This window comes from Hylobates moloch, unplaced genomic scaffold (genome assembly GCF_009828535.3).
Source record: "Hylobates moloch isolate HMO894 unplaced genomic scaffold, HMol_V3 SCAFFOLD_1, whole genome shotgun sequence".
Taxonomy (NCBI): Eukaryota; Metazoa; Chordata; class Mammalia; order Primates; family Hylobatidae; genus Hylobates; species Hylobates moloch.
This window is the reverse complement of record NW_026652276.1, coordinates 165,963,944-166,074,262: the sequence shown is the minus strand read 5'-3', so window position 1 is coordinate 166,074,262 and position 110,319 is coordinate 165,963,944. Positions and strand designations below refer to the sequence as shown.

General features: G+C 38.5%; 1 protein-coding gene and 1 long non-coding RNA gene across 2 annotated transcripts; one reads left to right on the top strand and one right to left on the bottom strand.

Moving 5' to 3' along the window:
- Positions 1-45,774: 45,774 nt before the first annotated feature.
- On the bottom strand, positions 45,775-71,059 carry LOC116809631 (uncharacterized). Its single transcript, XR_004369917.2, has 6 exons — positions 70,985-71,059; positions 70,271-70,399; positions 69,500-69,618; positions 64,300-64,388; positions 59,060-59,135; positions 45,775-45,894 (listed from the first exon to the last, which is right to left on the bottom strand). It is a non-coding gene; the product is annotated as an uncharacterized LOC116809631 (long non-coding RNA).
- Positions 71,060-73,707: 2,648 nt separating this feature from the next.
- COL1A2 (collagen type I alpha 2 chain) lies at positions 73,708-109,504 on the top strand. The gene is made up of 52 exons (XM_032761039.2): positions 73,708-73,995; positions 76,613-76,623; positions 77,247-77,261; positions 77,907-77,942; positions 79,054-79,146; positions 80,421-80,474; positions 83,383-83,427; positions 83,520-83,573; positions 83,666-83,719; positions 84,026-84,079; positions 84,499-84,552; positions 85,071-85,124; positions 86,662-86,706; positions 86,998-87,051; positions 87,152-87,196; positions 87,588-87,641; positions 88,144-88,242; positions 88,386-88,430; positions 88,545-88,643; positions 89,061-89,114; positions 89,238-89,345; positions 89,707-89,760; positions 89,870-89,968; positions 90,883-90,936; positions 91,400-91,498; positions 91,904-91,957; positions 92,511-92,564; positions 92,717-92,770; positions 93,046-93,099; positions 94,047-94,091; positions 95,223-95,321; positions 96,542-96,649; positions 97,323-97,376; positions 98,320-98,373; positions 99,051-99,104; positions 99,209-99,262; positions 99,359-99,466; positions 99,822-99,875; positions 100,721-100,774; positions 101,776-101,937; positions 103,130-103,237; positions 103,911-104,018; positions 104,405-104,458; positions 104,545-104,652; positions 104,793-104,846; positions 105,227-105,334; positions 105,815-105,868; positions 105,995-106,102; positions 106,434-106,692; positions 107,100-107,284; positions 107,983-108,225; positions 109,049-109,504. The coding sequence occupies exons 1-52, from the start codon at positions 73,926-73,928 to the stop codon at positions 109,193-109,195; spliced, it is 4,101 nt and encodes a 1,366-aa protein (XP_032616930.1). The 5' UTR covers positions 73,708-73,925; the 3' UTR covers positions 109,196-109,504.
- Positions 109,505-110,319: the final 815 nt, after the last annotated feature.

Below are 110,319 nucleotides of genomic sequence, written 5' to 3'. Positions count from 1 at the left end.
CCTTGGCTTCCCAAAGTGCTGGGATTACAGGTGTAAGCCACCATGCTGGCCTGAAATGTAGTTCTTACACAGCAGCTGCAAGTGAAAATGAGAAAGAAGCAAAAGTGGAAACCCCTGATAAACCCATCAGATCTTGTGAGACTTATTCACAATCAAGACAGTAGCACAGGAAAGACCATCCCCCATGATTCAATTGCCTCCCCCTGGGTCCCTCCCACAACATGTGGGAATTCTGGGAGCTACAATTCAAGTTGAGATCTGGGTGGGGGCACAGCCAAACCATATCATTCCCTATCTCAGAATTGAGGTATTGAGGTATTCTTGTGACCTGTCTTTTGTCTCATCTGAGCCCCTGTATAACTGCACTGTGACCCCAGTTGCTCTAGCTCTGGCTGTGTTTTCTTTCATATTTGGATCTAAGTGGTAGCATCACTTTTTAGCTTCCTACAAATTCCTTTGATCACTGGACTTTAGATACGTTCATGTTTGTTGGACTTCCCTTCACTGTCTGTTCTATTCCTAGCTGGATCAAAATGGAAGATTCAGAAACCTGGACCAACTCACTTCACTGTACCCCAGTTCAGTTGGATCCTTTCCCCTGAAGTGATTTTTTTTCAGTGTTCACTGCTCACAGCTGAGTAACTCCTGGACACAAACCTTGTTTCAACCGATAGGTCTGTCTGGTCCTTTCCATCGTGGTCTATTTTTCTGTGTACTCACTCCAGTTAGGATAAATGATAATTTTCCAGAAAATTTGTCAGATACATTAATTCCTTCCATTATGTAATCTAGCACTAGAAATTCACCACATAGAAAGAATAAAATATTCAGCACCATTTCATCATGGCTATTGGTTTCCCCATAGTGCCATTTTATCCTAAAGCACCCTTATAAAAACTCATAGTCATGTGGAACACTCCCTTGTCCCAGCAAAGAAAAAGCCTAAATGACTTACTATATAGTGTTTTATCAAACTTACTACATAGTGTTTTATCAAGCTAATTTCTTTAGTTTCCTGAAGATACAGTACTAGCTTTAAATTATAGCCTTAATATAATTCCCACAATATGCTCATTAAATGTCTGGCTTATTGTTTGTGGTTATACCATTAAACATACCATCCCTAGTTGTATCTTCCTAAAATCAAAGAAGCTAAATAGTTCCAAAACGTGAATGTTGACCAAGTCCTCCATTCTCTGGGCATACACATGTGTCAAAGAAAGCAAAAAGTAGCCACTAAACTAATCACTGGGAATAGAAGACTGCTTATCCCTTACGTGTCAAAATAACAATCATTTCAGTCACCTATCAATTTGAATTTCCAAGACAAGTAATAAGACACCTCACTTTTCTTATTGTTTTTGAAGACAAACATCTGAGAACTAGCAGGAAAACTGTGTCTCATACATTCATTTGATTTTACATTTTCTATCATGCCAATTGGCATTCATCCATGAAGCAAACACCAGATGCCTAATACATATAAGGACAATGCTAAACACCAGTTTTCATATTCAAATAGCAGATCTTGAACCCTAAAACCCAATATGCTATTTCACCAGTAAAAACGAAATGCCAAGAGAAATTTTCTTCACTGAGTTTGGTGATAGAGCTACACTTACCTTTCCTATAGCTATTCTGAGGAACATAACACACATCAGTGTCATCATGACTCAGATTCACACAGTAAATCTCACACATGAAAATTCTAAGACATACAGATTCAAACAATAATCCATCAAAAATTAAGCACGAGGGAGCCAAATAAAAGTTCAGATCAATTTGTCTGCATTCTCATTTGTTATTCCTAATTCCTTAATAGGCATTTTTTATTTGATTACGGAAACCTTAATTAATTGTATAGAAAATGCTCAGAGATGATTGAGGAATATAATAGAGGAATAAACTTTATTTTGCCTCCTTGGAACTATTAAAATAAAAAGCAGCCATTTAGGATATTATCCTCCGATACAGCCAAGAAGAGGTCCCCAAGAGGTAGGTTTAGGGCATTCTCAGGGATTTCTTTCTGTGATTTACTGGGCGGGGGTGGGGTATCACACAGGACCTGACTTCTTTGGTTTCCTCTCTTTGGTCCAATTGCTATACATCTGTTAAATTTGGGGTTCTGTTCAGGCAAAAGTTTTAGCAGGGAAAGGCTGAAGGAAAGGACTAAAATAAGGACTGAGATGACGAATATAAGTTTTCCTTTTGCAATGACCACAAATAATAAAGAGGATATTTTAAAGGTTAATAATTAAAGGCAACTCCACCCCCTTCCCCTTTGGCAGACGAGGAAAATAGGCAGTGAGATGGTGTAGCATGCAATACTGTGGTTCTGAAGGAATGAGTGCTAACGTGGCCTCCTCCCTCTTGGAACCAAACCTGTATCATTTGGAAAACCTTTATTCATTATGCAGAAGCTAAGAGACACACAATATTCCAGCTGGTTTCAGAAACTAATGTTAACAGCCACGTCACCTTTTCTCGCTCCCTTCCTCTTTCTCTTTTTCTCTTTATTTTTCTCTTTCTTCTCTTGCTTATTCCTTTCTTTCCCCTTCCTTCCTTCCAAGTAAGTGAATTTCCAATTTCCTCTGTTATTCTTAGTTCCCATAGCTTGTTCTTGGAAAACTCTTTTTTTTTTTTTTTTTTTTTTTTAATGAGAGCAACCAAACCTTATTGAAGACATTCAAGAATTGGGCTTTTTCCTCCCAATCGACTAGTTTTGGTGCAGTTAAGATGGAAGTAAATAAATCCTCTTAGTTGGGCTGTTGCTACTAGTCTAGAAAGTCTGCCCTTTGCAGTAATAACCAGGAGACATGGGGTAGAGAGGCAGTATCCAGCTCCTGGGAAACATGAACTGCCAAGAACAAGGCAGCTTTCTATAGCCAACTGAGATCAAATTCCTCAAGCTTCTGGATGGAACCCCATCCCAGATTGGAGGAAGAGGTCAAGAATATGGCCTGGAATGATTGGCCAGAAATAAGAAGGAACTCTATCATTTCAAGATTATGTGTTTGTGTGTATTGAAGAAAAATAACTTTTATAAGGATAAAGAAATTTAAAAAGAAATAAAGTTAAATTCTAGCTAAAGGAAAAAGCATACAAAATCCCAGGATTTATAACTGAAAGTGTTTATCAGACTACAACTACTCATGAGCTTTTAGTCTTCTTAAAAACCTCCCTAGTAATAAAGAGAAAAACATTTATGAGTGTCGAGTTTCTCTAGCACAGCTGATGCTGGTCTGCCTGTCTGGAACCAAGAGTGATGACATATGATTTCAATTAGGTTCACAGTTCCACACAAATATGCTCTCTACAAAATGGAAAAAGAACTAGAATAAGTACCAATGTCACTAAAGATCCTTTGGTTTATCCTTGGGCATTTTAGTGCATTGTTCCTTATAGACTCCCAGTAACAAGATAATCACATCCCCAAAGTCTCAACAAGGCCTAACTTGGAAAAATACTGACTGATGAATGAATGAATGAATGAATGAATGAATGAATGAATGAACGAATGAATAACATTAGTCACATGACCCAATAGGAAATCAGATGTTGAATGGTTGTATTCTGGAGAATCTGTGCTTTCATTTTCTAGGTTCCCAGGCTTTGTCCTGTGAAGACTGGTCATCTCAATCTTATTTGCTTTGTATTCTCAAAGGAATTTGGTGTAAATTTGTCAGATAACACCTCAAAAACATTTGAAAACAACAGAAACATACATTTCAAAGCACCATGACTCCAAATAACAAAATTAAATCAGAAGTTACTTTTATGCCTTTCGGCTGCCACTTCCATGAGGAATAAAACCAGAAAATGTCTTTTTTATACAATCATTCTGGTTAATTATATAATCACACCCTAGAATCCATAAGTAGTTATGTATCTAGAAGTTACTGCTTACAAAATACTATTTGCTTCAATTCTATACAGAAATAGTCTTTAAGTACTGACTAAAAATTATAGTTTAATAATTATGTTTAAGTAGAGTTCATAATGAAAAAATGATTTGTTAACTTGATAATTTAAGTTGGCTGTTATTCACCGTATTCTTTGTGAAGGAAAACAGAAAACTGATCTTTGTCAGTATTAAAAGTATTAAGCACATTAGACTGGAAAAGAGCCTTCCCTCCAAAAACCTTTCGAATATTTACATTAAAATATTCAGATATCTATGATTTTCTGATCATTATAGTCACACATAATAAAACTCTCAATTCTAACAGCAAGCTTTCAAACACGTGGGAATGAAGCAGCTGCTGAGTGTATTCATTCTACTTTGTCTTTTTGCATAACCATCTAACACTGAAAATAAATGCACAAGTATATTTCTTAGAGTCACACTCATTCTAAACTCTGAGGTCTCTGTGGTATGAAAGCGTATGAAAAGAACTATAATAAGAAATATCTACAATCATACTCAGTGGGAATGGTGCCATGCTACCCAAAGCCAAGGGAGTTTGTCTCTAGTCATCAACTTACATATGAATATTTTATAAGACCAGTTGAAGAGTCAATCATGACTATGAGGGAAAATGTCTGATTTTCCTCCTCTAAAGGAAGAATTCTAAATCTAGAAAGGAACTTGGAGATCATCTACCACAGTATCTTCATTTTATGGATGAGGAAACCAAGACCCAGAGAATTCTATTTCTTTTTTTAAGGCTTCCCAACTGTTCAGTTAGTCGAAGTGAACTGGGACAAGCAAAAACAAACACACTTTTAAATTAGACTTATTTCAGAAATGCAACATTTGCCTTAGTAAACATCTCATGCTGTATTTAATACTTCGTACAGGAGCTGAGTTTGGGGAAAATGGGACCTGTATCTCCTTCACTGACAATAGACTTTCAAGATCAAATCTAACTACTCAGTTTGGCAGGTTCAAATTGGGCTCATAGAATTTTTAAAATATTAGAGCCCAAAGGGCTTTATGGAAAATTTTGTTTATATCCCTAAATTTATAATGAGGAAGCTGAAACCTAGAGAGAATAAACAAACTATCCAAAACATGAATAGAACTCATGAATGTGAACATAAGATATGCTGTTTCCACTCTAGAGGCACAGATGGTAATTTTTCAAAAGGGCATCAGGGAAGCCCTCATTAAGATGACGACATTTGAAGAAAGACTTGAAGGAGAAAAGAGAGTGAACCACGTGGGTATCGAGGAAAGAGTTTTCCAGGCAGAGTCATTTTCCAGGAACAGAAAGGAGGCCAGTATGGCTAGAGCTTCATGAACCAGGTAGACAGTAGTTGGAGAGAAAGTCAGAGAGGTACTGGAAGGCCAGATCATGTAGAGCCTTGGTAGCCATTGTAAGGATCGTGGCATTTACTCTGACTGAAATGGAGAACTACTTGATGTTTTGGATCAGAGGAGTGGTATAATATACCTTTATTTTTAAAGGAACAGTCTGGTTGCTATGCTCAGAACAGACTGCAGGAGGGCAAATTTTGAAGCAGAGAGTACTCGGAGGCTCCTGTAGTAAACCCAGGCAAGGAATAATGGAGGCTCGGACTCAACCAGTAGAATGAAGTGGTAAAAAGTGGTCAGATTCTGTGTGCATTCTGAAACTCCATGGATTGAGGCTAGGGGAAGGGAAGAGTCAAGAGTAACTTCCAGGGTTTTGACCTGGGCAAGTAGAAGGGTGATGTTGTCATTAACTGAGGTAACGAAGGCTGTGAGGGGAATAAGAATGGACCCAGAACTAGAAATACCATTTGACCCAGCAATCCCACTACTGGGTATATACCCAAAGGATTATAAATCATGCTACTATAAAGACACATGCACATGTATGTTTATTGCGACTATTCACAATAGCAAAGACTTGGAACCAATCCAAATGTCCATCAATGACAGACTGGATTAAGAAAATGTGGCACATATACACCATGGAATACTATGCAGCCATAAAAAAGGATGAGTTCATGTCCTTTGTAGCAACATGGATGAAGCTAGAAGCCATAATTCTGAGCAAACTATCGCAAGGACAGAAAACCAAACACTGCATGTTCTCACTCATAGGTGGGAATTGAACAATGAGAACACTTGGACACAGGATGGGCAAGATCACACACTGGAGCCTGTTGTGAGGTGGGGGGAGGGGGGAGGGATAGCATTAGGAGAAATAGCTAATGTAAATGACGAGTTAATAGATGCAGCACACCAACATGGCACATGTATACACATGTAACAAACCTGCACGTTGTGCACATGTACCCTAGAACTTAAAGTATAATTAAAAACGATAATAAATAAATAAGTAAAAAGAAAATGTGGCACATATACACCATGGAATACTATGCAGCCATAAAAAATGATGAGTTCATGTCCTTTGCAGGTACATGGATGAAGCTGGAAACCATTATTCTCAGCAAACTAACACAGGAACGGAAAACCAAACACTGCATATTCTCACTCATAAGTGAGAGTTGAACAATGAGAACACATGAACTAAGGAAGGGGAACATCACCCACTAGGGCCTGTCAGGGGGTTGGGGGCTAGGGGAGGGATAGCATTAGGAGAAATACCCAATGTAGATGACGGGTTGATGAGTGCAGCAGACCACCATGGCATGTGTATACCTATGTAACAAACCTGCATGTTCTGCACATGTGTCCCAGAACTTAAAGTATAATAATAATAATAATAAAGAACGAGATCATGTCTTTTGCAGGGACATAGATGGAAAAAAAAAAAAAAAGAATAGAGGTGAGGAAGGCCAGGCACTCGGTTTAGGATGTCTGAAGTTTGAGCTGTCTATTACTGTATTACACTTTTCTTGCATTGCTATAAAGAAATACCTGAGGCTGGATAATTTATGAAGAAAAGAGGTTTGATTTGATCACAGTTCCACAGGCTGTACCGGAAGCATGGCACCAGGGACCTGCTCAGCTTCTGATGAGGACTTAGGAAGCTTATAATCAAGGCGAAAGGTAAAGGGAGAGCTGGCACATCAGATGGCAAAATCAGGAGCAAGGTGGGGGGGAGGTGCCACATACTTTTAAACCACCAGATCTCTCGAGAACTCACTCACTATCACAAGAATGGCACCAAGCGGATGGTGCTAAACCATTCATGAGAAATCCACCCTCACGATTCAACCACCTCCCACCAGGCCCCTCCTACAATACTGGAGATTACAATTCCACAGGAGATCTGGGCAGGGACAAATATACAAACTTTATCAATTACTATACATAAAGTAGATAAGTCAAGTATGCAAGTCTGGAGTACAGAAGAAAGTCCAGGCCAGACATGCAAATTTGGGAATTGTCCATATATATTCAGCACAAGTGGCATTTGAATCCCTTTTCTTAAGCTAAAGAAATACAAAAGCAACATGCAATACGTGAATTATATTTAACTGTACTTCAACGTCCACTTAAGAAAATAGTTAACAAAAATATCATGAAATAATAAATCAAACCTTATTAAATTTTAGGTTCACTTTGTGGTGGGTTTCTTTGGGATTCTAAATGTTAGTAAATATTTTTTTCTGGATGAAAATAACAATCAGTCTACAAGATATCATAGGGTTCCCTCCTCACTCTTTAAACAATTTCTTTGTGAATATACATTAGATTGGCTTTTACTATTATAGTCATTGTATCAAAGATGACCCCATTCTGAATTCTTACATGAAATGATGTTTTAATTTGACAACTAATTACAGTTTTCTTCACATCTCATGATCTGAGAAAATCAAGAGACCCAGTCTGGGATATGCAGAGAGACATGAGACCCTGACTGCCTTACCAACAGTTGACAAGGTTTGATTTACTATAAGTAACATCTTGCCTTTTTCCCAAGACAGCTATTCAGAAAACACACAAAAGATGTATTTTGTAAGTATATAATACCCACTAACAAACAATTTAAAACTCAATCAAATTAATCATCAAATTTTCCCTATTAGGTACTTTGGGTTATATCTCTATGGTAAAGTCGCTAATGAAAGTCACATATGCTGCTGTTTCATTTCCCTTGAGAGAGTACATATCAAATTTAATTAGCCCCCTTTAAGTATAGTTGAATGTCTTACATCTAGAATATTTTAAATAAAAGTTCCCACTTAGGTTTACGAATTCGCCACTTTAAAAAAAAAAAGAAAAGAAAAAGAAGTGGGTCCAATTAATATATATTCCTGGAAGGAACATCCCTGTGATGATTTTATTTTAAACTGAGAAAATAATGAATAAGTAGGATGGTGTTGAAGAAGATACTTAGCATGCAAAGAATCTTTGGGAAAGAACTGAAGTAAGTTAGTTCCACCGCTAGACATCTAAAAGTAAATTATTGTGCTAAAACAGGATTGACTGACTTGGCTTTCTCTGCAAATTCCTTCCTCCCCAACAAAACGTACTTAGGATATAAAGAGATGGGAGACTGTAAAACAATACTAAAGGCAACACAAGTGGAGGCAGCTGTTGGCTTTATTTTGTTTTGGCAGCATAGAAAGGTAACTAAAAACAGAAAGACATACGGAAGTGGGAAAAAAACAAAATTTACAAAGGCATAAGCCATTCAAATGAACAAAAACACACACTAACAAGCAAAACACTTTATGCAGAGACCATGATCAGTGAATAAACAATCTGTACATGACATGTGTTCCCCTTTTCTACTTTTACTGTAAAAGACTCAACTGTCATGTCATTCAGTCAAAAAATATTTATAAGCTCCTCCTCTAACCCTGCACCATGCTAGGCATTGAGAATACAATGGGGAACAAGCTCATGAAGTTTTCAGTTGAATAGGAAAGATGCATAATAAAGCAGGCAAGTGAGGCAGGATGAGTGCTTGTAAAGGGAAACCTCAGACATCTCTGCTTTCTGTGACTCTTACTACCACCACCTGTCACAAACTGGTTCTTTTGCTAGTGTCTGCCATTCTCCCTCTGCTCTGCAATTGCCGCTTGATCATCTAAGAGAGTTCAGAATCCTACTGCGCAAGAAGGAAAAGGTAAATTTTTTATTTCGTGGCTTGCTATTGCCATGAGTTGCTCATACAAATCCTTAATTAAATTCATTCCATGTGTACCTATCTCTTCCTATGTATAAGCCAAGGAAAGCCCAGAAATAACAAGCCATGTTCTTTGCTCTTATAAAGCTGACCCTCCTAAGAAGATACAGATATGAACATGAGTCATTCTCACACATATCCATATGATAAAGCATCCAAAGTCACGTATAAATAGCATTGTTTTGAGAGGCCAAGGCTAATGAGGGAAATAGTCAATACAAATCAAAAGACTACCAAATGAATTAATTATATCTGAGATGGAACATAAACAATGCTTAGAATTTTAGCAGGCAGAAAAACAAATAAAGGAGAATCCAATCTATAGAGAAAAAGATAGCCAAACTCACAAATATAGAAAAGTAGAGTGAGATGAAGAGACAACAAATGGCCAAGAAGAACTGGAGCACGGAAGGAACACTTCACTTTGTCCATGCTGTGTTTGTGTTCACTTGTGTGTCAGCGAGTGCTTTTGGTGCATTTCTTGCATACAGACACCCCATTCCTTACCCAAAAGTATTTAAGTTGCAAAGTGCCAGTCATGCACTTAGAAAATCTAAGATCCAATCCCTGTGACTGTGTGATCATGAGTAAGTCATGTTATCTTTCTGATTTCTTCTTCTTTCTGTAAAGAAGACAATCATATCTTACAGAAGAGTCCAAATGTGTAATAAGGTAATGCCTTTGGAAATATACCACACAGTAAAGGTTGTGGAAATGCTTACAATCTTCCCTGGGACTTAATAGGTGCTCATGAAAGGTTTTGTTGTTTCATAAGTCAGTACAACTACAGCCACAAATCTTTATTTAATTTCAAGTTACCAGTTTCACTTGACAGTATCACCGGAGATCACTCTGTCACAGCAAAATAGAACCCACCATTATTCTTCTAAACAGATTTAGTCTTCACAAAGTAATGACACAGATATCAACATCATCTGTAATGCTTAACCATATTTTAATTTTTGGTTTGAGATTTCTGTTAAGGAAAGATGCTGTATCACTTTTATTAAAAAAATCACAGCATCTAACATGGCTGTTATCACTTTCTACAGGAATATTACAGTTTATGAAAGTTCAGGCTAGCATGATAAATTCTTAAAATTAAGGAGGATAAAAAGAAAGTGCAGAGCGGATAAAGGAATAGTTAAGAGGTGATGCGATTTCATTTCCTCTCCATGTCTGGAGGACATCTGGAAAATGCACAAGAAGTTCAAGAATTGAGATAAGAGATTTACTGTTTTAAATTCATATATAAACATAAACTTAAAATATAGGTTTAATAAAGACTCTATTACTTAAATCTCCAATTAAAAAGTTTGGGGTTTTATTTTTGCCTAGAGTGCCATTTTAGTATACACAACATCAGAAGTAAACAACCACTTGAAGTGTTACATAACAGAATGTTTTTGTGAACTTCTACTATTACTAAGTGTAAACCAATCTTTTTTGAAACTCAAATTCAAATTGCATTTCAATTTCATGTAATTCTACTGCTCCCTTCCTTCCACAGTGGCAAGCATACATTATTAAAATGTATTTAATTTTTTAAATTGAGTATTCCATTGGAAAGAAAGGCCTAAATCTTGAAATACATGGTATTTAGTGTGTACAGTGCTATCAAAAAAACCGAACTAATACTACTTGGTACGAGCAAATAAAAGAATCACCTTCAAAACTGACGGGGCTCCTCAAGTATGATGTAAGGACAATCTTTGTCACTGGACTTGTGGTGAAATCTGATATGGTGTATAAGAAATCCAGGTGGAGTCTATGGTGTTTGCACATTAGGTAGAAGGCAGTAAGATGTCACAGAAAGAGCAGTGGTTTGGAAGATGGCGAATCCCTGCCCTCTTCTCAGTTCATGTGAACTTGAGTAAGTCATTGAACTTTTCAGGACCTTGTTTTCCTCATTGACAAAATGAAAGGCTGGCCCTGGACAGGGTTCTAAAACACATATGCACAAAGAAAAAAAAATTATTCTAATCATCATTTACTTTCCAGTTACAAATAGGAGGAGCTCCACAGCAAATTCCCACAGAAAGTTCCAGAAACAAAATTAGAAAAAAATCACATCGTTAGAATTACAAATCCTCTTTCCCTCATCTTTTCTCTCCTTTGCACCCAGTAATTTGTATGGGGGTGGCATAGAGGGAGGATAGAATGGAGGTGAATTGTTGGAGTGAGGCTCTGAGAGGATCCTAAAATATTTTAGAAAGGAGTGAAGCTATTTGGTTTTGTTCCTGTTTGGTTCCAAGTATGTCTCCAATAGTCAGCCTTTAATGTCTCACTCTGTAGCAGCTGTGTCAGATGGGAGCATGTCTCTCCTTAGATTGAATATAGTTCTTAAATTGTCTCCACGGTGAGTTTTTCCCACCTGCATAATTGTCTGAACACTTAGTATATACTGACGTTATTGTAGGATATTTTTAAAGTATAAATGTTTCTTCTTAGACAGATTGTAAATCACATTTTGAGAAATACAACACATTATATACTCTTTGTTTTTTGCATTTGGGACCCATTTAAACCTTAGTTCATAGAGCAAAGCTTTTCTTGCATGTCTTTAATAAATATTTGCTTATTAATTAATAAATTAGTATTGTAGGAGGTTCTATAATAGCTCCCAGTGGAAGTGATTTCCCACCTACTGATACTCATGCCCTTGTGTTAGCCCCTCTCCTCAACTGTGGGCTGGATTTAGTGACAGGAGTCTAATGAACAGTATATAGGAAAAGTGATGGGATATCACTCCCAAGATTAGGTTACAAAAAATGTGACTTCCATCTTCTTTGACAACAGTCACTCTTTCTCAGAGCCCTTAATCTAGGGGAAGCAAATGATTATGTTGTGAGTACCCCTGTGGAGAAGCCCACATGCAAGAAACGGATGTCACCAGCCAACAGCTATCATGGGTGTGCCAACAACCACATGAGTAACTCTGGAAATGGATCCTCTCCAGGTAAAGCCTTGAAGTGACTAGAGCCCTAGGCAAAACTTTGATTGCTATACTGTGAGAGACTCTGAACCAGAGGAACCAGAGAAGCCACCTTAAGATTTATGACTCACAGAAACTGAGATTAGAAATGTTTATTGTTTTAAACCTCCAAATTTTGGGACAAGTTTTTACACAGCAATAGATAACTGCAAAGCAATGAGAATCTCCACAGAAAACATTTAGGAATGTAGCATCCAAGGATGTATAAGCTTCTTGTATTGATTTGCCTTGAAGGAATATTGAGGAAAAAATCCCTTTTCCTAATCTTCCTTACTACTGCCTCCTACACACATATAAACCTTCAATCAAAATGGGCCACAAAACTGTTCCTGCACTTGTCAGAATTTTTTCTTGGTTCATAACCATATTCATGCTGTTAAAAGATCAATGTCTGCATCAGTTTAAAAATCTTTTGCAAAGCAAACAAAACAACAGGGTAAAGACACCTCATGGGAGAAAATATTTGCAAACTATATATTTGAAAATGGGTTAATATCCAGAATATATAAGGAACTTAAATAACTCAACAGCAAAAAAATTAAAATGGACAAAAGACTTTATTAGACATTTCTCAAAAGAAGACATACAAATTACCAACAGGTACCTGAAAAAAGTATCAACATCATCAACCATCAGGAAAATGCAAATCCAAACCAAAATGAGTTATTACCTCACTCAAATTAGAATGGCTATTATCAAAAAGAAGAAAGAAAACAAGTGTTGATGAAGATATGGAGAAAAGGGAAGCCTTACACACTGCTAGTGGGAATGTAAATTAGTACAGCTATTACGGAAGACAGTCTGAAGTTTCCTCAAATAACCAGAACTATAGCTAGCTTACAATCCAGCAATCCCACTACTGGGTATATATCTAAAGGCAATGAAATCAGTACATCAAAGAGATACCTGCATTCTGATGTTTACTGCAGCACCATCCACAATAGCCAAGACCTGGAATCAACCTAAATGCCCGACAACAGATAAAGAAAGAAAATGTGGTATATCTACACAATGGGATACTATTCATCCATAAAAAAAGAATAAAATCATGTTATTTGAAACAAAATGGACAAACCTGAAGGAGATATATTAAGTGAACTAGGCCAGGCACAGCAAAACAAATACCACATGATCTCACTCATATGTGGAATCTAAAAAAGAGTTGATCTCATAGAAGTAGAGAGTAGAACAGTGATTACCAGAGTCTAGGGAGGAGACGGAGAAGGGACAATTGGGAGAGGTTGGTCAATGGATACAAAGTTATGATTAGATAGGAAGAATAAGTTCTGTTCTGTTGCATAGTACGGTGATGACAGTTAACAGTAGGGTGTTGTGTATTACAAAGTGGCTGGAGCAGGGGAGGTGCTGGGTGTTCTGATCATGCAGAGATGGTAGATGCATGAGGTGATGGATATCCTAACTACCTGATTTGAACCCTACAATGTATAGATGTATCAAAACATCAAATTGTATCCCATAGATACGAATAATTATAATGTGTCAATCAAATTTTGAAAATAAAAGAAGATCAATCCTTGAAGTAAGAAGCAAACAAGAATGGAGAGGTTCACATATAATCTTCACTAATGAAATAATTAAAGATATAGTTTATCCACAGGCGCAGTCCATTATGACCCAGATGAACAGGCTAAATGGCTGTGGCTTCAACTATCCTCACAACCAGTCGACGACTGAGTGCTTGTGTCCAGCATTCTCTCCTCAGGACTGGGTAGAGGAGACAGATGGGATAATGTGAAAAGCATCTCACCTCAATTCAATGATTCAGTCTGGACATGTAGAGACATGAAGCTTTACACTAATTCCTCCACTTTGAGTTAAGCCTCTAAGTTCAGAGAGAGGAAAAATCAGGCTTGCTAGCAGTCAGCCCATGGAAAAAGAAGAGCATATTTGGGAGGAACCATGAAAACTCAAAACCTTTAAATACTTTTTGGGAAAAGAAAAAGAAAAAAAAAAAGCATCTGGGATTTTCATTAAGGCCAACATTTTCAGAAGGCTGGCCATTCTCTGCAGAGATTCTGCTACTATATGCCAAAGGATTCTTTGTTGTCATTGCAGGGGAGGGTGTGTTTATTTTAAAGCTTCCTCAGCTCACTGCTTATACTTCACCCATCTGGGGCACTTTCTCGTGCCTATGTGCAATATTGTGGAAGTAGTAAGTCCAGATTTCACCACCTTGAAACAAAAAAGCCCTACCTCAAAGTACGGCAACCACAACTTCCTGCTTTCCTAAATGGACAGGAAGTCCCAGTTTCTCCAAGGTTCCGCTAACCTAGGTGTGTATAAAAGTCCCAGAAGTAAGGGTCAGGTGCCCTTGGTGCTGGCTCCTAGAAATCCACACAAGCTGTGTATGCTAAAAGCCAGTGCAGCTGAAGATCAGTACGACAGGACCAGGCCTCTACATAGAGATCCACAGCTCAGGGCTTAATGGGCAGAGACTCAAAGAGCATCTTTCTTAGAGGTGCAGTTAAAAATGAGCAGTAATCACGATGTACTACACAAAGGTCACAGCCCTAGAGAGATATCTCTTTCGCTCTCACCCTCCTATCTTGATTCTTCTCTTTTCCTCCCAACCTTTATCTAATCTAATTCTGTGGGCTTCACTTTCAGAATTTGTCCTCAACGCAGCACTTCTCACCATCTCCACTGTGACCACCTATGTCCACGTGAATGGTTCCTTTTTCTTTTCTTGCTTAAACTAATGCAAGTTCTCCACCCCTGCTACCATCAGTTACAGTGTCAATGATTATTCAGAAAGACAAATCTCACCTGCTGATGGTTTCCAGACTTGCATGGCTCTTCAGGATCCATCATTTACTCACCTCTCCAGCACTGTCTTCCACTACGTTCTCCTTGTTCTCTCTGCTCCCACAATGCTCCTCAATATGCCAATCTCCTTCCCTCCTCAGGCTTTGTCCTGCTTTCTCCATGGGGCCCACTCTTACCCACATGCCCATGTGCTTCTTGCTCTGACTTCATTTCGTTTTCTGCTCAATATGCTTCCCTCAGAAAGGCTTCCCTGACCACTCTCAGATGAGCCCCCCCATACTCACAGACTCACTCGCACCCTACCTCTTTACCCTACTCCGTTGGTTCTTTCTCTCTTCATGGCAATTATCTCTACTTAAAATGATATTTTATACGTATTTATTTCTAGAAAATAAGCTCCATGTGGGCAAACATTTTGCCTCACTTTTTACTTTTATAGCCCAAATAATGAAAGAAATGTCTGGCATATAGTCGATCCTCTATAAAGAGCCTTGACTAAATGAAATACTGAACAACACTCCAGGGGGGCTGCACAACCTGATAGTCCCGCTGACATATATTTCTAACAGAAGCATTTGCCCCTGCTGATCCCTGTGTCTCAGCTGTTACCATTTCTAACTTGGAGGCTTACTGATTAAAAAAAAAAAAAAATGCCACAGGTGGGCCATCTACTCTGTGCTCAAACCCCCTCAACCTGATAACCACCCACACCAGAGAGGCAGGGGTCTGCCAATTAGTCCCCAGGCATGGTATTCCCCTCAGTGTGAAGGTGTTGGAATCTTCCTTTGATATTAGGCTCACTCAAGAATGCTTCCTGCCAAGCCTGGCCTTGATAGTTTTAATACAGCTCTTCAAATTCACTCATGGCCACTTTTCTCGGAGTTAAGGCTGCTATGAGGAGAGAGGCCAGGATGGACTCTGGTATCAATTGCCACGAGAAACCAGTAGCAACTCTTCAACTTTTGTGCTTCAACCCTTGACTCTCAGTACTGAACACACCTGACATATACCCTTCTTCCCAAACTTTGTTCATTCAATTCTCACAAGAAACTCAATCTTTAAAGTGAACAGTTTGGAGCCCTGATCACATTTCTCCTAAGAGCCATGCCTGCTTATTATATAAACCTGTGGAATCAAATAAACAACTCCACTGAGTGGTTTACTAGCCCCATATATCACTGGATATGGATATGTTAAAGTGACACGCATCTACACAACCCCAGCCCAAGACTTAAGTTAAAAAAAGTTTTATTACCCATGGAAAAAACAGGACACTTTAAAAAGGCATGACATTAGCAAATGTTCCAGATTGAAGGCCCCTTCATAATCTTTTCCTTGCTAAAACAAGGGGGATATAAAGACAAATTATCCAGTTTGCCCTCCACGAGCTGACCCTGTAGTCAGAGAGACAGATATTGTGATATGAGTGTAAACCCAAGTATGAGTTAGATAAAAATTGTACCCCTGAGCAAGGGGAGGGAGAAATGTACAGAGGGGATAATATTTAAGCTGAGTCTAAGAGTGGTAGGAGGCTGCATGGTGGACAAGAGTGGAAAGGACATTTCCAACAGAAGGAACAGCCTAAGAATGGCCTCAAGGGTCTGACTGTTAAAGAATGTATATTTCCAGCTTCACCTTCCAACACAGCTCACTCAGCCACTTCTGCTGTAACTACAATGAACTACTCACTGTTCTCTGAATATGAATTACATGCTCTTTCTTACCTTTGACAATGGTATTCTCTCTGCCTGAAGCAGTTTCTCCTTGTCCTCAACTCCTAAGCACTGGTGAAACCTGAATAGCACTTCTCAACCTTCAGGACTTAACTTGGATATAACATGTCTTCTTTGACCTCTTCAAGTCCAAATTAGGTATTACTTCTACATCCCCTGAGAGCATGCCATAACTTCTCTACTGTAGCGCTTAATACATTCTAGTCTAACCTCTGTGGATTCACTCCATAGTTACCTGTAGATTACACATTCCAGGAGGACAAGACTATATCTACCTTGATTATCATTGTATCCCCAAGGTCTGGCAGATGGCCTGCCAAATTGTTGGCAATGCAAGCAGAATGGATCAATTGTTCAAAATTTCCAGGCATAGGATGGGGCTGGAGAAAGGACAGGTGATAAGATTGAGATTGAATTTATAGATTAAAACTAAGCCTGAAAGACAACGTGTGCCCTGCTGTGTACATTTGTTATCCTCTCTTCCAGAAGTCATGGAAGTGTTAAACACAAGAGGAGAGCAGCAAGTCAGCAATAAGAAGGCCTGAGATAACAGCAAGGGACTAGGGACCAGAGACAAGACTGATTGCAAGAGATACAGTATTTAAGAAGTTGTAGCTCTAGGACCTGATGATTTATTACAGGGTTAGGTAACAGAGTAGGAAAGAAAGAATGACTCACAAAATTGGTAAAATGGAAGATCTATGGGGAGTATCTTTATTTTTCTCTTACATGAGAGAAATGAGTAATGTAAACAGTAGGATGGCCCTGGGTATTCAAGACTTAAAGTGTCTGTTGTTCATTACTGTGTGTCTTGATATTGGCAATTCTATAAGCTGTGGGGACATTTGTACCCCCACAGGTGGAGAATTCAAAATTTGAAAGAACTGCTTCATAATTAAATTAGCAGAGAAATGGGTAGAATGCTTTTTTACAAAAATAACACACAATAAATCACCTTTAAACTATTTAAAAACTGGATAGTAAATGGAGGTTAAATCACTAAATCTTGACTTAGGAAAATGACAAATTATCTGCCTATTTTTCTCATTACTTCTCACCTCAGATCACCAAGAACTTTCCCAAAGTTGCAAACAAAAACAACAAAAAGCCAATGTCTTTCAGGAGATGTTTATCTAAGTGGAAAAACTGAGGAAACAACACTGTAATAGAGTTGGGGAAAGATACACTTGATAAGTCAGAAAAAAACCTCAGAGGCTGAGAGAGGAAACAGTTTTCAGAAAACACTTTGAAGAGATGAGAGAGGACAGAAGACAATAACAAAATGCTTGCATGGGGGTGGGAGATACGATTTTGGAAGAAATCAGAAAATTGAGAGTGCTGAGTGTTGAGAGAATAATTCTTAAGAAAGGCTATAAAAATAGAAGGGGAAAATGGAAGCAAACTTGTGGTTAGAGAAAAAATAACAAAGCAGCCCCCCTCCCCCAAATCTCACCCTGAGGTGGAAAAGACAGAGAGGTTAAAAACAGGATTAGAATACTGTCAGTTCTTTAACTTAGTGATCTAAGTAAGTCTTAGGTTCTTCATCTATAAAGGATTGCATTAGTCAGCTCAGGCTGCCATAACAAAAAGACTGGGTGACTTTAGAAAAAAAAATTAATTTCTCACAGTTCTGGAGGCTGAAAGTTCAAGATCAAGGTCTGGCAGGATCAATTTCTTGTAGGAGCTCTCTTCGTAGCTTGCAGATGCCCACCTTCTCACTGTGTCCTCATATGATGGAAAGAGCGAGCCCTCTGTGTCTCTTCCTATAGGAACACTAATCCTATTGGATCAAGGCCCTACTCTTAGGACCTCATTTAACCTAAATGACTTCCATAAAAGCCTTGTTTCCAAATACAACCACATTGGGAAGTAGGGCTTCAACATACAAATGTAGGGGAACATGATTCAGTCCATAGCAAGGTTGTTATAAGAAATCTGAGAAATTATGCAAAGTTCATTATGCCTGGCACACAGCAGGTGCTCAATAAATGCTAACTAATGTTAGCTATAAAATCATCATTGTAATAGGCATCATATCTGAAGTAACTTATGCTTTTTATTTTATATTTTTAAAGGAATGCTACAGATGGAAAAGCCACGGGTTGCCTACTACCCCCTTGAAAACTGCCCAGCTGCTCAGTTACATGGTTTGGCCGTGTCTCCACTCAAATCTCATCTTGAATTGCAGTTACAAAAATCTTTTGGGGTTGCTATTATTATTATTATTTTACCATTTCACAAGTAAGTAAACCAAAGAGCTTGCCCAAGGTTATGTAACTAATAAATGAAGGTTCGAATTCAAACCATGTCTGACTGCAAATACATCTCTCCTTTATGCCAGAATCATCATCATCCTTAAGTTATAGGGACATGTGAGTATGACTAGGAAAAAACGGGTCAGTAAAACACAAACACACACACACACACACACACACACACACACATTGGCATTGATTCTTAAATCAAAGCATTTATTTTCTAATGTCGTTCTTATGAGTATTTGCTTACTCAAATTTTTAAAATCATCTGAAAAATGCCTCTCAATACTGAAAAATTGCTCTACCATTCTAGTCATATGATCACATAATGGGCTCTTTCGTTTAGATTCTAGAGCAGAAGATCTGGGTTGCAATTCAGCATTGCTACTTCTGAACTATGTGATTTTGGGTAAATTGCTTATCCCCCCTTAGCATCCATTCTCAAGGGAGCATTGTTGCTCATGTCACAGGGAAATTTTTAAAATTACATAAAAGGCCGCCTGCAAAAGCATAGTAAGCTGCCACATTAGCACTCAGCATCTATATTTTAAAAGTTAATGAAAACGTTGCCAACATCTCTATTTCTGAATAAGGGCAAGCAAGAGAGACTATAAAGATTTTTACAATGAATTCTAAAGGCTGAGAATTAGGACTCATTACCATGTAAACTCCAGACATAATCAGAGTTGTTTTCAAGCTTCATTGTTCCAATCTAGTTTATCTCTTTTCTTCCCCAGTTATTTTGATGGGTGTTTCACAAACTATGCAGACTTCAATAACTCACTCTCTAATAATATACTCTGGATAATTGTTAGCTTCATGAAATGCAATTGCCTATACTTTAAGTTATAATTAGAGGAATTACTTAAAGCCTCAAGTGGCCTTTGGAAATCTGAAAATGGAAGCTGAATTTATAAATGCTAGGAAAGAATAGGAAATCCCAGAATCCTAAATCACCAGACTCAAATTCATGTGAACTCACTGAGAGACACCCTCTTGCTTTAGTTATAACCACCAGACTTATACCGACATTAACACCAATGCTACAGTTACTAAATGAGAAAACTGAGCTCACAGAGATCGGTTTTTTAATGTACAATACATTTACCGAAGAAAAGTCTTTGTGACTCAGCTGAACAAAGGAAGTGTAGTTTTTAAAACAGACTTGTTGAGGAAGGGGCAACTCTAGTCATAAAGATGGAAAATTAGCCTCTGTGGCATCTGACTCAATGACAATGGTGAATTTTGCAAATTACGTATCTAAGACTTGGTCAGTCTGGGACCATTTGCCTCCATTTCCATAATATTATTGGCTGTTGTCAGAAAATGACTTGAATAGCCATATATAGAAAGACCCATGAGTTGTTGCTATTATAGACAGTTTGAGCATTGTATCGTTTTCTTCAGAGAACTCAGTAATTTGTCTGCTTTTCCATAACTTTGTCAGATGAATTCCATTGCACCAACTATTCTAAAATGAAATTAAGATCATCTCACCCCAAAGTCCTGGTCCAAGCTCTACCTTCTTTTCCATCACTACTTAAGCTTAGTTCTCTACCCAATATATGTATATTAAGATAAACTACTTTTACCCTAACTTTTACCCTTTCTACCTACACATATCATTAAAATGTAAAATATAAGTCTCTGAATACAGAACTAAGCCCCTCCTCCAATGAACAATAGTGCTGGTTCTTCTTTCAAGTAAGTTCAAATTAATATATTTTTTAAAAAAATATTTATGGCCCAAGCAGTGTATTTAGGGTCAGACACACTAAGGTGAATTAGCCAGGAACCCTATCCTCAAAGATGTCTACTAAAAGACTTAAATAATACCTCTACTTTGTGAAATGTAAACGGTCTATCCATTCATACTGTTCCCATTTTCCAATCAAGACCTGTATTTCCAGATTTCCCTTATGTTATCTCTGACTACATTACTCCATAGAACAACATTGTTTTGCCCACTTGTTTTGGTACTTTAAAAAATAAAATTAGAATCAGATTAATAAAGCAGAAAGTGGCCTGAGATCATTGATTTCAGACCGTGCTGCGGTCTGAGACTCTCATTTTATAGATGAAAAAAATGAAGTCTTTCAATTCTGATAACATGCAGAATTGAGGAAACATGAACCTGTTCCTGTTCAGCCATATAGAAATATATGATAAAACAGGATAAAAAAAAGTGTTCAATACATAGTCTACCTCCAAAGAAACAAAGAAGAATCCCCAGAGCCAACAGGAGAGAGGGATTTATTCTGGCAGGAATGGAAAGCTCCAAGTAACCCTGCCACAGTTCCCAGAGCTTTGGGACCTCACAATTGGTCAGATCTCTGGCTGCCTCTGCCCTTCTCAGCCACTGTGCGCTGAGGCAATCACTATCTGCACTGGCCATACAGGTGTGTTGCTAAGATTTCCTTCAAGAAAACCGTGCTGGCAACTTAGCTGATTATTAGCTCCAGCTGTCACCTTTGGGATTCATGCTTTCCCTAGCTATCCCTAGCCCATGCCTGAGCACAGCACAGGGTAGTAGAGCTAGCCCTTTCCTACCTGACACTGGACTCCTCCAACCAACAACCTTTGGTGGAGGAGTTCCCGTCAACCTGGGGTATATCGTCTCAGAACTGTGCTGGGGTCTGAGTTTTCCGATCCAACACTCCCTTTCCTCTCCTCTTTCACAGGTGTCAAAATTGCGTTGATATCTCAAGAGTCTCACTACCACATCCTTCTTTCTTTCTCCTTCAGAAGCGCTTTCCAAAATAAATTTCTTATACATCTAATCTCATCTTTCCATCTGCTCTTCCAAGGACCCAAAGTGACACCCAGTCTGAGCACACCATTGGAGAACCTAGGAAGCTCTACGCTAAAGAACTTTCAGACATGTGCACAAGAAGACCTGTAAGCAACAATGTCCATTACAGCATAGTTTGAAATAGTAGAAAAGCAGCAACAACCCAAATTTTCAAGCATACAGAAAGGGAAAATTTGGCGGTGTATTTACTTAATGGTACAGTAGATAGATAAAAAGAATAAATAAAACCTTAAGTATCAACCTGGATGCATCTTACCAATATAATATTAAGTGAACAAAAAATGTTGCAAAAACACAGAAACAATATGACATAATTTGTTTACATGTAAAAACACATAAATAGTACTCTAGATAGTTTTTTTAATTACAAGAATTTGGATAGCAAGAACACACAGCAACTTCAAGAGAGTGGTTATCTCTGGGATAGGAAGGAGAGAAAATAGCATAGGGTGGATTTTAACTTTTTCTGTAACATTTCACCCCTTTTTAAAAAGGATAACAACTGTTAAATTTCATTAGTGGATATATGAATGTTTGTTATCGTTTTTGTTGTACTTTTCTATGTGTTTGAAATATTTCCAGATATTTCAAATAAAATAACATAAATATGTCTTGAAAGAAAAGAAACTGAGGCCCAAAGAAATGAAATGACATGACCAATTTCACATACTTAGTTCATGGCAGAGCAGCTGGTAGGCTCCTGGACTGGCCCTCTGGCCATCACATTCTGTTGTTATACGCCTTTCTAATATACAGAACTATGGTCAATGTGTCTTCAGTATCCTTCACAGTGACTGGTACCATTGTGGGTGCAAGAAAGCACTAGATGTACTAGAGCAAATTGAACAATTAGAGTTCAACCTTTAATGCAAAATTATTTTATCACTGGAATTATACCCCAAGAGAAAAAAGTTCTTGCTGTAGTCTGACTGCTAAATGTTCAGAAATGTGTGGGCCATGCACCCAGCAGGACCTAGGTCCTGTGGTCCTAATTCCTGGCCCAGATCTTGTCCAGAAACACCAAAAACTTTGTGTTAGACATTAAGATCAGCCATCTGAAAACTGTTAAAGTGTGCCTATAGCATGTAGATGATTTCGGAGAGCTTATATTCTTCCTCTGAAGATTCACATCTATAAGAGTCCCACCAGCAGCTGTACTCAGGAACCACTTTGTTTAGAATCTGGAAACTTTAACTGACTCCACTCTCTACACTCCAATGGTGAGGTAGGCCCCTTCTTCTCCTGAACAGAAAATGAGGGGCATACTAACCCTCTAGTGGTCCTACAGAGCCCAAATGAAGACATACAGTGCTCGCTCTCAAGAGCTACCCAATGTACAATAGAATGCAAGGCCAACAACAGCCAAAATGAAGCACCCTTAAATATTTTAAACCTGAATCATGGGCTAAAACCACAAGCAGAAAAGAATAATCAGTATGTACATTTATTAGGGTCATCTTTATATATTTCTATTGTGAAAGGCAATTATTTTTCTAACTTTAGTAAAATGTAACACCTTTTTACTAATTTTGGTTACATAAGAATTTGAGGTGAATACATCCTTGAGGGTAAGCTTTGACTTTTTTATTAGTATATTTTTAAAAGCTGACAAAGGGCTTGGCACATTATTAATGTTTGTCGATTGAATGAAAGGATGAATAAATGAATATAAGCGAAATTAAGACATATTTCTTACTGACAGACACTAATGACTAAAAAAGGCTTCCAACAAATGAGCAGAGTTGACAATTAAAGTGTAAATAGGAATCTAATGAATGTTCTAATTGATCTTCCCTGCTTTAAAATGTAGCCAGAATTTTTTAACCTTGAGATACAATGCTCAGCAAATTAGGAGACTGGCCTTGTGTGAAAATCTCTTTAATCAATCTAATAGTTTGTCTACTCAACTACAGACTTAAAGAGCTCTGCCAAATTAGCGTTTTGTTTTGTTAGTATTAGCAAAAGTTTTGTCTTAATAATAGATTCATATATGAGGTTTAGCTTGGCACTTTGGACTTCTGTGAAAATAAAGAACATATGTTAAATTGTTTTTCAAAAAGTCTTCAAAGGTAATAAAGCTGGGAGGAAAAAGGAAACTCATTCTTTCTTGGTGATTCTACCTACAAGAAAACAATAAACCCTTAATATCTGAATCAGGTTTTAACAAGATTTTTTTTTAAATTGATTATTTCTCTTTAGTTGTGCAGTGGCTTCAAAATAATGAGTGTTAAGCATTCCTTCAACCCATCTAGAAGTTTGATACCATCTATACAAGGCTTGCTAAGAGATGGCAAAGCAAAAAAAAATTTTTCTGACCCAGACCAGACCACCCACCTCCAGCCTATGCAGAAGAATAAAGGCTGAAAGGGAAATTGACATTTACAAAGTGGATTTTATGAGGGAGCTCTTAATGAGTGTTGAGTCCCACATAACTCCCATGGGGAGAAGGATTAGGGGTGTTTTCCTTCATTTCAAGCCCAGGGAATGTGGTTTCAATGGGACCATGTAGAGAGCTCAAGGTGTGCCCCAGGTACTGACAGAGGACAAAAGAATATGGGAAAACTCTAGCTGACTAGTAATTCTGATCTGATGGAAGACAAAGAAAAGCTGACACGAAGAAAGGTTATAACAGAATTTCTTGATGTAAAGAATATGCGTAGTTATATGAATTTAACAGAAAAGAATCAACCTTGAGGTCGTCTAAATATTGCCCAAAATAACTTCCTAGAGGCAGAGAGTGGCCCCAACACAGGAGTGTACCACTAGGAGACTATCGTGTAAGTGAGCAACTATAGTGAGGAACGTCCCTGAACATCAAAAGAACTGCAGGCTAGGTACCCTAGTGATTCAGGGTTGGTGGGTGGAAAGTTTTCAAATAATGCCCTGAAGTTTGCCAGGAGAAAGTGTCAGCTTTAAACACCTGCCAAGCCCAGAGAGCACATCATCATTAGTTGAGAGACATCAACTAATTTCAATCGTGATCAACTAATGCCTTTGCTTTTCTCTTACCTCCCCTCTCTCTCTCAGCCCCCTCCAATCCCAAAGGGGTCAGAAACTGCAATTAGCAAGCTGGAGGAGGAGGAGGCACCGAAGCAGGAGGTGGAGAGCCTGAGACAGAGCTTATCCTGTCTGCCCTTCCCACTTCAGGCCACCACCTCTTGCAGACCTACATTAAACGAGATGAGAAGCCTCAACTTTGACTACTATTAAGGTATTACATAGAAGTAGACATTTTAGGAGCCAAAATTAAACTTTCTGGGTGACTAGAAGAGCACAAAGGATCTCTCATTTTCTGAAAGTGGAGTGATCAGAAAAAGCCACTGTGCCATTCCTGGAATTCATTCAAGAACAGAAAAAAATTTGTCCCACTGAGTGGGCTAAAAGAAATAGGGGAAAGATTAAAGCTGTCATGTGATTTAATTCCAGGAGACCTGCTTGTTCACTATAATGAGGTTATTTTCCCACATCAAAAAAAAAACCTCCAGTAAGTTCTATTTTCTAGTCTTACTGTAGGTATTCCATGAACAACGAGGGAATGGTTGCACTTAATTGTTTGATGTCCATGTAGTCCAGTGGAAGAAAATTCTGTCCAGGTTCTCCAGTCCCTACCTGCTGAAGCCCAGTCCCCAACTAACTCATTCAGGCAGGCAAAAAATACTGTAAATTCATTTTGCTGCCCTGAGTTCAGTACCAGCTGATGTTGGATTGGGTTCACTCTTCACCCCCTGCCCATCATGATTTTTTTCTCACGCCCACTATTAACTGACCAGTTCATTTTCCGATGGTGTAATGGTAACCTGCTTTCCCACAGAGACCTGGATTCTTTGGCCCACATGCCCTACCATGAGCCAGGGTCACTTTCCTGACAGATTCATCTCTTAGACTCTCAAATGCACATCACCTGACATGAAGTTCTGTCCAGCTCTGTGCTTCCTCTGCTCTGCCCCAACGACCAGATTTGGCCTCTTCGTAGCAACACCAGCCCACATCAAAACTGGTCATGCCACATCCGCAGGGAGGAATCCCAGCCCTTCCTGGTTATGCCTTCAGCCTCTACCTGTCCCATCACCCTTTGCTGCTGAGATCCCAGTATGCCTTGCAGTTGAACCCATAGAAAGTTGGAATGAAAAAAAAGAACTAGGAGGCACTCATTTGCAATTATTTCTTGCGATGAAAAATGGTGCAACCATTAAAGGAGAAAGGAGGAAGGGAAAAATTGGGGTCTTAAAAAGTACCCTTCAGTTATCATATAAGACTAGAAAAGCAGCCACAGAGTGTTCTTAATGTTACTCAGTGGTTATCATTTCAAATCAGACTCAGACCAGGAAGATGCAAGGATAATCATGAAATATGAGGCACACCGCTGCTGAGCACCAGTTAGTTCCAAATGTGTTCATTTATTCATTTGCAGTAACAGCCTCGGAAATCAGTGGAGTGGTCTCTAGGAAGTAAAGGAATAAAATAATTTTCCAACTCTCATAGTCAGAGGGCTAATTCAAATTTCAAAAGGAACACTAACTTGCTTAAAGTACCATAAAAATAGAGAGGGGGCGGGGAGAGTGGAAATTCCATCCTGCTTTAATCACTGTGCCCTGCAAGTTTCCTTAATGATTTCCAGCTGCCTCCATTTAGGCTGTTGCTTTGACAGAACTTTCATACAAACTTGGAACATTTAACGTATCCAAAATTTTTTTTTTTACTTTGCCCTCAACTGCATTCTAACCGAAAGCAGATTTCTCTTGGATTATATAAGAATATGATGAGCTGGAAAGCGGCAGAGTGAGGCAAGGAGTCTGCCTCTGCTTTTTGCAGTCTCCACAAACCATTTCACAAGAGGCACAAAGGAAAATGTGAAAACCCAAGGAGAAGCCCACACCCTTGTAGAAAGCCAAAATATGCTTTCACTTCAACATACTACTGCACTCCGAAGAGAAACTGACTTCTCAGAATCAGGCTACCATAAAATAAATACCTCCAAATTTTAGTATAGTTAAAATTTTAAGAGGAGGAGAGAGAAAGAGAGTGTAGTAAGTTGGTATGGAAATATTTACAGCCAAACTTGTGCTGACCAAATAGCCTGTGACCCTAAGTCATCCATTTTTCTGCATGGGGAAAGGAGCAGAGAACAATGGAAACAAGGATATACAATATCATAAAAGATTAGATATTAACACTTGAATAAGGAAGTTTATTAAAAATCATGAGCTTGAGGCCTCAAGACCCTTGAAGGTCATAATTTCCTTTCCAACAGGGTTGTATGCTCTTTAAAAGAGTAACCATCTCTTAATAATTTTTGTCTTCTCCCACAACCCCTAGCAATAGGATCTTATATACGGAAGGTCTTCAATGAAGGCATGTTAAAGCGAATAAAGAAAAGCTTTCAGAGACTGATGTTAATAAAACAGGGGGATACGTGTAAAAAGAAAATGAAGACTGTTTACAAGGAGATTAATTAGTAGGCTATTTTATCCTCATGATTCCTTGAATCTGTAATTTCCTCAGCTATCATTAAGTTTTCCACATGAAGATAGGTCCTATATTTTTACTTGTGAGACAAAAAGGGACTTTGGTAGGTCTTCAAGTTATTCTCCTGAAAACTATCCCAGACTACTGAAGAGCTACCCTTTGAAAAAGAGTTCTATAAGTTAACCTATTCCTTCTTGTCCAACAAGTCAATAAGGAAATACTCTATGTATCTACCCCAAATCGCATATATTGCACACTGAATTTTTTTGGGGGGTAGAGTGGGTGGAGGGAAGTTCTTAAAAACATTTAAAAGTGAATAATAATTTTCTATTTAAAATCCAAAAGAGGTACAAGGAAGTATAGGAAATAATAGCTAAGTTAGTCTTTGAGTCACTTCTCATCCCTATCTTCATTCATTTTGACAAATATTTTCGAGTACCTAGGGCAGATCGGATGTTGAAAATCCCATAGATTTTCCATACAAATCTTATTCTCCATCACTTAGGGACATTCCGAGGCTCCAGAATTTCTGCTAGAAAAGCTTTAGGCTGGGTGCGGTGGCTCACGCCTGTAATCCCAGCACTTTGGGAGGCTGAGGTGGGCGGATCACAAGGTGAAGAGATCAAGACCATCCTGGCTAACACGGTGAAACCCTATCTCTACTAAAAATACAAAAAATTAGCCAGGCGTGGTGGCACATGCCTGTAGTCCCAGCTACTTCGGAGGCTGAGGCAGGAGAATGGCATGAACCCGGGAGGCGGAGCTTGCAGTGAGCCTATATCGCACCACTGCAGTCCAGCCTCGGCGACAGAGCAAGACTCTGTCTCCAAAAAAAAAAAAAAAAAAAGCTTTGGGGATAATAATCTGGTTATTGGAAAGAATGCCAACCTTTTTCCTGAAGCTGCATGTGGGTGTCAAGCACTGGTTTACTTACATTGCATCTCTATCTAGGGAGCTTGGAAAGTTAAATTCTGCCAAGCCACTTGGTGCTGTTGCATTAAGGACCTATTTTTAACATAGTTTTGAGCTTTAATTCTGAATCTTTCCAAGTTCTCTATCTTATTCTCAAATTCTAGTGCCACAAATTGTACACATTCTAATGTGGGCAAACACAGTTAAAAATAAACCAATTCATCAGTTTTTAGTGGCTGAATTTTACCTATTTGTAGACTCCAATAATTGTACTTGCTTTTTGAACAAATTCATTATTCTTTTGATTCCTTATGACTAATTTCAGCAGAGTGTCACCACAAGCAATCAATTTATTTTCAAAAAAGTGTTATGCAAATGAAAGGAATCAATAATACAGAATGGGAGTATATCTGTATTGAGCCTTCCTTTCTTTTGCCCACTTGTTTTATAAATTCCTACTCCTCATGTTTATTCCAGTATGCCATCTATTAACTATTTAATATATAAAATGTTATTAATAAATATTCCTATACTGCACTATTTTTTTCTTTCATGGTCCATGGGTCTTATACCTTCTTTATTAGATTATAAATTTCTTAGTTATAAAGACAGTGCCTAGTCCATTTTTGCATCCTGCTGGCCAGCATCTGGCCCACTGGAAACATCAAAAATGGTTTGTTGAGTGAATGAGAGAATGCACTGAACCTTGAACCCTAGAAGAAAAGTATAAAATAAATCTTCAAAACTTTTATAAATGAATTCAAAAGCTGTTTCAGATAAACTATTAGTGAGTCCTCAAGTCTAACACTTCTAGAAGGCCCACTAGGGAGGGTCAACATAACCTGGTAAGGGTGTAAACACAGCTATTGTTCTCTCTCGGATATGCTTACTTTTGATTTATTGCACATGTCCACCTGCAAGGCTTCTCCGAGCACACAGAGTCATAATATCCAAAGTCACCTAGTGACAAGTGAGTCCCTCAGCTCCATTGCTCACTTGGATCAGCAGCTCTCATTTATCTCTCAGGCAGCTCAGAACTGCTCCCAGCCTCAAGGCCCACAAACTCAGACTTTGTCAAATCAAATGGGCAATAATTTACTATATAACTATCTTTTATAGAATAGTGAGTTATTTCTCCTCTTTGTCATCTTTTTTCCTCACAAAATAAAACCCTGGAATTATAATTCCACACGTAGATTTATAGTTAGTTTTTCTTCTTAAGAAGGTGTGTCCATTATTATTTCATTGATCACAAGGAAGATGAGGTACGGAGTTTGAAGGATTTAAATAAATATATCAACACTTGCCCTCAAAAGACTCAAAGTACATGGAATAGTTGGTGGTGATAAGCTGAAGATTCCAGAAGAAAGGAGGGAAATCAGGTAAAAACCAATCTTGAAATTGAAGTAGAAATGTAAAATCGGAAGGAAAACAGAATAATCCACAAGGAAAACCACGGTCCCTGAAGAGTTAAAATGCTAAATCCTGAGATGCTAAATTCTGCTCAGGCTTTAAATCAAATCAAGCTACCTTGTACACCCATAATTTATCTCTTTGGTGAAGTTTGTTCTTATTTTCAAGCAAAATAATGCATAGGTAAGACTCGACTATGTACAGAGAATGCCATAAATGAAAGGCAGGCTGAGCTATGTGAGTCTCCAGTGGAAAAGGGTGAGTTATGGTCGTGGTTATTCTACATGAAGAACACTACTTAGTAACACAGGGTTCCTGGATAAGGCATGCCTTGCAATTAATATTCTCCTCGACACAGAATGGCTGTTCCCTTTCATCCTTTCTTAGCAGTCTCTGCAAAGGAAGCATTTCAAAACTCTACTTACCTACTGATATAGAGTATGCACTGCCACCCACAGAAGGCGGAAAGCAGAAGCAGCTACTGATTCTGAGGTTTCACATGATGATTTTTCTCCATTACACAATAATACTACCTAACTAATTCTACATATTTGGGAGCAAACTTTATTTGGTGAAACACTCAATTAGGAATTAAAATTTGTGTTCAGTTCTTGGCTCAATCTCTTATTACATATATATATATATGATTTTGAGTAAAATACTTAAGGTCTTGAATTTTTTTCAACAATAAAATGGGTGTTAGTGATACTTGCCTTAATCACCTCCCTATATAATTGAAATAATCAAATGAGATGATGTAGTTAATGTGCTTTGTAAATTCTATAGTGTTATGCAAATATAAGATACTAATTAAACACATTCAATAACATAAATGCCTTTCACAGGAATTTCCTTCTTATCCTATGAGATGAAAAATTGCTTTAAATCTTTCCTATAATAAGAGAGCATAAATAAATGACTATAATGATACAGAAAGAGCTTTCTTGTGACTACAAACCATCTGTACCTACCAAAAACAGCTACTAAAACTACAGAAATAAGGAAACTCTTCCAGGTAGTTCTCTTCTCTTCTTTCATTGAGCTTTGGGGAAATATTTTTTAAGTTCTGGTCTATTCTTTTAACTGGTTTCTGATGCACATATGAAGGATAACTCTCTAGATGCTTACTCTTTCCAGAAAGTATTTACTTAGAGAAAATTAGAATTTAATTTACACTGGATGATCAATATAGACCTTTATGCATGCAATACATCTAATACACTGCAACCAGATTAATTCCCCTAGTCAGTGATTAATTGCCTACTCTGTCCCTGGCTCTGGAGAAGGTGCCTGGAATACAACAAAGAGCATAATGGGCAGGGTCTCTGCCCTTCTAAATATCACATCCATAGTCTTGTTTCAGAGCTCATCTTTCTCAACCTCTGTGATATTTGATTTTGTTGCCAATTTGCCTTCAAAAAACTTTTTCTCTTTTGATTTTGAAGACATTATTCTCGCCTAATATAGCGGACACCACTGGCAAAGTGCTCCAACCTGCATTTCCAACCCCTTCTCCTTCGTCACCTTCCAGCTTTCGGTGTAACACTGTTTTGACCAATTAGATGTAAAGTGAAATCCACCCTAATATTTCCACAAAGATATAGGCATCACTGCTTCTACTTCCTCATTCTTTCTGCTAAAACATAGACATAATTACTAGAGCTGTAGCTGACAACCTGCATCCAGGTCAAGAAAATGGCAAAACTTGGGGCCGATGGTGGTAATCTAAGCACTCCTAGTAACTATCCATGTTCAGACTTCTTGCTTTGTGAAAGAACTAAACAAACAAGAAACTCCTTTTGTTTAAGCCACTGTGTTCAGGTTTTCTATTACTTGCAGCCAAATACGTTTCTAATTGACACACCCTGTTTCCCTTTTACTTGTCTGTCCAATATTTATTTCCTCCAGAAACGTCACATTTTTTTTCTGTCTATTCTTCGGAGGTCAATTGTCAGCACTCTTCTATGTATTCTTCCTGGGAAATCTCAATTCACCCATTCTACTTGTTCTTTCATTAAGTTATTCAACAAATAGAGATTAAAAGACTGCCACATGCCTGGCACTGCTCTGAGCACTAGGGATAGAACAGTGAACAGTAAAGCTTCCACCTTCATGGAAATTACAGTCTAGGAGTAAAATACGACCACCTAATTCTAATTCATTCTCAGTCACAGATTAAGTCTCTGCAGAGACCTCCCCAAACTTCCCAGTCTAAATTAGCACATCCTGCTGGATATTTTCATGGCATCCTGTGATTTTCCTTTCCATAGCATATATTTTTAGTTATATACTTCACTGTGTATTTATTTTACATCTTTCTCCTCCAGTAGAAAGTAAAGTGGTAATTAAGTCTTTTTATAACTATCTTATATTCAGTGTTTCACAGATTATCTAGCACATATTATGTGCTCAGTAAATACATGTTGACATTTGATGACTTCTCTAGACTTACATTTCAAATTACCTTCTGGGCATCTCCACATGAATATTCTGCAGGAGTTTTGAAACAAAAGACCCAAAATAGATTATATTTGCACTGAATTTTTTTGTTTTTTTTTTGGAGATGGAGTCTCGCTCTGTCACCCAGGCTGGAGTGCAGTGGCGCAATCTCAGCTCACTGCAACCTCCACCTCCTGGGTTCAAGCAATTGTCTGCCTCAGCCTTCCAAGTAGCTGGGATTACAGGTGCCCGCCACCATGCCCGGCTATTTTTTTTTTTTATTTTTAGTAGAGACAGGGTTTTACCATCTTGGCCAGGCTGGTCTTGAACTCCTGACCTTGTGATCTACCTGACTCGGCTTCCCAAAGTGCTGGGATTACAGGCATGAGCTACCATACCTGGCCTGCACTGAACTGTTATTCCCAGTTAATGGCATCACCAAAAACCAAAGTCAGAAACTTCAAAATCATCCCTACCATTGACTCCTCCACTCTCTCTCATCTCCAACTGGTACCTAAGAACTCTATTTCTATCAATCTGATATTTCTTCACTTTCCCCTTCATTCCCATTAGTACTATCCATCCTTCTTTACTGCAGATCCTCATTTTGCCTGCATTACTACAGTGTTACTATTACAGTAGGCTGCTCATTCGTCTTCCTGTGTACTTGAATCCCCTCCTTACTAATGCTCCTCAACTAACCAGGTATTATACCCATTTCGCAGATTGGAAAAACTAGCCTCTAAGAATTCAAGTAACTTTTTCCAGGTCACCCAATGAGTAAGTAGCAAAGCTGGAGTTTATACTGGCCTATAACCCTAATCAAGAGGCCTGGGAGAGACCTTCCAGACCTCAGCATGACAAAAACTCCCAATCCAGATGCCCTAAATTGTAAAGGTATGTTATACATGCATCACCCTCAGAAGTCTGCATATTTCTTGGGAAGAGATAAAAGGTCTTCTGCATTTCATCTCCCCCCACCTCCCACCTCTTGCCCAGCATGGCATTCTGCTTCATTATCAGCTATCAAAGGATTTTTGATACAAGAAGGGGAGACAGGAGAAAGAAAGATTTAAAAAAATGATTTATCCAAGGTAAAGAAATAAAGGAGGATCAGAGGTGATAGGACCTGAGGGAGAAAGAGATAGGAAGATAAAACATAACTCACTTTGTTTAGACTCTGGTTCAGAAGTTATGCCTTTGCAAAAACTGTTGGCTGGAATTTTGGCTGATGTTTTACTTAGTTCAGCACAAGGAAAATTTCAACTTGGCCTTCTCCTTGAGGAACATTTATGAAGAAATAAGAGTTATATGAAGATGAGAATGAGGAGTCAACTCACAGATACCCTTACTTAAAGTGAAAGTTAGCAGCTAAGTGCCACCAAATACATCACCTGTCTTCTAAAAGCTCTGCCCTCTCCCCTTCAAAACAATTAGAGTCTAAAAATCCACACCGATTTTTCACTTTTTTTTTTTTTTTTTTTACCATTGTATGCTCTAAGAGTAATTTGGGACTGTATCTGGGACTGTAGTATCTCCTCTATAGCAACTAAAAGGCTTTCAATCTGATAATTAACCTACCATGCCATTTCACCCAAATAATCTTCTGGAAATTTACCAAAGTACTTCCAAACCTTTCATAGGCTGGCTTTGCCTCAGGACCACTAAATCACTTGGGATCATGTTTCTCACAGGCGGCTGCTGAAATAAAATATGCATACTATGTAATTGGAGAAAGATTCTGTCTCATTTGCCCCGGCTGTTCTTCGTTGTTGGCAATGCAGAGGGAAAGAAGGCAGCAAGAATATCTTCCTGCTGACAACTTAGAAGACAAGCCATCATCACAGAGCCACATCAGCAGGGGCAGGCCTGAGTTCTCTGAAAGCATCTGATGGGGCCCTTCACCCTGGAGACCCTCATCACACAGTCCCTTGATACTGAACGAGAGTTTCAATAAAGAAATATGGTGTGCAATTCCAAAACACATCCTAAGTGCCCTCTACTCATTGGCTCTTTTGCCTTGCTCTTTTTCAGCTTTTCCAAAAACAAAATGTTTACCTCCAGCCAAAGTGCCACATGTGCAGGGAAGGAGCACATTCTGTGTTTATTTTTTATGTGTTTCCATAATCCTTGTAATAAAACATTAAAATGAGAACCTTCTTCATTAGTCTGGGGTTTATACAGGAGATGATTTAAAATTTTATAAATTTACAATCACTTTTATTTTCAGTTCTCTATTATTCAGAATTTAATTGTTCATGAAATAATAATAGCTAGGACTTATTGTACTCTCCATGTTCCAGGCACTGTTCTAAGTGTCTCATGTACATTAATTTTGTCCTCAAAACAATCCTATGAGGTGGGTGCTATTATTATCACTCCTATCTTTACAGATAAGGTAGTTGAAGCACAAAGGGGTTAAATAATCTGCTGAGGTCATCAGCTAGTAAATAGTGCCAGTACCATATATGTGTTCACTGCTTCTTTCTTTTTCCTTCTATGTTCCCTTTAGGACCATTTTATCCACGTATTCTTTAGAGAATTCTTACCTTTAGAGAATGTTATCAATATATAGTAGAGATGCGATGCCAGGAGGCACACCCTAAAATTATGGAACTAAGGGAAATAAAGCAGGTTCAGAGAATTCTTCAGAGCATGTGCTAGAAGCAGTCAGTGGTCCCTAAATACCTGCTGTTCCCTTAATTTGCTAGCTTTCCTTGAAGTTGGATGAACCCATGTCACTAGTTCTGAGCAATGGTCTTCGAGCAGAAGTAAAGCCAAGTGAAAAAATGTACTTGGAAGACAGAGTGTTCAACGGCATCAGATGCCATGGATAGATCAAATAAGGTGAGAATTGAGAATTGATTATGGGGTTTGGTAAAATGAAGGTCATTATCGACTTTGAAAAGAATAGTTTTTCTACAGAAATTCATTACGAGCATCACTGAATCAGACTATAAGGAACTACTTCACTATTGAGTATAGAACTTAGGTCTGTACAAGTTAGTCAATTATTGACATGGAGTTAGAGAGCCTAGATCCTTCCCCACTCAAACCTATGCTGTTCTCTCACCTAACCCACCAGAAGCCTGGTTTGCTTTCCTTGTTCCATTACACATCCATATACATATAGGTCACATTGTCATAAATTTTAATTATTGGCCCAAATTCTTTACTCTCCTCTAGTAGTGCTACACATCTGTACCCTTGCCATGGTCTTATGAATGTGTAGTGTACTACTGAGCCCCTTAACTTTGTAGTTGGTCATATTATTTACATTGGTCAATTGGACATTAGCAAAAACAACCTAGGTGGAAAAACTGAAATTTGCTTGAGCAATTGGACTTGCCCTCTGCAAGCCTACATAGCCCTGAGTCAGTCCACATACCCAGGATAGTTCACAGGTCCCATAGAGACACCCAAAGCTAACCACAGCCTGGAACCAAGTCTAGTCTACATGAGCCAAACTTCAGTCAACCTGCAGAAGCACAAGTGAGAAAGAAATGACTTTTTTGTTAGAAGCCACTGAATTTTGCAGTGGCTGGTATATAGCATTATTGTGAATATAGCTGATTGAGACACAAGTTGCGGTAGAAATATTTCAAATGTCCTTTAAAAATAAGTAACATAGTTCTTCCTGAACTCTTCTTTAATTACAAACTTCAGATTGATCCCAAAATGCCATGAAGCCACTCCACCCAATACCCACACCACAGTAAAGTTGGTCACTCTCCTCTTAAGAATTCAGTCTTTAAGGACTGGAAGGGACCTGAGTAATCATGCCCAACCACCTCTTTTTACCTCTGAGAACACCCAGGAGGTGAAATGACATGTCAAATATCACATTACTAATCACTGAGAACAGTGATTGGAAACTAGATTCCTCACTGTGATTTCAGGCCTATTTGTACTGTGTCACATTGCTTGACTTAATTCCAAATTGAAGACTCTCAGATTGAAGCTACAGTCAGAAAGAAGAGATCTAGAATTAACATTGTAAATACTCATTCTCTTGTCATCTACTGTAACATCTTTCTCTTTGTCTAAGCCCCTTTCTCTCCAGTGTCTGAACTACCACCACTAACACACACACACACACACACACACACACACACACAGTTTTGGATTTGGTCTTTAGTCTTTGTTTTGATTATGATTATGCATCCTTCAAAAATCTCTGTTCCATCAATAATTAGCACATATGTTTAAAATATTTTGCTGGAATCATAGATGACACAAACTACTGGAAAAGCATTCCATGCTCATGGATTGGAAGAATCAATATCACTAAAATGGCCATACTGCCCAAAACAATCTACAGATTCAATGCTAAACCTATCAAACTACCCATGTCATTTTTCTCAGAATTAGAAAAAACTGTTCTAAAATTCACAAGGAACCAAAAAAGTGCCCAAATAGCCAAAACAATCCTAAACAAAAAGAACAAAGCTAAAGGCATCATATTACCTGACTACAAACTATAATACAGGGCTGCAGAAACAAAACAGCATAGTACTGGTACAAAACAGACACATGGACCAATTAAACAGAATAGAGAGCCTGGAAATAAAGCTGCACATCTACCACCATCTTTGACAATGTCAACAAAAATAAGCAATGGAGGGCTGGGCATGGTTGCTCACACCTGTAATTCCAGCACTTTGGGAGGCCAAGGCAAGAGGATCACTTGAGCCCAGAGTTTGAGACCAGCCTGAGCAACACGGCAAGACCCTGTCTCTACTAAAAATAATAACAAGCAATGGGGAAAGGACTCCCTATTCAATAAATGATACTGGGATAACTTGCTATCCATATGCAGAAGAATGAAATTGAACCCCTACTTTTCACCTACACAAAAATTAATTCAAGATAGATTAAAGATGTAAATGTAAGACTTCAAACTATAAGAATCCTAGAAGAAAACCTCAGAAATACCATTCTAAACTCAGCCTTGGGAAAGAATTTATGACTAATTCCTCAAAAGCAATTGCAACAAAAACAAAAATTGATGTGTGAGACCTAGTATTAAACTAAAGAGTTTCTGCACAGTGAAAGAAACTATCAACAGAGTAAACTGACAACATAGAGAATGAAAGAAAATATTCTAAAATGATGCATCTGACAAAGGTCTAATTTCCAGCATCTATAAAAACTTAAACAATTCAACAAGCAAAAAACGAATAATCCCATTAAAAAGTGGGCAAAAAACATGAACAGGCGCATCTCAAAAGAACACATACAAGCAGCCAACAAACATTTGAAAAAATACTCAACATTACTAATCATCAGAGGAATGCAAATCACAATAAGATACCACCTCACACCAGTCAACATGGCTATTATTAAAAAGTCAACAACAACAACAAGAAAAACAGATGCTGGTGAGGGTGCAGGGAAAAGGGAACTCTTACACTGTTCATGGGAATGTAAATTAGTTCAGCTGCCTTGGAAAGTAGTTTGGAGATTTCTCAAAGAACTTAAAACATACTATTATGCAGCCATAAAAAATGATGAGTTCGTGTCCTTTGTAGGGACATGGATGAAACTGGAAAACATCATTCTCAGTAAACTATTGCAAGGACAAAAAACCAAACACCGCATGTTCTCACTCATAGGTGGGAATTGAACAATGAGAACTCATGGACACAGGAAGGGGAACATCACATTCCGGGTACTGTTGTGGGGTGGGGGGTGGGGGGGGCGGGGACAGCATTAGGAGATATACCTAATGCTAAATGACGAGCTAATGGGTGCAGGAAATCAACATGGCACATGGATACATATGTAACAAACCTGCACATTGTGCACATGTACCCTAAAACCTAAAGTATAAAAAAAAAAAAAAAAGTTACTCAATCAAAAAAAGTAGAAATAAATGAGAAAAGGAGTAAATCAATTATACAATTAATGTTAATGTTCTAGAATGACTGATTAAAAGACAAAGATTGTAAAAAAAAAAAAAGAACTTAAAACAGAACTACCAATTTACCCAACAGTCAATCGCATTACAGGGTATACGTATCCAAAATAAAATACATCCTTCTACCAAAAAACACATACACTCTTATGTTTGTCACAATGCTATCTACAATGGCAAAGATAAGATCAACCTAGGTGCCTATCAACAGTGGATTAGATAAAGAAAACGTAGCACATATACACCATGGAATATTATATAATCATAAAAATGAATTAAATTATGTCCTATTGCAGCAACATGAGGTACAGCTGGAGGCCATTACCCTAAGTGAATTAACACAGAAACAGAAAAACCAAATACCTCATGTTCTCACTTATACACAGGAACTAAACATAGAGAAAACATGGACATAAAGATGGCCACAACAGACACTGACCACTAGAAGGGGAAGACCACTAGAAGGGGAAGTGGAGGTGAGAGGTGAAAAATTTACTGTTGGGTACTATGCTCACTACCTGGATGGCAGGATCATTTGTATCCCAAATCTCAGAATCACACAATATACCCACGCAACTAACCTGCATGTGTATCCCCAGAATCTAAAATAAAAGAATTACCAAATAAAATAAAGTAAATTTTTTGGAAGGTGTTGTAAAAAGTGGTATGTGCAATAGAAGCATAGTTATTTAGCTAAAAACTTCATTTTACAGACAAGGCAATTGAGCCCTAAAAAAGTAACATGACTTGCCCAAGGTCATGCAACTAGCTAGCAAAAAAGAAGGAACTGGATCCCAGGATTCCTTACTCTTCTGTGCCTCCCAAACCCTCCCTTTTATAACTAGCCATATATGTATATTTGTGCCTTGGTGATTATTAACCTCATTACCTCATTCCTTCAGAAGAAACTAATTTTAGATTATTTTTTCTATGTATTTCTTCTAACTATCTCTCTTTCTAGAATGAAGATAATTTTTATATTAGAATCTAATCCAAATATTCTTGAAGGATTTCAAAAGCCAATATGACATTAACGCTTTCAAAAAGACACTCTCTCAAGAGGATAGTGAGGATAGTAGTCTTTAAACTGCTGTGCTTTCAAACAAAAAGCTATTTTGCATACTTAAAAAGCATCTTTCATTTTCTTATCTGTAGAGCTCAATACGTTCAAAAACAACTCATTAATTCTTTCTTACTTCTTGTATCCTTAGAAAAGAAGCAAAACTTAAACACTCAAAAGTTAAGTCATTTGCCAAAGGCTGTATAGGAAGTCACCAACTAAGTCCATTGCCTCTGGAAGGTTTTGGTATGAAATTCCACATATAGTACCACTAGTGATAACTCCTGTTCCAGGCACAGTGGCTCATACTTGTAATCCCAGCATTTGGGGAGGCCAAGGAGGGAAGATCACTTGAGGCCAGGAGTTTGAGACCAGCCTGGACAACATAGTGAGACCCTATCTCTACCAAAAACTTCTTTAAAAATTAGCCAGATGTGGTAGCACATTTCTGTTGTCCCAGCTACTCAGGAGGCGGACATGGAAGAATTGCTTGAGTCCAGGAGGTGAGCCATGATTGTGCCACTGCACTACAGCCTGGGTGACAGAGCAAGACTCTATTTCTCAAAATAATTCCCACAAAACCAGCATTCATTGAAGTTATACTGTGCTCTATGCACGATGATATGGCTTTTGTACGCATTAGTTTATTCCATGATGATGGAAATGTTAGTATGTAACATTATTGTCCTCATTTTAGAGATGAGGAAGATGAATTTTAGAGATATTAAGTAACGTTTCCAAGGTGACACACCAGAATGAACACACCCAATTTCTGGCAAAGATGTCATATCTGTCTTACAAAGTATTATCAAATCAGAGTAGGGAAAAGATCTTGCTTGACTCCAGCACCGAAATAGTGAACAAAATGGGTTCTGACGTTTTCATGGTGGATTGCTGTAGGTACATTTATTTATTTTTCTGGGACACAGTGAATCTATTTTTTTAATGTATTTGAGCTACTTCATGAAAGTAAATTAGAAATTAGCCTTTAATGTTAGAAGTCAGAATGGTGGTATCCAGTAGAAATGAAGGAGTGGTGACGACTTGAAGGGGAGCTCAAGGGTGATTTTTAGTGCTGATTGTTTACATCTTGTTGTAAGGGATCATAATACAGTTGTGTTTATTTTGTGAAAATTTGTTGTTCTGGACACGTATGATTCATACAGTTTTCTTTTTGTATGTCACATATCATTAAAGTTCATATTAAAATTAATCTTTGAAAATGTCTAAAAACATATTTGAAATAGATATACTAAATACCTCTAAAAACAAACTGATTACATTTACCAGCTGTGAAACAGGTGAGGTAGTGTAACAGAGCCTATCTTACAGATTTTGAAGATGATAGGTCTTGTTCATTTCCATCCCAATTCAGGATTTCTAAGCCTCAACATCCTTGCCTATAAAAATAAAGGTCCTGGCTGGGTGTGGTGGCTCACCTGTAATCCCAGCACTTTGAGAGGCTGAGGCAGGTGGATCACTTGAGATCAGGAGTTTGAGACCAGCCTGGCCAACATGGCAAAACTCTGTCTCTACTAAAAATAAAAAAATTAGCCGGTGATGGTGGTGTGCACCTGTAATCCCAGCTACGCAGGTGGCTGAGGCAGGAGAATTGCTTGAAACCAGGAGGCAGAGGTTGCAGTGAGCTGAGATTGTTCCACTGCACTCCAGCCTGAATAATACAGTGAGACTGTCTCAAAAATAAATAAATAAATATTTTTTAATGAAGATACTGAGATCAATGAGATCTATCATAGTATTAGCTATATCTTTGTTACTTCATCCTCCAATGAAGATTTCTGTTTGCCTTGTATGTTAGTGCAAAAAACAGATACTAAGATGGAATTAAATGTGTAATCAATTTATTGGGGGAAACATCAGAGGAGGCTTGGAGAGATGCCCCACTGCAATGCAAGTGTGAACTTTGTGAAGGTGAGAGGGCAGAGTTCATGGAAACAGATTATGCTTCAAAAGAACCAGGTTTGGGGAGAATTAGATTGTTAAAAAGAATTCCATTTTGATACAATGAGCCTGAGGTATTTTTTAGACATCAGTTTTGCACTGTCATAGAGAAATATAGGTCTGAGGTGTGCTAACGTTGGACATTTGTGAGTCATCTGCATATAGGCAGTAATGGAAGCCAGAGACATGAAGAGAAAGCATACGATCATGATACTGAAGGAAAAAACAGCCTCAAGCACTGAGGAATTCTGGTATTTAATGTCAAAAGAAAGAAGGAGAAGCCCACAAAGATAAGTCAATGGAGAGGTGGGAACAAAGCAGAAAAGGATTGTGTTCAGGAAGTCAAGAAGAGTAAGAAATGATCCACAATGACAAATGCCGCAGGAAGGTCAAGTAAGAGGAGGCCTGGAAATGCCCACTGGATTTAGAGATGCAGAGGCTATGGTTGATCTAGCAAGAATAATTATAGTTCAGTGATGCGTACAAGCCAATTCTGCTATAAAATGGTGGGGATGGGGGTGGGGCAGGAAGGGAGACAGAGGTGGAGATGGCGTACAAATCTAAAATGCAAGTGAATATATTAGTGTTGGGAGGATGCAAACAGCTCTTCTATTAAACAAGAAGAAAGGAGAATAAATTAGATACAGATGTAGGCAGATATGTATATTTGGAAAAGGGAAGATGAGATATCCCAATCTTATATCATAGTTTCTATTTTCTCTTGAAAATATCATCTCTGAGAGCAATGAAAAAAGTAGAAAAGTTGGAGGACTATGAAGAACAGAGAGTTTGAAAAAGTCTTTTCAGAAAATGGGAGTGGGAGTTGAACAAAAGATGCAGCAATGTAAAAGATCCATTCGCTGTTGTTGACTGTACACTTAGAGTAGATCCAATGTCACCGTGCACTGTTGGATGCAACCACAGGAAGCGCAGATCACTGGGTTAATCTGGTACTGAACTTATTTCTCCAATGAAACCTAAGGAGACATGTGACATGTTTCATTGAAGACAATGAAAAGCCAAAGGAGAATGCATTAATGATACTGGACATGGTGTTCCTGAAATAATAGTGTGTGGACTCATGGTTGAGCAGGGAAGTTAAGAAAGGAAAGGAATAACGGGTTAAGAGAATGCAGGGAATCCTGGAGAGAACCCTGGTAACTGAGCTTTTTGACCTCCAACATTAAACAATTCTTACAAAACCAATCAATTTGGTTCTCAAGAAAATGCATGTTATACTTCTTATAGTCAAAAACTTAGCTACACTTCTGCTGGCAAATACAACCAAAAAACCTCCCTTGCCTTCATGAAGTTTGTGTTCTAGGGAAGTCATAATTAACAATACTTATTATAGAGAAATACTATCTAATAGAAATATAATATGAGTCATATATATAATTTTTAATTTTCTAGTAGTCACACTAAAAGAAGTAAAAATAAACATACAGGCTTGTGAGATTTAAGAAAAAACAGGAATATACTTATACTAAAAAATAATCCTGTTTATCCGAAAATTTATCCTATTACCATCATTTCTGAGGAGCATGTCTGTTTTCTCTAAATTCTCTCAGGGCGTTTTTAGTTTTCCAAAGTGAAACCACCTGGAAATTATTTACTTCATGGTGGAGACCCAGAAGAAGAGTAATGGCAGGCAGAAAGCTCACAAAAAAAAGAAGGTTGAAGCTGTCCTTTACCTCAGGGGGAAAATAATCTGTCTGACTGCAATGCAGTCATTTTTCCCTGCCATTCTTTTTATCTGCTGAAGCTGTGCTTTCCTAGAGCATTCATCAAGCAGCTTTTTTTGGTTAGCAGAGAGAGCCCCGTATGCATTCTAACCTTGCAATATAATCTATCTTGGAGAGAGGAAAATATAATGAAAAAGGAGAAGGAGATAATTCTCATACTGCTATTTACATTTCCCAGAACATACAAAACCATTATTTAAAATTAACTGAAAGATGTTGTTTCATTCAGAGAGGAGATTGACTGGGAGCCCCTTTGAAATGGAGACACTATTTTAATTGCTATTCTTTCTTTACCCCCCCCCATATGAACCCTCTTTAATGTTTCCATTTATAAAAAGTTCTCTTCCTTTGTATTTTTAGTCTGCTGAAGTTTAGAACTCATTATATCATTTTTAATTAGTAAAGAGGTTACAAGTTCTGACCTGCCAAAACAATAATTTCTTTCCAGTCTATAAATGGATGTTTTTCCAATGACAATTACGCAACCAATTTCTAAAGTTTGAATCTACCTATAGTAGTAAAGTTAGTGCCCCAGTTTGCAGGGGAGGATGGTATAAAAATTTTAATGATCTCACAGTGGTTGGGTAATGTTTGAACACTGGAAAGATGACAGCCGAAATATACTATTGTTAAATCAAGGTTAGCCTAAAGCTGCCTCCTTACACATTTTAGGTTTGCCCTGAAGGTTTCTCTGTACATCGTGAACTATAACAAGTGGAGGTGTAAACAGACCATAGCCTGCTCTTGTGCCTGTCACTGAATTTGGGCCAATCAAATGTAGCCAACTGTTCAAACCGCGTTCAAATAAGACAAATGCCAAGCTGTAACCAATCCAGCTGTTTCTGTACCTCACTTCCATTTTCTGCACCTCACTTTCCTTTTTCTGTCCATAAATCTTCTTCCACCACATGGCTGCACTGGAGTCTCTGAGCCTACTCTGGCTCGGGAGGCTGCCTGATTCGTGAATCATTCCTTGCTCAATTAAACTCTTTTAAATTGAATTCAGCAGAAATTTTTCTTTTAACACTATCCACTGGTACTTTATTCAGGCATGGACTCAGGAGCAATAAAAAGAAAAGAGAGGTCACCATTTAGAATCATTTATTTCCACTACTTATCATTACCAAGAACCAAGAAGTTCTTAGTCCTTGAATATATTCAGCACATTAAGCACAACTTTTCTCATCCCTTTCTTTTCCTCCTTAATTTCCCAAACCAGTATAAACAATCCTACAGAAACATAACATGACCTAGGATAGAATTAGGATTATTGCTGGAAAATATTCAACTGTCCTTTACCCTAAAAACGATCATTACTAGTTCTCTTAGAGGTACAAAATTGTTACGATACAATTCTTTGTGGGTCTCACATGTCTGCACATTTTTCAAGAGAAACACCAATTGCTTTTTTATTCTAGGCTATATTTTCAAGAATGTTAATCTAGTGAAAAGCCTTAGAAGAAAGACATGGTATATCCCTCTGGAACAAAGGACAGGCATGCTTCTCATCCAGTAAAAGAGAGATGATGCCTCCCTACAAGCAAAGGAAAACTTACCGCCCAGTGTAAAATATTTGGGTTCCCTAAATTCAGTTTTTCTCTCCTAGAATCCAACCCACTGCATATGCAAATGTCATTTGGCCCGTTTTTACATCACTCTATGGGGCTCAGAGAAGTATCAAAAAATGTTTACTCTGACCGATACTATTACCGTAAATAATAAACAATCCTTTGTCTCTGACCTAGGAGTCTTGTGTTTTCTACTAGTATTCATGAAACTGTGGAAAGTTTAATGTGGCCGGCTTACTTGTTAGTTTGCAAGCAGGATAAAATCTCCAACCCTTCATAGCTCTTCGTAAGAATCAGCAACAGAAAAATGCACAAAGTTACAGACTTTTACCACTCAGATGCCTATGTCTGAAATAGACCTTCAACCTGAGGCTGGAAATAGTCAGAAAGTGAGGGCTTTCTGGGGCAGTTTCTCAACTGGTTGCAGCACACTGGTGTATGGTCAACTATTCATCATTGTAGAGTATCAGCTCAATGTGCAAAATGTATTTTTGCTGCACTGAGGAGATGTACTATCATCATCATATACATCAGATAGGATGCTGAGCTGACCTGATCATGCTGTATGATATAGAATATACCTTTTTGAGGATAAGAGATGAGAGGTTAAACTGAATTCAGCATGAAAGGAAAGCTGAGCATTTACTGGTACATGTGAGGATCTCGCTTCATTAATGTAAAAGTGCTGACAGAGCATTCAAAAACTTGATTTAAACAGGGTCTAAAGCTGAATGGTGACTAGTTGGAAAGTGTGGAAACTTCAGGAAGTTGTTTTAGTTTTCTAAATTTTTCCCTTTCTTTAAACCTGCTATTCACCTTTTCATCTTTTCAAGTGTGCTTTTCCCCAATCTAGAATCCAAAAAATATGCCAAAATCACACAAATAATGCAAGCCACAAATATGCAATGTCCACAGCTATGGATTGAGTTCAGCCTGACAATCGCAGTACCTGCAAGAAAATCCTCCATGAGATTGATTCTCACAGGAATTTATAGGTCACTACAGGGTCTAAACTCAGAGCTGAGCAGATTAGATAGTATCTACTCAGTGTCAAAATTTTACAGTGAGGAAAACCTTCTCTGCCCTTTAAGTTCCTCTTTAATTCTCAAAACTAACTCAACCTAGGTACTATATGAAAAGATTCAAAGGTGTATTCTTCTTGATTGAGATTGATTCTCACAGGAATTTATAGGTCACTACAGGGTCTAAACTCAGAGCTGAGCAGATTAGATAGTATCTACTTGGTGTCAAAATTTTACAGTGAAGAAAACCTTCTCTGCCCTTTAAGTTCCTCTTTAATTCTCAAAATTAACTCAACTTAGGTACTATATGAAAAGATTCAAAGGTGTATTCTTCTTGAGTTTGCCCTAGACCTCATACATAAAGCATTACTAGTCTTACCTAAGAGGTAAGAGATACATGGAGAGAGAGATGCAGTTCATGAGTCCCTGCCAGAGAGAAGCCTCCAGCAGGAGGTCTTGACCTCTGGAGAGAAATGCCAAGATAGGAGAGGAATTCCACAGACCACAAACAAGAAGTGGCATTATGCAGGAAGAACCAAGGACAAGTCAGCTTGACAGAGCCTATCTCTGGCCTGCGCTATGATGGATGTGGTGAACACTAAAGTGAGAGAGCTCCCTTAATGCAAGTAAGAACACACTGCCACCATCAGACATTCAGGTTTCCTCCCTAATAGCAAGGTTTAATTTAAAAAATAAACACACCAGCCTCCATGTCCACAAAGTGCTGAAATCCTGGAGGTTGGGCTATAGAGAGTGGCCTCCTCTGACATTATCTGGAAAATAAAGAAAAATGATTTATCTCAGGAATAACTTCATTCTTCACCTTTGCTGAAAAGTAGAAAAAAACACAAATAAATATTTTAGGTGGATATGCTACTTGACTACATGCTTATAATTTTACTTTGTAAAGGAAAATCCTGCTATCTTTCTACTTACAAAATGCCTTAAATAGGCCAGGCACAGTGGTTCACGCCTGTAATCCCAGCACTTTGGGAGGCCAAGGCCAGCAGATCACGAGGTCAGGAGATCGAGACCATCCTGGCTAACATGGTGAAACCCCGTCTCTACTAAAAATACAAAAAAAAAAAAATTCACCAGGCGTGGTGGCAGGCGCCTGTAGTCTCAGCTACTCAGGAGGCTGAGGCAGGAAAATGGCGTGAACCCGGGGAGCGGAGCTTGAAGTGAGCCGAGATCGTGCCACTGCACTCCAGCCTGGGCGACAGAGTGAAGCGGAGCTTGCAGTGAGCTGAGATCGTGCCACTGCACTCCAGCCCGGGCAACAGAGTGAGACTTCATCTCAAAAAAAAAAAAAAAAAAATTGCCTTAAATAATAAAGCTCTTCTCAGGAAAGTCCAATATGAGGATGGCGGTGTGTTTTAATGAAGGCTTTTGGCTCCTGGGAAATATAAGAAGGAACATCCAGAAATCGTGATAATAGATTTTCTGTCTTTTAATCCTGATGGGAAAGGCTATTTTAAAGAATTTCAATTCTTAATGAAGATACACAACAGAAGACAGCACTGATTAACTGTTAAGCATTCAATTCTTCCCAGCTATCTAGTCAGGTTTGGATTCTCTATTAAAATTCAATACTTAGGTCCACCAGTCAGGGAAGGAAGGGAAAGAATGTCTCTTGCTTCAAACTCCTAATGGCCTCCAGCTCTGCTGTGCCCAACTTTAAGTAGATTGCTTGGTTTGGCTACTTATACTGTTTTTTCTGGAAACCACTCACACTTCTTCTGGGTTGCACTCCTAAACCACTGGAAGTAGTCTGGCTGAGAAGGAATTAGAGTCCAAGTACTTTTTTTCTTTTACCTGTGCCTTTTGAGCACCCTGCACTTTAAAAAAAACAGAGAAAACAAATTTATTGACAACTTCTTACAATTATGTCTCATGGGAAGATTTTGTTGTTACCCACTCCTTCTTTCCAAATTTTACTGCGAAAGACTAAGCACTGTTAAATCCAGCTGGTGACTCCTATGGAAAAGTTTACCACAGAAACATTTGCAATCAGTTAAGATGTTGGTCCCATAATGCCTAGCAAAAGAAGCTGAAGATCATTCAGAACGGAAATGGAATTCTGTGTGCCAAGCCTTAGAGCTAAGCTTTAAAAAGTCACCCATGAACGATGTGCACTTTTCTCTTTGTTTGATGCCTGGTGAACGGAGACAACAATGGCTTTAAGGAGATTCTTATCCATTGTATTTGTGTCTGCATCTGTATAGAACATACTGTTTCCTTGGCAGGTCACCAAGACTTGCTCACATCTGTTTCTGCTTTCATTTCTATTACCCTATTCATTTCTGGCCAGGAGTCAAAAGAGCTCTAAGTTTACAAGTGCCACGAAGGCATTTGGTTGAGGAGAATATTTTTTCTTTTATTAAGCCTGTATTTCTGTTTTGATTTTTTCCTATTTTTCACTTAATCAGGATTAATCACAATGGAATAGAGGTTTTTATGAATATTCTGGAAAATGACATTTTAAAGGTGCAATTTACAGTGATCTAAATGCCTAGAAATTTTACGTTTACCACTGAATTACAGACCATATAGAGGGGCAGCTCTTTATTGCAAAACCGTGTGCTTCAGAGTTAGGTAGAGTTAATTCTGAGCCTAGCTCTGCCACTTATTGACGATCTGGCCTGAATCCTAGGCTTTCTCATCTGTATATAGGTGATGAAAAAGAAAATTCAACATCTTTAAGTTGTTGTGGAGATTAACTATAAACGCATGCTAAATGCTTGGGAAAGGGGAAGAATTATCAATGAAGAGTAGCTCTTATTAATACTTTGTGGCAGTAAAATGCAACGTTCTGATCACACTCAGCAATTTTTTTTGAAAGCTTGCTGGTTATCCTCTCTATGAAATTTAATTATTATGTAGTGGTTTTTCATTAGGCCCAATAGCATGTCATCACTAATAATAATGGATGCAAAGGCTTACTGAGGCAGAGAAGTTTTATTTGCTTAGCGAAGGCAAATGGGTCCGAGGACAACACATTTATGTTTGGAGAAAAAGAAACAAATTCCTATAAAAGCCGATACCATAATGAACATTTCAGAGAAAAATGCAACACTAGTAGATGTGAAAATAAGTCCTGATACCAGGAATAAGGGAAAACAGTGGTTATCTACTGAAAACCAGATAGTAGACCTAAATAAAATAGACAGTAAGATTAGCCAATGGAAACTATTCTCCATCTCTCACCTCTATTCTTTAGATTATAATCAGCATTGGCTCTTAACTGAAGGAAAAAGCCAGGCCCCAGCTAGGTAAACCAATGCCAATCTCAGTTAACCACTTGAGATGACAAATGGATTTGCCTCAGAATGTCGATTTTGTTTTGACCCTACGATCAGTAAAATTAAGCAAGGAGACTTATGTACACACATCTAGCCCAATCATAAACATAAAAGACACTGAAGTTTAAAATAAAGAATTTGAACAGTATTTAAAAGACAACATTGTAGGCATTCATTTCACTTCTGGAGTCAAGTAAAGTTGAGGAAGAAATATTGTACAATTTCGATAGGATTTCCTCAACCAGCTGGATTGATACACACCACATGGGTGACACTGTTTGCTGTATCGGGGGAGATGTTTATGATTCTTATCTTTAAAGCTGTGATTATTTTCCATACTTCCTAACAATTTTTCAGGTACCCCAAAGACAACCACACTCATCTATCATTATTCTCTAAAAATGTATTTTGGTTTTTTCTCGCTTAGGTGAGGTTGACTTTCATAAAGGAAGACAGGGATTCTTGTAAACATTGGAGTCTTTTCTTTAATCAGTTTTCTTGCCTCCTATTTGGTATCGCTTACTTCCCTCTGGGTCATTTCAATGAAATTAGACCTCATCATGCCATACCAAATAAAGGAAAAGAAAACTATGAATTAATGAAGTTTGGATAATGTAATTCTTTTAATGAAATTCAGGCTTATTGCTTTAAAGAACCTACGGTAATTAAAACAAGACTGAGAACTGCTTCGTTGAGATTCAAATTTAATAAATAACGAAGCGAGATTTGCAATTAGAATAACAGATCAGGCACCAGCCCAAGTATTGCCAATATCTGCTTATATTGTAAATCTGCTTTTTATTCATCTATTCATTCTTTCTTTCAACACAAACTTATTGAGCATGTATTATTTTCCAGGCAGTATGCTAGATGCTAGCGATAGAGTGGTTAACAAGAGAGAATTACTTCTTTACCTGCTTTATTCTGGTATACTTGGAAAAAATTTTCCTCTAATTAACCTTTCCCTTTATTATCTTATTTATATTATTCAATGTTTTCATATAATCAAAAACTCACAATTAAGATTAAATTAATGAGGTTTTATTCTACTTTTTATAAGGGCAGAAACTGATCAGCAACTCTTTCTTTTTCTGCAGCTGTGTGTCTTAAAAGATTAAAAGCTATTTGAATCTGTTTCTTTTTTCCTGACAACTTGCAGGAAATGGATACTTTTTGACTAGAAATGACTAGAAATGGCAAATCTTCTCTTTATTTCTGCTGTAACATTATTATAAGAGTTCAAACCAACAACAAGTTAAGAGATACAAAGTCAAGCAAATACTGCACAGTAAAAATATGGTGAAAGTAGATTTTGATGAGAAAAAAATGCTGCAACCTCCAACAGTGCATAGTAAAATAGTTGTCTCAGGAGGCAAAATGACCTAGGAAAGTTAAGCATAAGAACATAAAGCCTTATGGTTCTCAGAAGTATATCTGGCACCTCTGCAGGATACATTAACCAGAAAGAGCACAGACTTCTGGAAAAAGAACTGAGTCTAGTGGTCCCAAGCTCCGCTGGAAACTTGGGTCTGTCCCTTTACGTCTTAGGGAAACAGTTTACTGTATAAGCAATGGAGTTGAAATCAAAGCCTGATTAAATCCGATCAGGAGTTGTAACTGTGGCCAAGCTCCTTCCCTGAGGGGGTTCTTTCATCAAAATGATGAGATCAGACTAGAAGTTTTCTAAAAGAAGTTTTGGTGTTGACATTCTTCATTTTTAAAATTAGAGTTAACCAAGAGCTGTTCCCTAGTTGAAAAATTTATTTTTATTTTTTTCTGCATGGCACCTGTTCCACTCACTACCCTCCTATAAACTACTCCTTGTAGGACCACCCAAGCATACAGGAAAAGGTGGAAATGCCATGTTATGGGCTGGACTGTGTCCCTCCCAAAATTCCTATGTTAAATCTTAGCCCCTAGTACCTCAGAAAGTGACTTTATTTGGAGACACAGTTTTTAAAGGGTAATCAATTTAAAATGAGGTCATTAGGGTGGGCTGTAATCCAATATGATTGCTGTCTTTATAAAAAGGGGACATTTGGACACAGAGGCAGGCACAGAGGAAAGATGAAGTGAAGATGGAAGGAGAAAATGGTCATCTATAAGCCAAAGAGTGATGCCTGGAAGAGCGCTCTCCTTCACAGTCCTCAGAAGGAAGCAATCCTCCCAACAACTTGATCTCAGGCTTCTAACCTCTACAACTGTGAGACAATACATTTCTGTTGTTTATGCCAGTGGTTGCCAACTCCTGGGCCAAGGTCCTTGGCCTTTAATAGGGCCACACAGCAGGAGGTAAGCCGAGGGTGAGAACATTACCACAGCATTAGATTCTCATAGGAGCGTGAACCCTATTGTGAACTGTGTATGCGAGGGATCTGGGGTGCACACTCCTTATGAGAATCTAACTAGTGGCTGATGATCTGGGGTGGAACAGTTTTATCCCAAAACCATCTCCCTCCCACCCCTGTCCCTGGTGCCAAAAGGGTTGAAGACTGCTGGTTTACATGACCCACTTTGTGATACTTTGTTACAGCAGCCCTAGCAAACTAATACACCCCACTGAGCTAGTTCCAAGAAAGCAAGAAAAAAAGAGGTCTGACAATGACAAATATCAAAATACAGTGGCTTGGATCCTAGTCTCCCTGCCCCTTCTAAAGACATACCCCAGTTTTCATGTTTTCCTTTCGTGGCATCTCCCCTTTTTTCCTGTATCCCCCACTCCCCAAAGCTGCCTACAGACATATTTCAACTAGATATAAGTAGGCCAATTTGATGTAGAGGATTTATAACCTGATTTGTCACACTCACCCACCCTACTTGCCTGCCTCAGAATATTTTTTTTTATGGCCTGACTTCCTCATAAGGGCCCCTTTTAGCTATAATATCTGTAGAAATGGATGTGGTAGGTAATCAGTGGCTTCCTAGAAATTCTGAGAAGAGGAATGGCATGATGAAAAAGGTACTTTAGGAGATGATTAGTGACCATGAAAAGGAGGATGAGGAGAAGGAAGCAGATGCTGAGAGACAAAAATTATTGTCATTTTTCAAGTAGGTAATATGACCAGGTAGTCAACAGGATTAGATTAGATCTGTGGTTCTCAAACTTGAGTGGATGTTGCAATGAGCTGGAGGGTTTGCTGAAACACAGATTGCTGGGCCAACCCTTGAAGATTCTGTTTCAGCAGATCTGGGGTAGGGACCCAGAATTCCTATATGCGTAACAGTGCCAACCCAATGATAATTGATCACGCAAATTATGCAAATTCTATCTTATTTTGTCACCATATTAGCCAGGAATTAGAAGCCTCCACTCCTAAAATTAAGGGAAAATATGAACTGATGCCTTCAAATCTGGCTATAGTCTTAAGAGGTGACTAACATTTCTATTCCTCCACTCTCCCCACTCCAGTTGGGAATCACTGATTTATAATTTGCAAAACCCTTACATGTGATTTTCTTTTTAAACATTTTTATTATTTTATTTTTTATATTTTTATTTTTTATTTTTCCACAAGTTATTGGGGTACAAGTGGTATTTGGTTACATGAATAAGTTCTTTAGTGGTGATTTGTGAGACTTTAGTGCACCCATCACCCGAGCAGTATATGTTACACCCTATTTGTACTCTTTTATCCCTTGTCCCCCTCCCACCCTTCCCCTCAAGTCCCCAAAGTCCATTGTATCATTCTTATGCCTTTGCGTCCTCATAGCTTAGCTCCCACATATCAGTGAGAAGAGGCATCACACTGCCTGATTTCAAACTATACTATAAGGCCATAGTCACCAAAACAGCATGGTACTGATATAAAAATAGGCACATAGAACAATGGAACAGAATAGAGGACCCAGAAATAAACCCAAATACTTACAGCCAACTGATCTTTGACAAAGCAAACAAAAATATAAAGTGAAGGAGGGACACCTTTCTCAACAAGTGGTGCTGGGATAATTGGCTGGCCACATGTAGGAGAATGAAACTGTATCCTCATCTCTCACCTTCCATTTGACTTTCAAGAGCAATTGATGAATTCACAAATAATGGTTCTGTTCATCATTCCATTAAATAGGCTTTGAAAATATTACCCCCAATTTACAGATGAAAGAAATGATGATCAAAGGGCATTTCACCCCTCTCTCATTTCTGTTCCTGCCAAGTTTTTAACAATTTTCCCAAAAAATTAATGTCCCAACTCTGGAAGTCGCCCTTAACATATACGATGAGAACAATATTAGGCTGATCATTAAATTCACAAAACTAATTTAAAGCAAAGCACCACCCAATCAGAATCCATTAAAAACAGCAAGTCAACCTTAACAGGTTTCTCATCGGTAAATTATGGATTGTGCTTGAATGTTCATCCTATAGAACTGATCAAGTTTCTGGGTTTTTTTCTCTGTCCTTAGACTTCATGTTATATAAACAAGTGTCAGGGTATACATTCAGCAAGTTAGTTCCTTGTGAAATGAGGAGAAGATAAGCTTCTCCTTTCTGATTTCCTTCAAGTTCATGAAGAGAAAAATCCCAAGAACTGTACTTTCTATTAAATTGAGAAGAGAGATATGTAATGAGGAAAGAATTTTGTTCAACAATAGCAGCAGTGCCACATAGCTGACCAGCTGGAGCTTAGCCTGGTGGTGGCTCCACCGCCCTCCCTTCCAGAGAGAAGCCAGCGTGGCTCAACCCCTCTCTGTGAGGGTGAGAGACGCCTTCACAGAGGGAGTTTGCCCTCAGCCCTCATCAGAGAAACCAGCCATCCTTTCTGTAGTAGAATGATGCACTTATAATTTTTTGTGCTCTCTCTCTCTTTTCCCAACTGCTACCTTTTAAGTCAGTTTGGTGGCTTTCACATGAGCATTTAAGTGTATTGGGTCCACCCAGGTAATCCTTGGATTTAAATGAGTTGCTTTTATTTCCTCAGGGACTTAATTTTATTCAAAAGATGAGGGTTACACACTGATGCTTTATGTGAAAGAGAGAAAGAGAGAGAGAGAGAGGCCATTCTGAGATCAACAGTTCAACCTCTCCTTCCTGATTGCTATTTAAAGCACTTATTCCAACTTGAGGAGATTGTAATATATAGTTTCTTAATGTGTTTAGTTAAGGACTTCATGAATCATGTGGATTTCTCCACAACCTAAGTGGTAATTATGCTGAACCAAGGGTGTGCCATTTTGTGGACACTTCATTTTTGTGTCCCTGTTTATTTGTAGCAAGCAAGCTCAGTTCTGTAAGACACTGATTAGAGGGACAATGGAAGCTGTTATCTACTGTAAGTCGCATACAGCAAAAAGCTGCCAAGTGGTGTTCACATAATTGAAGAGGCAGAGCTTTCAGACTTGATTGTGATTTTGGGTTTGGGGCTTCAAATTCTAACTCAGGCTCTCAATAAGGCTAAGACCACTCCTTATCTTGAATTGTTCCTTTTCAGGAACAACACTCTACCTACAAATCTTGGAGATCTCATACAAGTTGTTGCATTTAAAACCTCCTTAACTAGGACAATCTCTTCCTCAGTCCTCCTAAAGCTAAGGAGCCCAGGCTGCTTCCTTTGCTTGCTGCTGGATATCAACTTTGCAAGGGATTTTACTAAGCGGAGAGAGGCTATGGGGGATGGTATTGGCAGTGAGTTACTTAGTACAACCCCAGGGCTGGGAGGGAGGGAGATGCTGTGCTTTCTTACCAGCTGTTATACTTCAAGAAGAAACAGGATTTTGTAACCCTTTCCTGGCATACCAGTCTCAAAACAAAGGCCAGACTCAGTTTTGACAAAGATTTTCTTGTGAAAATACACACAACACAACAGTGTGAATGCATTCCTATCTAAATATGATTAATAAAATGTGACATTGTTTCTGTGTTTTGGATTTTCACAAGAAAGTGTGAAAACAGAGGCATTAAACAGTGTTGGTCTCGTTGACATCCAAAGGGCGCTGCTATTTGCGTCTCCCTCAAGGAAAGCCAGTCTTTTCCACTGAGGAGTAGGGAAAGAAAACACCAATCCGAAAAAGAAAAAGTGGAGGGTTGGACCTCCTCTTGGTTAAAGCCCAGAAGCATATTCAAATGTGCTTCCCTTAAGAGTTAAGCACAGGCACCTCCCAGGAAATGACAAATGGTCCTACAGCCACAGCTCTGCTAATTTCCCTGCCCCCAATATCCAGACTTCCAGACATCAAATGGTTAGAAAAAGTGTTTAGTTTGAAAAAATTCTTGAGGTTTAGCTTGCCTCACAAACCACATTCTTTTTACCCTTCTCCCCTAGCCCAGTTTAAAAAAAAGGAAAAGGAAAGGAAAGGAAAGGAACATGCCTTGGAATTCTGATGATAGATTTTCATAAAATTGTCCACGTTGCTTCCTGAGGCAAAAAAAAAAAAAAGGAAAGAAAAAAAAGAAAATCTATATATAGTTACGACTTTTGTAGCTGTTGGTCTTCAATTAGAGATATTTGTCTTCTATTTTTACTTCTTTACATCTTGAATATTTTATTTTATTTTATTTTATTTTATTTTATTTTATTTTATTTTATTTTATTTTATTTTATTTTATTTATTTTATTTTTTGATAGAGGGCCTGGGTCTATTTCCCAGGCTGGAATGCAGTGGCATGATCATGGCTCACTGCAGCCTTGACCTCCTTGAGCTCAGGTGATCCTCCCACTTCAGCCCCCTGAGAAGCTGGGTCTATAGGCATGTGCCACCACACCCATCTAATCTTTTCACTTTTTGTAGAGACAGGGGTCTCACTATGTTGCCCAGACTGGTCTTGAACTCCAGGACTCAAGTAATCCTCCAGCCTCAGCCTCCCAAAGTGTTGGGATTACACATTTGTACCACCACACCTAGCCACATCTTGAATTCTTGTTGTAGTTTTCATTCTGCAATTTTTTATTCTGACAACCTAACTGCATATCAGCTCTACCCCCATAAAGATATCAACTATTTTCTGAAGCTCAAGGTCCCTGGATATACCAAAACCCTTAAATCAGTCTGTGAGCATTTTTTAACCTACAAATGCATGGGACCCAGCCTCAAAATTTCTTATTCAGGCCCAGCACAGTGGCTCAAGTCTAATCTCAGCACTTTGGGAGGCCAAGGCAGGTGGATCTCTTGAGGCCAGCAGTTCGGGATCAGCCTGGCCAACATAGCAAAACCCCATCTCTACTAAAGATTAAAAAAATTAACCGGGCATGGTGACACATGCCTGTAATTCCAGCTACTCAGGTGGCTGAGGCAAGAGAATCGCTTTAACCCAGGAGATGGAAGTTGCAGTGAGCCAAGATTGCACCACTGCACTCCAGCCTAGGCAACAGAGTGAGACCCTGTCTCCAAATAAATAAATAAATAAGTGTCATTCAGTAGTCTGATTTGGGCCTTAGAAAGTGTGATTGGCTCCTCCAGTGGTTTAAATACAGATCTGGGCTTGGAAGACACTGCTGAATAGTATACACCTACACACACACACACACACACACACACAAGCACACATTACTTTCTTTAATGACTACCATCCAATAAGAACAGTCATCATTTAAAGTTTTGTTTGTAATTCTATTGTAGAAGATATCCTATTTTTCCTTTACTGCTAAACTTCTTGAAAAAGTGGCCAGTCTGGCTTCACTTTTCCTGCTTCTAACCCTATGGTCCACTTACGTTGGATACAGTCAGGCTTCCTCCTAACAATTTCTAGATCCATAGTCAGTGACCTCATGATCATGATCTTCTTTAGTCCTCTGCTTCTTAAACACATTTTCAGCATTTAACACTTGATCATCCTCACCTTCTAGAAGCTCCCTTCTTTTTAGGATTATGAAGATCTGCTCTCCCTGGCACTCCCCCAGGTCTCTTCCTCTGAATCATCATATTCTTTCTGCTCCAAGTCTGTCTTTGGCTATTTTGTGTTCCATCTCCACAAATTCTCCTCTGGCAGGCTTATTCAACGCTGCAGACTCAAGTAGCATCTCCTTGCCTGTAGGCTCTCAGATCTGCTTCTTAATCCTCACTTCTTTCCCAAACTCCATTTCTCTTTATTTGTTGCTTGCACAACTCCTTTACCTGACTCTTCCACTATGCCTCCAAAGTAACATATTTCAAAAAGGAATTTACATTTTCTCCTATACCCACTGTCCATCAGGTGTTTCATGATTCTGTGAATGGTAGCTCAATCCTCTCAGCTATCAAGGCTCAAAGCTACAATATCATCTCTCACCGGCTCCTATTGCTAGCCTACAGCATCCAAATACGCATTGTGCCCTGTTAATTCTTCCACCAAAATATCTCCAACTCAGTCTTCTCCTTTCTATTCCTATGTCAGACTATAAATGCTATTGTATTTCTAAAATGGGGAAGATTTTTTAAGAACTAGAGTATTCAGAGAAAGATTGTAAATGCTCAAGTTGAAACTGAACAAGCCTGGAAGGACAGGTAGGGTCTAGGAAAGTCAAAGGAGGACAGAGAAGGAACGTCTTGGGAAGATCAACATGGTTGAAGGTTCAGATGCAGGAATAAGCATGGCATGAGCTAGTACAGTGATAATTTGTTTGACTAAAGCCAAGTGTGTATAAAGCAATCTCCAAAAGTTGCTCCCTAATGAACTATGCTTCCAGGTAATGATGTCCTTGTGCAATACCATCCTCTTCAATTTCAGTTGGCATTGTGGCTCTCTTTTTTCTACAGAATGTAGTGGAAGTGACACTGCATAACTTCCAAGGCTAAGACAGAAAAAGTCTTGCAGCTTCCTCTTTGCTGTCTTAGAACACTCTCTCGGAGCCAAATAAGAAATCTTCCTGCTATGCTAGAGGTGCCTGATATAGGCATTTCAGCAAAAAGTTCCAGCTGAGCTCGGCCTTCTAGTCATTTCTGTTAAGGCAACAGACACGTGAACAAAGCCATCTCGGATCCTTCAGACCAGACCAGCCGCCATCAGGATCCTAAGAGACCTCAGTCAGTACAAATTAGAATAGAATAATTGCCCAGCTAAGCCCTACTTGAATTCCTATCTATAAATCAGGAGATATAATAAAATTCTTGTTGTTTAAAGCCACTTATTTTTAAGGTAGTTTGTCAGGCACCAACAGATAACCAAAACACAAAGTCACAGTTTATTGAACAGTAAAAAATAATATTAAATATGTATAGTGGTTTCACATTGTGGATAGTCTTGAAAACACCAAGCAAAGAGGCTTTTTTTGCTGATACAGGATAATTGGAAGCCAGTGAAAGTTTTTGAGCAGTAGGTAACCATCACATTTCTAGTTTGGCAGAAATATACAAAATGCATAGACATTTTGGCAGAAATACTCAAAATGCATAGATAAATGACAAGTATTTGGCAATGTAATTTAGAAGACCTAGAGTTCAAACTTAGTTATGTAATATTGAGAAAGTTACTAGCTTGAGCATACTACCTCAAGGAAGTGTTGTAATGGTTAAATGGGTGACATACACGACAGTGCTTTGAAAATTCATTCTAAATACACTTTAAAATAAATTCTTGTTAAACCAATGAAGGAAAAACTAGAGGCATCAGAAGCAGCTAAAAAGTTGGGACAACAGTCTGGGTGTGGTATGATGCATTTCTTGATTAGGATGATTTATTCGATCCCTTTACAGCCTTATTTTTTGTAACTTTCTGATTCACAATTTGTACTCTGGCCATACTAACTATGAATAGTGGATTCCAAATGCCATACCTTGTACATTTTTCCTTGATTTTCATAGTTTGAATTAATCACTCTCTCATTGGTGCCTCCACTGTACATTTTACTCTATGAGGATTCCATATCATATTAAACAGTAATTGTTGGTTTATGCATTTGTCCCTTCACTAGCACTACACTCTGAGCACCTTTGATTACCTGGCACATGGTAGGGCCTTAATGAATGTTTTTCTATTTATCTGTTAGCTAGAACATTAGAGGTAGCAACATAAGAAGGACTGAATAAGAGGCATCTTAAAGGAAAAACAATAGAACTTCATGATTTCCTGAATTTGAAGAATGAAGACTATGGAATGATCAGAGATGATCTTGAGGTTTCAGATGTGTGCAAGTACAAGAACATTAGTGCACTAAGAGACTTGGTGGAAATAAGGATTCTGGACGTAATGGAAGAATTCTGGAAAGCTGAGATATGAATATGTTGAACTGAGAAAACAGCAAAGCATCCAAATAAAAATATGGCCAAGGAAGGCTACACCTGAAGTCAGAAATTGGAGATCAGCCTAGCCAACATGGTGAAACCCTGTCTGTAGTAAAAATGCAAAAAAAAATTAGCTGGGTGTGGTGGCAGGCGCCTGTAGTCCCAGCTACTCTGGAGGCTGAGGAAGGAGAATGGCATGAACCTGGGAGGCGGAGCTTGCAGTGAGCCCAGATCGCGCCACTGCACTCCAGCCTGGGTGAAAGAGCGAGACTCTGTCTCAAAAAAAAAAAAAAAATAGCTGTGTGTGGTGGTGGGCACCTATAATCCCAGCTACTCGGGAGGCTGATGTTGCAGTGAACCGAGATCACGCCACTGCACTCCAGCCTGGGTGACAGAGAGAGACTCAGTCTCAAAAAGAAAAAAAAATCCAGGTGGTTGTGTATATGATGCTATCATTGAGTTCATAAAACAGAAGGCAACCTTTTTTAGTTGCAGCACTTACATCAGTGATGATATTTGGTATCTTCTTGATAAAAGGTTTTCTCCAAGGGGTAGTGTAGGGAGAGAAGAAGTCCATCCTTAGAAATCAAGAGAAAGAAAGAAGTTATAGAGAGAAACTGAAATAAGTCAGCATTAATAAAACTATCCATGACAATGTCACAGAAGCCAGCAGCTGTTGCCTGGAGTGTGTTCTGCAAAGCATTCCATGTCCTAATATAAGTTCAAGTTCAGAAGTCTGCCTTTCCCCTCCTTGCTTTTTGAATGACACTATCATCCATTCAATGCTTTAAAGGAAATTTAGATACCATTCTCAATTCTTCCTTTTACCCTGATATTCTATCAATAAATATTATGAAGCTATCTTTTAAACATAATTCTTACCCTCTTTCTACTGCTCAACCTACTACCACCATGTTTCATGATGTAACTGGTCCTTAGCTGACTGTCTCCAATATTAGCTCTCCATGATCCAGCCTTCCTACTGCCAGAATAAGTGTTCTAAACCACAAATCACACCAAGAAGTGTCCTAGAGAGAATCCCTCAATGATTCCTCATTTCTAACAATATATACCGCTACCTCTATGATTTGAATGCTGGTGCCTACTTCCTCTTTTCTGATTCTTTCCCACAGGCAGTCCATGTTGCAGCTATAGGGAATTATGTGCAGGTATTTCAAACACAGCATGCCTAAAAGGGAATTCACCATAGTTTAAAGCCCTCAAGTTCTGCCAGGATTCTGTCTCAGAAATGTTACCACAAGGCAGAAACCTGGTAGTCATATTTAATTCCTTTCTTTTCCTGATTCTCACATGCCAAATTCACCTAAGTCTCTTCATCCTCAATGTTATCACCCCCACATCCTACCACAATTCATCTATCATCATGAAGATTCTCTTAAGTTCCTCTTACCTGCTCCAATCCATTCTCCAGACCACGGAGTTATGTTTCTAAACACACATCTGATCAGAATTAGAATTACAGTGAGGTTAGAGTTAATATTTGGGTTAGGATTTAACACTTTCAGAGAGTTCTCATTGTTGTTAGAATAAATCTCTAACATGCCTTTCAAGGCCCTCCATAATTATCCTCTGAATAACTTGGAATGTACTTGCATTAATTCAACCCCTATCTCACTCATCTTCCTTCCCTCCACTAACTTGTACCCATTTATCATGGACTCAAATGTTTGTGTCCTTCCAAAATTTATTTGTTGAAGCTCCCAATGTGATGCTATTTGGAAGTGGGGCCTTTGAAAGGTAATTATGTTTACATGGTGTCATAAAGATAGGGACCCCACGATGGAATTAGTGTCCCTCTAAGAAGAGACAGCAGAGTACCAGAGTGCTTTCTCTCTCTCTCTCTCTCTCTCTCTCTCTGTGTGTGTCTCTCTTTCTCTTTCTCTTTCTCTGCCATGTAAAGACATAATGTGTCTGCAAGCCAGGAAGAGAGTCCTCACGGGCAACTAAATTTGCTGGCACCCTGATCTTGGACTTCCTAGCCTTCATTGCTGTGAGAAATAAATGTTGTTTAAGCCAACCAGTCTATTTAGTTACAGCAGTCCGAGCTATGGCACCGTTGTAGTTCTGAGTTTGTCATTTCCTCAGAGTCCTTCTCTATGTCCCATAACTAGATCAGGACCCCTGCTATGTATTCCCATAGCACCCTACATATTTCCCATAAGATGTTTCATCACAGTTTAGTCTGTAGACTTCTTTAATGCCTGTCTTTTCTGCAGGAATCCTCTTGCCTTAGGTTCCCAAATCCCATCACAGTGACTGAGACATAGTAGACATAAAATACATATTTAATAAATGAATGAGTGAACCATCTGATTGAACTATGATGCCATGATTTTGCATATTCCTCTTTACTTCCTGGAGTGCCAACCCAACAAATTCTCACCCATCAAGATTGATCTTCTGTTCTTGGTGATCCATCTTAATATTCTCAGGCAAAGCTAGAAGCCTTATTTCTGTTTTCCCATGAAAATACTTCTATCACTAATCTTTTTCACATTATTTATCTCTCACACTTGCCCACTAAATTATGAGCAATTTGAAGGCAATTGTCATCTAAAGCATCCTTCTATCCTCACTGCCTATGATTCAATACATAGTTGCTGAATGAATGAGAAATGATTCACATGTCAGCTTCTTGAAAACTGGAATTATATATCTTGATATCTTCTATACCTGGGTAATGGTTACATAAAAAGTCTTGATAGCAATACAAACTAAGGTTTTAATAAATATTCAAAGGCAAGTACACATACATGCACATATACAAATCTTGCTTCTCCTCCTGTCTTCCTCATCCCAAATAATGATACCAACACCCACTTAGTAGCCAAAGCCAGCTCTCACCTCCACTTTCCATATTTAATTGATCACCAAGTCCTTTGAATTCTAGGTCATAAATATCTCTCTCCTTCTGTCTGTCTTCACAGCTTCAGCTTTAGGTTAGGCCCTCGCCATCCATTGGCCTGCACTGTTAATTATACCCCAAGTACCAACATACATATTGCTCTTTCTCAAACACAACTTCTCTTTCATGCCTCTCTTCACTTAGCAAATGTTGAATGAGTACCAACACTGACTGTAACCATGCTAGTTTTTATGACACAGTAGTGAATAAGACAGGCAAGATTCCGGCCCTTGTGGGACTTACCTTATAGAGCAGTGGCAATATTGACATTTGAGGTGAATAAATCTTTGTTATGGCTCTGTCCCATGTACAATAGAATGTTTAGCAGCACCCCTGGCCTCTATCCACTAAATGCTAGTAGCATACACCCCTGTCCCCAGTTAATGACAGTCAAAAATGTCTCCAGACACTGCCAAACATCCCCTGGGAGACAAAAGCACGTTGGATTGAGAATCACTGTTCTAGAGGGAGATTATGATAACATTAATTATGTAAGTACAAATTATGATAAGTGTCACCTCCCACTACAAATATTGTATCATCTTTCCTAGGAAGGGCTTTCCTTTCCTTTCTGTTTTGGTGAATTTCTCCAGGATTCACTTCCAATGTTCCCTTCTCCTGGAAGCCTCCTCAACTTCCCCAAGCAGAACAAGTTACTTTTTAACTCCCTTAGACCTTGTTAATACCTTGTTCACTGCATTAAGGAAAAATATCTTTGTTTTAAAGAGCTAATGCATTATTTTCTCAGGTAAATTACAGTAACCTCTACCCATGCATGAATTGCCCTTACATCAAATTTTAATAAACAAAGTATTTCAGTATATGCAGTTTAGTTTTATATACTTTTTCTCAACCACAAGAATTTTAGTTCCAGTATATAAGAATTATGAGTTACTCCTTTTGGGGATAATTAGAAAAAGAGGAAATTGGGTGATGGGAATAAAAAGTAAAGGAAGGCAGATGGCATGACAGTAACAGAGGTTTTTGCCTTGAGGCTTTAGGAAATTAGGGAATCTGAGGAGACATCAACTAGGACCTTAAAATGGAACTCCCACAGTTGCAAAGAAGAAGGGAAGTAGTATTTGTGTAAGAGGGGCCTGATGGCATGTTCTTTGGGGAGTTATCTCTGGGATTGAGGATGCAGAAGTCAACAATTCCAAATCATGAAATCAGAAAGGCATTGCACATTTGGATGGAGAACCAAATTCAGGGGGAAAGATCTTTCATATGTATATTATTTTGGCAAAGCAAAGCAAATTTGTGGACATTTTATTGAAATGGCAGAGGAGAAAGGCCTTGAGAAATTTCAACTGAGCAAGAGATGATAAATGGAAAGCAGTTGTACCATAACCATTATTAGTAATTTAAGATGTAAAAAATGTTACCGATATTCTTTGTTTAGCATGCTGTTCTGATGGTTCTATTTTAGAGATAATACAAAGAAGATTCATACAAGTTTGCATTTAATCCTTCTATAACTGTATTGTCCCCCTAAAATCTTAAGTACCTCAAACTGCAAGAGCTTGTTATCCTCACAATTAGGGAGAATCTACTCTATCTGTAACAGTCTCCTGAGACTGGAATTTCTATCTTATTCCTTTTTCTATTCCCACACCTACACTGGGCACATAATAAGAACTTAATCATTATTTGTTGAACATATAATTCAAAACAAGACGTGGCAGGAGGAATTGGCAAAACCTATCCTATTCTCTCAGATGGAGATTCTGAGAGCAAAGTGAAGATTGGGAGCAGGCAGAGCAGAAATGCACTCAGCTGCAGACAATAGACGGAAGTCAGAAGCAGAGACAGCATGGAGGCAATAAGCCAGAATGGCCATCAGAGCGGTCCTGCACGAAGGAATGCAGGTGCTGCAACAAGTGTAGGACTGTAGAGTCCTGGGGAAGCACTATTGGAGATCCGGGCAGTTAGGTCTGCAACAGTAACTGACATGAATATACAGACATGGCACTGAAGTTTAGGAGCAGAACTCCAGCCTCCAGGGTGTAAGGAAGGGGTAATAAATGGCTGGTTGCCAAGATCAGAGCTCAGGCCCAATTTTTTTTCTTTCTTTATTTTCTCTCTCCCTTTTTTCTTTTCTTGAGACAAGATCTTGCTCTGTCACCTAGGCTGGAGTGCAGTGGCACAATCTCAGCTCACTGTAGCCTGACCTCCGGTCTCAACTGACCCTCCCACATCAGCCACCTGAGTAGCTCAGACCACAGGCACACACCACTATGCCTAATTTTTATGTTTTTATTTTTTGTAGAGACAAGATCTTTCTATGTTGCCCAGTCTGACCTCAAACTCGGGCTCAAGCAATCCTCCCATCAGGCCGAATTTCTAACATTGTGTCTTACACAGACAGTAGTAGTTTTGTGGAATGAATGAAGGAAGCAAGGAGTGAATAGACTGATTGATTTTTACCAATAATAGAGGAACCAGGCACATTATCAAAAGAGGAACTCGAGTGCAAGAAAACGAGATAGATGATATAAGAATGGACATAAAATTTAGTCTGGTTTCAGAAATATGAAGCCCAGATAAAAGAACAGAGCCCCAGAGAGAAAAACGATAGACAATGCTTAGAAAAGGCTAGAACTGAGCTTCTTAAATTTATCCTATACAACAGGTCCTGTTCCAAGTCTGGGCAGGAGTATGTCTGCCAGTGTGCATAAATGGCCACAGTTGTAAAATGAGGTCCCTGTCAGAAAATCCAGTAGGGACTTACAGACATGAACAATGACTTATGCGACTGCTTTAGTCCAGCATGTTGCACATTCTGAAGTTCTGAATAGGAAGATCTATTCTCTTACCTACTCTCCTGGGTACTTCAGAAGGAAAGTCCATTTTTCAAGGCTCCAAAGTGTCATTTTTATTCAAGTATCAAAACATGACACAGAAACTACAGGGAATAGAAGCATATGTCTCTGATGTCAATGTGTAAATAAAATGTTTCAAAACATCACCTGGGCCTCTGGAAGCATTTTCTAGGAGGAGTAATGAATTTGCAGTAAAGTATGCATCTTTTTGGCCTCACCTGATCTGCTTAATTACCAAGGGAATGGCACCCCAAGTCCACAGAGTGGTGAATTCCAAGATACTATAACTGGGAGAAGTTAATTGGTCCATAGAGGAACTGAGGCTACAGCCCACACTTCATTAGCACCAGGTTTTAACCATTACTCAAATCACAGTCAGCTTTCTTGAAGAGTTCATGTATACCCTTCAGTACACATTTTTTCACTGTAAATATGTTAACTAAATAACTTTAAATAGAGTTAGGGTGAACAAAAAAAAAAAGGATTAAAATTCTTCCTTTCATGCTACAAATACTGTAATAAAGAATAATTAATAGGCTTCCAGAATGTCCAGCTACCCATCTTTTTGTACCAAGGAGAATCAAGAAAAGAAGGGGCCTAGACAGGCAAGGGGAGATGTTGGCAATGGGTATGAAGTTCCTGTCAGACAGAAGGAATGAGTCCTTGTGATCTACTGCACAGCATGGTGACTACAGTTAATGATAACGTATTGTATACTTTAAAGGAGCTTAAAAAAGAGGATTTGTTAATATTCTCACCAGAAAGAAATAATAAATATTTGAGGTGATAAATATGTTAGTCTGATTTGATTATTCCAAATGTATACATGTATTGAAACATCACATTGTACCCCATAAATATATACAATTATTATTGGTCAACTAGAAATAAAATAGAATAAAAGTAGTAAGTCAACAGACATATTAAAGAGAGAGCAAAAAAAATGTGAAGGAGGCTTTTTGGAGTGAAGGAGAAGAGAGAGAAGAAGTTATCTTCATAACTGGACTTCCAGGTTTCCATCTTGCCCTAGTCTGTTCTCCATGAGGCTATCAAAGTAATTTATCTAAATCCAACTTTAACCATAACAGTCACATTCCTCAACACTAGTAGTTCCCTAACTGCCGCGTGATCAGAATCGCTTAGAGGGCTCGTTAACCCACAAATTGCTGAGAAGCCACACCCAGAGTTTCTGATTCAGTGGGTCTGAGATAAAACATGAGAATTTGTGTTTCTTGCAAGTTCTAAGGTGATGCTAATGTTACTATCCAGGGACCACGCTTTGAGAACCAGTGATCTGGAGAAAGTCTTTAACTTTGAGTTTCAATTTTCTCCTTGTAAAATAATTTTCCCCTTGTAAAATTCTTCAGATTGTTGTGAGTGTTAAATATTGAAAAATATTCCAGACAAATGCTAGATTTTATTTTTATTTAAAGGAAGGAGCAAGAGGCTTTCAGTCAAGAGGCCAGCCCCCTCGTTGCAGATCTACCATAAGCTGACTAGTCAAATAACCTCTCTAGTCATGTTTTCTCATTTGTAAAAGGAATTACTTCATGCAGCTAGCACTTATTGAATACTTGTTGTATACCAGACACTTGTCAGACAATAGAAATATGGTCTGACAAATAGAAAAACAAATCTTGCTTCCATACATTTATAATTATGATTATGATTTGGGTGATGTTTGAATTGTCTTCCAACTCTCAGTTATTTCCTGACTTTATAATTAATAAAATCAGCTTTTTCCTAGTCTTATGGTATTTTGTTCCTCATAAATTTGGCTTAAATGTTTATGAGCTATTAGGTAACAATTAGGCTTGACTATTGGGTGAACTGCCTAAAATACATTTATGTGTTAAGTACATTTCATGTGTTGATTGCCATTATATTAATAAAAGAAAATTTTTAATGTATGGGTTAAATAGTAACTCATCAGTGAAGTAAATAACCAGTATTTATATTTATGTTCCTTATTTTCCAGCTATGTCATGCCAAATCAGTTGTTTATTGGGTAGATATTTGTTGAGCATCTACAAGTCAGCAGGCACTATGCCAGGATCTACTGATAGAAGGGTAAATGAAATTGGCATTGTGTCTGCTATAAAAGACCTCACATTCAAGTGAAGCTAGTCAATGAATAATTAGCACTTTTGATTAATTAACCAACCAGTCTTGTGGTAGATATTAGGTATTAGAAGTACAAGGCATTTTAAAAAGGTACAGCAAAAGGACTTGGCCCATTCTAGGATATCTAGGAAGCCTTAGACAAGTCACTTCAGCTTTCTGAGCCTCAACTGTCTTGTAAAATTGAAAAAAAGTAATAAAACACACCCCTTAAGATGTAGATAATGATTGTTGGCACTTTGAGATAATTTATTTAAAATTCCCGCCACAGTACTTAGCATACTATATAACAGGTAGTTATGACATCACATTAACTAACTGAAAGATTATTCACACAAAGAATTCCACTGGTCAGAATCAAATTTTAAAGAGTTTATCAGGGCCAGGCACGGTGGCTCATGTAATCCCAGTACTTTGGGAGGTCGAGGCAGGCGGATCACTTGAGGTGAGGAGTTTGAAACCAGCCTGGTCCCACATGGCAAAAGCCCATCTCTACTAAAAATACAAAAAAAATAGCCAGGCATGGTGGCGGGTGCCTGTAATCCCAGCTACTCAGTAGGCTGAGACACAAGAATTGCTTGGACCCTGGGGACAGAGGTTGCAGTAAGCCAAGTTCATGCCACTGCACTACAGCCTGGGCAACAGAGCAGGACTCCATCTCAGAAAAAAAAAAAAAAAAAAAAAAAAAAAAAAGTTTAACGGTAATACCAATAATTTAATTTGCCAGTTTTAAAAAATAAAATATAAACTGTATTAATTGCAAATATAGTATCACACAGAATTAAGTCTTTATAATTGTTTTTCTATATGTAATATATGAACCAAAGAGAGATCATGGATGAATTAATCAATTATCAACACCCAGACTCTTTCTTGCAACTGGAAGTAAATGTCTCCTTATTTCTTTCAGCTACTTGAAAAGAATTGAAAAATATGAGTCTGGAAGCCAAGCCAACCAAAGTTCTAATAAACCAGGTGGACTTTTGGAATGCATCAACATTCTGGTGTTTTTCAACTTAAGGATGGATTTGGAACTGGCTGCAGAAATGTAATCAGCATCTTCTCAAAGAAAAAGGCAGACTTAACTGAAAGTTGAAATTTTTGTGCCCAAATACATCCATCTGAATTATGGGGCTTGGAATAGTCAATAACAAGATACCACAAAACAACTATCTCCATACAATCTGTATAAAAGAATACTCAGAATCATGTGTAAGTAAAGAGGTGGTTACCTATTTCATATTTCTAAACTTGAAAAATGGGGCACTGGAGATTAAACTGGGATTCATGAAATATGAGATAAATCGACTCTGTCTACACATTGTAAAAGAACCTCATGAGAAAAATTGATGATTCACTAACAAGTTAGGAAAATAAAATCCATACATACTTAAATGTTTCTTGCTTCAATACTAAAAAGCAAAGGAAGAGGGGCATAACATAGAAAACCTAAAGAATATTTTAGTGGAAGGCTTTAAAATGGGGGTGAGTGTTAAAATTAAGCAGCTGCTTCAAATGATCTTATTCTAAACATGCATAATCCTCTTGCATAGTAATCCTAACATCATCCTTAAACTCTATCCAGCTCCTTCTGGACTCCTGTTATAGCTAAAATTCCACACCACATGTGTTTATTACCTCACCTTTCCCTCTTCCACTTCCGCTCACCTGGATTTTGTCCCACTGAAACCACTGTTACCAAGGTCACCAGTGACCTCCAAGGTGCTAATTTATGTAATCTTTTTCGCCTTTTCTGGACCTCTCAGAAAAACATGAAACTTTCCAGCACCCTAAAAAACTATTCTTTCCTCTCTGCAAAGCCTGTTTTCTTTCCTTCTGTGATGGGGACATTATGGCTTTTCCCCATCCAAAGTGGCTGCTCCTTCTCAGTTGCCTTGATGATTTTCCTCTTCTGTTCGTTCTTTAACGTTGGAGCTCTTCAGAGTTTTGTCCTATGTTTGATTATTTTCTACTTTCACAAGCACATATAATCTGGGGGATTTCATTACTCCCATGACATCAGTCATCTGATGATTCCTTTATCCATAAGTCAAGGCCAAATAGAAATTGTGGACTTGAGGCCTAAGTATCTAATTATCTATGAGACATCTCCTCTTAGATGGCCCACAATCACCCAAAATTGAACATGAACTGGCCTCTTTATCCTCTCCTCCCCACCCCATGCTATCTCCTCCTCAAACATTCCCCAAGTCACTGGACGGCACCTCCAGCCATCCAGTTGCCAAAGCCAGAAACTGGCAGTGCTCCTTGAGTCATCCCCTTGAGTTCTTCCTCTCTCTCTCTCTCTCCCCATTACCAAACATCAGAGCATTTTTCTTCTACTTATGAAACATTTCTAAAGCTCATCAACTTCTCTTGAGCTCCACCACTTCTATCCTCGTTCAGGCCGCCATCATTTCCCCTCAGAATTCCTGCTGCAGTCTCCTTACTGTTCTCCCATTCTCTACTGTGCTCCCCTTCCAATCGTTTCTCCACACAGCAGCCCCAGTCATCTTATTCAAAACACTCTCTGGTTTCCTACCTTCTCTGTTTAAAATAATCTAAACACTCCCATAGCACACTTGAGAAAACACAAACACCAGAATACAGCCTAAAAGGTCCTTTTTGATCTGGTCTCTCCCAAAACCATCAATCTCATCTCTAGCTCCTTCCTCTATCCTCCCTCTTTTCCACCACAATCCCATCATACTGAAATGCTCCATTCCTCAGATTGACAAATTTTTCAGTGCCTCTGTGCCCACACCACTCTCACACCTCTTTTTAAAATTCTGTTTGTATTTAAGGGTTGAACAAGGATGTTGCATCCTCCAGGAAGCCCTCCTTGATTCCACTTATCTGAATCTAGATGAGGTGTCCATCCTAAATCCTCCCATAAACATGTAAGCATTCTATTCCTCCATTACGGTATTCGACACACTCTTCTCTATCCTCCAACAGACTATAAGCCCCCGAGGGCAATGACCTTAGCATTCTGTTTCATAATTATATACCCACCAACCCAGTAAGTGCCTGGCATAACACTAAGTATTGCTTGAGTAAACATACATCTTACCAGCCGGGCGTGGTGGCTCATGCCTGCAATCCTAGCACTTTGGGAGGCCGAGGTGGGTGGACCACCTGAGATGAAGAGTTCAAGACCAGCCTGGCAAACATGGTGAAGCCTCCTCTCTACTGAAAAATAGAAAACTTAGCCAGGGGTAGTGGTGGACACCTGTAATCCCAGCTACTTGGGAGGCTGAGGCAGGAGAATAGCTTGAACTCAAGAGACAGAGGTTGCAGTGAGCTGAGATCATGTCATTGCACTCCAGCCTGAGCAACAGAGCAAAAACTGTCTCAAAAAATATATATGTATATAGATCTTGACTCATTTAAATAATCAATGGGAACTGAATATCCTAATTGATATGACCCAGAGCAGGAATCTCTATGCCTTTCAAACAAATATCACAGAAAGAAATCAGCCCTTGCTGGGCACAGTGGCTCATGCCTGTAATCCAAGCACTTTAAGAGGCAGAGGCAGGTGAATCACTTGAGCTCAGTTGGAGTTTAAGACCAGCCTGGGCAACATGGCGAAACCCCATCTCTACAAAGAATACAAAAAAATTAGCCTGGCATGGTGGCATGCACCTGTAGTCCCATCCACTAGGGAGGCTGGAGCAAGAGGATCACGTGAATCCAGGAAGTCGAGGCTGCAGTGAACCCAGATCGTGCTACTGCACTCGAGCCTGGGTGATAAAGTGAGACCTTCTCAACAAATAAATAAATACAAAATAAAAAACCAGCACTTAACTCTTCAGCTACCACATTAATTCTCAGCAAATACCTTCTTAGCAGTTGTTTGACAATCAAGTCAACTAGAACTGGAACTAGAATGAGATAACAAGGTATTGCTGCTTCTCACAGAGTAGATCCTCAATGAATGTTTGAAAGGAGATATCAGTCCGATGTTTAACTTTGATCAAAGAAAGAAATATGAGATTAAGACATCAGGGCCTCGTCAGGCTGTTCTGCATTTCTGTATTAGCCAGACTCTCAATCGTTTTCTTGCCATATATAAACGTGTGGCCCAGTTTGTAATCAGTGGGTTATAGGAAGCTAAAGAAATTATCTTTTTTCATAGAAAATAATTTGGGAATAGGGACCCAGGTATTAACCGTCTAGCACCAAAGTTGTAGGAATCTTTAGTCTCCTCTGCCTCCCTTCTTCTGTCCCTCTACTCTCAAGTCTTGACCCCGCCCCACTCCCTTACTTGTTTTTCCTTCTACTCATTTTCTCCTCCCTCCCTCTCTCCTCCTCCCCACACTAGAACCATCAGGGCCCTCACCAGGGCACTCAGTGCAGGTTCTGGGTCAGCTCTTGCAGCTCTACCAGTCCCACCCCCATCCCCAGGAAAAGCTGCTCCTTATTTGGAGTCACAAAAATATTTAACAGAGATCTAACTGACCACTAAAAATTACTCCTTTAAAACAAACACCGAATCAACTATTTTCCCCCAAGTTATGTGTAAAAACAGCTGCAATTAGAACTTGATTCTCACTTTAAGAAAGAAAGATTCTCGTTTAGTTTTCTCCACTTTCATTGTTTCTTTCTAGGTCCAGGGCCTCCCACCAAATGCTGACGGCTGCCTGCTTCAAACCCTGCCACATCAGCAGGGAGGGAGCACAGCGGCATTTGGTATTTGCATCAGTTTCCAGGAATGCTTTTCAAGTTATCAGTTCACTCTGCTGCCTTTAGCAGAGATGTTTTCCTTCTAAGTTTATAGATGCGTGCTTGAACTTACAGTCCTCTAATTCTCAAAAACTTGCCGAGGATTTTTCTTTTTTGGCTAAAAGAGAAATTATAATCACACTTCTAAAAACATTCTACGTTTTAAACTATTTTGACAACAACAACAAAACCTACAATGAAATGTTTAAAATTTGGGGTATCTATTGCATATCCAATGATTGAGCCAACTTGACCCCAGAAGCATTATCAGATAACCTCACTGAAGGGTATTTGGAGGGTTTCTTTCATAAATCTCTTGCATTACGACCCTGAGTCATTTTGCTCAGAATTAGTCTCTGACTCTCAGCAACACAGGACAAATGCACACATATGCCCTGCAAAGGCAATTCAGCAGAGTGGTAACAATGATTCTTAGAAATCATTGCTCACTCTTCTGATATGCAGAAAAAAAATTCGTTATGATGTAGTGTTGAAGTTTTTCTTTCCTGATAAAGATGATTTCCACTTTAAAAGTTTTTTGTTAGTTCTGTAATGGTGATATTTCAGGGAAATGTTAAAAATGTTCTTGGAATATACAATTCAACCTCAGGTCTTTTGTTGTTGTTGTTCCTAGAACCTAGAAAACTTCAAACATTGTTGCCTAGTTAGAAAAAAATTTGAATGTGGATTGCTCCTTGTAAACCCCCTCCTAGGAAGGACCAGTAACCCTTTCAAATTCTTTCACTCCCAGTTACTTCAAAAAATCATCCAAAGTTGTCTCCCAAGTGAGTGCCTTTAATTAGGATAAAGCAAGAGTTTATTATAGTTTTTGGTTATCCACTTTTACTTTCATTAACCTTTTTTTCTTCTTTTACATTTAGAAAGAGTAACCTGCTTTAGAATAGTCCCTTTTAATTACAGAAGCTGCTGATGGAGTTAACTTCTGCAGAAATTCTTCCTTAAGTCAAAGCAAAAAAAGCGGGGAGAGGGTGGGGGGAAGGAAGGGAAAAAGATTCTCAGGGAACTACAGCCCACTCGTTTCTGTTTCTTAGAGACAGAACTGACCTAAAGATGCCCCCTTTGCGATGACTTCTGGGATAGAGCAGTACTCTGACTAGGCCCCCGCTGCCTCATGGGGGCCTTAGGCAAGTAGAGGAGAGGCCTGACACACACACAGACACACACACACACACACACACACACACACACACACAAACACACACAGCCTTTCAAACCTAGGGCCTGGAATGCCATCCCAAGAGGCTTTAGAAAAGGGCACAGGACCCTTGGCCTCCCACCTCAGGGTCAAAGTACCAGCTCCTCCTCTCCCTAGTAGGGAATGGAGGGTTAGATGGAGGCGGCCAGAGAAGAGGGATGTTGGGTGCTGGGGAGAGAGTTAACATCCACGTTGGTGGGCGCACTGCCTGGGGTGTTACCAGCGAAGACTACGAAGGCCCCAAGCTCGAATCAGAAGGCCCTCTGGATGTGCTAGTGGAGGTGCTTGGGTGTGGCTGTAAGAGATGGGACAGAGAGTAAGCAGCAAGGTCAAGAGGGACCGGGGACTCACGGGAGGGTTGAAGGGTCCAGGCTCAGGGTAGAACTTGGTAAATCCAGACAAGGAGCTCATGGAGAAGGGGAGGGGAGACTGGAAACCATGAAAGATCCCCCACCGCAGCCTCAGAAAGGAGAGACTGAGAAATAAGTTCTCGGTCTCCAGGTCGGTTGGAGTCGTTTCGGAGTGCCAGACCATCCCCCAAAAGACACTCCTTGGAATAAGCCTCAGCAAAGGCAAGCCAGGAGGTCGAAGGACTTCCCAGGTGACTCGGTGTAGAGTTCGCAAAGCCTATCCTCCCTGTAACCGGGTGCCAAGCAGCCTCGAGCCTGCTCCCCAGCCCACCTGCCAACAAAAGGCGCCCTCCGACTGCAACCCAGCCCTCCACACACAGTACCCCCCTTTCCCGAAGTCATAAGAGAAAGAGAGTGCATCACTGTTGAAACAGTGGGCGCACACGAGCCCTAAAGCTAGAGAAAAGCTGAACGGGGCTGGGGGCGGGGTGCATGGGTGGAGGGGCGGGGAGGCGGGCTCCGGCTGCGCCACGCTGTCGAGTCTTCCCTCCCTCCTTCTCTGCCCCCTCCGATCCCGCTGGAGCCCTCCACCCTACAGGTGGCCTACAGGGCACAGGTGAGACAGGACTGGACAGCTCCTGCTTTGATCGCTGGGTTCCCGATCCCTCTCTAGCTGCTCAGCTGCCCGGAGATCTGCAAATTCTGCCCATGTCGGGGCTGCAGAGCACTCCGACGTGTCCCATAGTGTTTCCAAACTTGGAAAGGGCGGGGGAGGGCGGGAGGATGGGGAGGGCGGAGGTATGCAGACAGCGAGTCAGAGTTTCCCCTTGAAAGCCTCAAAAGTGTCCACGTCCTCAAAAAGAATGGAACCAATTTAAGAAGCCAGCCCCGTGGCCACGTCCCTTCCCCCATTCGCTCCCTCCTCTGCGCCCCCGCAGGCTCCTCCCAGCTGTGGCTGCCCGGGCCCCCAGCCCCAGCCCTCCCATTGGTGGAGGCCCTTTTGGAGGCACCCTCGGGCCAGGGAAACTTTTGCCGTATAAATAGGGCAGATCCGGGCTTTATTATTTTAGCACCACGGCAGCAGGAGGTTTCGGCTAAGTTGGAGGTACTGGCCACGACTGCATGCCCGCGCCCGCCAGGTGATACCTCCGCCGGTGACCCAGGGGCTCTGCGACACAAGGAGTCTGCATGTCTAAGTGCTAGACATGCTCAGCTTTGTGGACACGCGGACTCTGTTGCTGCTTGCAGTAACCTCATGCCTAGCAACATGCCAATGTAAGTGCCTTCAGCTTGTTTGGGGGAGACTGGGTAGAGAGGTTAGATGGGAGGGCACCCTGCCCTGAAAAGGAAAACCTGCAACCTGAATTCAGGTACACTTGGAGGGCAGACTCTCAGGCATGTGGGAAAACGCCGGAATTGATAAGAAACATGGAAATTACTTTAAAAAATGAAAACATAAAAGCCTTGCCAAAAGTTAGGGAACTTTTCCTCTAAGTTCAGAGTGAGACAGTTAACTCGATCTGGCACCTCAGCTTAGTAACCCCCCAAAGGGAGCTGAAGGTCTTTTCCCTAAGGATGAGATATTAACGACCAATGTGGTGGGAGAAGTCAAGGGCCTCCACCCCACAGGCCCCATAACCGCACTGATGTCCACCTTGTAAAACTTGAGGCCTGCGTTAGAAAGCCCTTCAATTGAGGAATCTAAAACTCACCTCCTAAGAGCGTTTATCTTGTGGGCATTGTAAGGCTTGTCCAGAGGAGGAGGAGGATGACGATGATGATATGATGATGGTTATAAGGCGCCCTCTGGAGGAAGGAAAATGAAAGTACAGGGGACAGGGCCTTAAGCAAATGGAATCCCAATTAAAGCTTCTACGGGTTTATACAGATTAATGATCAGCATTAAGGTTGGAGCCTTTCCCAGTGGCTAGTCAGTGAACCCTGGAAAGAAGAATGGATGCTACTTGGAATGGGTACATTCTGAAAAGTAATATAAGTGTCTCAATTCACTTTCTAGTCATGGAAATGGTAACATTTTTTAACTCAAATCTGCTCTAAATTTTGTTTGAGCCTGAGAATTACCCCTTTGACATGTTCCCAGTGATAATCAACCGTTATGAACTCAGCAAGTTGAGAAATATCAACATTGACATGAGACTCAAGAGACCGGGGTTTTTCCCATGACTCTGACACCAATTTGCTGCGTGACTTTCGGCAAGTCAAACGGCCTTTTCTAAAATGTGAGACAGAGATTAAAAGGACGCCAAGGCCACTTTCCAGCTCTAGGTTCTATGGCCAGACTTTCATGTCAAGAGAGAATGAAGAAGATCAGTCCGTTTTCATCTTGAAAATGGCTGCCAAAGTACTAGACAAAGATATTGACTAGATGGGGGATGGTATTGTCTGACCACACCCAGTACTCCAAAAAGTTGTTCCGCCCACATAGCACGGTGTCTACCAACGCATAATTTCTAATGCATTTGTGTGCGTGTGTGTGTGTGTGTCTGTTCCCCCTTCATTCACTTTTAGTATACATACTGTGGATACTAAGGAGTAATTGCAGTGAACAAATTCACATTACCGAGTTCATATTTTTAATGAGATCTGAGAGTGGGAGGAAAGAGTCGGCTCCTAGAGAATAAAATGAAGGCAGACTTAGGGAAATTTGAAGGTACAAATGCAACTTACCTTCTGATCAACAGCCAACCACAGTCTGGAATAAATGTTATCAAACACACATTCTTCAAAATGGTCCATGTCTGAGTAATTAAAAGGCAAATTTCCAAAATCATAAGGACTTCCGTTAATCAAGTCAGGCATAATTATTCTTCCTACTGATAGACACAATGAAGTAAACATATCATTCTTGTAATTTAACAGTAATTCTCATAAATTGCCCTTAAATGTCAGCGCTGGATGTGGTCCACCCTCCTGAATTGTGACTGTTGCAACAGATGTTCTCACTTCAGATAACGCACTTCTTGGCCACCTAATTAAAGCAATTTTAGGGGTGATTCATCCTATTGCAAGCTTGGCCACACTTGTATCCTGTATTAACCTATAATTTTTATACCATAGGAGAGGAATTCACTCTTTAAGGACTTATAACAATTATGGCAAAAGGGGGGATAGTACTTTTGTTTATTTTTTCTATCATTTTTCAAGATCTTTAATCCACAGTTTTTCCATTTGTACAAAACTATTTCTCTGAGACAAAAATGATACATATTGGTAAAATGATCTTACCTAATTTAAGTGAACTAATTTAAAGCAAAATTCAGATGTCTGAATTAATCCATTTTCATAGTTAATAATGTGCAAATTAGACCTTTTGAAAAAGGATATTAAGAATGGCACAAACTCAGTGAAGTACTAAGTAACTTCAATGTTTTATAAAAGAGTAAGTCAGCTTCAATATTTTATAAAAAACAAATTCAATATAGAATTTTAAGGTAACATACTTTCCTAAATTTTACATTTTTTAGATATTTAGGTATTAAAAATGATCTAAATCATAAATTATTTCCTCATCAATCTACTAGTCTTACATTCAGCGATTCATCTGTGCACTTTACCAGCTCAATTGCTAAGCATTCAAAATATCCTTCAGACACATTAATATTTCACAGCATTTATAAAATAGTAAATAATTAACAATTTAATTCAAAATATATTTACATTTTAATATTGCAAACAAATCACCCTGCTGATCCCTGCCATACTTCTGACCTGCATAATTTCCAAGTCATTAAAATATTCTTAATAAAAAACATAACTGGTACTTTAGGTAACTCAATTCTATAATCTTGTTTCTCTATTTGCTAATTATTGCTATTGATCCATGAAGTGATACTAATAATTGTTTCCTACTTTTTCTTTTTTTTTTCTACAGCTTTACAAGAGGTGAGTAAAACTTTTTTTAGAATTTTTAAAAATACTTTGATTCCCTTGGCTACAGTGATGTCTTCTCTTGGAAGGGAAGAAGTTACATTAATATGGATCATCCTAGATTCCCAAGAAAATTGTGAAGAATTATGATAGTCAAAACCTTTCTGGCTGCCTTAGAAAGTACCCACCCAATTTTCCAAAATAGGCGGGGCTACTGAATAAGACTAGGTTTATAAAATACTCATAAGAAATATAGAGTAAATAATCAAATAGAAGCTTGAGTTTTAGGATCAGCTTCTATGAAGCAGAAGATTTCACTGAGCTAGAGAATCTTTTCACTCCTTTGGAATCATTTGCAAAAGCATTTATTGTTAACACATTCTTAGCTCATGAATTGAATTTGAGGCATAAGTACAGGTACGTATTGCTATGTATTTTTTGTTCTGTAGGTACATATTTTTATTTGACATGTTGGTAAAATTTTAAATTGTAGTTTGAAATATTAAACTAAGATAATAGTAAATGCATAATGTAATGAATTGTGAAGGTATATTTGTATACTACACCAAAATGGAAGCTGTTTTTAAATATATATATACAATTTTCTTCATAATAATCTTTGATTTATTCTTTTCTAGGAAACTGTAAGAAAGGTAAGAGTACACTACTTCTCTATAAATATCTAAAATTATCAGGGATAACATAATTTAACTAAATTCATAGTAGACTATAGAAGGAAAATATCAAAATTTTGCTCATATGAATATGCATTAGCTAAAGCATAAAATAAAGTAGCTTTGATGTTTAAGATAACAAAGTTTAATTATCTTCCAGAGTCATCTGTAATTACGTTTATGTGATGCAAACTGGTGATTTACATACAAAAGGAAAAAAAAGACTTGTTTTTATTCTGGAGATGGAAGGCATATTATGTTAATTATAGGTAGTAAAAAAAGTTTATTTTAAAGGGCTTTGACTATATAAACGTGCTGCTAAAAATGTAACAAAATGGTCATTTCATCTACAGTTATCATCTTATTCAAAATGCTACACATAGTATTGACCTAATAGTGAAGACTATAGCAGCTTCCAATCCCCCAACTGAAAAAAAATTACATATAATTATAATTAAAATATATACTTTTATCTGTTGCATTGCTTCAATTTTTTATGTGCTATCTAATAACATTGTAGTTAGATCAGTCTTACCAACTAATTATTATCAAGAACGATTTGCTTGTTCACTGGAAATTACTTCTTAGGCATTTTTTATTGTCCTGTTTGTATCTTTCCTGTAGGGCCCAGCTGGAGATAGAGGACCACGTGGAGAAAGGGTGTGTAATTTTTGAACTATAAAGAGCTTCGCCCCATATTTGAATAACTATACATTAGAAACTACAGGAACTGGCAATTTATAAGAATATTATGTATCCAGATAATTGTACACCCCTTTAAACAGGTAATGCACTGCAGAAGAAGTGAATGAGCATTATTATATGTGATCAATATTTGTTTTAGGTCAAAATTACCGTTAAAAAAGAAAAACTGTTACAGTCATATTCTTTGCATGGTCTACTTTCTTTGTAATTGACCCATCCAACACATGCATAATGAAAATATATCTACCTACCACCACAGTCCTCTTTTTAACATATTTCATTTGCTTTTGAAGTAAGATCCCTTAGGTAGCTTGGAAATAATAGTGAATTAGTAGTCAGTAACATGTTTCTCTGCTCAAATTCATACATGTACAAGTCAGGCTTACATTTTATTTGTGGCATTCTTAAATCTCCCTGCTATGCTTATTTGACATTTATAACTACGTGGTTTTGCATTATACAACACTTTTGCCAATACATGAATACCTATATCTTATATCTATTAGGAAGTGGAGACTTACATGTATTCTACTCAAACAATTTATTAGAAATAGAATTATATCAGTTAATTATTTTAACAACACAAGTAGTTAATGATGGTAAATCTGCAGGATTTTCTATCCTATGATAAAGTGACCTTATTAACTGTCATATCAGTTAATTCATTCACATGTAACATACCAAAACAATTGAATCAGTTTGTCACAGTCAGAGATCGGCAATAAAAATACAATGTAAGTCCTTGTGCACTGTTAAACATATGAAGCACGTGGAACCATACATTTTAGCTATAATTTTTATATTTGAATACTGGAGCTTCAGTATGAATTAATATTCAATGGCTGAGATAGTTCTTTAGGAAAACTTCCCTGTGATATCTTGAGAGTTATTAACCCTCTTTCTAAAATAGACTCATAAGTGAATTTCAATTAATGACAAGTATAGTATATTAAATTTCCACCCTACTTGCACATAGAAAGGTCTGAACAACTGATCTTACCACATGTAATTCTTAGGTTTCTACAGGGCCTGTCTAACCTGACCTTACTCACTTTTTACATAACAGGGTCCACCAGGCCCCCCAGGCAGAGATGGTGAAGATGGTCCCACAGGCCCTCCTGGTCCACCTGGTCCTCCTGGCCCCCCTGGTCTCGGTGGGGTAAGGTGTCTTAAGTATTGCTAACTTTTAGCTAACTTTAGTTGAAAGAAGGCTTATTGTGGAATTTATTTTTAGCAGTTAAGGGATAATTCTTCCATTTGAAAATTAGTATATTTTATTTCATTTATTTGGTTTCTTCACTCAAGATTCTGCTTTACCCATTCTCTTTGTGAGCCCTTGTCAATTACGGGACTGGTCTTTGTGTGCACTGAAGTTAGCTGTGGCCATCATTACCATTATTTAATTTGGAGATTTAATATCTTTTATCAGTAAGGCACAAATAAGAGGTGTTGCATTATTAAGGATTTTGATTAGATTGAACTACGTAAGTGAAATCCCTGATCTTAAGCAATTTTACAAACATCCTACGCTTTTTATTCTCCTTGACTTGAAGTCTGCTGAACCAACATTCAAAGCAGTTTTAGGTTTAATTTGCTTGAAACTAATTTGAGAAAAGTACATTTCCCTTTTTCATTAATATCTTCTTTTAGCTTTATGTCTTTAACAATGGTATGAGTGCCAAATGGCCTCACTGCAGGAAGGAAAACATATTTGCTTAATTGGTTAGCACTGTGAATCAGAAGCCTGATTCTAATACCCAACTGTATGCCAGTAAAATAAGACCTTTCTCCCCCAAAGATCCTATTATGATTGCTTATCTATGAATTGCATTAAAAAGCAGCTTCTTTGATAGAGCTACCACTATAAGAGAGATCTTTAAAAGTAAAGTTATTACTGTGAACTAGTTTTTAGAAGTTTTATCTTCCAAGGGGCATTTTAATTTTATTTTCCTCTACACTTGAAAACTCTTTATATCCTTCCTGAAACTCTAGCAAGAAAAAGATCTCTTAGTCATTTTGTGTAGCTCCAGTGGGGAAGGGCAACAGGTGAAAATGTGAAGATGTCCTCTTGAGCTCTAATTTATCAGGAGCCCTTAGCAACATTAAAAGTTTAGAAAGCTTCCCTTCCTCAGAGTAGAGGTAAAAGGTGGGAGTGGAGACACCGAGTTAGGGCAGAAGAAGGGCTCAAAAAATAAAGTAGGGAAGTTCTCCATTTCAAAGAGGTGTCGGCCAAGTTTTAAACGTACAGCTTTCCTGACTTTTTAGGAATTTAGTTCAATATAGAATTTTAAACTAATAATTATATCAAAAACATTGCCCTCTTTTAAATACCAACAGAAAAATATTTACAAGTAGAATGAGAAAATGAACTACATGCCTAGTAACTAAAAATATTTTTTATATATATAATTTTTTTTTTTTTTACTTCTCTAGAACTTTGCTGCTCAGTATGATGGAAAAGGAGTTGGACTTGGCCCTGGACCAATGGTATGCTTATCTGTTTATCTTAGCCAAAAAATTTGCTAAATAAATAATTCATTTTATGTCACATTTTACCACTCCAGTTATTTAGCTACCTAAGTTAACACTCAATATTTAGATTATACAAAAACAACTCTTTTTGTCTTCAAATTTATGAAAACATAAGTTAAGGAGTTCACTTTTCTTTACAAAAGTGCCTCATTAAGATAGAGCATATACTTATGTCCAAGAAATAATCTTTGGACATAGGAACCATAACTTGGGCAAATCAATTTAATTTAAAACAGTAATCACTCTGATTAATTTTTTTAATATTCTTTCACATTGCTTAGAATTTTAAGCAACACTTAGAGGCTAGAACTATTTGTTAAGTTCTCTGAACTTGTTGGAAAGGATCAACAAGTTCTAGTCCAGCTAATTCACTTTAAAATGGGAGAGTTTAAGCCCTTTTCTCAAGGTCATCCAGGTAACTAATGACATAACTAGAACTAGCTGCCAGGCAAGATGTCTAATATTTGATTACATCATGGTTTATGTACCTAGTCCTTGAATAAACCACTCATTTAGTCAACAGATATTAATCAGGTACCTTCAATGGGCCCTAAACTGTATTAGGAACTGGGAAAATTACAAGGAATATGACAGATTCTGATCCTTCCTCAAGGAGTTAACAATATAGAAAATGTTCCTTTTTCTGCATTTTGACAAAAAAAAAATCCTTTTTTAGTCTATTGATTGTAAATCAATATAGCATAGAGTATGAGTGAAAATCTAGCATTTATATCACTCAGTACAGATATTCAGCACCATACCCTATCAGTGGAGCACCGCTTAGAAACATTCCCTATATGATGATGATGATGATGATGATGATGACTATTAACAAATGAAGCTTCTAACAAGCATTAGAGAGAAGTTTGAAGGGAAAAATGCTAATATGAGCATGCAAAATGTATACTAGCATATATGAAATAGAGGGAAAAATTGCCAGAAGTCAAAGTGTTAGGTTGATTAAGCACTACAGAATTTAATGTATACACACACACGCAATTTAGCGATTTTAATTAATTGTTTCAAAACAAAGGTATTTATCTGCCCAAAGTCAACATGGTCTTTAAAATGCAAATTTTACCTGGGCAGTGCACTTAGTGCTCTATCTTCAAAAGAAGATGTTCTGCTGGAGCTAATGGCCCACAGTAAGCTAATATACTCTAAGGGTGAGATAATATTTTCTGTAAATTAAAACTCTCACTTGAGAAATAATGTACCTTTAATTGATGACTTCTAATTCCCTAATTTTTTTCTGGTAATTTAAAATGTTCATATCTGAAATGAAAAAGTAGAGTGTTTCTTTTGGCTTTGTTTATATTGGATATTTGAAATTAGCTGTTTCAGCTAATGCTGGACATTAGTCAGTTTTAAAGCAGTACCTATATCTCAAGAAGAAGCAAAGGGGTGGAAAGTAAAGAGCTACTAAATGTCATTTTTAAAAAGCCCACTAAGCTGGGAAAATTAATATGGATTTCAGATTCCCCTGTTTTTGGAACATCTGTCTTGGGGGCATAAAGCAGAGTATTTTACTTTGAAATATCAGTGAAATATAATTTAAGCTTGCACATCCACACACATGCACAGACATATGTAATCAACAGATATCTGTTTCACAAATAGGGAAGATAGGCAGCAATAAAGTATTAAAATAATTTCCATGTTGGAAAATCAATAACTATAAAACCCCACAGGGTTCTTCTCTGAATTAATGAGTAATCATACTGTCTCACAGCCTCCATGAAATACACTACATTTTATGTAAATGAAATTGTTGCAAATACATGAAAAAATAAATATAATTAGAAATTCATGATGTCGAAGAAAATTATTTTTTAATGTATGCCTAAAAAGCTATTGTGATCGAAAAGTGACAGTTTCTTTTAATGCCAGAACAATTTCTAAAACCAAATGAATAATTCTTATAATTAAAATGATGTACATTTTAGATAAAATCCATGTTATTTCACTCTAGGCATTAATACAGTAAGGTAGGTTTGACTGCAGAGTCCCGACGGCTGATGTCATGAACAAATTACTTGAGACTGGTACATGAAATATTTTCAGCATCATGAGGAACAGACCCTACGGATGAGCTTACACAAGCATTGATTACTGCAAAGAGGAGTCAAGAAAGTGTATTTAGCTTACAAACGAGTAACAGCCTGTTTTACCCTACTTTTGTGCTATGGAAACAACAAAGGGGAAAACAATCTTCCACGATTTGGGCCATATTTTCAACAATAATATCATATAATAGACTCTTTCAGAAGGCTGTTTCAATAATATTTTATTTTTCCTTCACCCCTCATTACATCCACTTTTGTTTGACATTTTCATCAGTCACCAATAACCCTTAGAGGAGCAATAAGCTTATAACAAACTTCTCTCTAATAATTAAGAAGGACTTCTGATTCTTTTCAATTTATGTCCTTTGTGGCAATAAAAATACCAATTTCTTAGCTAAATATGACATAGGAAGATGACATATGATCAATGAAATCCATATGGAAATGCTTCATCTGCTGCATAGAAGACAATTGTATATTCTGCACTTCTGCAAAGACTGAGTCACTTCATTGCATCAGAACAAGCTCAATATGCCCAATTGTGCACAACTTTAAGGAACCTATGACTACCCCATCTAATTCTCATTGATTTCTGTTGATTTGGATTGGGAGAAAAGGAAAAGCAAAGGGAGAGAACTAGTGCAGGAAGTTTGAGTTCTTAAATTCTTCCTTGAGAGGAATAAAAACTATGGAATTAAACCACAACAATGGCACTGCTAAGTTGGTCGTATCTGACCCCAGCCAACACCATGACAACTTATCAGTGCTAACTGTTGATGCATCTCCTTTCTTTACAGGGCTTAATGGGACCTAGAGGCCCACCTGGTGCAGCTGGAGCCCCAGTAAGTACTGAAAGCTTGTAATGCCTCTTATGTAAAAAGACAGAGAATTAAGAAATAAAGGCTTGGAGTATGACATTCTTTTTTTCTTTTAGGGCCCTCAAGGTTTCCAAGGACCTGCTGGCGAGCCTGGTGAACCTGGTCAAACTGTGAGTACATTTTTCCACCTTTGTGATAAGTTTTTTTCCAGGAAGTTTATGAATATAACCTTAGCGAAATGATGGGTCTCCCGTTTTCTTAGGGTCCTGCAGGTGCTCGTGGTCCAGCTGGCCCTCCTGGCAAGGCTGGTGAAGATGTAAGTATTTACTCTTAAGCACTTTCAAAATGCTATTTAAATACTCTTGCCTCAACAAGATTTTCTAGATTCAAATTAAGTATTCTGCCAAAAGCTGAATATGCCTGACAGAACTCTTAATGTATGGGAAATATTATTTTAATGAAATATTAACTAACCTGCTTGTATTAAGGGAAAGATTAAATATGTATCTGGATCCATATTTTTATGTGATAACTTTCTCCCCTTTTGTAAAAACCAAGATTCCCCCATTTTGTCTGATAGTTTACCAAGAAGAAGTTGACTCTACAATGTTTTCATGTTTAGGGTCACCCTGGAAAACCCGGACGACCTGGTGAGAGAGGGGTTGTTGGACCACAGGTGAGACTTTTTACATTGGTAGATAGCACAAACATCATAGGCCTATAAGATAGTTGCTAAAACTAGCATCAATCTGAATGACAACATTGATGTCACCCAAACTCATAACATGAATCGGAGGCATCTAACAAAGAAAAAAGCCTAGTAAAAAAAAATTCATACACATTTTATTCATACAAATAATGGAATATAAATGACAGCAAGCATACTATAAGCAACTAAATTGTGTTTTCTACAAATACCGTATTATTAGTTACACACATTAGAGCAAGTTAATTTGTTGCTGTGTGCTTAAAGGTATACTAGACTTTGATTCAAAGCTTGAACTTTGATGAGAATAAATACTTTGGAGGGAAGAAGTCACTGTCTTTTTATTTATGGTAAAACATTATTCACCATCTTCTGTATTTCTTTCTAAGGGTGCTCGTGGTTTCCCCGGAACTCCTGGACTTCCTGGCTTCAAAGGCATTAGGGTGAGCACATTCTTTACTCAGATGAGAGAAAATGCCTATTAATTTTTGGAAAAAACTCAAGTATGTTTAAAATCTTGGGTGACATATACTCACTTTCAAATTCCTGGAGTTTGCCAAAGGGAAGAAAGAGTTAAAGAGTCAGATTTCTTGAAAGTAAAGTGGGGTGCAATTTTTTCAGTCTGTTCATAGCTACCAAAAAACAGGCTCAGTACAGAGAAAATTATATAGAACATGTATTACTTATTGAATATTTACAACCATCTGACAATCATAAAATTATTAAGGATGGAAAAGATGTGAGAGAACACCTAGTCCTCCATCCATCTCTCTCAATGGCAAGAAAGTTAAGTGACCTATCTAGGGCAATAGACTGAGTTTGCTGGGACCTAGAACACTGGACTTCTTTCTACTGCAGCAGACAAGACTTACCCAGGAGAGATTAATGGCAAAGATATACAATTTTTATTTGACCAAACACTATCGTGGAACAGCATTTTATAATAAGGCTTGCCTTTCAGGGACACAATGGTCTGGATGGATTGAAGGGACAGCCCGGTGCTCCTGGTGTGAAGGTAAATATTAAATTAGAAGCACTGTTTTTAAGCACTTGATTGCAATTCCCCATGACCTCCAGAAAAGTATATTATACTGAAGACTACCCATATTATAAAAAGCATTTTTTTTTCTTTTCTGTACTTCAAATCCCTCAAGGATGGGGACTATGAGAGTCTGTGAAAAAAGGTCAATTATTAATATTTATTAAAATTCAGTATCTATTAAACAATTGAGATAAAAATAATATTAATAGTTTCTTCTTCCATTTCCTTTCCTCCCTCTATAATTTCAGTGTATCTCTGCAGCCAAAATAAGAGTAAATAAACATATATAATCAGAGATTAGGACACTCTGTATTATTTTAAACTGTAAATTCTCCTTTGCCACACACTAATTGGATAGGTACATTCATGTCGCTATACACTTTCCAACCTCTTTCCTGTGATTTATCTGTGCACACTCAAAAAAATTTTAATTAGGTAATTAAAGTCTCAGAAGTGTGTTATCTCTTGGCTAGGCTCTTCTCTGACAGTGTTTTCAACTATAAAATGTTCTCTTTCCTATTAAGGAGATAATGTGATATTAAAGTGAATACCAACGTAATTACAAATTAATGAGTAACGAATACTAGCGGGACCAGAAATGAACATGAATATGGAGAATCTGTTCTAACTTTCCAGCTGCCACACAAATGGATAAGGTCAAACTCATTCTCCCAAGAGCCCAATATAAGCTCAGACTACTAATCACTGTATCATAAAATGTTAGAGCTGCAAGGAGCTTTGGAGACCCCCTCATTTTGCAGAGGTGGGAAACTGAGGCTTCGTGAGAGCAATTGACTTGCCCAAAGTCACACATCTAGAGGTTAGAAAGTCATAGGCTAGAAATGATCCCCCCCCGCCACTTCAATGCTTATTCCCAAAGAATAGACTTCACACAGGATCCTGGAAATGAAGGGTCCTTATGAGGTCTCTTAAACCATATTTCCTCTATATCTAAATCAGATTATCTTTAAAAAAAAGTTCTTTTACATGTGCCATAGTATTAAATCCCACTACTACTACTACTACTACCCTGATTTTTACTCAGGATAAGAATATAGATTGGAAATAAATATGATGGCTCTAAAAAATACCACGAAGCTTCAATTTTTCATTCACATTTTATGAAAGTGATAACACTGAGTGTTCAAAATAACTTTAAAGAGGATAAATACGGTTACATTGAAAGTAAATTTATCCTTTGCCATCTCTTTTTATGATATTGTTTCTAATATATAATTGATATCCTGAATCTAAGGGAGAAATTGGGGAAGAGATACACTCAAATAACCACATCTCCTTAGAACCTGGATATTTGGTACTATCTGAATAAAAACTCATGTTAGCACATTTTAAAATCTGTGTGTCGGCATAATTGAAAAACAATCTATATGTGTAAGAAATGTTATGAAATATATGAATGGTTCAAAGTAAAAAAATAGGGTAAAATTGCACTATCAGGAAAAATAATTGTTATATTTAATGAACAAAAACTCAATCCTTCTCCATGTAGGGTGAACCTGGTGCCCCTGGTGAAAATGGAACTCCAGGTCAAACAGTAAGTATTGACTACTTCATTGTAAATTTAAATGTGTACACTCTTTATGAGATGGAACTTCTTTAATGTTTTTGCTAATCACTGTATCCTTTAGCATTGTATTCTTTGATATTTTTCTAATAGCCTTCTGATACTTAATTGAAATCCACTACCATTTAGTTGGAATTAGAAGGCAACTTATTTGTTTTTAGTGTATTCTTGTACAGGTTGGAAACTGAACAAAGCAAATGATGCTTGTGACTTTTTTTAAATTAGCATTCTGGATTTTATTGAAAATATTTCTGCTTCTAGGGAGCCCGTGGGCTTCCTGGTGAGAGAGGACGTGTTGGTGCCCCTGGCCCAGCTGTAAGTGCTTCCATTTTTGTTCACTTTCATCCTTTTAAAAAATCTTCTAATGACTGTCATTTAAGTTTCCATCTGATCTTCCTCATTATTTTCTTCCTAGGGTGCCCGTGGCAGTGATGGAAGTGTGGGTCCCGTGGGTCCTGCTGTAAGTTTTGACACTGGGGAATTTGAAAGGAGTTGAGAATGTGGGATGGGCACTGTCTTCTTCATTAATCTCTTATGAAATCGCATCATTTCAGACACTTTACCAAATGTTCTGTGAGGTCTTTTGAAGGCTCCATTTATAAGTAGTGTAAGCCATTTATAAGTACCTGAACTTTTGATTGACGTATAAAGCAAAATCTCCCCACCCTGGATACACCATGAATGTCTTGCCTTTGATGAGATCCTAACAACAACAGACTGGCTGTCAGTTTTTTTCTTTACTAATATAAATAGTGTCATGCCACTGTAAGCAACTTCAATCTTCTGTCATTGTTATTGTTTTCTTAATTTACTTGGAGGAAATTTCTTACCATCTTCTGCTTTGATTTCAGGGTCCCATTGGGTCTGCTGGCCCTCCAGGCTTCCCAGGTGCCCCTGGACCCAAGGTAAAAACACTGGTGACCATTGTCACTACTTTGGTAAACTTTTTACTGTGATGTGAAAGATTGGAACTGTGTTTGCAGATAAAGAGATAATTACGAAATAGTTACCTTAATTACTCCTTCCCTTCAAAATGAACATAGAATGACCAGTTTTCTCACTCTACATTTAAAATGGATCATTTCTCTGCACTGTGCACTGTGCCCGTCCATATAGATGGCAACATGGAAATTGACTCTAGGACTAGTTAGTTAGGACTGACCGAAAACCAGAGTCAAGACACAGAGAGACAGAAGGAGAGGGAAGGTAGTAACAGTAGCCAAGATGGCAGAATCAAGCAAGGAAAATAGGAAACCAAACTCAAATCTTGTTGTAATAAAACGGATAAGAAAAATAATTGCAATTTTGAAGTTTTATGAAGACATTTCATAAAACTTGGCATCTTAAAAACAGATACGATGTTTCATTATTTGCTGGTTAATTCCTTGGTTTTATTTCCTCTTTTAGGGTGAAATTGGAGCTGTTGGTAACGCTGGTCCTGCTGGTCCCGCCGGTCCCCGTGGTGAAGTAGGTCTTCCAGGCCTTTCCGGCCCCGTTGGACCTCCTGTAAGTAGCCATTGTCTTTAACCTTTATTGAGTAGAAGAAAACGAAGGTGGGGTAGGGGGAAGAAGAAGAATGAAGATGGCGTCAAAGAAGAACTGAAATATTCCAGTTAACTGATATCCTTCTCCTTTCCTTTTCCTCATAGGGTAATCCTGGAGCAAACGGCCTTACTGGTGCCAAGGGTGCTGCTGTGAGTATACCTGTGCAGCTAAAATGTGCTGCTATGATTTTAAAGGCATTTAATGTGTGCTGCCTCTACAGCCCATCACCTCCCTAATGGACCACACTGCATTTTCCTTCATAGGGCCTTCCCGGCGTTGCTGGGGCTCCCGGCCTCCCTGGCCCCCGTGGTATTCCTGGCCCTGTTGGTGCTGCTGGTGCTACTGGTGCCAGAGGACTTGTTGTAAGTGGTCATGACTGTGGTTCTCATCATCCTGAAATACCAGCTCTGCCATCATTTCATCACTATCTAGACTTCCACTCGTAGTTTTATTATTCCTATTTTTCTCTTCCTTAGCATTTTTAGTTTATATTTCTTATATATGTATGTACACTCCCGTCTGCTATATGCACACAGACATGCCCCTCCTGTTATCTTAAATCATTACCTCAAGGTAAATGAGGCAAAGTTCTACAATATCAGTTTTGTCCCTTCGACCGATACCATTCCCCTGTACGCAATTTAAATATGAACAGGGTACATTTCCTAGAGAACTTGAGCTTCTCTTTACCTTGACCCACAAATATTCTAAGAGATTTGTCTGCAAGAGAGTTTCAACAAATGTTTGTCATTTGACCACTGTTCTGTATTGAACCCTAGGGTGAGCCTGGTCCAGCTGGCTCCAAAGGAGAGAGTGGTAACAAGGGTGAGCCCGTAAGTAGCTCTATCATCACACTTTTATAAAGTTAATTGTTTTTCTCATTCCAGTTTCTCCAGCTGGACATAGTATAAAAATTACTTTTTACTCCCTCTTCTTTTGTTCTTTTCATTAAACAGGGCTCTGCTGGGCCCCAAGGTCCTCCTGGTCCCAGTGGTGAAGAAGGAAAGAGAGGCCCTAATGGGGAAGCTGGATCTGCCGGCCCTCCAGGACCTCCTGGGCTGAGAGTAGGTTTCAAATGCTCCCAACACCCAAACACACCAGAGGCAGATTATGACACCCCTTCATTGGGAATTGGTCAAAATTACTGACTATGTTTTCTTAGGCAAAAAAAGCATCTGTTTTCCATCTGCCTTATTAAATCAGTGACTCTCAATTTAATATGTTATAAAATTGGCCTGGAAACAATGTTGACCTACTTTTGCAGGATGGTCATCTATGAGTTCCTCTAGGGGTTGGGTGAAGTGTTTTGGCTTGGTTTGTGTCTGTATCTCCCCTGTAAGGAGATCATGCTATTTTTAACAAACTCTACCTTATCAAAGTCAAGAGATTCCTTTAATTCCCTCTATTTCATGTACTTTCTCGCAGGGTAGTCCTGGTTCTCGTGGTCTTCCTGGAGCTGATGGCAGAGCTGGCGTCATGGTAAGTTGTCCATCACTTACTTCCTAGAAAGGAACTTGATGCTTCTGGTGGTGGGTGTGTCATTAGCTTTAACATCCTCCTCCTCTATCTCTTTTTTTTTTTTGAATAGGGCCCTCCTGGTAGTCGTGGTGCAAGTGGCCCTGCTGGAGTTCGAGGACCCAGTGGAGATGCTGGTCGCCCTGGGGAGCCTGGTCTCATGGGACCTAGAGTAAGTTTCAAACTGATTCTGAGCAAATCACACCTGGCATTACTTCCTTCTTTAAAGGGTTGGTTAATATTGAAGATAACAATAAAAACATCAAAAGTAAATTTGTTAGTAGTCTTGCCGACAGTTGCATTTTTAACTTTATCAAAGCTCAGTAGATATTTTCCTGTATTTAATTAGTTCATAAATTTTCTATTTATTACTTGATACAATGGCTATGAGGTTTTTGGAAGAATAGATCTATTTTAATATATCCAAATTAGATTGGTCCTCCTATCAGCATGAATCTTTTATCTTAATTTGTGAGTTTTATATAAGGTGTTCATGAAATATATTAGGACTATACATTATTCGTTTATTAGATTCATAAGTGAAGTCTTTTTCCTAGCGATCACAAAGTGCTGTAATGTATTCAGCATCACACTAGCTATGGAGAAATAACCTCTAGGTCCATAGACACACTAATCCATAGCAATAGAGTAATTTTTTTGCCTCCATTACCCCTTATGGGTGAATATCAACTGTAATTGTACCATAAACAAGTAATAGGGACACCAAATATAGCAATAAGAAATCCACTTTGGAAATTGCTTACTAAAAGTATTAGTTTTTCTATTATGAGGTAAATAACGTGATACATTTTGCCCATATAGCATGTTGCTTAACAGTTTCTTGAGATATCTATAAAAGGATGAGTTGCACTAAATTTCAATAAAAGGAAAGCCACAAAAAAATAGAAGAAAAATTTCAGAACTCTTTTCACACTTCCCAGCTAGTGGCTAATATTCCTAATGATTTACCCTAGGCAACAAACAAAAAGTGGAGGGAAAGGGTGCCTTTGTTAGACTTCAGTTAATCCGAGGCTTGAGTATGTAAGTTAAAGTGCCAATATAAAAGCATCCTCATTTATTTTATAGGGTCTTCCTGGTTCTCCTGGAAATATCGGCCCCGCTGGAAAAGAAGGTCCTGTCGTAAGTATTGCTTATTTTCCATTATATTTTCAAGGACACTTATTGCACCCTTATCAAGTCTATTTTGTGGCTTATTTATACATGAACACATTGAAAATAAATATCAGACACATACATCATCTGGGAATGCAGAGTAATAGATCGTAATTATGGAGTCCAAATGAATGCAGGACTGAAAGCAGAGCAGGGGAGAGAAAAACATGGCAGGGAAAATTGAAGCAGGTGACAAGGGGATGGCAAGAAAAGGGAATGAGGGAAATTGCATACATACGAGATTGAATTGGCTATATGTGTACCGACATTCTAGTTAGAAAAGGAAAATGGATTCATAATTTATTAATACTTTATACAAGAAGCTCTATGCATTCAGAAAATTATTCTGTTTCATCCGTGGCAGCATGATAAGCTTGAGGTTGTGAGAATATGTTGACGCTGAGTAAACTTGAAATAACTCTGCTTTCAGGGCCTCCCTGGCATCGACGGCAGGCCTGGTCCAATTGGCCCAGCTGGAGCAAGAGGAGAGCCTGGCAACATTGGATTCCCCGGACCCAAAGGCCCCACTGTAAGAATCACCACAACTTTCTTACCCTCAGCACTTTCTGTAGCCAAATTTTACCAAACTCTGGTATTTCTCTCCTGCGAATCAGTCCAGTCTCAGGGAGTTTCCTTTCAACACAGGAAAACTGCAGGCTACTTATCACATTAAAAGTTTACCTCTAGTGTATCCTTATATCCCTGCTAAAAATCCATCTCCTGATCCCCATGCTTCCACAGACACAGGGACATCTTACTGTACATGGAGCCGCATGGTGATGGATCACCCTTAGATAACAGAAACCACAGACTAGGGATCTCAAAAGAACACAAAAACAAGCAGGAATCAACATTCCAAAATCATCGTGGTTAATTTGACATTAAATGTGTAAGGCTGTTTTTTGTTTTGTTTTGTTTTTCATTTTTACTCTAGGGTGATCCTGGCAAAAACGGTGATAAAGGTCATGCTGGTCTTGCTGGTGCTCGGGTAGGTGCTAACTTGTGTACAGATCTATTCACATAGCGTTCATCTAAGAACCACACTTTTTTTTTACACCATCTGATATCATTTTGTCACTTTCTTTTCAAGATGGCATCCCCAGGGGTCCTTTTACCATCATAAAATGCCTTTTTAAAAACCAAACTTATAAAACAGTGAGCAAAAACAAGTCAGAACATACATTAGGTCAAAAATACAGAAGCACTTGGCTTTAATTTTATTCATTTTGGAATTAAAAGGGTGTGAATATGTAGTAGCATTCTCTGGCCTTTATAAATTGCCTTGTGTCTGCATACTTCGCTTGAGTCATATCAAAAGTTAGTAGGCAAACCCATAAATATATATACCTACTATGTACCCACACAAATCAAAAATTTAAAAAGTTAGTAGGCAGTATTTGTGCTTTGGTGGGAACCCACAATGAGTTTAATTCATGCTAAAATGACAAACTTGTTTTAAGGAAGTTATACCTGAGGCTTTGAGACATCTTAAACTACCTGGCTTGCAGCTAACCATCAGCCTTTCTGTTAAATATTTTTAGGGTGCTCCAGGTCCCGATGGAAACAATGGTGCTCAGGGACCTCCCGGACCACAGGTGAGTATTTCTGCCACTCTTGTGCTCTTCTGCACTAGAACGTATACAGTCTCTCAAACTGACTATTTCCATTTTTCAGTCCAAAAGTTATACAGCTAGACAACAGTGGTGACATACGTTGCTATTTATGCTTTCTTTCCTGTCACTTTCAGGGTGTCCAAGGTGGAAAAGGCGAACAGGGTCCCGCTGGTCCTCCAGGCTTCCAGGTAAGTCAACTCAAACATACGCAATACTGCCTTTGGTCAGCCTATTCAGCTGTAAATCACCACACCGTACCTCTCTTCTCCACCACAATAAACATGATTTCAGGACTGAAGCAAAGAAAGGTGCATTTTTTTCAAACAAACTTTTGTGTAATGCTTTAATAACATACGATCATGCTCCTGTTGATATTTGGTAGCCACCACCCCCAAACTCAATTATTAGCAAATCTCCTGAACATAGCCATAGGATTGAGATTTGTATTTCTTTTCATTTTTAGGGTCTGCCTGGCCCCTCAGGTCCCGCTGGTGAAGTTGGCAAACCAGGAGAAAGGGTGAGTAAAACAAGTAATAGTAAGTAATAACTACTAAACTTGAGAATTTCCCCCTGTTTAATACCCCACTGCTATGCAATTATAATATGTAAAAGAAAATTTCGTATTTCATATGTTAATGATAGTGTTTTACATACGTTGGTGCTGATGGAGAGAATGAGCCAAATTACTTTAGCTCTGATTACTTTGTTTTACAGATTTAATGAAACATCACCTTATGAAAGTAAAATCCATCAATGAATATTTTATTTAATAGCCTTACTTTTTGTATTGTTCTTGATAACGTTAAGATACAAATTATTTCCTTCCCCACAGTGAAAAAGTAAATGCACAATTTTCAATCAGACTAGATCCTGAAAAATTCCTTTTGTGTTTTTCTTGGCATTCAGACAAGACACTGCTATACACAATCAGGGCATGAGTTCTGAGTCATTTTCTCTCTAATTGTGATGAATGTGCCCCAATTTAGTTACATTCTGTGGCCTGGTCTCTTTTGTCAACAGTAGGACACATTAAGGAGACAGCTGGTCAGTAATAAAAGAGAAACACTTGGGTATACAATTAACTAGGTAGAATATGATAATTTCTCTTAAGAAGACTGTTATATAGCTAAAAATAGGCAACGTCTAATATTGTTCATTATTATTTATCTTATTATTGAAGGAAATAGTCTGTTTTGTCACTTTTTAAAAAGCAATAAACTAAATAATGGGAAACAAATTTTTTGATACCAAGTTCTGGGATGGATACATTTTTGTCACCAATAAAATTCTCTCTTTCTGTATCTCTCCATACTAAAAATTGTTCTTATTAGCCTGTGTACTTCTGCACTCATGTAGATACTGCCAGCTTTATTTCACTCTTTCCAAATTTTTCAAATATCTTAAGCATAAGTGAATTTAGAGATCACACACAAATTTCATGCTTTATTCTCATGTTTTGTCTAGGGTCTCCATGGTGAGTTTGGGCTCCCTGGTCCTGCTGGTCCAAGAGTAAGTGTTACTTCGTTAACTTTCATAAACTCTGGCAATGCGTTTTTAAAAGTAGTAGTACTTTCTCCTTAAAGCCACTGATGACCCTGCAACAAGTCTCTGATGCTCTTCTATAGTCAAATGTAATCTGCAGAGAGCATTAGATTTCTAAGGTGATAGTAGAATTTTTTGTTTCATTGCTCATATTTCTTATTCAATAATTACATAGTTATAAGAAACAAATCAATATATATTATAGTCAGTGTTTTATATAGACAACTATGCTACATTTGTGACAGCGGCTCAACTTGAGCTAAGGAAAAATAATATCTTACTAAGATCTAAAGTTAATTTTGGCAATGTGTGTTGATGTTCAAAGCCTAAAGCTGAACTTATGAGTAGTCATATAAAGAAAAAAATACTTAGTTTCTCTGCGGGTATTAGCATCACTGAAGTGATTAATTTGCCCTGAAAGTATTCCATCATGTCACTAGTTAACACATATGTAGGAAGCTCAAAGCACCAACTTATAACAAGGTCCTCTGAAAGAGTTACAACGTGGACCTATGTGATAAATATTTTGGGCTATAGAATGCTATGTTCTAGTGATATTTAGATGTAAATTGGGAGATACTTAAATAGACAGACATATATATACATATGTACAAATACATATATCAAATATACATATGAATATTATAACTGTTACATCATTATTACACAAGGTTATAAAAAGGGGGCATAGATAGGAGAATATCTAATGTTATCTACACCTGCCATTGCTATTCAACCAAAATGACACAATCTTTTCTTTGAATACTACACATAACTGGTGTCTGTTTTTACCTATGGATTTATCACAGAAAAGACTCCCCAAAAAAGAGGAATGAATTGCAAAAATTGAATATTATACTCTAGAAGCAACAAATTCTGGAGTTGTAATCATGGAACATTAGAGCTAAGTGACACTTTAGAGAATATCTCATCAATCTCTTCATTTTACTAGTGGAGAAATTAGGAACAAAAGAAATTTTAATTTGCTAACAAATGCAGAACCAGGGCTCAGAAGCTACACAAGTGTAAACTCTCATGTGAAACAGTATCACTGAAAGTGATGAATGGTGCAACAATTCTTCTAATCACTTTTTTCAGGGGGAACGCGGTCCCCCAGGTGAGAGTGGTGCTGCTGGTCCTACTGGTCCTATTGGAAGCCGAGGTCCTTCTGGACCCCCAGGACCTGATGGAAACAAGGTAAAATCTTATGTTTTATATATTGCTGGTTTGACCCAGTCTGCCTAGAATAAGTAGACCCTTTACAATAGAAAGATAATTGTTTTTCAGATTTTTATTTATTTCCAGTTCTGTGATGACTTCCCTGTCAGTAAAGAGCAATCCGATTCCAGTGGACCTGAATTATTCTAAACAAACAAACAACAGCAACAAATTGTGGGGGAAAATTCAGTGTTCCCCAAACATAAATGAATTAGAGTGGGTTGTCACTCTTTTCTCATCACACTGTTTATGCTTTTGTTTTAATCTAGAAACATTGTATACATTGGACGTTATTTTCAGAGAAAAAAACTTTTTATCTTAACATCTCATCCCATAGAGTAAAATTTCAAAAAGTAGCCTGAATTTTAATAATAAGAGTTTATGTTGATGAAAATTCACTGGGCAATACATTCACCACAAAAATTTGTCTGGAAACTTGTGTTCCAAAATAGAATCTGTGGTTTAGATTTTAAAATAGATTTAACACACATTCCTGAAAAAGAGATTACCTTAACCACAATAAAAAGAAGAAAACTCATATGATTTTAATTCTTAACTCTAGAGGAAAAAATGTAAACATTAGTTGCAAAAAGCTATTTTAGTGTATGGAAGGATGTTCTTGGGAAAAAAATAAAAACATGAGGGAGAGAGGAAATAAAGAAACTATGGTTTTGTGCGGTAGTACTTTCAAAGGGATCTATTTATCTCAGAAGCTAGTCAACAGGTTTTAAGTATGTGGAATTGTAGGGTTTTATATAAAAATGGAAGATACAGTTTCTACTCTTAAGGAGATTAAAACACAAACATCTCCTCAATTGACACGGTCTCTTTCCATGTTTTCTATCTGGGCTAAGAGACTTATCCTTGAAAACTGTCTGTGGGTAAACATTTTTTACTCTCTGCTTCCCATTGTCCTATCCTCTTCTTCTCCATGCCTGCCATCCTTAAGAGGATTGAAGCAGGTTATAGAGGAATCGCAGCTGTGCACTCCCACTACCCTCATCTCTTCAGTCACCATGTCATTAACAGCATCTCTCTCGGCTATATTCTCCCTCCTTTCAATAGCCCAGCCTTCTTTGTGTTTCAAAGCAGGCGAGAAGCCTGTCGAGCTAACTGTTTAAATTGGAATTCTTCAAGAGTTTGATTCTTCATTTTCTTCTTTCTCCACTAAAATTGATTTTACATGTGTTTGACTCAAGGGTGAACCTGGTGTGGTTGGTGCTGTGGGCACTGCTGGTCCATCTGGTCCTAGTGGACTCCCAGGAGAGAGGGGTGCTGCTGGCATACCTGGAGGCAAGGGAGAAAAGGTACCCTCCCAGTGTTGAACCCTATTACATATTGTTGATGAACTCTAGTGAAGAAGGCTGCACAAGGATGCTCAAGTTTTCACAATTCTTGGCAGGTGGTCTGGTAGCATTTTGATATCTATCTATATACATCTCCCTCTGCCACCTAGCACCTACACATTTCTAAACTCACTAATCTGGCAAAATTCCTTGCTACCATGGAATTTCACACAAACAGATGGTGTTGAGTAATACATGAGGCTCATTTTAATGCCACTAACAATAATGCCTCATCCTGCCCTAATTAATGGGAAGAAGCTATATTGAACAGCTGTCAACCGTGCTGCTGCATTAGTTATGCCATAAGAGTGATCAGGCGCTGCAGCCCATTGTGATGTTGCCTTACAATTCTGTCCACATGAATCTGTACCTTGCTTGATTATGCTTCAGGAGAGTGTACGGAAATTAGAAAAGATTGTTTAACAATAATCTGGAAATGGCCTTGAATTATTTTTTCCTCATTATTTTTCTCGATTAACATTCTACAGAATGGTAAGAAATCGAGACATTGCTAAAAATCTTAAATGACTGAAGGTATCATAGCATCTTCTGTAAAAAAGAAAAAACTTTCTGTTAATTTTGATTCAAAATTTTGGTCAGAAAACAAAAAGTTGCTCTTGCTTTACACTTTCAGGGTGAACCTGGTCTCAGAGGTGAAATTGGTAACCCTGGCAGAGATGGTGCTCGTGTGAGTAGAATTTTGTTTGTATGTTTGTTTGTACTTAGATTTTTTTTAATGTTTGAATTGAGAAGTTTTCCAAATTAGAACTACACAACACTTTATTTATCAAGTTTAATAAAATAATATTCCTTTCTGTCCTGCGTCTATGACTAACAATATCGTTTATATGTTCCAAAGGAAAAATTAAAAGGGATTTAACCTCTTTGAAAATAATATCTTGAATTATCTAACTTCCCTAGTGTCAATGATACCAACTACAAACTATAGACCAAAAGCTTTAGGTTTAATAGAATATTAAATGATTGTTTCAAGTGATAATAGAAATTAAAATAAATAAATAAATAACTCTCTTATGCTTTAGGAAGCCGGAACCTCTGACAAGATTCTATAGTTATTCAAACCTACTCCCTAGAAATTTATCACCCAAAGAGCAGCCCCAAAGATTAGCTGTTAATGCCATGAAGATGCCAAAGATAATCCCATGATAGTCTAATTACCTTATCTAGGATGTCAGCCTCATGGGTCTTTCAGGCCACAGTCAGCCTGGATTCCTTTATTAACCGCTCCTTCGGAGCTGAAAACTGACTGTAGCACATCTGTAATAGTCTTTCTTTTGAATCACATAGTTTTAACAGTTTCAAACAAGGCTACTCATTTGCTACTCTCCAGGGAATTTTACAATAGCAGAAAGTTCAGATCTCCCAAATTTCTGACTGCTATTGACTTACACATTTCCATAACCTTTATTACTGGAGTACCCTCCTTCTGAGAGTGGCTTCTGATAGTCTTGACAATTAGAACCAAAATGCGTCAGAAGCCTTCTTGATATCCAGCCAGAGTGCAGTGAAAGTGTTCAGTCACTGTATAAGCACGGCAAAAAAGAATGACAAGGTTCAATTTTGATGATATGGGGTGTTATTAATAAGACATGTTTCCTTTTTGGTACTAGGGTGCTCCTGGTGCTGTAGGTGCCCCCGGTCCTGCTGGAGCCACAGGTGACCGGGTAAGCATGCATTTTCACTGAGCCAACAGCAATATCTAAAATTTCCCGCCTTCCCTAGTCCCAAAGAGCCCCAGCAATTCATTTTTATGGCTTGGTATAAAGCCTACTTATTTAAAAACCTAGCTATTGTGATAGAGCAGCAGGAAACAATTGCTGTGTGTTTAAAATTACTTTTCCCTTCCTATAGATGTGCCAGCTATCTGATCTATACCCTAATCCCTAGCATTTGTTTTAAAGTCTTCCCATGTTGCACATTAACAATATCCTAATGCACTGAGGCTTCTCAAAGCCTTCAATTATAAAAAAAAAAAATCAATAAAATACATAGTGTGCCCATTTCACATTGAACTTAAAATAGATCTTATTTATTGTATTGCAAAGATTGCCACAAATAGATCAGCCCCGTGTCCATCTAAAAATTAAAATGTCCTCCTCGTGGTATTGTGGGCACTGATTTATAGTGTTTTCTGAAGTGTATAACCCATACCACTTAACCCCCCAAAATGAATACAGCATTAAGTAAAAATCCACTTCATTTTACTCTGTGAGATGTGCATTAGTTATCTCTTCCAAGGCAACTACAGACTCTGTCTGTCCACCACTGTTCTCTCTCCCTCCCAGTTCTTTCAGCATCTATGTCAGGCACATTAACAGACTCATCTTTGGTCCCATTATAGGGCGAAGCTGGTGCTGCTGGTCCTGCTGGTCCTGCTGGTCCTCGGGGAAGCCCTGTAAGTAAGAACCTGGATCATTTTGTATACTCACACCTCACGATGTTTAGACATTGATGAACCTAGGATTGATAACACATTTTTAAATCCCTTCTCCCACATAGGGTGAACGTGGTGAGGTCGGTCCTGCTGGCCCCAATGGATTTGCTGGTCCTGCTGTGAGTATCACATAATGAAGATTAATCTGAAAATATCCTAAGTTGGGGAGTAGAGTGGGTCGGAATACCAGAGCTGTAACTGTTTCTTTCCAACAGGGTGCTGCTGGTCAACCTGGTGCTAAAGGAGAAAGAGGAGCCAAAGGGCCTAAGGGTGAAAACGGTGTTGTTGGTCCCACAGGCCCTGTTGGAGCTGCTGGCCCAGCTGTAAGTTGAATTCACTGGTGGTCCACACAGCAGCTACCCATTAGATCTTACAATTAAATATATATCCGTCAAGTGCCTACTATGCAACAGAGAATATACCAGATAGAAGATGGAAAATAATGGAAGGATTAACATTTGCACACTGTTTTACAATGTATAAAAGTTTCATAAATATCGTTTTAATTCTCTGATAATCCCATAAGGGTGGTAATATTGAAGAACATTCTGACACAGATAGTCATTTTTTATTTCTACATTTTCTTCTTAGAGATGCAGGAATGATCCCCTTGAAGAAAAGAGTAGCATTTATAAGGGTTTGTTTGTGATTTGACCCCATCTTTTTGTTTGCATTTAGGGTCCAAACGGTCCCCCCGGTCCTGCTGGAAGTCGTGGTGATGGAGGCCCCCCTGTGAGTATTTACAATGGACTCTTGCCACTTTTCTTTCTTCAGAATCTATTAAGGACACTTGAAAGTTTTGACATTTTTGGTAAATTTGGACTACCATGAGGAAACTTTTGAGATTCAAGTTCATCCTGTTCAGAGCAATTCCGATATTGATGTTAACTTGAACTCAGCTGGAACTCAGTGTATGTTGCTATCACCTCACTTGAGGTAATAACCAAGGTGGGCCCTAGGCAGTTTAATTGTAAAGTCGGAAAAAATATTTCTTTGGCATCTTTCGTCTGTTTATTAAGATGCCCCTTCTTCTGCCTGACCACGTCCTTTCCCTTTGCAGGCAGTGCTATCACAACAATTCTCTAGAGACCCAGAGCTCTCCAAAAATGAACTTTACTGACTTCTTCTCTCACTGGACAGTGCTGAATGATCTAGGTCATTTGTTATTCTTTCGTCCATGAACACCATTACTTATTAAGTGTCCATTTCTTTAGCACTCAGCCAGGTGGTAAAGATAGTTATTAATGTATACACATTAATATGTAATAAGACATAGTGTCTTATCTTCATACCTTTGCAACCATAAGATAATATGTCAGCATTTCAGAAAGGACCATCCAAACCTTAATGCAAAATATGGGCATTGCAACTGGGGCATGCTGGTAAGGAAGATGTGTGGAGAAGGAGGGCCTTCAGGGTCCTGGCTAAATAATGCCCTATATAAAGCTGCCTACCTCCTACTCCTTGGTCTATCCCTGGTCACATGTACTGATTTTCCAAAAAAAAAGAAATTCCCGTCTTACCCAAATTCTTGGAGTTGATGTTGACTGTGGAATTCTAATGTGCTTGGCTCGTAGGGTATGACTGGTTTCCCTGGTGCTGCTGGACGGACTGGTCCCCCGGGACCCTCTGTAAGTAAATCACTCCAAACATGTGTCTTCATTTCCTCTAGCCAAAAGGCCTGGCTTCTGGTAGGAAACTGGTAACAAACTCTTCATGAAAACACATCACTAATATTTGCTGTTACTCTCCTGGTCTGAAATCAGCTTGTCTGAACCATTAAGGTATTTCATCACGTTATATTTTATAATATCAGTTTAAGAGGCTTTTATTCATGTGAACACCAGTCCCCTTTCAGGGGCATGGTCTCTTTGAAAAAAAAAAAAAAAAACGAACATTTTTAGCCACATATCAGATATTTCTATATCTAATTACCTTTTATGGCTAACATTCTGCCTCCATTGTTAAGGTATAATTGTTCCTGAATTTAAAGGTGGTTTGGCCTCTAATTTAATTCTGATTCAGACTCTCCTGTCAGGACTCAAGAAAATTTAATTAATTACCAAGGATTAAGTCTTCCGGTTAAGGTTTCGGGGAAAAAAAATAGCAAAGATGTTGATTTCTTGGAATCCTTTTACAGGTTCATAACAGAAAAATCTTCATTCCCTGTAGGCATTTAATTAAACCTAGTTGAGAAGCATATGTGACTCCTCAATTATGAACAAAATGCCTATATTGGCTTTCTTTAAAAAAAAAAAAAGAAGAAGAAGAAAGAAAAGGCAAAGTCCTTTGAAACTCAGAGTCCCATTCATTTATCATTAACTGCTATCATTCTACATAGTTCTGATTCCAATATGCCAGGGTACCAGTGGCATGACATTGTTTTTCCTCATAGAAATTTGCCATAGTCTCTCCTCCATTATTTGGTTTGTTACAGCCTCATAAAGGAAGACAGGAGTCGCTTCTTTCTGCAAGAAAGAATGTTAAAAACGATAAATATTTCCCCCAAATGGCCAGGGTATTATTTTATTTCATCACATTGTTTGCATCTTAAGATCTGGAATCTTTGCTGCTCTCTTCCAGGCCCTTGGTGATTAACAGAAAGGAAATGACCTTGTACATTTGCTCATAGGGTATTTCTGGCCCTCCTGGTCCCCCTGGTCCTGCTGGGAAAGAAGGGCTTCGTGGTCCTCGTGGTGACCAAGGTCCAGTTGGCCGAACTGGAGAAGTAGGTGCAGTTGGTCCCCCTGGCTTCACTGGTGAGAAGGGTCCCTCTGGAGAGGCTGGTACTGCTGTAAGTGATTTCCAACTCCTCTTTCTTAATACCTTATGTTGAATTAAAATAAAGCCCCTACACAAATCTTCAAGTGGCATCTATTTGTTGATGAGTATTGTAGGCTCTCAAGTGGAGCTCAGTTGAGCCAAGAAATCTGTCCAGCACACACTGAGGGGCTGTGGCTTCCAAGATTCTCAGAAAGCACAAAATTGCGAAGACAGTAAATGAGGGAACTCAGTTTTATCACACAGCCCTTTAAGCTATTGAAGGCACCTTACTAGTACCAGGATTAGAACAGAGTCCCATTGCTGTGGCCATCCTACTACATATTAATCAATCTCAGTAGGCTACCAATTTCTTAAAGGCCAAAGTCAAAATTAGAGGCCAGAGTCAAAATTTGCTTCCTTTTGATATACTGATTTTACTGATTTCCTTTTTGTTTTTGTTTTTGTTTTTTTGTTTTGGGATGGAGTTCCCCTCTGTTGCCCAGGCTAGAGTTCAGTGGCATGATCTCAGCTCAATGCAATTTCCGCCTCCCCAGTTCAAGTAATCCTCTTGTCTCAGCCTCCCGAGTAGCTGGGACTACAGGCACACACCATCATGCCTAGCTAATTTTTGTATTTTTAGTAAAGACAGGGTTTCACCATATTGGTAAGGCTGGTATCGGTCTCCTGACTTCAGGTGATCCACTCACCTTGACCTCCTAAAGTGCTGGGATTACACATGTGAGCCACCCCACCCAGCCTGATTTCCTTTCTTTTGTGTATATACCCAGCAGTGTGATTGCTGGATCTTATGGTAGTTCTATTTTTAGTTTTTTGAGGAACCCCTCCTACTATGTACAACTATTATGTATCCATAATAATTTAAAATAAATTTTTTTATTTGTTTCCCTGCCTAGAGGCTATAAAAACTCTGTTTCACCACCCCAAGTGTCTTTATCAATCTCGACCACTTATTTTTAAATGTTGTGCCATTGGTCTCAAGGATGAATCAGATACAAAAGTGTACATGGCAAGATGTAAACTCACTGTCATCACTAGAGAAAAGATATCCAAGGATATGTCCTAGTAATAGGAGGTCATTAGCCTTTTTCTAAGCTGAAGACACTTTATTCTCACAATCTTCAAGCCAACCTGTGTTATCACCTAGGGTCTTACCCATAATACTTACCCAAATACCCATAATAGAGTATTTTTTCTCTATTTAGGGACCTCCTGGCACTCCAGGCCCTCAGGGTCTTCTTGGTGCTCCTGGTATTCTGGGTCTCCCTGGCTCGAGAGGTGAACGTGGTCTACCAGGTGTTGCTGGTGCTGTGGTGAGTGCTTGACAATATTCTGACTCCATTAACATAAGAAAAGATTTTAAAAGCTGCCACTTCAAATGTGACAGATTGATCACTGAATAACTTCACTTAAGATTTTTATTCATGGCATTTTCTTTATACAGATCACATGTCACTTATCTAAGAAGGTTTAATACCACCTTACTTAGACACACACTATAAAGACACAGCTTAAAATTATGCAGAATGATTTTTGTTCTTTCCACGCACTTAGGAACGATACAATCTCTAATTGCATTTACTCCTCTGCAATATGAAATGCTGGCATCATTTATCCTGTAGGAAGAATGAAACTCTGGAAGTTCTGAATCATTCCATTAAACCTTATACGTGACAACAACTAGAAACCATCTCATCTCCATAAACTCTATCAACTTTTTGAATTCATTTCATTTGGGATACTGAATGACACGAGGCTTACTTTTTACAGAGCAACATCCCGTGATTACATAAAGCTGGCCATCTACATGTGGAGAAGGAGGGCAGGGATGATACTAACGATACTTCTTACCATCGTGTGACCCATTCACATTCAATTTACCTTCTTTCTTCAAACTAGAATCTCCTGAGTAGGGTTGTTTTGGAGGGGAAGGTTAGCATTCCATCAAATGAGGGGAATGTCATTTTATCTTCTCTGCCTGTTTAGGGTGAACCTGGTCCTCTTGGCATTGCCGGCCCTCCTGGGGCCCGTGGTCCTCCTGGTGCTGTGGGTAGTCCTGGAGTCAATGGTGCTCCTGGTGAAGCTGGTCGTGATGTGAGTCCAACACTTGGTTTGTAAAATAAAACCGAGCAGGATTTCATTGTGTGAAAGTTTATGTCCTGAGCTGAGGTTCTCTTGTTCCAAATTTCTGAACAAGATGGTCAGCTTCTCCATAGTATCTACACCTAGTATTGAAAATATGAAAAATTGCTTAGGCCAAAGAATGGGCTTTTCAATAGCACACTGCAAAACTAGGCCCAAGTACTTAAAACATCTCTAAAAAATATCTAGGTTGGCAGGTTTTTATTCCTAGTTTTAAAAGTCTGAAAGAGGGTTCGTTACTGAGCTCTGGAAGTGATGAAGACAGAGTAGCCGCAACATAGGGGCTGGTAGGCAGCAGAGCCTCACCAACAGCCTTAATATGTGTGGTGTCTTCACAGGGCAACCCTGGGAACGATGGTCCCCCAGGTCGCGATGGTCAACCCGGACACAAGGTGAGTACACTTTTCATCTTTCTCTAATTCAAAAGTGATTAAAATACAACCCAGATTGATGCTAAGCTTCATTTTGCCTCTGGTAGGGAGAGCGCGGTTACCCTGGCAATATTGGTCCCGTTGGTGCTGCAGGTGCACCTGGTCCTCATGGCCCCGTGGGTCCTGCTGGCAAACATGGAAACCGTGGTGAAACTGTAAGTTTGTGAATACCAGTCCCTCAGTGCAGCATTCTCGTGGGCTTCACTTCTGACCTCCCCACACTTGGGGATGGTGGGGGAGTGGGGAGGGGTATCTTGGGCCTAGCTGAGTTGTGTTTTTCTTTTCCACTTCACAGGGTCCCTCTGGTCCTGTTGGTCCTGCTGGCGCTGTTGGCCCAAGAGGTCCTAGTGTATGTACATGATGAAGATTTCTTTGCAACACTAACATTTAGAGAGAATCAGTCCAAAACATCTGTTAAGAAAATAAACAATATATCAGCTAGATTTAACATTTTAAAAAAATTTCAGTCCAGGCTGAGAATTGATACAAATAACTTGAGCTATTTTAAATCTCTTCTGCTTGTTTGTATTAAACAATTACAAGGATCTAGACACTTTACAGATAGCGCAACTAAAGCAGATTACCAGCAGAGGTGAGAGCCTAGCTAGACCATTACATGTCCTGAGTTACCTTTGTAAACTTTGTAAACGAATTAAGCAGTATTTGTGGTGAAGTGAGTGTCATTTTTTGAAAACGGTAAGTCTTATCCATCCTTCTGTTTCTTTATAGGGCCCACAAGGCATTCGTGGTGATAAGGGAGAGCCCGGTGATAAGGGGCCCAGAGGTCTTCCTGGCTTAAAGGGACACAATGGATTGCAAGGTCTGCCCGGTATCGCTGTAAGTAAGCTGTAGCCATCTCGCACATAAACTGATCCTGAAGGCCTTCAGCTCAGAAGGATTTTCATATTTTCACTGGTATTGTTCCAGTATAGCCTATATAATATCCATTTCCCATTCTCTGGCTAACTCCATCTCATTCTTGGAGATAATGCTATTTCATCCCAACATGAAAGGTGAGGATTAAGGGAGATAGAAATATACATACATTAAAATCTCCTGGCAACAATGTCCTTCAACCCCACTTAAAATAAACATAATTAGAGGAATGACTAATATTGCACTGCTGAAATAGGTTGTGAAAAAACATAATTGAATATAATAGACATAATGGGAGAAAAGAGCCCCACTTTACATTTTCAATTTTCTCAATCCGGAGTCCATGTAAACTAAAGTTTCCCATTCAATTTGGAAAAAAAAAAAAAATCTGTCTCTTGACATGTGCTCTGAAAGTGTGATTTTCCTCTTCTGTCTTTAAAGGGTCACCATGGTGATCAAGGTGCTTCTGGCTCCGTGGGTCCTGCTGGTCCTAGGGTAGGTGGACTCAAGAGAAGACAGTTCATCTCTGAAATAGAGGCTAAAGTGAGCAGTGAGCCCCACGCTGCTGCTCCCTTGGTGGGATTCACCAGCTCACATGCACCTGGTGTCTGTCTTCCTTAGGGCCCTGCTGGTCCTTCTGGCCCTGCTGGAAAAGATGGTCGCACTGGACATCCTGGTACAGTTGGACCTGCTGGCATTCGAGGCCCTCAGGGTCACCAAGGTCCTGCTGTAAGTATGATTTGGGGAAATAATAAAGAAGATCACTGACCTAAGGAATGTTTTCTTCAGACTAAACCAAAACAATTATGACAACCCATTAAAGTTAGCCCCATTTCAATATATCCTCTAAAATATCTGGAAATTGTCTATATGCAATGGGCTTGTTAAGTCCATCCCTGCAAGTGTGCCTGGAAGCATGTTATTTATTTATGTGAACTTGATTATTTTTTACTTATTAGAACATGCTTCCGTGTGAAGCTCAACTGAAAATCTGCTGCCATAGATGTCTCTCACTGTAACAAAATATAAAGCCTCTCCTGTCTCACTTTCACATTTGCAGGGCCCCCCTGGGCCCCCTGGCCCTCCTGGACCTCCAGGAGTAAGCGGTGGTGGTTATGACTTTGGTTACGATGGAGACTTCTACAGGGCTGACCAGCCTCGCTCAGCACCTTCTCTCAGACCCAAGGACTATGAAGTTGATGCTACTCTGAAGTCTCTCAACAACCAGATTGAGACCCTTCTTACTCCTGAAGGCTCTAGAAAGAACCCAGCTCGCACATGCCGTGACTTGAGACTCAGCCACCCAGAGTGGAGCAGTGGTAGGTCAAGATGTCCAGACCAGACTGACCCTTCTCACAAGTTGAGCTTTTCAAAATTAGTTTCCATTGACATTTAGAGTGAAAATGCATTTGGGTAAAGATTACATTATGTGAAATCACACCCAATTAATGAAGCATCATCTTCTCCCAATCAGCACCCAACCTCATTTCCCTTAAAACGTATTTTTGCACTTTTCATACTAATAAGTACCCTGATTCGATTCTTCATGGAGGAGGGGAGGGAAGGAACTGTCTAATCTTAAAAATAACCACCCTCTTCCTCTTAAATGTGGGGTAGACAATCAAAAATGTTACTAATGAGAGTCAGTATCTTTCATTAGTTATTATTAGAATCTGTGTTCTGCTCAATGAGAAGTTTCATGATCTGAATGTTATTTTCTTAAAAGGTTACTACTGGATTGACCCTAACCAAGGATGCACTATGGATGCAATCAAAGTATACTGTGATTTCTCTACTGGCGAAACCTGTATCCGGGCCCAACCTGAAAACATCCCAGCCAAGAACTGGTATAGGAGCTCCAAGGACAAGAAACATGTCTGGCTAGGAGAAACTATCAATGCTGGCAGCCAGGTGAGGAATCCCACAAACACCTCTCCTTCTACTAAATAATATTTTGGTAGGACTGTTTGTTAATTATCTGCATTTTAATCTCTGACAAAAGTGGGCTTATTAAAAAAAAACCTATTCCTTTCCTGGGTTCCAATTTTGCCCTAAATTGCACATTAGAAGATGGATTGATTGGACACATCCATGTAATTCAAAGTTATTATTCAAATTTGACTTAATTGGTAATCATTGAAAAAACTGACTAATGTCATTTAGTGTGAAGGAGCACTGGCCAGCTATATGCCACACTCATACATATGCATTTTCAGAATGTGAGCAGCTTTTCTGAATTTTTAATCAAACCTTTTCACCAACTTTACTGAATGCCTACTGGAATTCCATAAATTACAAAATTACAGAAAAAGAAAAATGTGAGAATTTCTACCTCCTCATTCTCTTATTCTAAAGAGGAAGCATATGCAAAAAGGATTAATTGAAACAGATAACTTTTTTAGATGACCTTGCCTCAGTGCAGTAGGTCTTATGTTCATCTAGGTAACTGATATTTCAAAGACAAGTGAATTAAGTTTTCTTTAAAAGTATCCTTTTCCTCAGCTTGGATCTGAGTCCACTCTTCCTGAGATCTTTTTTTTTTTTTATGTTAGACTCTCAGTATCTGAGTCCTTCTCCACTTAACCGGAATTTCATCTTATTTTCTGTAGTTTGAATATAATGTAGAAGGAGTGACTTCCAAGGAAATGGCTACCCAACTTGCCTTCATGCGCCTGCTGGCCAACTATGCCTCTCAGAACATCACCTACCACTGCAAGAACAGCATTGCATACATGGATGAGGAGACTGGCAACCTGAAAAAGGCTGTCATTCTGCAGGGCTCTAATGATGTTGAACTTGTTGCTGAGGGCAACAGCAGGTTCACTTACACTGTTCTTGTAGATGGCTGCTCTGTAAGTAATAGTGAAATATGGGAATAGCTTTGGGAAGTGGGATGGGGGAGGTTCTAACTTAGACCCCCCCCAAGGGGGGTCTAAAGGAGTGTTAAATGAACAGAAGAATGAGAGAACTAACTTATTTCATTTTTATTTCATAAGTAAATTCAGTTTTTGTGTGTATTTTGTATTTATTTATTTATACATATTAATTTTGTATGTAAATTCAGATGATAAATTCAGAGTATTCTTATCAGATAGTGCCTTCTGAAATACTGAAATGTATACTACATCCATGGATTGTTTTTTCTTTAGCATGTTTTTTAAATGGTAATGTATGCCCAGAACCTAAAATTTCTTGAGACTTCAGTGGCCTAAACTATAATTTATAGTTATGTGTATTTTATTTTACTTACTAGCATGGCCTACATTTAACTTTTAATGCTTTTTCTACAATATGCTATAAATATAAGAAAAATTAAAATTCACTAACAGCAAGACTACATACCCACCCAGATCCTGCTCCCAAAGACACACATAGAGGGACATACACACAACAATCCTAAAAATGACTCTGTAGAGATAAGTCACTTGGAATGTGTGTTGAAATGTTGGTTTTTTTGGTTTGTTTGTTTGTTTGTTTTTTGTTAGACTGATAGGGAGCCCCTCCCACTAAAGACACCCTTGATACTGTTATTTCAAAGATAAACTTATTTATCTGGGACTGACATCTTTAGAAGGACACATGCCAAACAGTGGTTCTTATTAAATCAAAGGTTCAGATATTATCAGATTCAGAAATAGTGATGCTTTGTGTATCTATTTTCTTCTCTTTAAACAGAAAAAGACAAATGAATGGGGAAAGACAATCATTGAATACAAAACAAATAAGCCATCTCGCCTGCCCTTCCTTGATATTGCACCTTTGGACATCGGTGGTGCTGACCAGGAATTCTTTGTGGACATTGGCCCAGTCTGTTTCAAATAAATGAACTCAATCTAAATTAAAAAAGAAAGAAATTTGAAAAAACTTTCTCTTTGCCATTTCTTCTTCTTTTTTTAACTGAAAGCTGAATCCTTCCATTTCTTCTGCACATCTACTTGCTTAAATTGTGGGCAAAAGAGAAAAAGAAGGATTGATCAGAGCATTGTGCAATACAATTTCATTAACTCCCTACCCCGCTCCCCCAAAAATTTGAAATTTTTTTTCAACAGTCTTACACCTGTTATGGAAAATGTCAACCTTTGTAAGAAAGCCAAAATAAAAATTGAAAAATAAAAACCGTGAACATTTGCACCACTTGTGGCTTTTGAATATCTTCCACAGAGGGAAGTTTAAAACCCAAACTTCCAAAGGTTTAAACTACCTCAAAACACTTTCCCATGAGTGTGATCCACATTGTTAGGTGCTGACCTAGACAGAGATGAACTGAGGTCCTTGTTTTGTTTTGTTCATAATACAAAGGTGCTAATTAATAGTATTTCAGATACTTGAAGAATGTTGATGGTGCTAGAAGAATTTGAGAAGAAATACTCCTGTATTGAGTTGTATCGTGTGGTGTATTTTTTAAAAAATTTGATTTAGCATTCATACTTTCCACCTTATTCCCAATTAAAAGTATGCAGATTATTTGCCCAAAGTTGTCCTCTTCTTCAAATTCAGCATTTGTTCTTTGCCAGTCTCATTTTCATCTTCTTCCATGGTTCCATAGAAGCTTTGTTTCTTGGGCAAGCAGAAAAATTAAATTGTACCTATTTTGTATATGTGAGATGTTTAAATAAATTGTGAAAAAAATGAAATAAAGCATGTTTGGTTTTCCAAAAGAACATATTGAGTAAAATTCCTTGCTTCAATGCTCTTTGCAATATAAATATGCATCTCTACCAGCCATTAGACCAAGTGCCTCTGATTAGATAGAAATTATGCAAAAAGGGCAGTTTGGTGTGGTAGAAAGAGCAGAGAACGAGGACCCAGGAGAGCTGAATTCCAGTTCTGGCTCTGTTCCTTGTGGCTGAGTGACCTTGAAACTCTGAGCCTCTGCATTTCAGTTTCCATAGCTATAATATGAAAAAATTCCTTTTCAGCGCTATTAAGCATTTGCCCTACTCAAA

What these genes read in the sequence shown, in the direction of transcription:
- COL1A2 (XM_032761039.2), top strand. Translation starts at nt 73,926, where the DNA reads ATGCTCAGCTTTGTGGACACGCGGACTCTGTTGCTGCTTGCAGTAACC. An exon ending in GCCCCCCTGGTCTCGGTGGG is followed by an intron (nt 79,147 to 80,420) that starts GTAAGGTGTCTT and finishes TTACTTCTCTAG; the next exon opens with AACTTTGCTGCTCAGTATGA. An exon ending in CTGGCTTCAAAGGCATTAGG is followed by an intron (nt 84,553 to 85,070) that starts GTGAGCACATTC and finishes CTTGCCTTTCAG; the next exon opens with GGACACAATGGTCTGGATGG.